Source organism: Chelmon rostratus, chromosome 17 (genome assembly GCF_017976325.1).
Source record: "Chelmon rostratus isolate fCheRos1 chromosome 17, fCheRos1.pri, whole genome shotgun sequence".
In the NCBI taxonomy this organism is placed as follows: Eukaryota; Metazoa; Chordata; class Actinopteri; order Chaetodontiformes; family Chaetodontidae; genus Chelmon; species Chelmon rostratus.
In genome coordinates, this window is record NC_055674.1 from 17,060,316 (window position 1) to 17,188,390 (window position 128,075).

At 45.5% G+C, this 128,075-nt stretch overlaps 4 protein-coding genes across 4 annotated transcripts in view; 3 read left to right on the plus strand and 1 right to left on the minus strand.

Moving 5' to 3' along the window:
• The window catches only part of rnf216 (ring finger protein 216), a 22,262-nt gene extending 8,808 nt beyond the window's left edge, over positions 1-13,454 (plus strand). Inside the window, exons 10-17 of the mRNA XM_041957722.1 lie at positions 1,005-1,055; positions 1,638-1,775; positions 2,420-2,568; positions 3,791-3,869; positions 8,911-9,008; positions 10,828-11,050; positions 12,062-12,131; positions 12,527-13,454. Of these exons, the coding sequence (XP_041813656.1) occupies positions 1,005-1,055; positions 1,638-1,775; positions 2,420-2,568; positions 3,791-3,869; positions 8,911-9,008; positions 10,828-11,050; positions 12,062-12,131; positions 12,527-12,933 (1,215 nt within the window). The 3' untranslated portion in view covers positions 12,934-13,454. The remainder of the gene's footprint in view (positions 1-1,004; positions 1,056-1,637; positions 1,776-2,419; positions 2,569-3,790; positions 3,870-8,910; positions 9,009-10,827; positions 11,051-12,061; positions 12,132-12,526) is intronic.
• A 6,872-nt stretch (positions 13,455-20,326) lies between these two features.
• Positions 20,327-37,780, minus strand: fscn1a (fascin actin-bundling protein 1a). The gene is made up of 5 exons (XM_041957945.1): positions 36,470-37,780; positions 26,199-26,355; positions 24,854-24,975; positions 23,173-23,340; positions 20,327-22,712 (listed from the first exon to the last, which is right to left on the minus strand). The coding sequence occupies exons 1-5, from the start codon at positions 37,308-37,310 to the stop codon at positions 22,504-22,506; spliced, it is 1,497 nt and encodes a 498-aa protein (XP_041813879.1). The 5' UTR covers positions 37,311-37,780; the 3' UTR covers positions 20,327-22,503.
• Positions 37,781-61,869: 24,089 nt separating this feature from the next.
• actb2 (actin, beta 2) lies at positions 61,870-66,215 on the plus strand. The gene is made up of 6 exons (XM_041957940.1): positions 61,870-61,997; positions 63,422-63,551; positions 63,896-64,135; positions 64,559-64,997; positions 65,105-65,286; positions 65,399-66,215. Exons 2-6 carry the CDS (start codon positions 63,429-63,431, stop codon positions 65,540-65,542), a joined length of 1,128 nt encoding a protein of 375 aa, XP_041813874.1. The 5' UTR covers positions 61,870-61,997; positions 63,422-63,428; the 3' UTR covers positions 65,543-66,215.
• Positions 66,216-73,917: 7,702 nt separating this feature from the next.
• tnrc18 (trinucleotide repeat containing 18) lies at positions 73,918-120,333 on the plus strand. Its single transcript, XM_041956484.1, has 30 exons — positions 73,918-74,043; positions 75,668-76,014; positions 88,212-88,352; positions 91,424-91,528; positions 91,952-93,841; positions 96,089-96,176; positions 96,351-96,580; positions 97,719-97,865; positions 98,347-98,531; positions 99,193-99,607; positions 99,792-100,784; positions 100,929-101,074; positions 101,163-101,296; positions 101,456-101,569; positions 101,680-101,863; positions 101,956-102,271; positions 103,352-103,564; positions 106,200-106,376; positions 106,881-107,344; positions 107,829-107,963; positions 108,592-108,733; positions 108,830-108,947; positions 109,806-109,881; positions 110,072-110,180; positions 110,547-110,663; positions 111,244-111,396; positions 112,468-114,245; positions 114,361-114,597; positions 115,035-115,109; positions 116,310-120,333. The coding sequence occupies exons 2-30, from the start codon at positions 75,807-75,809 to the stop codon at positions 116,514-116,516; spliced, it is 9,297 nt and encodes a 3,098-aa protein (XP_041812418.1). The 5' UTR covers positions 73,918-74,043; positions 75,668-75,806; the 3' UTR covers positions 116,517-120,333.
• The last annotated feature ends 7,742 nt before the right edge of the window (positions 120,334-128,075 follow it).

The window sequence follows — 128,075 nt, forward strand, 5'->3', positions numbered from 1 at the left end:
TTCACTGTCACCCAGTGTTGCATTTCTTTCTTTGTTTTATTGTTCATGTTGTTGTTGTTGTAGTGAACAAAAAGGGTTAAACCAGAATATGTTTTGCATTTTAGATTCTCCGAAGTAGCCACTTTTTGCATTGATGCACAGTCTTGGCATTCTCTCAATCAGCTTTATGTTGGGCCATTATTCCGCCTCGCCCTTCAACAAATGAACTCAGAATTGTGAAGCATTGTTCTTCCATCTTTAGGCCAGCAGCAGAGGTAACTTAAGGGGTGTTTGAGATGAGATGCAGCTTTGTGGGGAGTCATTGTAATGATTTGGTTTAACCTGTAACCTGTGTATGAGAACCTCTTTACCAAGACACTGGCGTAGAGCAGGCGTAAATGTGGAGAACAAATTTCACTCGGCCAGTAAAGGCGATTCTGATTCTAAACATCACACAGTGCACTCAGCAAGATGGCGGTCTGTCTCATCTCAAAAAGGCCTGTTGTAACAGAGCTGAATTGACATCCATATAAAAAGGGTGAGCCGGCAGGACGGGACGTGAGTGTAACATTTTGATGACATGCTGCGTGTGCAACCCACTGCTGGGGGGATTTAAAAAGCAGTTAGCAGCTAGCGCAAAGGCGAAAAACGGCAACCGATTCTGTTCTGTTCCGTTTGTGATTGCACGCTGCGCACACGAATCCCCCATTTATCGCATCATGTTGTATGCAATCCATAGAGTCTTTGCCCTTCTGGTACGCTGGCATGCAGTTTCACTGGGGTGGCATTATGTCTGCGCTGGTTGGTTCAGTGTAGAAACAGCAAAGCCGGCGTAATGACAGGTCTTCTTAATAGAACTTTTGCAGGATCTCTGTGTACGAAGCACTACAGTCACACCAGTGGACAAAGAATAGCCCTTGGGAGTCTCTTTCTAAGTGCCGCTATGGTAGAAAAGTATACTAGAAGTGCATTCTGTTTACCGTTTACCCTGTGATAACCGAAATCCTTCCATTCCTTCCTACCAGCATGAGGACTTCCTCTTGGCTCTGCAGGTCAACGAAGATGAATACAAGAAGGTAGGAACCATACAAACCTCAACCACACCAATGTAACGATCACAATCACTCATACTGAATGTGGTCATCATGATGACTAAACCTTTTCTGGTTATGTTGTGTCAAAATGGTTCCAGCGTATAATAATACTGTAGTATGAAATTACACAATACAGCAGGTATCACATGATAGAATCTGCTCTAAGCATGACTTTGTTCTGTTGTTATTCCACACATTCATGTGTTTGTTCAGGATAGTATTGGTTAGTCAGTCACATGGTTGCTCCTGAGTCCTGATTATAATTACGATAGTTACACTATTATTCTGGTTACACTAAAAGTTGGGATACACTAATTTTGAAAATGATCGTCTTGTATTTCCCTCAAAGTCAAACAGCTGAATATAATTGGTTTTCTTAGTTTTCCATGTCCTTGAAGACATTCACTTGTCGAATATGTAGAATAGTGGTACTGGTTGCTTTGTAAGTTAATTTTACTTCCTAACCCCTTTTACAACACGAGGCACTGTTCCTAATTCTGAAAAAGACGAGCCCTGACAAAAGTCTAGAAAAGTTTGCATGTGCACGTATGATTCTGTCTGCAGGACGGCCAGCTGATCGAGTGTGGATGCTGCTTCGGCGAGTTCGCCTTTGAGAAGATGACGCAGTGTTCAGACGGCCACCTGTTCTGCAAAGAGTGCCTGGTCAAATACGCTCAGGAGGCAGTATTTGGCTCTGGAAAGGTACGCACGCACGCACACACACACACACACACACACACACACACACACACACACACACACACACAGAGTTGTGTTTCCATCACTTTTAGGAACATGATATAGACTTAAATTCATTCATTCCTGGACACTCACCCTAACCATAACCAAAACCACTACTTGATTAAACCTAACCTTAACCCAAGTCCTCATCCTAAAATTTAATGATTTGCATTATGGGGACTTGCGTTTTGTCCCCATAGGGGGAAACAATAATACAGTGGCCAGGTCTCTGCAGGCTGATTTTTATACTTCACTGAAATGCGAGGAGTCACATTTGTTAATCTGAAACGCTGTGGTGGAACATGCCAGCAATAATGTAACATGTATGAGATTTGTGCAAAAACATGCCATGTAAAATGGCATCTACCTAAATTTATCAGGCACACCTGTGCAATTAATGGAATCCAATGAAACAGCTCTGTATTAAATCCTCTCTCTGGTGCTGCTTCTTGTTGAACCAGATTTCATTTTGATTAAAGGTCTTTTCAATTTCTTTTCTACCTCCATTTACATACATCAGATTGGATGGTTGTACCAGATAACCTGGTAACTCAGTGTTTGTTTGTATCAGCGTGCTTAGTGTGTGTGTTAATGTGTGTGCCCAGTCTGAGCTGAGCTGCATGGAGGGGGGCTGCCCGTGCTCCTACCCAGTTTGTGAGCTGGAGAAGGTCCTACCAGAGAACATACTGTGTAAATATTATGAGAGGCAGGCAGAGGAGGCGGTCGCTGCCACCTGCGCTGATGAACTCGTGCGGTATGTGTGTGTGTGTGTGTGTGTGTGTGTGTGTGTGTGTGTGTGTGTGTGTGTGTGTGTGTGTGTGTGTGTGTGTGTGTGTGTGTGTTCACACCCTGAATTTGTTCTGTATCTGAACTGTCTGCTTGCGGTTTGCCTTCATTCAACTCTGTCATGTACGACATGAAAATGGATCCTCTTTACACCATCCATAGTTGCACACAAAAAGCCAGTGGGATTTTTCTAGTTTGGATTGTTGCAGAAAATCAGCTGTGTGGCAAACCAAAGTTTAGGATACGGACACATTTTGTTCAACAAGATACAAATGAACACCACTTTTATGACTGTTGAACAGGAAATGCAGTCGGCAGAAGTAAAAAGCTAACATATATAAATGAACTGCACCAAGGTTGCATGACTTCAGCATCACCACCACTGAGCTTCCTACTATACTATACAACAGACACTTTACTATAGACTGGCAAATCTAGAAGTTGGAAAGTTTGAGGTTGTAAAGGCGGAATAGTGAGCAGATGAGTTTCCATGTGTGGTCTGATGGCATTTAATGTCCCTGACAACCTCTGAAGCTTCAGTATTTACTCACTTATTTTATGATGTAGAAGCTGGTTTTAACTACAGACCATATTCCAGGCATATAACAGAAAAAAAACAAAAACACATTGACTTTGAGACGAGGGAACCGGAAGTGCAACAATTTTAACTCATTTCTGGGTTTTGGACTCATTCCAGTGTGACAGGCCTCTTTCAGCATTTTCCTACATGATATAGACTAAACCATAAATCTGTGGGTGGAGAAAATAATCAGCGCTTGAAGCCAAAATGGAAATACTTTTTATTTATTATTAATTAGTTATTATTAGTTGCAGCCTTAATCCTTCATGATGGCACCGAACACAGCAAACACTTAGTCTCACTTTAACCAGTGGGATAACATTCCAGTTGCTTGTCCAGCTTGATTTGCAAACCTTCCTGGATCCATGTAGAGAAGTGGAGTTTTTTCATGTTTGACAAATGCGACTGTCCGTTTCGGCCTTTTAATGCACTTTTTTTTTTTTTGCAACTTAGTCAGCATGGATGCATGTTGATTCATAGCTTAAAGGGGTCCGTACACTCATAAGGGACCTGAAATAATGCCTCTCTGTTTCCTCACAGTGGGATTCTTTTGTGTGGGAGTCCTCTCCCCGTCACTTCTTAACCCTCCGTCCTCTCTGGCCTTTTCCAGGTGTCCGTTTTGCAACTTCCCAGCCTTGTTGGACAAAGACATGTCACTGTTTAGCTGCCCCAACCCTCGCTGCCGCAAGGTAAGCCCTACTCTGTATTTCTTTAGTTCATTAAGCAGTTCGAGGTTCTGGTCCTGCCACCTGTTCACAGTCAAATGTAGGTTCTTGCACAGTATCTACACCCTCTGATGGAATCACATATGTTACACTTAAATCGTACTTTACAAAAGGGAGACTGAAGGTGGATTTGACTTCAAGAGGAGACACGGTTCCATCTGGCGAGGTCGCCACCTCTGTCTCCCTCTCTGTTTATCTCTGGGCCTCCTCCCTCTGTCTGAGGAATGCAGGGGGAGGCGTCGCTTTGTGTCGGTCAAGGCTGTCACATGGATTCCAGTGTAAAATCTCCATTATTTGGCAGAAACGAGCACAAGCATACCTACAATCACATTCTCACTCTTACCACACAAACAAAAACCCTCTCTTCTCTCTCTTGATGTCTTTGTCTCTCATTGTTACGGTTCTTGTGTCTGACTCCTGCAACGCCACCACAGTCTCTTTGTGACTCAACACAAAACACACACACACACACACACACACACACACCCACACACACACACACCAGACACTCCTGCCATCACTGCATTCCCGGAATCGGGGGAGAGAGAGATGAGGTTGTGTCAACACACCCAACATAAGAAATGTGTGTATTTACCTAATGGCACCATGGCATCAAGTCCTCCAGTAACTGTGAACTAATAATCTGGGAATGTTAAGAGGAGTTAATCACCACTGTCAAGCAAAAATGCAGAACATTTTCTGGTTTCAACGTCTCAAATGTGAGGATTTGCTGCTTTTATATGTCTAGATTGAAAATCTTTGTAGTTTTAACTCAAAGTCGGGCAAAACAAGCTCGTTTGGCTCTCTTGGAAAATACCTCATTCTTATTGCATTGCACTTGCATTATACTCTCTAGCACCAGTTTCAGGTATGGGACTGTGATACATCTGACTTTAAATGGCACTCACAGCTGGGCAGACGCCACGCTGCGATCATAAGGAGTACAGTCGTCTCTGTTTAAAGATGCTCAGCAGGAGCTGGCCACTGTATTATTGTTTTATAGCCGTGATTCCAAGAAAGCTGGGACGCTGTGCAAAACAAAAATAAACAAATGTGATCATTTGCTAATCCTTTTTGATTTACAGTGTAATCGATTGAAAACCGTACAAAGACAGTATATTTTATGTTTGACCTCATCCACTTCATTGATTTTTGTAAATATCTGCTTATTCTGGAGGAGCGAGGTTCACCACTTTGTGAACACATGATCGTATAAAGGACGTTACTGCATGAGCTCAGGAGCACAGTAAAACGGTTAAAGGTAATCACACTTCATTTGCAGGTGGCTGCATTCAGTTTCTATTTACGTTTTACACAGAGTTCCAACTTTTTTGGAATCGGGGTTGTATTATAGGGCATTTCCACCACGGGAAATATACCACGGGACCAAAAGCCTTTTTGAGGAACTAAACCTGCGTTTCGGCCAGAGGAACCAGGAACAAAATTAGTTTCTGTATGATTAGTTCCAGGTGTAAAAATTATCATCATCATCAACTACAGTAGTTTTCATTGCTTACCCATACTTACTGTTCAGACAGTGAGCCCAGCTGATATAGGCTCAAAGGCTTTATACAACTTTTTTTTTCACATATGCAGTAGTACTCCCTAACACCTGTAAACACACATTGTTGTGTTAAATTGTGATTGAGTTCACTTTCTTAGTATTTTCTGATACATTCATAGAATCCTGTAGCACACCGACCCTGTCTACGGTCATGCATCATACTTCCTCTGGTACACACTAGACCTCTGTTTTTTAAAACCAATTCTTTGCAGTGGCTTCTCTATTAATAACTGGATTGTGAGATGGCCCTGCTGTAATGCCTTTGTATAAGCTGTGCATCATCATTTTAGTCATTGCCTGAAAAGCAACAGGGCCTTAAATGAGCTGACAGAAATGCAAAAAGTGAAGTGAAGATGAGGATGTTCGTTCTTTCACCTGCAATTCGGGCCCATAGCCTGTAGGTGGAGCCAGAGGTTCACAGTGGCTGCCCTGCAATGCAACTGCACAGCTGCACTCCATTATATTCTCATACACACACCCAAAGATACAAAAAAAAAAGTTAGACATGCTCCAGATATCTGTTGGTCTGATCCGTGTCTGAATGTTATTCTGCAGACAACGACAGATTTAGGTCAACTATTAGAAGACAATATTGTTCTCACAGCTCTTTAATGGACACTTGTGAGCTGAATGAAACAGAGCTTGTTTTTGTGAAGTGAGTCAAGTGGCATGAAAGTTCACACAACTTGCTTCCTCTTAAATTTGTGTAGGAATGAGGATGTGAGTGAGTGTGTGTGTTTCCCCTCCTGGTGGTGGAAACAACCTTGCAAACCCAGCTGATGTGACAACAATATAATTCCTGCACAGACTGGCTGTAGTGTGTGTTTTTTGGTATTGTCTGGCCTTGCCCTCGGTAGCCTTCAGTGTAAGCATTGGATGAAGACGGCCGTTGTACAGTCGCCCTGCAGCCTCCTCGGTCTCCCATCAGGGAGGGGCTTCATTATGTAACTGACATACTTCCACAAGACCACCCACTTTCTCCCGCACTGCCGCGTCATTGGCTGGCTGCACTTTCCACTCCCCTCGTACTGGTTTCGTAGTGGTTGGACACATTTCCTCCACCATTTCAAATGTGTTTCAGATCAAGTTTGACCCAGATTCTCCTCCCTCTCTTTTCCTTTCTCCTGCTCCCCTCCCCTGGCTCTGTCTGACCTACACACACACATCCACACACGCATATGCACACAAGCGGATACTAATGTATTCCACATGTGGTTATGAGGACATTTGGACAGGCTTGTTCCTGGTCTGTGTGTGATTACTTCATGAAAGCAGAGGAATGTAAAATGTAGGCCGCTGGAGCTGTGAGTGTTGCGTTGCACCAGTTTGCATCTCGTACATTATTACATATGCTGCATTATTTAATGCGTCCTCCCATCTTATATCACAGCACATTAAGCTGTCTGCTGTCTTGCTATCGCTTCTCTTCCTCCATACACTTTGCTCTGCACTCAGGTTTGATTGCAGCAAAAGCCACCTCCCCACCAAAAAAAAAACACGCTCGTGCACAAACATGCACACACACACGGACACACACACACAGGCTCAGTGCAGCCCCCCAATCAGAAGCTCTGCAAGCTATTTGCACTGCCTTATAAGGGATGCTGCAGCCTGCACCACAAGTGAAGAAGATAGGCAAGGTATGAATGAAGATGCAGGAAGGAGATGCTGGGTGGGCGGGGTGGAATGAGGGTAAGACCCCAGGCAAAAGAGCGCAGTGAATGGAGATGGAGGACAAGTCGGAACAGGATGGGGTAAGGCATGGACGGGAGGAGTGGGTGTAGAGGCTGAAGTAAAACAGCTTAACATGCAGTACTTCCAAGATTAACTTGTTCACATTGCTGCCATTTGTACATCATAAAGGGGCGTGTGCGAGCGTGCATGTGTGCGTACATGTGTGTGTGTCTGCAAGCTCTGTCACATTTCAACCACACACACTTAAATTAGTCACCCGTTGGGGTGGGGGAGGGATGACACGCCCCGTGCAAGGGTTGACTCCGACGTCACCGGCTGTATTTTTAGTCAGGCTATAAGAACTCAGGTGTGTTCCTGCTATTCAACAGCTTGTCAAAGAGGTCCCAGACACACACACACACACACACACACACACACACGAGAACTCATGGCGTCCCTCTTCCTGGTGTTTAGGTTGCCACTAGGGGGTGATCTTTGACTGCTCTGCCTTCTGTCCTCCTCCCCTGCACAATCTCGGTCTCACTGTCTTTGTGTGATCTGGCTGTTTCTTGACACTTGAGTCCAGTTCTGCACCTCTTGGCTGGCACATAACCTTTCCTCCTCCTCCTCCTGCTCCTCCTCCTGTCAACACCCTCATTTAACTGAAATCATAGACTAGAGAGAGCTTTCTCATCATACTTTATCACACACTTTCTCAGCTGTGTTTAATGCTGCTTGGACACTCCCTTATGAACCAGAAACGCCGCAGGTATGTGAATGCAGCTGGTCCACTTTTCATCTGTTGCCTGTTTGAAAAGAACTCTTCCTTTGCCTGAAGCCTCTGAATGGGCTCCGCGATCTGACTTTGGAGAGTCAGTCGTGTTTCCATCCAAACCGCTCCAAATGCCAACAAAAACCCTGCCATCTCCAACCCAGTTCCCCACCCTCTGGCTGACCTTGCACACACACATACACACACTCACACAGCTGTCTCAGTGAATATTGTGAGAGCTACAAGCCAGTGGTAGACCAAGCACACAACAAAATAAGACACGCTCAGTGACTGCAGGGTGTGTAAAGATGTCACAGGACTTAAAGGGTGTGTTTCTGACCAATGCAGGGTTTTCTTCCGAGGTTGAGGGTCAGATGTAGATCACACCGTGCTGCATCAGCTGTCATATTCCACACTCTTCAATATTAGATGAGCAGCCTCAAATATTTATGGTGACACCACTTAGCTAAGGGTTAGCAAGGGAGGCAACCCCTAGCTAATGTGTGTGTGAGTGTGTGCAGTGATGCTGTCTGCCCCGCACGTCCCTTAGCTGAACGTCTCGGGCCGACACGTCAAAGGAGGCTGGAAGCTGGAGGATGGAGTTGCTGTTTCTAGGCAACTAAGCAGTCAGTGGCAAGCAAATCGCACCCTTTCTGCAGTCACACACACACACACACACACACACACACGCTGGTTTGCGCGGAGAGCCACACCTAGCTCTGTCTGTTCTGGTCCAAGTCCCTGCAGTGGCAGCACCAGCAGCATATAGAGCAGAGGCAGGAGAGGACCTGACTGCAATATCCTCTTATTCAGCAGTAACTGGAATAATGTTCAAGGAGGAGTGATTGATGTGGTGTGGAAATATGGGATCATCTCTTAGTATTTCATGACAGTTGCAGGGGAGTAGACATTACAAGAAGAGTCCAAGGAAACAATTCACTCTTTACAGTCTCTCGCTACCTCATGTCTCATTCCTTTCTCGTCTTTGTCTACAGGAGAGCTGTCGGAAGTGCCAAGTCCAGTGGAAGCAGCATGTGGGAAAGACGTGCGAGCAGGTCCTGGAGAGGGACGAGATCCGCATGAGGGTGCTCTTGTAAGTGGTCTGACAGAAACAAGCAGGGCTCCACTGAGCTCCTTCCTCAACACACCACAAGTTAACCCATCTACACTAATGGTCTGCAGAGGAGCAGGTAGTCCTCATATACACATTGTTATGTCCTTTGTTTGGGGCTATTTTTGGTGCTGGGAATCTTAATAAACTAAAACAGTGCACATATCCTGAATATTAGAAGTGAAAATTAAGCTTGTGCTCCTAAATCATATTTGATTTTATAGCAACCAGACCATACTTCTTTCCCCACAGAAGGCCTTTTGAAATAAGGCTCTCTGCTCCCAATTAGTCCATCGGTCACCTGTGATTTATATCAGATAAATTTATCTGATATAAAACAGTCAAATTTTCTCATCATAAACACACTAGAACCAATTCCATGATCAGCCTCCCAGAAGTCATCTATCATGATCTCTACAGGACAGTATTCATGTTAATGTATGAATGCCGGACATGACAAATAATACATTTGAACATCATAAAAGTCAAACAACAGAACTACCAGTTGTCTTGATTGTTTTCCGTCCGTGAACATTTTGACTCTTTGAGGGCATCTCTGTTTTACCACCATCCCCCTTGCTCCTCCTCACTCAGAGAGGATGCTGGGTAAACAGCTCAGATTCACGGACAACGCTCCAGGAAGCGGAGAGGCCGGCTGCTTCCTGCGGCCCAGTTGGCCCACAGGCAGTACTTCCTGTTTTGAGGCGCTCACACATCTCGGTGCTGAAAGAGCAGGAAGCGGCCTGGTGGAAAGATCACTGGAGCAGGTCTGAGCAGCACTGACCTGATGATTCTAGCAGGACACAAGTGAAAGAATCACAACAGCAACATTAGTCACCTCCACATTTTGGGGTTTGGTCCCGGACGATGGCACAGTGAATCCAAATGTGGTTAAGGGCAGAATGTTGTCACACCCAGGTACTGTGTTCGAGTAATATACAGTGAAAACTCAGTCAAAAGTACATCAGTCCCAAAGAGGAAGGGGTACAGAGAAAATCATACATCAAATATATCAAAAATATCTCAGATGAATGCTACATGAAAGGAAAGGCTGCAGATGTAGGAACTCTCCATTTGGAGGACAACCGTATTGATGTTTCCTCTTCCTCCTCTGCTACAGCCGTGATGTCATTGTATGTCAGGGAAGACGCTGGAGGTTTGCCCAACTGAAATGCACTGCCAGCAGGTTACGCTGGTCCTGGGTGCAAATAGAACTTCCTTGTTTGGCTGTTCTAGTTTTTAAAGCTCTCTGTTTCCCTTTGATCAGATAAATCATGTTCCTGGTTCAACATGTTGTCGGCTGCTCGTAGGGTTAGCACCGCCCTAATTTAAACCCTGTACTTATAATCTTTAAGATTTGGTTTATTTACATTCTGTAACTAGCTTTCATTCAGAGGCGGGGTCTGCCATTCCTGCACTGAACCAAAGCTAAACGTCAAATTACCATTTTATTTAGCCTTTGGTCACAGCCATGTCAATTCTGATATATCTGACAGCCAGCAGGACTGTTTGACAGCAGAGCACCCAGGAGACCTGCGTCTTTGTGGGCAGTTCAGGCCGATTCTTTGATCCCAAGGTCATGTCGGCTTTATGGCGAAGCCACAGCAAGCTGCTTCAGTTCAGCTACTTAACAGTGTATGAGTGTGACCCTGAAGAAAACCTGTGGGTGACGGCCTTATGTTCATGCCGACAAGAAAATACTAACATGAACTTTCTCTCGTTCTTTTTTTTCCAGTTTCTTTTTCTTTACTCTCCTTTTCATTGTTTCTAACTCTGCCTGTGCGTGTTCCCTGTGCCGCAGCGAGGAGCGCATGACGGCAGCTCGGGTGAGGAAGTGCGTCAAGTGCGGGACGGGCCTGGTCAAGTCGGAGGGCTGCAACAGGATGTCGTGCCGCTGCGGCAGCTTCATGTGCTACCTCTGCAGAGAGCCCATCACGGGCTACAACCACTTCTGCCAGCACGCGCGCTCTCCGGGCGCTCCTTGCCGCCACTGCCGCAAGTGCTCCCTCTGGACAGACCCCACGGTAATCCTAGACATGTTGTCTCGTGACTTTTTCTTTCTTCTGGTGGAAGGCAGTGAAGGACTGATGTGACACCACCTCTTTAGTTTCCTTTATGTTCTACTAATGGAAGACTTTAGTGCACATCAATTCCCAAGATATGTTGGTGGTCGTCTTTTTACGCTGGCAGACACCTCCTCCTGCACTTTGACCCCGGCCATCTGACTCCATGGTAGCCCACAGTGAACTGGCCACAGCATCACTGGCAGCCAGAAGCAACAATTATTCCCTGAGCAGTTAATGAGCTGGAGCTCCTCCAGCAGCTCTAGAGAGGCAGCAGAGCTGGCCAAGAGCTGGTCCGGAAAGCTTTGCCAAAGAAATGGATAAATGCTGGTGACCAGAGGGCCAGAGAGGAGTTGGTGAAAGGGGTCGGCTGCCTTCTTTTTAAAGCTTTTCCTTTACACGGCTCTCTAGCTTCGTGTCTTACCCCGAAAGTTTATTTTTTAGATTAGGGAAACTCACTGCCACTAGTACAGCATCAGTCAGTGTAGACCACAGTAATGACAAACTGCAGTCCCACCCACCACAGTAGCTCCAACCTCACTGGAGACGGTTTTCATCAGACTCAGACACAACAAGCCTGCAGCTAAACAAGCGCTGTGTCGGCCAAAGCTTGAATTATAGTTGTGCATTACAAGGTTTAAACATAACTACTGAGCCTACGCATGTAGCCGCTGTAAGCTACGCTACACATTGATGCACGAGGGGGTCTCACAGACACTGACCGGCCAGCCTGAGTTTCCTTGTTCTCTTCCAGTATAGTTTATTGATAAAGGTTGTACTGCTGTTGTGTCGCATTGTCTTAAAAGAGTTCCTGTTGTTCCTCTGACCTACAGCTGCGTAAAGCCTGCAGAGTTTCACAAATTAATTATCTGAACACCACACTGTACCGCTCTGTATCACTGTGATAAACAGTGCAACAGTTGCTGTTTTTGGAATTAATAGTTCTAATACCTTCTGTGTGTGTTTCTGCAGCAAGACGACGAGCGAATCATTCAGGAGATCCAGAAGGAAGGTGAGGCAGAGCTGAACAAGAAGTCTGCAGGTCAGTGCTCAGTGTTTCTGTCCCGTTATCCTCTCCCCCATTTTTATTGAGACTGATGTGGAAGTGTGGTGGATTATGTTCCCCAGCAGGGAAATGTTGCACTGCAGCAACATTATTCTTCCTCTCTGCTGCTTCCTCTTTGTCTTTTTAACAATTATTTATCCGGACAAGTTGGCTGTTTACAGCATAAACCGGCAGCAGTTGCAGGGGTGTTTCCTGTGTTTGGTTTGTCTCGATGTGTTTGTGTAAAGCCTGTAAGGCAGGCGAAGGCGCACAGAGGTTAGGTTCAAACCTCCAGGGAGCCTCACAACAGCAGCGTCACCGTGCTATAAAAGCAGATGGGAAGATCAGACGAAACTTCATCGATAACTAATCTTGTTTTCTTCTTCCCACAGATAATTCAGGGAAGAGGGTCGGCCCCCCTCCGGAGCCCATCACTGACGTCAAGCGGCCACGCGTGGGTCCGCCCCCTGAAAACCCACCGAACCCGAACCCTCTGGTCCCTCCTCAGCCGCAGGCGGTACAAGCTCCCCTCTTCGTGCCTCCGCGTGCCCGCTACCCGCCAGCTCCACCCCAGGGCAGGATGTACCACCAGGTGATCGTGCCCCGGCTGCCCCCGGCCCCCTACGTGCCCCCTTTACAGCACCTGCCCCCCCTGAACAATAACAACAACAACAACCACCACCATCACCACCACAACCCTCCTGTCAACCCTCCTGTCAACCCCCATCACCACAACATGGACGTCATGGACCTGCCCATGCACTACGGACCCCCACACCGCTACTACAGACGCTTCTAACACACACTCTGTGTCGAGTGTGTCAGCCCTTGCGCGAACACTCACACGCTCGCTGACTGCAGTCATACTTTTCATTTCAGTGCAGTTTTTGAGATGTGGTGTTTTTCTAATCTCTGTCACGGTGCATCACCTTTTTCTCCGTTCTCTTTGTTTCATGTTCACTCATGTGGATTTCTGACCTGCCGCTTGACTCATTCCTTTGTGTTTCAGATGATAAAACACACTGAAATGATAAGTGCATCTGTAGAAAGGTACGCGTTCGGACACTTTGCCTTCTCCCTCTGAACTTGGGACTCCAGTGATGCGGTGGATCCCCATGTTACATGTTTTTTTTCTTCATCTTTTCTGTTTAAAATACTGGAGCTGAACTGATGAACGGAGTAGAATCTTGTGACAATTTATTTCCAGTTTATACAGATATTTTTGAGTACATAATTGGAAAAAAAAAACAGTTAGCATTCCCTTCTGTATCTTTTGTGTAAGCTGTGAGATCACACAGTTTTAATAAAAAATGCGGTTCATATTTCCTGGAGTTTTTGCTTCACTTGAATTTGAACTTTGTCTCTTTGAAGCTTTTATGTTTTTTATATGTATATTTTCATTTCTCCTCCCAGATACCTAAAGAAACCTCTTCTTACCACCCGTCTGCCTCTCTGCCTCTCTCAATCATACCATTTAGTCTGTCTCTCCCCCTCCTCCCTCGTCTCATGCAGAAAAAAGGGGCTGACTCATGATAACAGAGCCTCTGGGCAATGCACCAATCACATGACACAGCGTGTGCTTTCCACCAATCATGGCATAGCGACAGCCAGTCTTTGTGATGTTACAGAGAGGGGACTTCTTTGTTCAGCCAAGTGTGCTGTGAGTGTGACAAATCACTTTGCTACACACAAACACACACACACACACACTCTCAGCCTCTTGCATGCAGACTATAAAAGTCGCAACTGCCGTCTTAGGCCTGGGGTCCTAATGGTTTTAGTCATGGGTGGTATGAGACAGACTGTATGAGGGCCAGAATTAGACAGTAATCAGATTCAGCGTATTCCAACACCAGCCGAGGTGTCATGAATGTATGTTGTATTTAACTAAGACACACAAGGTGTATTGGCTTCCCTGAAGTCTGTAAGAATGTAAATACAAATGCTGGCATAGTTCGTTGAAAAGGGGCACTTACTAATCCAACTACAGAGACACCAGAAGCCATTCTTTTGGTGGAGAGGGGCAGCATAGACAAAAAGAAAACAGACACCACCATCACACTTTCACACCATCAGAACCGTCACACATAAAGCAGCACTCCGGAGATTTTGTGTTGCATGTTGATAAAGTTTGGGGACTTGCAATAAACAGATAAAACAAGAGTCTAATGTGAGGCCAAAGAAGCTCAATAACCAGATTACCAATCACAGTTTGCGCCAGTGGTATGAGATGGTACACTTCCTGTCTGCCGTGATCAACTCCTCCATATGTGGCTTATGAAAGTGGGTCCAATATTTACTTTGATGACTATGGAGTGAAAGAATCGGTCTCGATCTGTGCTCGCACTCATTTCTCCCATTGGAGTCAACAGACTCGGGGCCTGCCGCTAACGTCTCCTGCAGGGGCGGGGCAGTGGCGACAGTCACGTGACACAGATACAGGAAATGACTCCTCAGTTCGTCTCATCTCTGATGAGGCTGTTCTCACACACTCCGGTGTTTTGAACTGAATACCACCAGCATGCTTACATGCTTACACTGTCAATGCTAACATGCTGATGTTTAGCAGGATTAACATGTCTATCTTAGTTAAGCGTGTTAGCATGCTAACATTTCGCTAATTACACTAAACGCAGAGCAGTCTATGCAATCGTTGTTGACATATTTCAGTCCAAATTACAAAAGTGAACCTCATAGTTGTGCTAGAAGAAATGTCAAGGGATCACCAAAGTCAGTTTCATACTCTGGAGACCATGAATACAGTATATGTACCAAACTTGATGGCCATCCAAATATTTCAGTCTGGACCAATGTGGGGGGCTGACCAACGCACGGTCCTCCCTTGAGCCACAATGCTGGCATGGCTAAAAGAAAAGAATGGTAAAAGCTGAAGCACCAAATCCTGACTTTTAGTCCACCAAATACACCAGATCCTACACTTCCCATAATGCAAGGCAACTATGTCTCTCATTTAACCTTCTCCGCCCTGCAAACGCAGCGTCTTCAAGCTCTATTTCTGCAGTCAACAGAAGCTTTCCGTTAAAAATAAAAACATGAATAAATAAATGACAGTTTCAAGCCAAAGCGGAGATAACTTACATCTTCTTATGACATCACTATGACATCAGAACGCCACAGCAGACTAGTTGACATTACTGCCAGCTGTTTTTACAAGCTGAGGAGTGGTCACTTTGATGATAAAATTATCCTAATGTGTAAAATAGGTTCACGTTAGAGTAAATCTGAGTGTGCGTGACTCCCCTTACTGCTGTAAACATAATGTCCGCTCAGCTGAGTGTAATCACCCACTTTAAGCCCTGACCTCAACCTGTGACCCTTCACCCCGACAGTCACGGCTCCTCTGAGGACAAAGCTGCAATGCGCCTGGAGCCTTCAAAACAACCACGCTTTCTTTCTGAATAAATCATATTCTACTGTGTTTTAGTCTTTTCTAGTCTTTGAAGACACCCCGGGGCCCGCCAGACAAGCGTGTGGGTCATGGATTACAGTCAGATAGTATTATAGAGTATTATCTTCTAATGACTCATTTAATTTAAAGAACAAAGGGCTGGCTTAAGTGACGTGATAAGGCTCAATAAAGGAGGCCTTTGTGCTGTCACACTTGGAGGTCCAACCCTAATGAAAATTAAAATGCAGTTAGACGGAGGGACATTATTTAGAGTTGGAGGCCTAAACCTCAGGAGAAAAAGGTGAAAATACACAAGAAGGACTGAAACGTCTCAACAGCTATTGGTTGGATTGCCATTACGTACAGATATTCATGACGCGCAGTGTGACTTAAATGAGCCGGTCACAAATTTTACTCATCTGCTACTTTGGTTAATGACCAAATATCAGCCTCAGCTGTCCATTGTGTTGAGTGCTGATTAGCACTCAACACAATGGACAATGACGGTCAACGTCAAACGTGCGAAACGTCAACATGTTAGCATCGTAAGTGCATGTTAGCATGCAGATGTTAGCATTTAGCTAAAAAGCTGCTGTGTTCCTAAGTACAGCCTCACAGAGCTGCTAGCACGGCTGACTATTGTTAGTTTTAATATATTAACATTGCTTTGGGCGATATTTTAAACTATCGGAGACATAAACACACTGTTCATACCAAGCAGCCACCTCTTTAACCTCTTTATCTCTTTATTAGCAATTATCTGTAATGTTACAGGACTGCTTTAGTGTAAAACTGAATTGAAATCATGTTGTTTTTCAGCTGTTGGTCTTTCTTTTTATCATTGTTATTCACTTAGATTTATTTCATGCACCAAGAAAGCACCTGTAACTGTCATTGTGTATGAAACGTGCCATACTGGCCTCAGCTTATCCGCCTCGAGATCAAACGGTGTAAATCAATCAGTAAAATAACGGCGCCACTGTTCGCTATTCAGACCAAAACCAAAGCAAACCAAACGCTCTTTCTTTCAGACAATAGCTGCTGGGAGTCTGATGCTCTGAATGGCTTCTGATGGAAGTCCTAAAAATATGAACCAGCCATGAACTGCATATCCCGGCACACCTGAAATGGTCAAATGCCACCTCTGCTGCAGCTTCCTGTTATTCTGGATTCATGTGTCTGTGAGAGCTGGTGCGACTGTGTCGGTACAACGTGTCCAAACACACACACACATATTTATGCATCATCTGTGGTGACCGAGACAACCTTCACACTCTGAGTCACACATTGTGTGTGTGTGTGTGTGTACACATGCATATTAAAGCCCTTTGCTGCCTAGTCCACAAGGACCGCTGGTGTCTGGCAGCATTTGCTCCCCAGACAGCTTCTGCTGCTCCACCTCCGCTGGCGTTATTTGTGTCTGTTATTGTTTGTGTGTATCTTTAATGAGAGTGTGTATTTTTAATGAGCATGTGCTTTTACAGCTGTGATCTCAGTGCAGCTGCTCACACAGCCTTTGTAGGATATTTCACACCTGACTACCTGATGACAACTGTGGTTAAACAATAATATACTCTTACATTCCTATTGTCAGTTTTTGACCCTCACAATATGGCCTTCATGATGATTTCCATTTTTCTGTTTTCATATTACTGGCTTGTAATTTGTAGGTTTCTTACAAGGCTACACCCACTGGTGAAGAATTCTCACACTTTCTGTTGCACCTAAAGGCATCATTTCCATCACTTGTAAGTTCAATGGATTTCATCTGTCTAAGGTTTTATAACGGAGTCTTCATCACCCTTTGCTTCATCATTCTCACTAAAAAGCAATGACCACATCTTATGGTGGAAATATAACATCTGGATTACCATTAAAATCCTTGTCTTTTGCCTGAGGCTCATCTGGGACCCAAATCTCTCCAACATAATGAAGTAATGTTACCTACCTGCTAAACATCAGCGTGTTAGCATGTTTATGTTACCAGTGCTAGAATTCACTACATGCGGCTTATTTTTAAGGTGTAGACACTTTTCACTGGGTTTGATCTGACACAACGTACATATAAGATGTGGAAGTATGCCAGCGGGCCCGCTCTGTGTCTGATGGCTGATCTGTCATGGTGAGTCAACCTGCTATTCATCCTGCACAGACCCGTGGTGCTCCTCCATATCCCCTAAACAGATTAGTGACTGACCCAGTGACCCACTGACTCACTGCCTGGCCACGTGAGCGATGGAAAAATATGGGTGGATGTGGATTTGATTAGAGCGGGGGGGGGGGGGCCGGCAGGAAGGCGGTCAGATAAAGGTGACGGTGCGTACACACACACTCTTCCTCTGCAGTGGAGTCGGTGGGAGCAATGTCGGGGTAGTTCAGCAGAGCTTGGCCTTGTGCTGTTTCCTCAATGATGAGGTCTTTTCTGATCAAAGGCTCACTTCCTCCTCCTCCTTCTGCTGCTCCCCAGGGCTCCTCACGCTAACCCCGCTAAGCTCCGTGCACCCCCACCCCCCTCCAACCACACAAGCCCTACTAGGCCTCAATCACCTTGCATTTGGACGTGATGAAGGTTTTTGACATTTCTGGCCCTGACGACGACGCTCACTCACTCGCCTCTTTGATTCAGAGCTTTTAGCAGCTGGTGTTTCCATGGTAACAAGGGGATCGGTTGAGATGTAGGGGGACTCAGATGTGGGTGGCGATGGCGGCCATTTCGCACACAGCGGCTCCTCCCTCCTTCCCTTAACCCTCCCCCCATCGCTCCCTGCCTCGCCTCTCCTCACTCGTTCATTTGTTCTGAGAGAGAGAGAGACAGATAGAGAGAGAGAGAGGCATAGAGATAGACAGAGAGAGAGAGAGAGAGACATAGAGATAGACAGAGAGAGAGAGACATAGAGATAGACAGAGACAGAGAGAGAGACATAGAGATAGACAGAGAGAGAGAGAGAGAGAGGCATAGAGATAGACACAGAGAGAAAGAGAGTTAGAGAGAGAGAGAGAGACATAGAGATAGACAGAGACAGAGAGAGAGACATAGAGATAGACAGAGAGAGAGAGAGAGAGAGGCATAGAGATAGACACAGAGAGAAAGAGAGTTAGAGAGAGAGAGAGAGGCATAGAGATAGACAGAGAGAGAGAGAGGACCAGCTCTGCCTGCAGCCTGGCACTTTACCCGCAAACCGCTGCACCCATTACTGGGATCTGGGTCATATTTTCAGTGACTCATCTTTTCAGCAGAATTGTTCAGATGAGGGAGGAGGAAAAAGGGAGGAAAAAGCAGTGGGAGAGAAGCAGTATGAAGGATTAATGAGGGGAGATGGTTAAAGCAGGCAGAGAGAGGGGGAAAGGATTAGGTGGGAGGGGGACATGAGGCAGCAGAGGGGAGGAGGAGATTAGATGCAGGGGTGGTGTGTGTTTGTTTTGCCATGTTGGGTGTTCCTCTGGGATCTGGAAGCCTGATGGGTAGGTGGAGGGGGGTGGGGGGCTCAGGGACCTGTTCTGGAGGCTCCATCATTACATTACCGCCCTGGATGGTGTTCATGTGTGTGAATCTTTAGAGGGGGTTGCCCTTTCTCTGCACTAGAATAAATGTTTCAACACAAAGGCTCTATTCAGGAGACAGGAAAAAGTGTGTGTGTGTCCATGTACGTGTGTGTAAGTGGGACAGCACATGGAGCCGCTGTGGTCAGAAACTGGCAGGAGGCCAAGGCTGAAGCGCTTCGATTATATGAGAAAAAGCAAGAGGAGGCCGTGAGTTCCAGAACTACGCAGGTCGGGTTATGACTACCACAGTGTTTCGGAAAATGATGCAAGAAATCAATGAAATCGTACAAGACCGAACAAGAATTTAGCCTGAGATCCTGAACCTCTTCCACCTCACAGGGCCTGTGCTTAAACTGCAGCTTTACTTGAAATCCAGTTCAAGATCTCACAGGTCTCCTGATGTCGCTAAACGTCATGTTCAAGGAAAATACATATCTCGTGTCATGTCATGTTCAAAGAAAATACGCACAATGATGCACAAAAAATCTGTAATTTTCCAGCTGACACTTTGTTTCCTGGAACAGTGATGCTCCGCAGGTTTGTCCAGCTTTGAGGTTCCCAGCATGTTAAAGTGGTGTGTAAAGATTTTGCTTCTTTTTCCTTCTTCAAAACAATACAAAAGCAAATAGCAAAAGTGTATGACGTGAATTAAACTGTGTTTGCCTGCTCTAACGTGAGCTACCAACGCTAGCATGCCTGGCTAACTATCTTAGCACCTGCATTAGCAATCCAGCATTATTCCACGGCCAAGAAGCATTTCATGCTACATCAGTTTTTCTTGTAGCATTAAAACATAAAATACAAAGAAATTTAACCTCTTATGTTAGAAAGGAATAAGTGATTGTACATATTTACTTCTCCTCTTTAGCTCTTCACTGCAGTTCAAGAACAATGCTATGTCTTTATTTCCACGTCCTGTGAAGGCATCACCAACAGTGACGATATCACGTCATATCAGGTCATTGTCTAGGACACGTTAGCTTTAGCCTCAGCCTTTTAATAAGAGATCACGACCCCATGAAGTGCACATCTAAGACCACTTTACTGTTCTCATTTTTTAAAACGACATAGTTGGAAACATTAAAAAGTCTGCTGGAGTTTCCATCTTAACACGCTAGCATTCGCTTCATTAGCTAGTTGACTGTAGCTGATAAAATCTGCTGGTGACAAAATTGGCAGTTTAGTGTGGTGTGACTGGTTTGAGGGGAAAGCAAGGACTCAAAGAAACAATGGAGGCACGTAGCGTTCCAAATCCCAGTTTTTATTGGTCGTTGGGTTTCAGGTGAACCAATGGCACGAGAGAGAGATTAATCCACAATATCAAAAAATTATACAAAATCATAATACAAAAAGAAGCTCCAGTTATACAAAGCAAAGATGTGGACTTTTTCTTTTCTTTTTTAAATCTTCTATTTTCCAACTGCCCAAAAACTCAAGAGTAAGGCACAGTCATTACCACATGTTTACCCTTCCACATCCGTTTGTCTAAGCCTTGGTCTCGGTTACCTTGGAGACGCTGTTTCTCCGAGGATAACCGCTCCTTTGATTCGCTTGAGATTCTCAACCCTTCATGCAAGAACTTCAGAGAGAAAACTGAGCGGAGTTGGTGGGGAGCTGGTTACAATCATTTCATGGGGCAATGGTGATTGGTTTTCCATACCGATTTCCACATCAGAGGAATGCTTGATGATGATTGCGATGATGGGTGGAAGAGCCCAATAAGTCAGGGCCAGGAGCCAGGATAATCTTTGCTGTATTGTAAAAATCAGTCGTCAGAAGTCATTGCTGCTTAATGTGTAATGTAGGCAGCAGAAGGGTAGAGAATCGAAGGATCTATGGGTGCTACATGACTGCATCACAGACATTTCAGTTAAATAGACGACAAACTCAAAGTCTGCTTCTTCTTCTTTTTTTTTTAACGTATCTTTTCGCCACCTTCACGGACGAGCCAGGAACAGAAAACTCCAACAAAAACAATTTGCAATTTGGTCGTTTTTCAGACAGAACCTAAAACCGAAGAAGAAGCAGGATTAGGCTATTAACTGGTGCAGCCCTTTCGGTTATGTGGCGAGGGCAGAGACGTGGCAGGAAATCACTATCTGTTGTTGTCCAGACAGTGTGTGAGATGCCCGACAGGACGGTAGCGCTTCTGAACATGCCATGAGTTAGTAGCACCAGGTTCCAGTTTGGTCAGTTGTGTGTGTGAGGTGATGGTTTTGTTAATCCAGTTTCGACTGGTTCGGTGTTGTAGGCTGAGGTCTAAGTTTGGTTGAGGGATCCAAAAAGCAGCTTTCAAAAGGCTCTATAAATCATTTCACTCCAGTTGCTATGGCTACCCATGATAATGTCTGTGCCTTGGACATAGAAAAAGAAATGAATCCAACCGTGTGTGTTTTTCTTCCAGTTACACAGGGGAGTGCAGTAAACATGTGCTCGCACCATTTTTAATTTTATTTATTTTTTCTTGATACTGTTCTCAGGACAATGGGTCTAGCTTGTGGGGGGGTGGGGGGGGCGGATGTTTTAACTTCCTACATCCTGTTTGGTCCAGGAAAATGCTCGCCGACCAATGAGAACACAGCTAGAGAACAACACAGGAAACTGGTTTACATTTGAATATTTTACATTTGAGATGAAGGGGGGGGGTGAACCCGTCAGTTACATCACCTTTATCATCAGATCCGCTCCAGTTATATCACATGGTCATCGCATGGCGGCAACAGGGCCTGCTCATGACAACAAACGTACGAGGCCTGGTCTGATCGGAACTCTGTTTCTACCTGACCCACCCACCCAAAAACAGACTGTCTCCAGCTAACAGGAAGCTGCTGAAGAAGACCTCATCCAGTAGTGGATCTGGTGTGGGAGATTAAGATCAGGTAGAAACAGATCTAGCAGACCGGGTCAGATACCATAAATACTGCCACCATGTACTGCTCACACAGACAATAGAGACAAGTAGAAAGACGAGGGGGTTAACTCAGAGAGGGGGGGGCTCTTCAAACGTGGCTCTGCTCTGCTCTGGGAGAGGGACGGCCCAATCGTAAGGCGAGGTGGGAGTGAGTGACAGGTCGAGCAGCGAACCAGATCGGAGCAGAAAGAAAGTGCACAGCCCCACGGTAACTATGGCAACAGGTAAAGGTCGGCGCTGCAGAGCAGAGCTGGGAAAGGGAGGAAGGAAGGATAAAGGGAAGGAAAGGGAGGCAGGAGAGAAAGGAGTGTCTCCTTCCTTCTTCTTCTATCCTTCCTGTTCTCTCTGTGCAGTTTATCAACATATAAAGTCATAAGTACAGGATATAATATAAGGAATGGAAGGGGAGTGGGGGACAGGTAGGTGTAAGAGTGGGTAGTGCTGCGTCGCCATGCTTCATTCATTCATCAGCATTGCAGCTGTGGGCGACCGCTTCCACGCTTCTCTCAGTACTCCCAGAGAGTGGCGGTCTCCAGGTCGTCGGCGTTGGCCTTCAGCACGCCGGCGTGGTCGCCGCGGAGGTACTTGCTGTCGGCGACGTGGCGGATGGCCAGCTTGTTGTAGTCGCAAAACTCAAAGAGGAAGTCGACGGGCGTGTCGCTGCTGCTCACCACCGACTGCTCATTGCCCACCATCCAGTATTTACCCGTCGAGTCTGCAGGAGGAGAGGAGGCGAGAGGGAAGAGGTGGGTTTGAGAAAGAGGGAAGGTGGTGACAGCGAGGGAGTGAAAGGAGTGTGTGGATGGAGGTATCACGTGGCACAAAGGTGGGGGAAGGGTGTGAATAAATGGAGGGGGGAACAAAAGCTTCGGCTTAAAATTGCTTTGTTTGAATGACATAATGAGAAGGCGGGGAAATTATCCGAATCAAATCCCTCTTTTTGGCGTAAACGCCTCATGACTGAGTAAACCCATAATGAGAATCCCTGAAAGAGTGAATGATTTAATCCCCTGTATGCCTGCAGGAGGTCCCTCCATATGCTCAGACAAGCAACACTTCTCTGCCGACTGCGTAATGCTGCTGCACATGTGCAAGCTTACACTCTGCAACAGCCAACGAGTCCTTCAGCAAGACACTGACAGTCTATCTGCTGTCAGACCAACACCTCAACTGACCTTGCAGGCTGTAGGCGCCATCTCTGAACTCCATGGTGAAGTAGTCGTAGGAGGAGCGGTTGGAGTCCAGTGTCCCCGTCACCTTCCTGCAGCCGATGAAGCCGTGCTCCCCACGCAGCACGATGATCGGGCGGTTAATCAGCTTCATGATGAACTCCTCGGACTCGCCTGGAGACAGACAAAGGATGCGCCGTGTTTACTGGAGAGCGGAAATGAGCAAATGACAACCAGTTTGTTTCAATGTATGCTTCAGTAAATGCTTTCAATACATTCAATGACACAACACGTTGGTTCTCATATCCAAAATGCCAAAATCTGTACTTTCAAAGCACTCACACTGCCCAAGAGCGACTTGTGCGTTATGCTGCAGCTCGCTGCTTGAGCTTAAAGTGCTGAGTTTTCATACACCTCATGAAAAATGTATGCAAGCAGCTTGGCTTCAAATATGCCCTAAAAACAGCACTGTGGCGGCTGACAGCTCCCTCATCAGAAACTGCAGCACAAAGTGAAAGCCTCAGCTTTGATCCTCTGATGTCAACACACAGAGCCCACATTATGATCAGTGCATCGTCTGATCTGCTCTGCTGACACGGTGCAGCGAAGCAGAGCGTGCTGTAATAATATGAAGAGCTGGTCAGCGAAAGAGTTTGATGAGAAGATAAATACCACTCTCATGTATGTTCATTAACCAGCCGCAGGTTAGCTTAGCTTAGCACAAAGGCTAGAAATGGGGGGAAACAGCTAGTCTGAATCTGCACAGAAGTGTAAAACCAGTCAGAGAAATCTTTCCAGAAATGTTCAACTACGTCCAGAAGCCCACTGTTTGCGTGCATGGCTTCACCTTCATTTAATTTGTGGGCATAGTAAGGAGCACATATTTTACATGTGCATGGCTGTGGAAGGTGCATTAAGGTCTTTGTGTTTGACCAGCATCATTAGGAAGCTTTCTGATGTGATATTTTGGTGCAGTGGTGGAAGAAGTGCTTTACTTACAAAAAAGTACCTTTACTATAGACATAATACATAACAGTAAAATGTGATATATTGCATCCCTGTGTCAGCAGCCTTCGACTGTTGCAGCTCTTGCAGGTTTACACACAGCCAACCAGCACGGTCACATGACAAATCTGAGGGGTCGTGAGATGATTCATTTTTCTGGCTCTCTCTCTGATCCTTGCTTTCCTAGACAACGATGTGGTAAGAGGCTGCAGGATGGAAGCGCTGGCTTCACAATGAACAAGCTTTCATGAGCTTATTGTTTTCATTTCAACTAGTAAATCGAAGTATAAAGTAGCATAAAATTGAAATACTCGAGTGACGTGTTTGGGTAAATGTCACTTTCCGGCACTGTTGTGGTGTCATGGTGCAGCCCCCTCTGTGGCTCTGCACACTCAGGAGTTTTCTCATCATGTTTCCCATCAGCAGGATTAAGTTCAAAAAGAAACGCAGCGAGAACAAGGCAAAAAGAACAAATGAAAAGCCTGCAACGGAGCCGACTCCTCGAGGAGTAAACAGCCACGTTCTGCTGTTGCGAAACAGAGCCGCTTTGAAGCCCAGACAACTGGAACATCCAGCCATGATTTCATTCCCGTACTCTCAAATTCCCCCATCGCCGCTGAGGAGTAAATCAGTTAGCGAACTTGTCATTGTCTGAACGGCTGAATCAACAAATCTCACCGACCGGCAGAGTCGATGGTGGCTGCTAGCTGGCCGTTTTTCTTGGCGGCGACATATTTCCCATTAGCAGCCCGAAGAGTCAGCCTCTTCCCACGCCACTCAATGTCAAAGTAGCAATTAGCTGACCTGCAGAGAGAGAGAGAAAGTGAAGACGTGAGAGGTGAGAGGGATCATCTACATGGCGGTTAGATATCCAGCAGCACCTGCGCGAGTGTCAAGTGAAAACACACAGTCACATTCAGCTCTGCTGTTGGTCAGAAAACTACACCCAGCTGCTTCACCCGGAACACAAGCTATTGTTGGGTAATTGGATAGGTAGGCTCAGGGTGGAGGGATAAGCCTCACTTGTAGTCTTTGGTTAAGGTGAACCGAGTAGCTTGTTAATCCTTTCTCTTGACAAGGAGGAGAGTTTTATTTCCTCATCACTCATTTTGCCTCGCTAGCTTTTATTAGAGAAGCTCTGAAACATCGTCCTCAAACCACAAGAGGACTTGGGGAAAGAAAACATTTCTGTGGTTTAATCAGCGAGGACTGAAGCGAGTCGAATCTCAAGAATGTGAAAGAGGAATTTGGTGTACTTCCTGCGGAGGGCTCAGGAGTGTGCCGATGTCTCTTCTCCTGAGTTAACTCAGGACACTTCTCTGACCAATCTGACGGTGGATCAGCTTTTTATGGTGCTCTGTATCACACCTGCACCTATACTATACCTGCAGCCTCTATCTGTGCATTAAAAAAAACTGAGATTTTCAAAATAAAGGTCACACAAGTACTATTTGATACTCAAGGGAGACGAAGCTTCTACTCCTGCATCTGTTTGGGGCCTCACAGTGAAATCGTCCAGGAGCAGAGGGTCAAAGGTCAAAGTTCAGGGGTTAACAGCCAGCACTCAGGCTGGACAGCACCACTGCACATTAAAGAAAATCACTCTCTACAGGTTGAGGTCGCACACAAATGCACTTCATCTCCCACAACATGCCACAGCCATGACAAGAGATCAGTCATTTTTCACCTCCCACACACGTCATCCACCCCCCACTGCACGCACGCGCACACACACACACACACACACACACACACACACACACACACACACACACACACACACACACACACACACACACACACACACACACACACACACAAACTCCTAAGTAAGCTCAAATTACCAGACGGGGCTACAGACTAGGAGCTGGGACGGACCAGTATCAGGTTCCCGTGATCTCTCTCACACATACACACAATCACTGCCTCGGCTGGCTGGTGAGCGGACACATTGGAGCAGGTGTGTGAAGCTTCAGATGTGTGTCTGAGCACAGAAGAAGAGACGCAGTGATGGGTGTGATGCTTACTTGGTGGAGGCGGTGCACTGCAGGCCGCCGTTAGCAGTCAGGGTCCAGTATTTCCCTGCGGCGGTCCGGAACGCACACTTCCTGTTTTCACGACAAATCTCCACCTGGAACACCTCCTGGTCGCCCTCCTCGTCCTGATTGGCTGACAGGTCCATCCCTGGGCGGGGTCAGATGAGAAGAAGCGGTTAGTTAAAATGCAGGCTAGTGGGTCAGTGGAGGCTGAAAATAGCCACAAAGGATGACGGTTAACAGCTAACAGTCCAGATGTGTGTACACACACTGAGGTATAAACGGCTTCTAACACACACACACCCACACACATCCTGTGGTCAGGCTCAGACGTACTAAATGAGCAACATCAGAAAGCGTGGATTAGTAAAGGATTTCACACAGCTGCACACACACACACACACACATCTGTCATAGTTCACTAGAGTTCAAAGGATTAGTCGTCATGGTGTAGGGTCACAGACAGACAGACAGACAGACAGACACACACACACACACACAGACATCTACCATAAATGCAGAACTACAGCAATTAATTGATCAATTAGAAATTAATCTGCAACAGTTTTTGTGATTATCACTGAATTCAGTGAGGCCACTTAAGAAACAAGACTGCGAGGCTCTTGAGCTAAATGCTAACGTCAGCACGCTCACAGTGACAATGCTAACATGCTGAGGTTTAGCAGGAATGAAGTTCAGATGTAACATCTTACTTTATTAATCAGCACTGAACACAAAGTACAGTTGAGGCCGATGGGAATATGATTAGTTTTTGCAGATATTTGGTCATAAGACCAAAGACAAGTATTGGACAGACTGAAACCTTGACTTGATAACTCTAGAGGAAAAGGATCACAAAACTTATTAGGCTCCATCGTCCTGGCACCACTGAATATTTGTACCAACTCTCATGGTAATCCATCCAACAGTTGTTGAAACACTTCACCTTGAAACATAGGAAATTGCGACTGGTAATTCTTATTAATACATACACTATATAGACTAAACATTTAGTTGATGGATTGAAAAAAACAAAACAAAACAGATGCATCAGTAATGAAAATATTCTATTTAAGAGTTGTGGCTCTTGCTATAGATACTAAATGTATAGTCCAAAAGGCAACTGTGCATATCTGTGTGTCCATACACCTGCATGTATGTGCACAGAACAGCAGACCTCATTAAAATGACATCAACTCCACTTAAAAGCAAAGTAAACAAGCATGAGTGAACTATGAATACATACACAAGCCTCCAGTGTACCAGTCCCCTCACACACACTTCATGCAGCACAATGCATGCTATTGTATATGATGAGGTCATGGGCCTATATCTGGAGGGCTGGATAGAGAGAGAGAGAGAGAGAGAGAGAGAGAGAGAGTGTGTGTAAATGTGTGCAGAGTGAGACAGAACGAGGCCGACAGAGAAAGAAAGATGTGTTTGAGAAAACAAACCAGCACACTCATGTGTTCCCCATACGTCTTCCCTGTTCATGTGAGACACCCTCCCCCACTCCATCTCATTTTTCCATGCTTCTTGTTCTTGCACAGCCGAGGAGAACTGGCAGCAGACGACACGTTGAAACACACTGAAAGTGAAAATGTGCCCTAAAATGCTGCTGATAGCAAACAATATCATCATCGTGTGATTCAAAACTGGAAGCATGTTCTCTGGTCAGGACATTTTCAACTGAGGGACTGTAAGAAAATTATTTTCGGGGGAGCTTACAAAGGCCATTTTTTGCCAAAAGGCAGGATCGCCTGTTTTAAAGCAGGGGAGAGCCTTTTATTTTTGTTTTCAGAAAGCTGATGCAGCAGAACCAGAGATGATGTCTTTCTTTCTCCACAAATTTGTTTTGTCATATCCTGGTGCCTAAATTACCCACAATGCAACTTGATCACAGTTTGGTTGGAGATTAAGGTGTTATGCTGATAGCAGTGAATGTGGCTTTTCTGTAATTTCAAATTTCAATGATGAAATGAGTTGAACTGAATACTGCTGGATTCTTCTTGTGTTTTTCAAAGTCAAGGGCAGGAGCCAAAGAATTCATAAAGTTCAGCCACGCTCCGTAATCCAATAATTATCATACAGTCCCTAACTGTGTCACAATGTCCTCAGTCAGTGCTCATTTTCCCTTTCACACAACACATGGTGTCCCAATACAAGCTGCACACTGTTCATCTCCACCTGAAGCCAAAGATTTGCTTCATATTAACAGTAACACTGAGATCCTTGTCGGAGAACAGTATTACGTAAGGTCTTAGTCACAGAAGAGTTACTGCTCACATTGTGAAAACGCGTATCACTCCTCTCCTGTCGAGTGCTCGCTAAAGTCAGCTCGGCAACTCTGGCCTCTGCGGACAGATTGAGTTTCTGCAGAACTATGTAAGGATGCACACGAACGCAACACACACATACACACACTGAAGATTGAGAAGGAAAATATAACTGATCATAATGGGAACCACATGGTGGTGGTGGTGTGTGTGTGTGTGTCGGGGGGGGGGGGGGGGTTAGCTGTGACAGACAAGGAGGGTTCGAAGGAACACATTAGAGGAGGAGTAGAGGAGCAAAAACGAGGAGAAAAGAGAGTCAGACTGCGCTCGCCTCCAGGATCATCCGTCACATTACTGAACTCTGCTCTAATCCTCGCTGCTTCCTGCTCCGCCGACACACACACGCCTCGCACAGTAGCACAGGAGAGCCCATTTATTAGTGTGGCAGGAGGGAGAGAGCGCAAACCATCTGCTGGATGCTTCCACACACCACAAACTTACACTTACAGTGAACGACTGCCTCACCATCATGCATTACCTTACTCCACAATGCTACAATGCTAATGCTCATTAGTAAATAAATAAAATATGAAGAACCTATTCTTTAAATGTGACCAATCAATCAAAAAACTATATATGTAGTTAGTTAGTGAGCTTTAGAGGGGCTGTAGACAGCCTATGTTACCTGGACAGAGCCAGGCTAGCTGTTTCCCTCTGTTTCCAGTCTTTATGCTAAGCTAAGCTCACCAACTGCTGGCTGTTGCTTCATATTTTCCTCTCAGACCTCATGGTAGTGATTTAAATGTTGTGTTTTTATGCTTGTTTTGATTAACAATGTGATGACAGAGTTACTAACTCACTCTAAAAATCCTAATTTGTACTTTATCCAGTGTGGAGATCCATTTGTCTGATGGTCTACAACACTTTTAGGTCTCAAGAATAAAGCTAAATTAAACATGAAAGCGTTCAGATACTGAATATGAGCAGAAAGCATCAGCTGCGGTGGGGTGCATGGCAAACATATCCAGAAAACAGCACCAACATTTACCATCTTCTTTTTGTTGTATGTTCCAACTGTGTGGAAGTCAGCTGGTTGAACAGCTTCACCTCATGACAGTAAAATCAAAAGTCTCAACACACGTTTGCACATAGAAATAAAACTGAAAACTATGCAAAGCTCCAGACTTCCAGGTCATCATCCTGGAAAAAAAAACATGAATTTCACTATATGAAAATGAAGCAGGTAACAAAGGCACACTTTGCATACTGCACAACACTGTTTGCTTCTTCCACTGAGATGGTTTGAATAAGTTATTCCTCTAACAGATCCTGTGTATTCCTCTATAGATGATTCATTTGGACTCTATCAAAAATACTATTCACAAACCTGAAGGGTTTGAAGGAATGAGGATGACATTTGACTGCTGTGTTGGACAAACAGCGGCAAGGAGGAAATGTTCATCTCTTCAATGCAGTCAGAGGCTCAGTGTTACACACACACACGCGCACACACACACCTTGAAACTGGTCACAAGTTATCACAAGGAAAGAAAAACACTGGTTGGTACGCACACAACATGAAAATAGACTGACGGAGACAAAACACTGAGCCTGAGGCCTCAGCAGTGACCCAGAGAGAGGCCTGGGCTGCCTGTCAGGCTTCGTGTGTGTGTGTGCGCCCAGATGTGTCTATACTGATCACTTTGTGAAGCTCACTGGGTTAATGGAGGACATAGGAAATGGGTCTACACTTATACACAAGCATGAGTGAGCCATGAACACTCAGCGTCCCCCTTCAGCAAACCACACCCGAGGAGGTGACCACACACACAGAATCCACCCAAACCACACCAAACGCAGAACACACACACGCATACACACACAAAAACTCTTGAAGACAACCCCTGTATCTTTCTGTCCACCCCACCCACCGCATTCAGCCTGATGGCGGCAGGCACAGATTGTTGGCCTAAGTGAACCAGCACCAGAGGCCTGCTGTGAACGCACGCGATTGTATCAAGTGCAATTGTGTGTGTGTTTGTGCGTGTCTCCTATTGTTCGGCAAGGCTGACCGAGGAGGCGACCAGCTGGGGCACAAACAGGGAGCCAGATCATCAGCCTTTGTTCTAAGCCAAACACACACACACATATAGGAAGACCGGCCAGCCTACACACTGAATACTGACTGTAACACCGCTGCTCATACAGTATGGACACACTGAACACACACATTTCCTCACACATTTCCTCACACAAATGCAGGAAAAAGAGGTCAAACATGAGGGTATTGTGCCTGGGGATGTCCCAAAGCTTTTGGTGAATTGATTTCAACCCCACTCTGTGTTCAGTGTGTTGCAAAAATCAACCAAAGTACAGTTGGCCTGTAAGTTAGAGGGCATTAGTCAGGAGACACACCCAGAGAGGAGCAGAATGACACGCTGGAGACGAGCTGAGGCCTAACCTATAATAAAGAAGACGACATTAAGGAGGAGAGCTTCCTATGACAGACACACACACACACACACACACACACACACACACACACACAGTCGGAAAACACACAAACAAACTGAGGGTCTATAAACACATTAAAGGTCGCAAACAAACACTACCAAGGATGCATGAATTGACTCCATCCCTTCTTCTTTTCCTATCGTGTGTGTGTGTGTGTGTGTGTGTGTGTGTGTGTGTGTGTGTGTGTGTGTGTGTGTGTGCAAATCATCACCCTTTACCCTGCAGGGATTAACACACACCAGCCAAGGTCGGAGCTGTGAGTCTCATGTCTCATTTCCTGCCAGCGAGGCGGGGGGTGAAGGATACAGAACGGGTGTCAGAGCCTGAATCACGGCCAGACACAACATGGAGCCACAGTTTCTGTCTCCTCCTTGAGCCGCACATGGCACAATACGTGATTTAAAGTCTGATTGTAACTCTGATTGGATGTGATAACTGCTTTTTAGCACTTCTTAAGCGTTTGCGCTGGGTCATCATTAGATTATATTGAGCAGGTGTTTATAGAGCAGTCTAACCTGCACGTATTACACATTTCTACATGAATGTGAATGTGATCGTACTTTGAGATGAACAAGATGGGCTGTTTTAACAATTCCAACCTACAAAAGTCTGTTGTTTAAGAATAGTCTGACATTTCGAGAAATAACAAAAATAAGCTTATTCGCTTTTTTGAGACTTATGTGACTACGGTCAACAGCTGGCTAGCTTAGCTTAGCACAAAGACTGGAAACAGGGGGAAACAGCTAGCTTGGCTCTGTCCAAACAAAACCCACCATCCACCACCTCTGAAGCTCATTAATTTACATGTTATATCTTGTTTGTTTTAATCACAATAACAAACCAAACTGTATAAAGAACTATTTGTGTTTTTTGGGCGGTTGTGTGTTGGACTATTTTTTGTCCAGGTGCACTGACATCATGAACGACATGAACTCAGAAAGACACGATTCCTCACCAAGAAAAAATCCCTCACAGAACCCCAAAAACTACAGTCATTTTTGCACAATGGTTTTTAGTACAGAGGACAGAGCCAGGCTAGCTGTTTAGCCCTGTTTCCTGCCTTTATGCTAAGCTAAGCTAACTGGCTCTCGCTTCATGTTGAAAGGACAAACATGAGTGGTATGAATCCTCTCATCTAACTCTGGGAAAGAAAGCGACTAAGCCCATTTCTTTAAACGTGTGACCCTGATCCTTTGCAGAGTCGCTTGGCATTTTAAATCATTCCATGTGGCTTTAGTCATGTTATACTGGGCTGGTGGGGATCTCATACAGTCATACCAAGTCTCATAAACCCAATTTCTAATTAAGAGAGATGAGTTTAGTCACAGGAAGCGGCCAGAAAACATTCAAGGTGCACTGCCTGACTGCCAGATCATCAGATGTTAAATATTTGGCACAAAAAGCAGCCCAGTGTCCGGCTCACCTCACCATCAGTTACAAGGACCAGTCAGCACTCAGCGGTCACACCAGTAGCCAACAGGATATGACGGGCTCAGTATTCCTTGACACAGTTCAGCACAGTTTAGGGGCAGAACAGGCCACTTAAAGGCCATTGAGCTCCGGGCTAACGTACTGATAATTGTGTCTGAGTCCATATGAGGGTCGTTAAACCGTCTCAGGGAATTTGCGATCATCTCTGTTTCCAGGGAAGAGGAGAGTGGATGTCCGGAAACGGGCAGGGGTCAGGTTAATGGCAATTAGGAATGGTGCGAGCACAAATTGGAGGACAGCTGACACAAGAGACGCGTACATGACAAGATAGCTGCTAAATATCAGAGATTTATCCAAGGGTTTTGGTCAAAATTCAGAAAAAGAATCACTTCATAGCATCATGTAACTGGAGAGTAATGTGAACATGATGGCTGATTAAAAGCCTCCTTTCCTGTTATTATTGAATCAGGAAGTAAAGAAGCATTGATGATAGATGTGGGAAGACGAACAAAGAAACAAATGACTCTCAGTTGCTGGCAGTATCAGTTAATGTCCAAAAACTCATGACAAACCGCAGTGACCTTAGAATATTATATTATTTTTAATATTTAATCCAATTTAGGTCACTTGAACTTTCATGAGGTAAGTTAATATTGTCATTTAAAACAAGCATTTCATTTTTGCAGTTTTGGCTCATTCCCATCTGTTAGGATGATATTTTTAACATTTTATTTACCAGCTCCATTGTACCATGAGAACAAACACCACAGGCGACTTCTGATTAAGTGGTTTACAGAGTGTGGTTAGAGGCTGGGGACCTGTGTAAAACCTGTCTGAGTGCTCGTTTCCCCCCAATGACCTCCAATGTAAAGATCGAACATGTAAAAACCATTATACTTTCACTCTGAGGCAGAGTTGTATATAAACATAAAAGTGAACAAATGTGTTTAAATGGCAGAAACTCCTCCCAGCGTGTCTCAACATTTCTGACTCGATCAATCGCCAATCCTGACTCCGGACATCTAAACTGGATTTGATCTCGACCACCATCTATTAAAATTAATTGCGAGTCACGAAGTCAACCCTTTTGATTGGACAAAGCAGCTTTTGGACTGTCCCACTTTGAGCCCACTCATGTCAAATACCTCCGGCTGCTAATGAAAGCCAGCCGACTTCAGCTGCCATCTTGGCTCAGGTCTGCCAGGCAAATAGCAGCTGTCGCTCTGAAAAACATGTGGAGCCGCTTTAATTCCACTCAGAATTTAATCCACATTACAGAGATCCAGTTGTTGGAGGGTTGAACGAGGTCGTCCTATAAAGATTCAGTTTTGAGCTGCGGGTTGGCAGACACGGCAGGGAGGACATGAGAACATCCAGCCTGCACGGGGCTTCAAACTGACCTCTGATCAATGATGCACTGACAGCTTCTTCTTCCTCAGTATCAGTTCTGAAATCTCAGGTCATCATATCCAATGACATGGAGAACCGGTGTGACACCAGTGCTGTCTTTTACCCCAAATCTGCAGAAGTCACTGTGGAACTGACTGAAACGTGCCAAACAAAGAGAAGAAGAAAGCTGCAGGCTGGCAAACTGGACGCAAACACAACTCTTGTTTGTTTACAAGAAAACTCAGCAGAGCACCTTTAATGTGGAGCGATGACATCACGGCCGACACCTGATCTGCTTCATGAGGTCCGTTTCAGCACTAACATGTGCGCAGAATATTGGGATTGGAGCATTTCTACCTCTGCGGAGGCAACACAGCATTGTCCTGTAAGCATCAATAATGTGCTCACTCATTATTTACTCTGACTGATGGACATTAGAGTTGGCAGAGCTAAAATGAGTCCAGCCCAAATGTCCTGCGGACCCACCAGCTGTAAAATGAAGATTTAAAAGCTGTAATCACTGATTGAATGCTGTTATCACTACATAAAAAGTGACTAGATGCCAGTTAGTACAGCAGGTTTCCCATTCAGGATGCTGTTATAATGTGACTTTATTATACAGAAGTCCTGAATAAATGTAATTGCTTTGAATTTTGCTAAGTATTAGCATGTGAGTGGGAGCAGTGTGTTCGCAGTTCATTGAGTTGCAACCTCAATAATGAAAAGACAAAATCTGATTAAGCAAAATGTCTCCCTGAGAGCAATGACGCGTTTTCCATTTAGGGATTATTAAAGTGCAATTCATGCTCTCGCTACAGAGGACGTCGTCTAATTCAAACAGATCAGCTCAGCATTTAAAACGCTCCCGTCCTGACCCGCTTTTACGCAACCTCCACCTTCAAAACTGGCCTCCAGTTTGCCTCCGAGGCCGAGCTCCACTGACAGCAAAAAAGTGACAGAAAGAAACGTAGATAAATATCCCAACGACAAGTAAACAAAGCAGGGAGACAGAACAAACAGTTTCAGGGGTGGAAAACAAAAGGATAGACAGGTCGTACTTTGTGAAAAGAGGAAGAAAAACCACCAAACCGCACTGTATTTTCACTGGTGTGCTCCTCCGACCAGACGCTAAATATAGACTGAAAGAGCATCAATTACTATATTCCTATCATTCATTACACCAGACAGTCACTGCCACAGTCTGTGCTGCCTCAGGCGTCCCACCAAAATCACACTGATGATGGTTTTAGAGCATGATTCACACACTCACTGGGACCCTAAATTCAAGGCTTTTCCATCCATTTCAATATGTTTCTTTCTATTTAGACACCCATCAACATCATGAGGGATGCCACTGATAATGACCTCAGACATACAGCAGCCAGGCCTGGAGGCTGGAGGAGTGGGGGAGGGGGGTGAGGAGGCGGAGGAGGGGAAGTTGAAGGGAGGATGGGAGAGATGAAGGTATGAGGACATGATGAGAGATTCAAAAAGAGAAAAGGAACAATGGGCGAAGGGGTGAAAGAGATGGAAAAGTAAGGAGGGGTGAGGGAGGGGAGGGAAGGAAAGAAGGAAGGAAGGAAGAAGGTGGAGGGAGAAGGTTGTGTCTCTGTTCACTCTCACAGCTGAAAACACACACACACATGCACAACACAAGCTCTCTTACACACAAACACTGATCTAATGTGAAGAAAAAAAACAATAGAGGTAAGAAGTGAGCCCACCTGGGGCAGGTTAGACACATATCAATGATTATTGATACATGGACCACCAATCTGTCTGAAGGCTTCAGCTTTTCTACCCAGGTCGTTCAGGACACAGCTGCGGGGGACACACTTTGTTTTTTTTGTTTGCCTGTGTGCCTTCAATGCTGATGATATTTTGTTTGATAGCCCATTAGTGTTAATGGTGATGACTAAAGTTCAGCATTTTAAATTATCTTGTGACTCATAAGAACAACAGTGGAAATAAAGATTGTATTATAATCCTCAACACATCATGAATAAATCAGGCACCAAGTATCTGTTCTTATAAAACATCTGGATTTGAGGATTTTTGAGTAATTCTAGTTGAGTTGTGCTTTTTTGGGTCATTATTGCTGTATATTTTCTCTCCTCTAAACTGCTTTGTGCCAGTTCAGCCTCCTGCCAGTCTGAGGCTGTTTTACATTTGAATGTTGGCACACGTGCACATGATGCTGCATGTGTGTTAAGAGGACTGACGACTCTGTGCACTTCTTTGTTGCACTCTTTTCACGTTGGTTGTCTGGAAAATCCCCTGAAAACACTTGCAGCTAACATGGACAATGCTCTGTGTGCTCTTACCGTCTATCCTGCTTACATTAGAGTGGGCTTTGGAAAGACAGGATATCACATTTAATGTGATGGAGTGCATCACATACTGTGTGCTGTGGCCATGGACTTTAATATATTACAGGCCGTTAGTGTTTTAATCATTATTTGAGCATATGTACACACACAAAGGCCTGTGCATATATGTAGGCCATTTACATATCCTACTGCTTTAGGGTGTGTGTGTGTGTGTGTGCGCTGCAGGGGGGATGCAGTCTGACATTCCATCACTTTAACCCTTCCTCTGCCGGAGGATGAGATATTAGCGGACTCACACACACAAGCTGACCACCACACCCACCTTGCCGGGTGGAGACGTTCCTCTCGTTGGCCGCGGTGAGCACGACCTGCGGGTGGCTCTGCTCCAGCACGAACAGCTCGTCCTTGCCCACGCGCGCGCTCTTGCCGGACTTCATGGTGCCGGAGGGCCCAGAGGGCGCGAGGTACCTGCCGCTACAGTCCCTGAACGCCACCTTGCCGGAGCGGAACTCCAGCGTGTAGCCCGTGCTCTTGTCCGTGGTGGCGACCAGCGCGCCGTCGTTCCTCAGGAAGCGGTTGTCGGAGGTCTGCAGGTGGTAGCGCTGCTCGCGGAACACCAGCGTGATCATGGAGTCCACCCCCCACGGGACGTCCCGGTCGATGGCAATCTCGTCCACCTTGGCGCTCAGGTGCGCGTACCGCTTGCGCGTCATGCTGAAGATGTTCACCTGCGGGTGCATGGCGATGTGCACGCTCCATTTCTCCGCCACGGAGGCGGTCTGGGCGAAGCAGATGATCCGGTCCTCGGTGCCGCCCAGGTAGCGGCCGTGCGCTTCGGACTGCAGGGACCAGCGGCCGTCGTCATGGGCGGTGATGATGAACCGGCACTCCGGGCCCGGGGTCTCGCTGTCTCCGGTAACGTTCCCGTCCTTATCGGCGGCGATGTACCGGCCCAGATGTGACTTGAGGGAGAACACATTCCCGCTGGACTCGTCGCCGCTCTGCTCCAGAGTCCAGATCTGCTTCTTCTTCATGCTCGTGGCGGAGGCGTTGATTTTGAAGCCGAAGGTCTCTGCCGTTAGGTATTTGTTCCCGCAGTTGATCAGACCGAACTGGATCTGCAGCATGTCGCTGGTTCCGTTAGACGCGCCGTTGGTTGTCATTGTCGGTTCTGTGGGCTCGAGCCTCGGACCGGACCGGTTCTGTCTGAGAGGGATGGGGGGGGCGATTCTGCAAGTGAGCCCGCGGCTGAAAGGGTGGGATGCTGTGCTGCCTCGCGTGCTTCTCTTTGTTTGGGGAGTGTGTGTGTGTGAGTGTGGCTGAGTGGGAGTCTGTGAGCGCGCGCCACCGGTCCTCAGTGCTCTGCCTGTCTCAGCAGCGCGAGCCCGCCGCCACAGCTGCAGCCTATATAACCATCAGTGACGTTACGCTACAGACCACGCCCCCTCATATGGACAGAAATCTGGGAACAAAATTGAAGTTTTATTTCTCTCCTCCACTGATGTTCTAACGCTTTTAATACAAACTCAACGAGGACTCCCCCTCGTCATCTTCTTTTTTTCCTTTCTTCGTCTTCTGTTCACTTCCTATTCTTCTTCTTCCTCCCTTAGCCTGTGTTCTCTCCTCTTCTTCTCTTGTCTCCTCACTTCTTTTTCTTCTTCTTCTTCTCTTGCTGTTCTCTCTTCTTCTTCTCTTGTCTCCTCTTCACTTCTTCTTCTTCTCTTGTCTCCTCTTCACTTCTTCTTGTGTCTCCTCTTGGCTTCTTCTTCTTCTTCTTCTCTTGTCTCCTGCTCTCTCTTCTTCTCTTGTCTCCTCCTGGCTTCTTCTTTGTCTTCTTCTTCTCTTGTCTCCTGCTCTCTCTTCTTCTTCTCTTGTCTCCTCTCCTCTTCGCTTCTTCTTCTTCTTCTTTTCTTGTCTCCTCTTCGCTTCTTCTTCTTCTTCTTCTTCTCTTGTCTCCTGCTCTCTCTTCTTTCCTCTTCTTCTCTCCTTTTGTCTTCTCTTCTTGTTTTTCTATTTTCTTATCTTCTCCTCTCCTCTTCTGTTCTCTTTTCTCCTCTTCTCCCCCTAATAGTCAGTGTTATTTAAAAGTCTTACCAAATTAGAAATAGTGTGTATGCATAGATATGGAGAGAGGCTGCATCTTAGCACACTTCAGAATGTCTCAAGGAGACAGGAGAGGAGGCTCGGTTAACCTCGATAACCATCCTCTTTACCCACAGTCACATCTGGGGAATCTGTTTTTCAAGAACTGATAGCATCATATCACTCTTTCTCGTCTCTCACTCGCTCTCTCTCGGACTCACTGATCAGATAGACTCAGTATTCAGATCATGAGGACGGGTTGTGCGTTCGTGAGCACACAAAGCTCTATTCATGGCTCGAGCACGCACATCAGAGGGCAGGAAAGGCCTGGCTCCATAAACAAAGAGGCCAAACAGATCACTCTGGCATCTTCTCGGTGCAGCAGCACAAGTGTGCATGCAAACCCACAAATATGCAAGAACGCAAAAAGTGGGGGTCATATCAACAGCAGCTGCACACACACAGACACAAATGTCAAAGCAGAAGGAGTTCATACCTAATTTCTCTCCCCGTGCGTGAGTGTGGTTACTCTTTCCATCACGGATGCTGCTCTGCCGCCAGTGTGCCTGTAGACAAAGTGAGCGATGAGAGTGAGAGTAATGGTTTAGTCCTCCGCCTCCATTACAACCCACACATTATTCATGCCTGCGTCACTATGCAAAGGATGTCTCTAAGATTAGGAGATCTAGGACCAGAGCTTCATGTGCATGTACTGAGCAACAGGACTCAAGTTCAGCAGATGTCCAACCTGCTGAAGTGTCCTTTTTCATGAATTCACCAAACCTTTATTTAAAACTTCCAAAAATCATTGAGGGTATGCCCATATTTCAAATGATGTTGAGAGCCCTTGAGCCAAACATTGATTCTTTACCTGCCCTCTGGCTCATGCTGACCCTCGACCTTTGATACACAAAGGGAAAAGGTTATTAAAAAACAGCTATTTCATAAATAAATAATATTCATAGATTATGACCGTCTCAATCAGTGTGCATCAAAATGCTCTCATTCGCCTCCCTGCATGCTGGTGGGCTTGCAAACGGAAAGTAATCTGACCCCTACATGTAATCTAATCAATGGTGATCTCTCCCCTCTCTCCTGCCGTCTGCATGAATCTAATCTCCCCACAGAACATCTTCAGACAAATCCAATTTCAATGCAATTTCAGCTCCAGATTCACACAGTAATAAAATCACCAGACCTGTTCTCATATATATATTTGTGTTGTGCAATATTTAGGTCTAATAGCGTGAGTTACAAAACCTTTTCAGTCCACACACACACACACACACACACACACACACACACACACACACACACACACACACACACAAACACACACACACACACACACACACACAGTTTGCATCCATGATTTTGCTTTCTGAATTTTTCGAAGAAGAATTTTCTGGCAGACCCAGTGTAGTGCTGCCTTCAAGTCCAGTCAGAAATATTCAAATTTAGGAGGCGTCTAAAGTATAAAATGTTGTTGTTAACATGTACTGATATGAGTGATATGAGATCAATATTTGTCTGCTGGAAATATCTTCTTGACTTCAAACATATATAAAACAAAACAAAACACTCAGTTACAGTAGCACTAAACGAGACCCAGTTCATTATTTCCCACATCTGATCACAGGTTTCAACCAGTAGTTTATGGTGAATTCTTTAAAGCTAGAGAAGTCACATTTTTGAGGAACACTTGAAGCTAGCATGAATAAGAATAACCAGAAACTTTTGAACTGAAAATGAATTTTAAACATGAATGTTTATTGATTCATTTTGTTTATTTTGAGAAATATGCTGCCTCGGAAATGTTAATGTTCCTGTTTCGACAATGGCTGTAAACATAACAACATGCCAGGAAGAGAATAGAGCAGAATAATGAAGATTTTTAAAGATTAACTGAATTTTAAGTACGAAATAGCTGCAAGTCATAACTCAGATTTAATATGGACAGAGTCAGACAGGCTGTTTCGCTCTGTTTCCACTCTTTATTCTAATATACACTAACTTCTGGCTTCATATTGAACAGACAAGTATGAGAGTGATATCGACCTTCTCATCTAGGTCTTGATTTAAAAAAAGACAGTAACAAGGCTGCTGCAGCAGAACCATGCAGAATGACCGCAAACTCCCAAAAATGGACAGTCAACTATTTGGGATTGATTGGCAGAGTCTGGCACAGCAGCATCAATAAGCTTTCTCTGCAAAGTGCAAATCCCTAACCTCACCCTGGGCCAACTGCAGCACAAATTAACTAAGAGGATTCAAATAAATAATTGATTCAGGTTTGTTGTTGGATTAACAGACAGTCAACGCTCACAGATGGTCCTCTGAGAGTTTGCGTGCTGGTCAGGAAATACCTCGTTACCAAAACCCTTGATTGCAATGAACTATTGCAATGAAATATTTTCTGATATCTCTAAACTAACACAGTCAAACAGGAGGAGTGTCAAAGTGACCTGACTATACTGAATCACGTTGTCACTGAATGAAACAGGAGCTTTCAGCAGCGCAGCTCCTCCTACAAAACCAGGTCTGTTCGAAATGCACATGAGGCTAATGGCTCAGCAGCTTATTATCTACAGCAGAGTTATCACATCATGATGTGTTTCTGTGGCTTTTGCTGTTGTTTCATGTGCTTTCAGCGAGGAAATATCGCGAATCACAACCTGAGCTGACGATAGCGCTCTCAGTGAGGAGCTGCACTGATGAAAGCTGCTGATGCAGTCAGCATATGTGATTCAGTGTAGACAGTTAGGTCAGGTAGATATCTGCCTCTGAGCCACTGGCAGCCATCAACATACAGCTGCCAATCAAAACAATTCACACAGCTGCAGCAACCACGAATAAATGATGCTGTGTGTGATGGACTGTGTGTGCACATACGCGCGTGTGTGTGTGTGTGTGGGGTGTGTGTGTGTGTGTGTGTGTGTGTGTGTGTGTGTGTGTGTAAGCGCATTTATCCTCATTCTTCATTTATCTTTCCCCCCAGATGGGTGCCTCCATTGTTGCAAATTGAAATTCATTTGCGTTTTAAGGGAGACGCTTTGTCACGCACGTACATGCACACACACACACACACACACACACACACATAAACGCACACACACACACACAGATTCTCTCCTCTTCTGATTATGCATCTCTTAAAGACATTGTGACCCTGTTATGAGATGAGATTAGCACTGATTTATGATTACACCACACCTCATCCTCATCCACACACAGACACACACACACGCACACACACACACACATGCATTGGAGCACACAGAAACACAAGCCTCTGGAGCGGCCTCGCCACAGGAGTCGCGCACTGCTGGTCAAAGAGGGAAGGGAGAGAGGGAGGGAAGCTATCATTGTTCACAAGCCGAGCTTTGAGGATGGTTGCTATGGAGACCGGCCTCAAATTCGCTGGTTGATCAGGGGCAGGCAGTCTGCTGCAGCGAGCACACACACTCACACACACACACTGACACACTGACACACTTGCTGCACACACAGCACCTGCGGTCGGCGCAGCACTGCAGCACTGCGTCAGAAGACGCAAAACTGACCAATCAGCATCTTTGCCTAACACACACCTCTGAGTTGGAGCCAATGAGAGCTTCTTTCCCCCCGCTGCATCACAATGTCCGCCAATCAGGGAAACATCATTCCAGATATGTCTGGAAAATATGGGCCAACCAACAGCCAGACTGTGAGAAGTTTTTTTTAATGAAATGGAAAGTCCAGGGTTTTTTTTTTTTTTCAGAAGAAGTCTGACTCTGATTAATTTAACAGCCAAAATTTCCTCCTTCTTTGTGTTTGACTGCAGCTGTGGAGGAACTGTTGCAGCTTTTAGTCATGACTCACTGATGTATAAGAAAAGGCTGAAACAGAGAAAGACAATGAGGTGCAAACATCAACTAAGGAAGGAAGAGTATGAACAGAAAGGGAGAGGACGAGTGAATGGTGTGATTATGAGGTGGAGAAAAACAGAGCGCGGCGTCTCTCCTCTGACCTGTGTCCATTCTGCCATTTCAACCACGAGCTAAAAACTGAAAAGCACAGTATGATGTGTGTGCATACAGATGTGTTTGAGGTGTCCTTGGACAACATGTCTCATACTGGGTCAGCTGAGATTGTGTCAGATTTAAACCGACAAGTAGGGGCTTCGGCTGGTTGAGGAAGGTGATTCGCTGCAGACTTGATTATAGAAAACATGTGGGATGAAGACGTCACCTCTCCTGCATTAACCTACATTTTACCATCTCAGCGGCTGCAGGAGCTGAGGTCAGCGGGTGTTTCAGCTGAAGCGGTTCTGCATGTGAGTGAAGGCATCAGCCGCCATGTCACAGCCCGTCCCTCTTCATTGTCACTCTTTATTTTTTAGAGTCTCGTCACTACTCGCTTCCTAACGTGATGTATTCCAGTGAGCAGATGAGCTGACACTTTTAGTACTTATCCCTGATTACAGCTGGTCCTTTTATTGATTGTATTGATTATTTTCATGATGGCACATGTCCTCCCTCTATCCATCTCTCCGTCCCTTTCCCTCTCCTGTTTGTCCAGGGGTTAGGATCATGTTTCCTCAGACAGAGAACAACAGGAGGAGTTCTTAAACTTTACCACTTACAATAAGACAGACTTTTTTTATCTGGTTTCAGCAAAATTCAGTCCTGATGCCTCTGATCTAGGCTCTTCAGAGACCTGTCCATTGGGATCAAACATGTCTGTCTGCTAACACGCTGAACTAACAGTTACATAAATGTTAGAGGGTTTTTAGTCAGCAGACTTGGAAAACTGACTCAAGGTTTTTCTCAGATGTGCAGTGAAACAAAGCCGAAGTGTGAAATGGCTGAATGAATGACTGCGTGAGTCTGTGTGTGATGGTGTCTCTTGCAATCACTAAGGAATGTGTGTGTTTGCTAGTGAGTGTGTGTGCGCGCACAGCTGCAGCCCTACCAAGGGCCTCCTCTCCACCAACAAAGAGCTGGAAGCTGGAGCCACTGGGGAACACCACACACTCCCTCCTCGCCTTCGCCTCCATTCTCCACACAGCGGGCAGGTTAGAGGTCAGCATGTGTGTGTGTGTGTGTGTGTGTGTGCCCATATGTGTGTGTGTGTGTGTGTGCTTTGGGGGTGCCTCCAGCTTCTCCACCCTCTCATTGTCATGGTGACTGCAAAGCAGTTGAGCCAAGATCAGCAGAGCAATTTCAGCTTCTCCCTCTGTTTAACACATTATGAAGTGTGTGTGATTCTGGGTGTGTAGTTCTGTGTGAGTGTGTGTGTGTGTGTGTGTGTGTGTGTGGCTGTGATGCCTGTAGCCAACAGAATGATATAGGTCAGTCAAGAGAAACAAGGCAGTGAGGCATGAGCGGGACACTGCGGGGTGTGTGTTTGTGTGTCAGTGTGTGTGTTTGTATGTTAGTGGCATGTATGTCTATATGTTTGAGTGTCTGTGTGTGTGTGTGTGTGTGTGTCTGTGTCTGTGTGTGTGGTGGCGTGACGGTCAGCTATGTGTGCAACTGTCACATCATCTCATTTTCAACTCCCCCATCCCCCCACAGCAGACACGCTGATTTGAGATGAAACGAGACGCTGATTTTTTTTCTCAAGGTTATGAGAGTGCATCACACTGCATGTGTGTGTGTGTTTGTGTGTGTGAATTTGTGTGCGTGTGCTTGAATTGATTGTGGGGCCTGATTGGCGCCTCCACTTCTGACTACAGGGAAACTTGATCAGGATGCCACTAAAAATACTTCTTCCTGCCTCTCAGCGAGGGCCTGTGACATCACATCCTGTCCTCATGAATGAGCACTGTTACTGTGCTCGGTAGCCTGAGTGTCCCTCCTTCCTTCCCTCTTTCCTTCTTTGTCTTAGCACCTTGTGCAGCCTCTTTAATCTCTGAGGCAGTAAACAGCTGCAGAGTATTACATAAACTTCTTTCCATTTTCATTCGTCTGTATCATGTGGTCACCTGTAGGTAATGAGCACACATCATTGGTTCAGCTTCCAGATAAACATATATTAAAGCTGTATTAACATTTTTTGGGGGAGTACATGGGTGCAGCAACTAGCTGGAAACACAACATTGAAATATTATCAGCTCATAAAGTTTATATGGGTGACATGTTTGCAAAAAGTGCCATAATTACACATGGAGCAGACACAGAGCAACGTTAGCATTCATCTGGGGTCGTGTCTCTGGCCACCTGATGAATGAGTCCAACATTTACTTTCTTTTCAATCTGTTTTGGTCTCCACCAACTCCTGAGGGAAATGCCTGGCTCTTTATCTGCTAAATGCTCGACTATGTTTACCAGAAAGTTGGTAACTTTGTCTGTCTGCTCTCTGGCTTTGTTGCTGAAAGAGCTGCAGGTGCCTGCTGGGATGTTGATGAAAATGCTGAGAGGGACCCAAAAAACAATCAAATGAGCTGAAAGACGCTAAAACGCAGTTTAGAGCTGAGGGCAACTGCATTTAGACACTTTTACATACACGCAGTGATTTGATCCATAGGTCATAAAAAATATCAATTAGGGCAGCTTGAAACATGATCATGCTTCAAACTGCACAGTAGTGATATGTACTAGAAGACCACATAGATCCTTTTTATCATAATAACAAAATGCAGACATTTTTGGTCTTAAAAATTGTCTGGAACAACTGTTCAACATCTGTATAAACTATATATATTATAGCATATGGACTACAACACCTGTAGACCACCCATCTGTAACAAACACTCTACAACAATAAACCTGTACCTTGTCCTCAACATATTACTGTGGAGTAGTAACATATCTTCGTCTCTGGAATAGATTGGCGAAGATGCCCAACCAGAGAATTACAAAAAAGATATTTAATTGGAGCATCTCCAATCTTCACCCCTGGGCTAATGAGCTAAAATCTTTATTTCATTTGAATAATTCATCATTTATTTTCCATAATAGGTTATGTTGTGATATTCAGGAGATGAGGAGTAACATGTTTCTTAAGTTTATAGAAAAATGGTCTGTTGACATTTGGTATAAACCAAAATTGCGTACTTATTGTCTTATAAAGGACAGCTACTGTGTGGAGCCTTATCTATAGTATAATTTAAGCAAAAGACAGAGATCCCTGTGTGCACAGTTACGCTCAGGAACATTACCATTAGCTTTAGAGACTGGAAGGTTTAATGCTACTCCAGAGAAGGACAGACTTTGTTTGCTGTGTGATTTGGGAGAAGTTAAGAATGAGGTTCATTTTATGTTTTACTGTCCTGTATACGCAGATATCAGAGAGGTACTTTTCAATAAGATGTCCTCTGTTTATTTTGATTTCTTTTGGTTGGATGACCATGAAAAACTTGAACTATGTTTCAGAAGGGGAACCTTTTTCATGGCAAAATTTCTTTACCGGGCCTGGAATAGAAGGCAAGATATTTTGTTTGAGAACTGAGCAGCAGAATTATTGTTTAGGATGTATTGCTGCAATGTCAATATATTGGTGTCTTGTAAACCCATGTGGGTTGGGCACATTTGTGTGCATGACACGAAAATAAAGAAAGAAAGAAATCAATCAATCAATCATATCAAACAATTTTTGTTATTCTATTTCTATTATATATACTATACTTTTTGTTAATGTATAGTGTATGTATATCACATTCACATACTGCATTTTATATATAACATAATGTATTTTCTCTATTTATTACTCATTATTATATTATATATAACATTTAATTCACATATCCTGGCTGCCAGAGCAGCACTACTGCATTTATAACATTCAAACGATTCACTTTCATATACTGTAAGTAGCTTTTCTAATGTCATCTTTACTACTTTCTTTCATCTCTTATTCGAAATTTTATTTATTTTACATAAATAGTTATTTTCTGTTGTCTCTGTATCTGTCCTTCCCTTGGGGATCAATAAAGTTTTATTCATTCGGTATGTTGAACTGCTTCCATGGCTGCTGCCTGCATGTCCATGTGCAGACCTTCTCTGTCCCATCACTCATGGAGTCAAAAGGAGCTCTGTTGCTCCACCCACTGGCTGCAGCAGCACACTACACCGGTCACACCATCCACCTTCCTCTCAATCGATTTCACCGTCACACACCCACACAGCTACACTGGGACGAACACGTGTATCCACAACGGATGGACACACACACACACACACACACACACACACACATAGGGGGTACATTTAGCTGAACTGGCAGGTGTTGCTGGTCATTGCCACCACTTTCCTGTTTTATCCCCTGGGTCCCCTTCTTCCACACTCCCTCGCCTTCCCTCTTTCTCCCTCTCTCTCTCTCTCCCTCTTTCTTCTTCTATGTGTCTCACTCGCTCCGGTTCACTCTCCTCAGCTTTTCATCTTCCTCTCTCTTCATGGGCAATAAGGAGTTTTAGATGCTAATGATATGCCCCCTTGCAACAAAGAGTTGGAGGCCCCCTTACAGAGCCTCTTTGGACACTCGTACACACACACACACACACACACACACACACACACACACACACATCCTCAAGCACAAACACCAGCTGTTCTCTGCTGGCCTCTTATTACACAGATCCTCTGAAAGATTTAGCTGCTCTGGTTCTTTTTCATTTTACACACACACACATGCATATAGTACACACACACATATAAAAACACACACACACACTTTTTGTTTAACACATGTGATCAGACACAGACTCAGGGTGTCCAAGTTTGAACATTCCAAAATATTTTGTAATTTTGAAGCTTTTGGTGTGAAACGCCATCGATTTGACTGATTTTACTGTAAGTTTGTTTTTTGTCCTCATTGGTTTCAATCGCCTGGTGTGAATAATTGATGATTGAGAGCTGATAATGGAGGACAGCATGTGTGTGACAGACACACACCATCTGCTGACACACACACACACACTGGGGGATCATTAACATCTGGCGCAGATGGCCATCTTAAACACACACACTGGCCAGCCGCCCTCGTGGGCCAAAGCAGGGGGTTCACTGGATTGAGCCCAGTTTGCAGACAGATACAGTGGATCATAATAGAATGCACTGCAACCTCCTAAGAGTTTCCCTACAGTGTGCTGACCCCCACCTGTATGCTGCAACACATCACTGATTCTGTTTACTGGTCGGCCATTTTTAGAAAACTTTAAATATTTAGTTTTTATCATATCGTTGCAGCTTTCATTACGGTGACCAAACTCCATCCAAAAGTTAATGAAAGTTTTCCACATTTGAAAGCAGCCGTGCTCTCAGTCCTGCCCCTGGCAGCTGAACAGCAGGACTGAATGTGAGGAGGAGGAGGAGGACTGAGGGTGACTTCACCTCAGCTCTGCTTGTTTTGAACCATGGCTCAGAGATGTTATGTTTTTGTCTCTTCAAAATCATATTATTTCTGTCCTAACAGAAGCTATAATGCCTTGCTCCAGACTCCAGCCCCTCACAGTCTAAATAATATGAACAGTTGATGTCATTGCTTTCATTCTTGCTGCTGCAGCATCCTAATTTTCCCTGCAGGGATAAATCATGTCTCCTCTTATCTTAAAATGTAATGTTTAGCAACCAAAAAACAAACTTGTGAATATACTACATTTGGAAAAGCGCTATGTGATAGCTTCCACATAGCAGGTTATGTTTTCAGTCCTGTTTGCCCGTTTTTGGTGGGCAGAGGAAGAAGCAATTCATTTTTGGAACAGATTCGGGGCTGTTTTAAAGATTTCTGCACATTAAAAAAAGAACATCTTTGAAAATGCTCCCTGTTTTCTAAAGACCTATTGCACTTGCCTGAATAAAAGCAAATCTTGTTTTAATCTTACTATTAAAACAAGTATTTCAGAGTGCTTCAGGACGCATGTGCACACTTTCTCTGCTGAGTGAGAATGATAGAGGACTCATCAGGTTTCCCATCAGGTCGCCACAGAAACTTTCCTCAGTTTTATGAGTCATCAGGTATAAGTGCAGCGCAGACATACATCAGTGTTTAATATATTGTCTGTGTATTGAGCTGAGCATAACACCCTATGTTTCACTGCATAGACGTTTGTGTCCTTAGTTGTTGATGACAGTTGCTCAAGTAGAAGATACAGAAACAGTCAAAATGAAAATCGAAGGGGATTGTGCGGAGCGTATTTCCCCCTGGAAAAGTTTGACTTTTCATAATTCATGCAAACAGCAACATTCCCCATTAAACTCCTCCTCTAAAATGCTGCAGATGAGTTTACAGGATTTTTCACTGCATGACTGGGCGGGACACTCAGTGATCTGCATGTCAGCTATAGAACAAACAATCCGCTGCTGTTGCTTGTATTCGCTGATATATTGTGAAATTAGGTCAGTCTCAGGAAGACGAATTAAAGCCAGGGCCTGCACACACGCTCAACATCATCCATTTCCTTCCAACAACAATGTGGTTGCTCCACACACACACACACACACACACACGCACGAACGAGAGACACATGCAAATTCCTTTTGCAGAAAAAAAATGGCAGTGTGACTAACCCAGTTATCCGAATGTTACCAAAGAAACGGGGGGAAAACAAAAGAGAGATGGGACTGCTGCTCACTGTGTCACACACTTTCTGCTCTCTCTCTCTGTCTCACACACACACACACACAGACACACATCACATCTCTCAGGTTGTCTCCCATCCCTTATGTAACAGCTTGCTAGTGCGTTCCAGGTTATCAGCTTACAATCAGATGAGCCAAGAAAGGTGTAGCTCCCCCCTCTCTTAATTCCCCCATATCCCTCCCTCTCTCTGTCTGTCTGTCTCTCTGTCTGTCTCTCTCTCCGTCTGTCTGTCTCTCTCTGACAGCTGAATCAGAAAGTCTTTGCAGAGGTAACCAGAGACAACTAGATTAGGGTAGAGTAGGAAGAAAGGGAGGGAGAGAAAGGAGAGAATGCTGATTGGAGAGAGAGAGGGGGGGAGGCTATGGAGAACGAGTGAAGGAGGGATTTACAGCAGGTCTGTGATCAGTCTCCTTAAAAGGCAATCCAGTCCAGGTGATTACCTGCAGCACTCAGCCAATGACTGTGCCGCGAGTTATGCATCTACCTGCAAGAACTTGATCTCTCTGTTCTACTACACACCCACACACTCACACACAGACACACACAAACTGAACATTATCATATCCATGTGCAGAACTGTGGCACTACAGGGAATAGCTGAAACTAAAGGTTTCACAAAGAGTTTTTACAGTTGCTTACACTGGATGTCTTCCCTGCACATCAGCACACTCACTGCCTAACGTTGTGTATCTTGGTTGTGCCGGATCTAGCTACACACTCGTGTGTGTGTGTGTGTTGTGTATAGTTATGCAACAGCGCAAGGAAAATGTGGTGCCTCTTGACCTACATTTTAGGGTTTGACTCTATCCCACTGCTTAGGGAATCCCACATCATTAGCTGCAACACAGTCACACACACAGACGCACAGATGCACTTACAGTATACAAGCACACACACACACAGACACACACGCACAAGCACAAACATCCTCTCCTCATGCTTTGGCCTCCATCCTTTCTGCCTCTTCCAACCTTTTCTTTCCTTCTTCCTTCCTTCTTCTTCCAATGAAATATACGTTTTGCCGGTTCTTTAAAGACAAGTGTTTCCACTTTAACCCCTTGACAGGAGGTGAAACTGTGCACACAGCGAGGAGGGAAACAACAGCCTAACTAGGCCAAAGCTCTGTGCAAATCCTGTGGTCAATGTCACAATGCAGAGGGAGAAGAGAAGGTGCAGAGACGAGGGAGGGGAGGAGGGAGGGGTGTTTTATTTGGACACACTGCCAAACAGGCTTGTTAACCCACACACACACACACACAGATGGTGGAGTTAATTGCCATGCCAGAGAAACATACCGATGTCTAGGAGATGACAAGGAGAGAGCGAAATGAATGAATGGAGGGAGAGCATCTGATAGAAAATGAGAACGAAAAGAAAAAGGGATCCGGCCCGTGTTATCGAGGAGGACGGTCGGCCGTTACATCACCTCCTGTTTCCTCTGGGATGTGTGTGTCGGGCTGGTGGAGGCAGGAGGGGTGAGGCTGGGAGGAGAGACAGGGCTCTGGGTTGTTGGTGGGAGGAGGAGTGGGAAAGAGCAATGCCTGAGTCAGAGAAGGATCATGAATGAATCCAGTCCTCTCCTCACTCTGCCAGGCTCCTCTTTCTGTATTCATTGCTCCACACTCTCATCTGTCCTCCCTTCTCCCTGTGTCTCTTTTTCCCCTTTCTTATAAAAGCGGCGGGGTGGAGGTGAGGTGGTGGGAATGCACTGAGTCAGTGGAGGCCATGTACATAGAAACAAACTGCCAGGGGATAAAAGATGCCTGAATTAGAATCTGTTTATTAATTTCCTGTGACACAGCGCTTGACAGCACATTCCTCAGATGATACAGGGACAAAGTCCAGCAGAAGAACAGCACTTTCACTCAGAGTTTCATGTCTTTTTTTGTCATGGTCCCCAGAGGATGAATACTTATGATGTTTGCAAACCTCTGACTGTTATTTCAGCACCACTAAGAAGTTGATATTTGGGTTTTTAGTGAAATGCCTCAACAGTTGCTCAGATGTTCATGGTGTCAAGAGGATGAATCTGTATGACTTTGGGGATCCCCTGACTTCCTCTTCTTCTAGTTCTAACAGCTGATATATCAGATATTCATGTTACCTTCAGGATGAATTGTAATATCTTTGGTAATTCCTTAAAGGACTGGTGTGTAGAATTTAGTGGCATCTAGCAGTGAGGGTGCAGACTGCAGCTAACTGAATACCCCTCGCCTCACCCCTCTCCTACTGAGCGTGTAGGAGAACCTACTGTGAGCAGGGATCAACATTTATGCAGCACTGATATGAAAATTCTCAACTCAGGGAAATTTAAATGACTAAAACAGGAACTCTCTTTTGCTCTTGGTCCAGTTTGGAAAAAAACAGAAATGGTGTGCTGATGACAACTAAACAGGCTCGCCAGGCTGTTGCCCAAAGTTTCCTGTTCTCATGACTAACATGCACGCTGACAGCGCAACAGATCAAAGGAGAGATGGTACAAACAGCCTCGGTCTACCCAGATATGGCCTCCCAGTGCCACTGTCTGAGCTTGTGTAGTAATGGTGTCTATACCTGCCTATTGTTAACCTTATATGGTGCCCTGCAGTGAATTAAAAGGAAGTTCCTCTCCGAGTGAAGGAAAAAAATAGGCGACACCATTGTGGTCTCAGTGAATGGCTATAGGAGGCAGCACAGAGTAGCCTCAGCAGCAGGCCGCAGAGTGGTTTCAGCTTTAGTAAGTGGTGTGAGTGCTGATTTTTATTTTTACATCTATCATGACACATAACACAAACACAAAAAATACAGGAGGCTTACTCAAGGCTATGGGATGCTAGAACAGGAAGTAGGGTCTTTTATTTTGTTGTTTCTAATAATTCAGACAAATCTCTGAAATTGTAAGTTTGTCGCCTTTGAAAGCCACACATGAAGTACACAATCTGCCATTCACACACACACACATACACACACACACACACACACACACACACACTTGTTCGTCTTCTATCTGAGAAGGAAATTGGTACGTCCTCCTCCACAGTTTCCAGTTACTGAAACATATCTGAAAGAGAAGTGAAATCTCTTGAGCTGTGAATTCCCCTGTAATCACACACACACACACACACACACACACACACACACACACACACACACAGAGAGAGAGAGAGAGAGAGTCATAGGAGGGCACATGCACTCTACAAAAAGACACAGATATACATTGTTCATGTTTTACACATTGATACATATAAGTATGGGAGTACTGTAGGTCCTTGCAAAGAGGAGCACACACCTAATGAAACAAACACACACACAAATACACACACACACACACATAATTTCACAGTCCTTTGGGGGTGAAGCTGATTTCCTTGAGACAGCATCCCATGTGACCGCTCTTGCATTCCTCAGATTGTTGTCATGTGACAACTTAAATATCTCCTTTTATGGACGTCAACGTTAACAGGAGGGTGTGGTCTCACTAATACACTCCCAGGTCAACAAATACACACACACACACACACACAAAGAATGCACATAATCATTGCACCTCACACACTCCTGCCAGCTCAAACACAAACAAACCCAGAGACAAAGAAAAACCGGATGAAGGGGTTGTGAAATTGGACTGGCAGCGCTGTCATCGTGCTCTCAGTCGCAGGTACAAGCAGACTCTGGCAGACTGTGAGTTTCAGATGGACTGCTGTATGACGCTTGGATCGCAATGCTGTATCTGCTGTTACTGACAAACAGTTGAGCTTTTAGATTGACGTCAACGGTACTATCAAAAGGGGAGGTTTAGAAGACACTCAAGTTCCTGAAACTTGCACAAGATATAAAGAACCATTACAGTAACAGGGTCAGTAAAACAGAAATACTGTGGGGATACACACAGTAAGCATAGAGCTACATGAGACGATTGATACCACCCTCTGAGCAGTAAACCCCAAACTATAGCTAGCAGCCTGTTAGCTTAGCATAAAGTCTGGAAACTGGGTAGCTTGGTCTTGATGTACAGACATTGGAGTCAATCTTTTCATCTAACTCTCAGCAGGACAGCATAAATTTAATTTTCCTTCATGAAGGTCTATTTCATATTTTCCATAGTTGACCCACCCTCCCCCTTTACAACTTATCCTGGTCTGGTTTGAGTTTTGACAGCAGACAAGTCAAAACAGCTTCTTCTCCTTCTCACCATGGATCCCAAATGGGATACGTAATCTCTCCAGTGTGTTCTGGGTCTTCCATGTGGTGGATGTGCCTGCAACACCTCCACAGGGAGACGTCCAGGAGGCATTTTTATCACCTGATTAGGAAACCTCCCTGAACTACAATATGAAGGACCAGTCATATGTCCCCATCCTCTCCATATTGCCACAGATGGAATTTCAGGGCAGGGACCTGAAACCTTTATCTATTCTCCTAAAAGTATTCAAATTTACACATATTGAGACCAAAATATTGGAATCAACTCGTTAAATGCCCAGCACACGTGCATTTTTGATCATTAGCTCCCTAAAGGTGGCTTAAACCCAGCTCTCTCCCTCCATGCCTTGCTCTGGCACATTACATCATACTGTACTCATATAACAATCTGCTGCACAACAGCAACACGCACGGCCGCTGCATAGCTCAGAGTGGACTTTGACCGACCCTCAGCTGTAAAGTAAAGCTAGTGTGCTGCACTAAGCTGAAAGATTGCTGCCATGAGTGATTAAGAGGCTCCCAGTCACACACTCGTGCATGCTTATAAGTACAGCAGGTACTACAAATGAGTGACTGGCTCAGCACACGTTTTTGAATGTGCTAATCAGAAAAGGATGCAAAATCAGGAGGGGAAGAAAAGAGAGGATGATGGATGAGAATCGCGCAGACAGAGAGGAGGAGAAGATAGGAGAGGACTGTGTCAAAAATGAAGAGATGACACGTTGTCAAATGAAAAGAAAAGATAGAGAAGGATTGAAGGAAAGGTGTGGCAGCTTCTTATGAATTCTCCATAGGCTGCACATTCTCTGCTGCCGGTCTCCGAGAGCCGGTTCTCCACTTCCTCTTTACCCCACTTCCTGCCTCTGCTGCTGGCCTATGCCCTTATATGGCAGCCGCCGGCAGCCAATGAGCGCGGAGCAGGCAGCTCATTCAAACAGCGAGTGTGAGAGACGAGAAGGGTGGGAACTGCAAACAGAAATGAACTGCATCGCACCATACAAAACAATATAGCCCACGAGCACGCACGCACGCACACACACACAAACCTGCCTGCACACACACACACACACAAACCTGCCTGCTGGCTTAAAACAAAAAAGAGGTACTACAATACAACAAAGCAAAGCAACGCATGCAAACTTTACTCAGCATTTCAGGGGCACTGGGTGCACGCTGCAGCACCGCAATGAAGTTGTTTTTTGGTGACAAATGGAGAGGGTGGGCTCTGAGTTACTATGCAGGGGAGAGGAGAGGAGAGGAGAGGAGAGGAGAGGAGAGGAGAGGAGAGGAGAGGAGAGGAGGAGATAGATTTATAGAGCTGAGAGGAGGATGTGGACAGAGGTATGATTCCTCTTATATTTAACACTTCAATCAGCAGTTGACAAATGACTGATGTCTGTCAGAATAAGATAAAGACATAGATGGGAGGAGAATGGCAGAGAATGATACAAAGATATGAAGAGAAGGTAATAAAAGTGAAAGCAGGGAGGCACGACAGGCTGTAGTGTTATGTAAGGAACGTCCAAACAGAGCTGACTGCCAAGGACTGCAGACCAAAGTGCATGGGCGTGTGTGTGGGTGGCTGACCTCTCTCACTGCGCTCAAGCTAAAGCTGAGGGGGCAGCGGCAGAATAAGGAAGATCAGGAAGTAAAAGCAGGGCCAGGGCCGGTCCAGAGGCTCAAAATTTCACAAATGAGCCAATCGGAAGGCTGGTAGCTTGTGAAATGAGCCAATCTGAGAAGAGGAGCCCTCCCAGCAGACAGAGACAGATGGCAGAGGATGATAAGCCTCCCTGGGTTCACCACCATGCAGGGGGTGAATAAGGAGTGTGTGTGTGTGTGTGCGCGTCAGTGGGAGAATTGGATACAGAGCTAGATAAGTCTGTCACTCTTCTTAGCTTGAGCAGTAGAGATGAAGATCCAATTTATATATCACTCCCATTTTGCACAAACTCCATACAAAAACATGTGTATTCTGTAACGTTTTCCTCGTGTGGACTTAGAGCACAAACCTTAAACCTTAAAAGAATCTGTCATTATGTATGCAATCCTGTCTTTGCATGCAGTAAACACATCAGGATGACTACTCATGCTGCTTTCAGTTCAGTTATGGCATTTCTCTGTGGATGGTTAAGGCAACGGAGGCTGTCATCAGTCCCTGGTTTGCACAACACCTGAGTAAAACCTCACCACCTTAAAAGGCAGCCCAGCTGCTACTGTGGGCCAATAAGAGAGCAGAACACTAGGAGGAAATGAGGTGGGTGCACAGGAAGGGGAAGACAAGAAGAAGAGAGGACAGAGGGTCTGGTGTGTGTGGAGCAATAGAAAACAACATTCAGCCTTAAGCGCTGCATGTGGTTATTACATCAGTTCAGCCACTATAAAGAAGCTTCTTTTCTCTGACAAATAAGTCGGAAAACTAGGTTATACACTTCAAGCTCTTTACCACATTTACCTACATTAAGCACACGATTTTCAAAGAGCAGGGAGACTCGCCAATGCAGCAGAAGACATTCGTGTGTAACCAACGCTAATAAATCACATTTGTTTTAGAGCTCCATGCCAGTAGCTGGAGTGGGACCAAAAAGAGCTGTGGCACAGAATGAAAAGAGGAAGTGCCGAGCCTGTACTTTAACTACAATGTGTTTGCATCCTTGCAACAATATGTGCTTCGTAATCTGAACTGTGACTGCAGAAAAGAGGTGTGAATGACTTGTCACAGTTAAAAGGATACCAGTGAGTTGTGCAAAGTTTGATGAATGACATGAAGATACTGATTAGGATGCCATGATGGGTGTGGCCTATAAACTCTGCCTGTGTGTGTGTGTGTTTGTGTGTGTGTGTGTGTGTGTGTGTAAGAAGTGGGGGTTGGAGTTAAGGATGCATTTGGACCGTAAATGGGAAGCTAATCCAATCGGAGCACAAACAGGCCAGCTGGCAGGCACAATACACACACACACACACGCACACACACACACACACACACACACACAGCTGGTAACTGGCCCGTGCCTTGGAGTCAGACTGTCACCACGGCGACCCACGGATCAATGACGCTGCAGACGACCAATCAATTGGCTGTATCGCGGGAGAGCGGGTGTGGAGAGGAAGGAGGGAGTGAGGCAGGAAGGGGGTGAGGGGACAGCGGTGAATAGGGCTTCCCTCTCCATGACCAGTCACAGATGGCAAACAATTGGTCAGCCAGTCACTTTTCACCAGGCTACAAAGACAAGAGAGAAGGAGATGCTGCTGATCGCCAAAACTTTGAGTCACTGCATCAAAAGCAAATGAGAACATTGATACCACTCTCATATATTCTGTCAAATATATGTAAGTACAGCCAGCAGCTGGCTAGCTTAGACTGGGAATAGTGGGAAAGTTTGAATCTCATCTAACCCTCTGCAAGAAACTGAATTTCCCAAACTATTCCTTCAAACTTCTTAGCTATTAGGCTAAAGGGGAAATTTCCAACATTGCTGCATCCAGCTTGACATGCACATTTATACATGCTGTTACACATACACGCAAACCATGCAGTGAAGCAAGAGTGAAACTCCTGTGGGTGACACACAAGATGCAATTCCAACATGACATTATGTATTTCCCACCATCTTCCTCTCTCTGTCTGCATCGTCACTCCACTTCGTTGCCATCTGATGGTTTTAGCTCTCGCTCTCACCTCGCCCTCATTGTTTTCTATCCCTCCTCCGATGTCCAGGCCTTAGCTTTCAACCTCACTCAAGGCTAATTGCGACTAATGTTTTTTGTATTGAGCTGCAGCCTTGCAGTCTAGTTGCAGCTAGACTCAAGGCAGCAGATGTTTAACTCTGTGTGTGTATGCGTGGATAATAGATGAAGTATTCATGTCCACCCCCTATGGCAGGCTTTACCCATTAGCAAAAGGTCTTTCATGGTTCCTCTGCCCACCCCCGCAAACACCCACATGCCCTTGTTTATAGCCTCAGCTGCCCAGTGCCATGGGTGCAAAATATCAAATTCTCCTCATGATGAGAACAACAGGAAGTGGAAGACAAGGAGAGACCATAAATGTAGATCGAGATGAGAGAGGAGGAGGTAGTAGGAGTGAATTAGTCAATGATGGCCTTCTTAGGTAGAGAGCAAAGAGAAACTTGTAGCATCTTCACTCATTAGAGGAACAGGAAACCATGGTGGGATGGGTTTAGAAACGTAGGGAGTGGTAACGCTGCAGAACAGACTGCCTGTTCTGTGGTGCTGCCGCTGCTGCTGGCTGGTTACCTTATTTGAAGAAAAAAAAACTGAGCTGGTGACGTCACACGAGGGTGTCACAACAGCTTCAATTCACTGGTAAACATTGAGGCTACACATGCACGTATGCATGCTCAAAGATCCAAACTTGAATGCTTAATAAGTGTGTGTGCGTGCATGCGTGCGTGTTACGTCATTAAAACAGGAGTTTGCTTCATGTAGATGAGATGTGGGCAGAGTCAAGACTGTTACTTGACCCTCAGAAAACACACATGCATGCACTCACTCAGGTCATACATCCACGCGAGGCTTATCACTGAGCTCTGAATTACTCATACGCCTTCTTGCACTGTCATCAAAGATAGCATTTATTTATGATTAGCTGTTGTCATTTGAAGTTCTTCGACCTTGGAATCACACACACATACACACAAACACACGTGCTGCCATGGTCAGTGGGTTACTGATTGACTTGTCATGTGGCCATGGTGATGTGTGGCTTCAATGGGAAGTCTGCAAAAAGTCAACGTGTGCACCTGTCACTTAGTTACGCAACAGAAATCAAGGCTGCTGCAGGTGATGAACACATAATGAATTAATGATGGATAGTTGCGGTGTACTTTAACAGCTGGGCAGATGACCTCTGGGACACTTATCACTTGTAGTTACATTTATTCCCTGATAAACGTGCCATTGCTGAAATAGTTCGACATTTTGGGACATTGCGTTCTTGTCGAGAGTTATTTGAGAAGTTTCCTACCACTCTCGTGTCTGTACAGTAGATATGCTGCTACAGCCAGCACCAGGTTAGCTTCACCTGGCAAAAAGACTGGAACCAGCAGAAAACAGTTAGCCCGACTCTGTCTAATAGTAATAAAATCCGCCTACTAAAAAACCTGTCTGACTCCTTTGGTCGCCTGGCAACTGGTCTTGTCCAAGAAATAGTTCAACACAAAGCCTCCCATAAAATGGCAAATTGCCATTTTTACACAGGACAAAACATGTTACTTTGTGACCTTTAGAGCTGTTGATAGGTGGATTTTGTTACCTTTGGACGGAGCCAGGCTAACTGTTTCCCCCTGCCTACATTGTTTGTGCTAAGCTAACATTAGCGGCTGCCTCCAGTGACAAATTTACCAGACGGACTTGAGAGACAGACACACTTCCAAGGAAGAAAGAAGAGGAATGATTTAAATAAGGTAATAAATGTATAGATCATGGAAAACACTTGTGGCCGTGTTGCAGAAGTGGCCCACAAACAGTGTTTTACCATCAAAAGCTGTTTGTGCAGTGTGGCCTTCAGATGAAAAGGTTGCCTGGCGAGTCAGACCGACAAGGGCAACTTTAATCAACGTCAGTACTACCAACCACAGATATGTGTGAACTGTGATGCTAGGCTTGTATGCCATACAGAAAAAAAGATGAGGGGCAACAACAAGCACTGAAAGGCAGCTAAACAATTCACCTGACTGAAAACCTTTGTACCAGCTGCCTCTGGCCCCTTCCACTAGTGGCCGCTCGGTCAAGCTGCTGAACATCCTTTATGTATGAACATACAGACAAGGTGTTTTTGCCAAAGAGCACAGGACTTTTACAGCTAAATTACAGCCATTTCCAGGAGCTCACTAACTCTCCACCACTCTAAATGACAGGTTTAAGGCCAGAGTTTCCACTTGTTGCTCTCGTTAAGGAGTCACTTAGTTTGACAAGTGGTCTATTTAGATGACCACAACTCATGGTAATAGTCATTATACACAACACCTCAAGTGCCTGTGTATAAACTAGTGTCTGGACGAGAAATCCTCAGAAAAATTCATTAGGTGGCTCTATTGCACTAAGCGACTTGGCACCGAGGTCCAGGTTCAGAGAGGCTGCATTTCACTGGCACCCGGGTTGTAAACACAGACACACACACACACTGTTATGACACATGAGAGGAGTCTTCCCGGGACGGTATTCCAGGCACTTGGATAGTAGAAATTCCCATTGAAGAGTGTTGACAACATACCACTTCACCAGAGACTTCTCGCTTACTACCAGTGGTCCATGCACACACATAAGTAAATGCATGTCCAAAGTCCTGCTTACCTAAGCTGACTGACAACTGATTTAATATGGTGATAAAGAAAACTGAACTCTTCGCTCACTCTTTATTCAGGAGTAAACAAGAATATGTCATGCCATTAAATGTGCTTAACCTGAATCAAAGCAGGCTGGACCGGAACAATGACACACTCACTCATGTGCTGTGTGTGCTACACACACACGCACACACACACACACAAACACACACACACACACACAGAAAACTTAAAAGGCACTCCCTTGAGGTCAGATTGAATATTTTCCAGCCAATCCCTATTTACGCCATTACAGCATCAACATGGTGAAGCAGTCCTCGTCACCAAGACACACCTTTTTTACACCCCCCGTCAATGAAATGTAACTTTATCATGAATATAAACGACCAGGTGAGTTTCAAGGTGACATAAGACGATAAGACAGGGCCAAACGAGGTCTAAGAGCTGACCTTTAATGATGAGGTTTAAAGTCTGTAAATCAATAGGTGGGCCCAGTAGACCTTTGATCCCCTTAAACACTTTTCCGTCCATCTGTAAAACCCTCTAACCTTGTCTATATGAGACCACACAGAGTCTTTCACAAGTGTCAAACTCTCTGAATCTGTCTAGCTCTGATTTTTTCCCTTTTATTAAATGTCACCATCAAATAGTTATTTAAGTTATTTAAGTCTGGGAGCGGGGCTAGACTTAAACTGTGTTTGTAAAAATGGCCTTTACAAACTGTAATGTGCTGATGAACCCCTCAGACTCTGCAGAGTTAGAGGAAACCTACACAAGTAACCTTCATCTTTCTAAAGCTGTTGCTGTTTCACACTGCATGGTCACTAAGTTGCAGCTAATAAAAAAGGGGTCATAGGGACCATGTGATGAAACATATGACACATGTGATCACAGTAATGTCAATTGACTTAGCAGCATGAATGACAACAAGGGATGGAAGAAAGAGAGAGAAGAAACAGATATATAAGACTTGATGCAAGAGAGAGAGGAAGGGGAAGTGGCAAAGGAGGAAGAGAAGAAATTGTCTCAGTTGCCACAGCTACAGCTTTAAATGGCACTGAGGCCACCTAGCATTCAACCAACGTATACACTCAGGGTTTAGGAGCACAAAATGAATGAAAGTGTGTGCCAGATGTTATACATTAAGGCGAAGATGGATCACAGAAGGATGCATGACAGAGGAGAGGGAGGAGGGGGGAAAGAAAAAAGAAATTCACAAAAGAGAAAAGAGGAAAGTGCTTAGGCGTGGGGCATTTCATGATAAGACTATATCCTGGTAGTGTATGGAGCATTTATATGGCTGTGAATCAGAGGAGGAAAATGTATAAACCTGTGGGCCCATGCCAGCCTAAAATTTAAGTCTGAGATAGTGTCACGTGGGCCTCATTAGTCAGGATGTGAATAAGGCAGAGGGTGAAAGCTTCTAAAATGTCCACCCTTACGGCAATGCAGTGGATCAGGAAGTGGAACTAGGAGCAGTATGTGTCTGTGTTTTATTTAATAAAGGTGAATACGAGCAGGTAAAAAAAGGCAAACCAAAGAGGTTTGATTGATAAAGCTGGACTGCTGATAGAGGGTCTTGGCACTTCCTGCTTCATAGTGGGTGAAAATGACATACTGGTGTTTCCTACATAATTGAAAAGTGGCTGAAACAGCAACTGAAAACCCCCAGGGTGCTTTCACTCAGTGTGAATTTTGGTGGTTTTTTTTGGTAATTTTCACAAGGAATATTGTCTAAGGGGTGTTATTTAGCTCCAGTTTCAACACCTCTACATTGAGTGCACTGCAAGCAGCATTAAATCTGAGAATGCTAACAAATCCCATGCTGTCCTGAAAACGACACACCTTTGTCAAACCGTTGTACCTCAGGCAGAGAGAGCAAGCAGGCAGTGACAGGATATTCAGGAGGAGCCAAAATCATATAGCCACAAAGCACAAATACTTGATCAATAAATGAACATCAGCAAGCATTGTGGGGAATGGGTGGCCTACATAAGTGGTCATTCCCCGGCCTGTGGCAGGGTAGCTCGTGTGTGTTATGTATGTCATGTGTTTGACCAGGTGATGCAGTGGCTGCGAGTCTAGCTGAGCTCACAGTCGGTTTTCAAAGTGGACAGCAACATCAGCATCACCTCCACCCACTGTAATGTCTGAAATACCAAACAGTGTCAGGTTAATCCTAAGAGAGTAACTGGGAGCGAGGACAGTCTTTGGATAACAGACTTGGGCCTTTGCAGCCTTCACAGGGAGGAGTCCTGGGTGCAAAGATCTTTCAATTATCATAGAAATATGTGCTCAACTTCTTTAGCAAGTGCAGGGAAGATATTTTATGAAAGTTTATACATCATTTAACCGGAATATAAAACAGTATATCAAGAGATTAATCTTACTAGGCCTCACAACATCAATCCCTTCCCTTTTATTTTCTCCAATCCTTTGCTATTATCGCCTCCCTCTCTCTCTCTCCCTCAAATCGCGAGCGCCCAGTGCACCACAGTGTGCACGCGACGTGCCCCAGTGCATGACGCTGGACCAATCAGAAGCCGCAATTCCGAAAGATTACCTTTTATGGCTAGAGCCGGGCAACTGACGACGTATAAAAAGCATGCGCCCATAGCTAGCGGATTCACTCTGAGCGCCGTCACACGCAGCTTGTGCGGGATATCATTTGCCTGAAACCGGTTCCCTTAAAGCGAAAAGCCCCCCCACCCAAAGGTAAGGAGCCAGAAAACTTTCATAGATTTCTAATTTTAGAATAATATTTGAGTAAACAATGTGGTGATTTGTCTTTTCAATGCACTTGTGTAAAATTTGTCATTTTGAAAGCAAAAGATGGCAAGGAACCACGAGGTTCTTTGTCCTGGCATACGTTATTGTACTGCTAATGTAACTTAATGATTTTAAAGTGTTATGATAGAAACAAGCATCTGTATTTTGCGTTTTTAATGTATACAGTAGTAACAGTGGACAGAGACCTTTCATACTTGCGACTCACAGGTGCTTTTGGATGTAGCCGGCTTATGGTTAATGATACCCTGTATCGTTAACTGTCCATCTTAAACTGACTTTGTCATTGTGTAGTTGTGCAACATTTGCTTAATTCCGGGGTCGCCTTATATCTCCCTCAGCAGGTTGGTTTGAAAGAGGCTCTTGAGTTGAGGTCGTCTGGATTCCGGCTGCTCCCTTTGTGCGCCCGATGCGGCGGGGTGTGACCTACTTTAGCATATTAGCCTAGCCACATCATGCTAACACCGCCCTTCAGACTTGCAACACTAGCAATTTTAATATATATTTTTTCATGGACACTTGTGCACACTTTTTGCAGTCATTCAATTTAACATCTTCATTTGAATAATTTATATTTAAATGGTTCATCTAAACAGGAAAGGGCCAATAATATGCGGCCTGCAAAAAACATTAATTACTTACCTTAAGAGATCTGTCTTGCCATGAATTCGTGTCTTGTCAGCTCGGACATGAGAAAAGGGGAAATTGCAAATGACAAATCGTCCACTCTTAGAAAAGGCGTGGCCTTCAGGAAATGGAGCATCAGTCAAGGACTTGTGACCCATTCATGACTCAATGAGTTCATTATGCAACTTGATTTCTTTTCTTAAAGTCAGTGTTCAATGTTTGGTGACAGGGTTTTTGGAAAATGTTAATTCTTTGTAATATGTGTAGACGTGTGTGTCGGATTGACGGTAAAGAATGAGGCGGTTGAGGTAGATTATGACGCAGTGATATTGAGGCGAAGCTTCCTGGTCGGTATTAAAACTAATATGATGAAGCAACAATGGGAGGGGCAGCAAAGGAAGTTAACTGTAGGGAGTGGTCGCGCGGCGCCGAGTATGATAATGTCGAATGTTCCTTTTTCTTGATGTGCTCTGCCGCTCTGGCCGCGCGCCATGGCGCCGGTAGCCGCAAAGCTGCTCAAAACCGAACCATGTCCTTATATGGTAATAACAGAATGCAGCGCCACTTCCTTTTGTCTGGCTCGGTCGGAATGTAGGGCAAGGGCTCCACCCAGCGGCTAATCTCGTGAACTGCCGCTAGTTGGTTAATAGGAAGTGAGAGTTCAAAGTGAGGCGGTGTTTGTTCGGAGGTGGATGTGAGACTTACTTTTTTTTTTTCCTTAACAGCTCAGCCATGGAAGATGAAATCGCCGCACTGGTTGTTGACAACGGATCCGGTATGTGCAAAGCCGGATTTGCCGGAGACGACGCCCCTCGTGCTGTCTTCCCCTCCATCGTTGGTCGCCCCAGGCATCAGGTGGGTGATCTGGCAGAATAGAGCCATTCAATCCCGATTTGAATAACCATTTTTTCTACCAAGATTTATTGTGACTTATTTAATTTAATAGAATATTAAGCATTTAGTTGTAATTAACATGAATTGTCATTTTTTTAAAGCCAGTTAAAATGGCTTAAGTTTGTTCATATGCTATGCAGTCAAATGAGTTAAACTACAAAATTTTATATTCTATAACACTACAGTGCAAGGTCTCAAGTGTTTTTACTCCATTATATTATCTGGACCAAGAACATGTAGTTAGATTAGATTTGGATCTATTACTGTCAAACTATGTTTAATAGGCTTTCTGATCTCTTGTTCAGGGTGTGATGGTGGGTATGGGCCAGAAGGACAGCTACGTTGGTGATGAAGCCCAGAGCAAGAGAGGTATCCTGACCCTGAAGTACCCCATTGAGCACGGTATTGTGACAAACTGGGATGACATGGAGAAGATCTGGCATCACACCTTCTACAACGAGCTGAGAGTTGCCCCTGAGGAGCACCCTGTCCTGCTCACAGAGGCCCCCCTGAACCCCAAAGCCAACAGGGAGAAGATGACCCAGGTATACACCCCTACTTGTGCACATGCAGAGTTTAACATATCCAGTTTAGCCAGATGGCATATTAAAGTATTGACTGGTCTAGGCTAGTACTTAATTTCCTCCTTAGTCTCCTCCTCCATTCCATTCTCACTTGCTCATTCCTCCCCTCTCCTCCAGGACTTATCTCCTATAAGATGATCTATCATCAACAGGTCTCTTGACTGTGTGACTTTATCTGCACTTGTGTCTGTTTAGCTGAGTCAGTAGATCAGCACCTAATAGACATGTGATATGCACAAGTGTGAAGGGATGTTGACTTTCTGCACCTTTTTTCTACTAACTTGAGTCTTAGCCTCACTCTAATGCATGTAGTGAGTGCAGTGGCCACAAGTTAAAGACTTCTTGATTTGACTGAATTCTAATACTAATGTTCTCCTCTTGCAGATCATGTTCGAGACCTTCAACACCCCCGCCATGTACGTTGCCATCCAGGCTGTGCTGTCCCTGTATGCCTCTGGTCGTACCACTGGTATCGTCATGGACTCCGGTGATGGTGTGACCCACACAGTGCCCATCTATGAGGGCTACGCCCTGCCCCACGCCATCCTGCGTCTGGACTTGGCCGGCCGCGACCTCACAGACTACCTCATGAAGATCCTGACAGAGCGTGGCTACTCCTTCACCACCACAGCCGAGAGGGAAATTGTGCGTGACATCAAGGAGAAGCTGTGCTATGTCGCCCTGGACTTCGAGCAGGAGATGGGCACTGCTGCCTCCTCCTCCTCCCTGGAGAAGAGCTATGAGCTGCCTGACGGACAGGTCATCACCATCGGCAATGAGAGGTTCCGTTGCCCAGAGGCCCTCTTCCAGCCTTCCTTCCTCGGTATGTTTCTTAACTTAAGCCTACCGTGCAATACATGCTAAAATGTTAAACACTTAGGGTTACTCTGCACTTCAGCTCACTAACAAGTGTTTTGTATCTGCTCTCAGGTATGGAGTCCTGCGGAATCCATGAGACCACCTACAACAGCATCATGAAATGCGACGTCGACATCCGTAAGGACCTGTACGCCAACACCGTGCTGTCTGGAGGTACCACCATGTACCCCGGCATTGCCGACAGGATGCAGAAGGAGATCACAGCCCTGGCTCCATCCACCATGAAGATCAAGGTGAGCTGACTTGCTATTGAGCCTCCAGAGTGCCATTTTGGCATACTAAATTAAATGGGTTATTTGAACAAAATGTTTTGGTATCCTAATGGTTTGTCTTGTCTCCCCGCAGATCATTGCCCCACCTGAGCGTAAATACTCTGTCTGGATCGGAGGCTCCATCCTGGCCTCTCTGTCCACCTTCCAGCAGATGTGGATCAGCAAGCAGGAGTACGATGAGTCCGGCCCCTCCATCGTCCACCGCAAATGCTTCTAAACAGACTGTTCCTCCTCCCCCTCCCCAACCAAACGCCCAACAACTTCAGCTCTGTGCAAAACAACCACACACCACACATTTCTCATACACACTCAGGCGCAGAGCCTAGATGACCAACTCATTGGCATGGCTTCAGTTATTTTTGGCGCTTGACTCAGGATTTTAAAAAACTGGAACGATGGAGACAGTGATGTTTTTGGCTAGGTTTAAAAAAAAAAAAAAAAAAGCACCCCAGGGTTCTGCAGTTGCATCTGGGGACTTAAAAATGTACATTTTGTTTTCTTTGAGTCATTCCAAATGTTTGTTAACTGCATTGTTCAGACACATGATTCCAAATGTTAACTGCATTGTTCAGACACGTATTCGCCTCTGTGAAGGCTGCCCAGTGGTTGGCGCATACTTAAACATGGTTGTAGTATCGCTTGTATGTAAATTATGTCTGGGTTTTTTGTACTTTCAGCCTTAAAAAATATCTTGGTCCTGTTAATTTTTTTTGTTTTTGTTATGCAAAGCCCAGTCGTGACCTCTTCTTCCCCCTGTTGGAGGTTTCATCCCCGGGGTGGTGGGGCAAGGGGTCTCGAAGTGATGGGGTAACATGGGGTGCCAGACCGGTGGGGCCAACCTGTACACTGACTAAACAATCCCAATAAAGTGCACATGTGTTCCGACATGATGTCTGACTCTTGTCCTCCTTTAAGATGTTTATGTATTTTGGATGTAAGTTGAGTGAGAATCTTCAAACTTGGTGCCAAACTCTTCTGACTCAACATGGTTCATGTTGAAAAATGGGTTTTTTACAGATGGCATGCTTTAAGTGTTTTGGACTAAAGAAGTAAATCTAGCAGCTTCTAACTTGACTAGTGAAGTACAAAACAAACTAGCATTTAATGCATCTCAATTACCAGACCTGTTATAATGATCACTGCATAAACAAGTTAAGTCTTTACTTGTAGGCCTCTAAATCTAGTTTCAATTATAATGAACAATAGGAAAAAATGCTTCAGTAACTTAGGATAAAAACAACTAATGGTACATGATACACTTGAATCTGAGCACCAAGAAATCTATTGTCTTTAAGGCCATCAGTGGCTGCTGAGTGCTAAACAGTGTGTGTGTGACAGCCATTTGCCAGAACAACTATATGAAGAGCCATAAACTGGTTTCTATCTAATCTGTGTACACTGCATATGTAGAAACCATTTCAGGCAGAAAGTAAATTGAGTTCACAAATGCAGTAGATTCACAGCTGATTGTGTTCACACCTGCAGCACTTGTCTCACCTGCTCAGGGCTTCTAAAGTCCTTTTACAGTCCCAGCAGTGAAGGACTGCTAGAGTTTTACTGTCTGAAACAGGATGACATAACATCTAGTTTAAGCTCAAATGGAAACCGCCAGTGGGAGTTCAGTTTAAAGGACAAGTCGTTCCTTGAAGGCATGCTTGTAAATCTGGGACAACCCAGAGACTGTATTTGAAAACAGCAGCAATTCTCCTGTCTGTGTGTTACAGTTAACTCTGATGCAAAGGCAGCTGCACATTCAAGTAGCAGCAATATTAATCCTGTATTACATGAGAGAAAAAGCTACATACATGGTGTTATGTTTGAATTGGAAATCTGATCTAGAATACAGCGTTTTATGATACTGGAGCTGACCAGGATCAGTTTCTCCTCAGCAGCCTAGTCCTAGACCATGATTAGTATTTGATGATGACATGTCTCTGATAAAGCAGGGTGCTTCACAGCACCTGGACCAATCCCATTAGGACAAGCCTTGTCGTCAATACACACTCTCGCTTTCACCCAGTAGACTGAGAAAGATTTTATCTCATAATATATCTCAAATATATTCTGTAAAAGGAATCAATACATTTCCTGTGCAGGCAGCAGAAATAAAAGATTTCTCTTTCTGCCATCACTAATTCTTATCTGCTCTCTTTGTCTGCATGCCTGTACTCCTCGTCAGGGTTTATGCTGCCCCTGTTTGCTGCAGCGCTACCTGGCTCAGCTGACCAGCTGTAAAATAAAAAGTTGAGGCAGGCTTAAAGGACTGATCACAATGAGGCCGGGTGGACACGTGTGATGTGGAAAGAGCTCAGATCAGTCACTTATTGTCACACAATAAGCAAGCCTTGTTTCCCCCCCTACCCTCAGGCGCCTCGCCATGACATCATTGATGATCATGCTCTCCTCGAGGGATCATGAGATCACACTGTTTACGAGCTAGAAATGCAACAACGATGAAGATGAATGACTGGAGAAGTTGATGTTCAACACTCCTATGAGGGAAACGTGTCTGCTTTTGCAAATTAAAAAATAGTTTTTGCTCCCTGACAACACATTTCCACTTTCCATTATGCTCTCCCAAAAACAATGCACAGCTATTAGAGAACATGACCAGATATTCATGAATTTGTTCTGACTTGCAGTCAGATCGCCCCTAAAAACAGTAATCATAACTGGACTGTGAATTTGCAGCAGTTGCACAGTTTAGACAGCAAGTGGCAGTGACGGTCCATTTTTAGTTGTATCCAGAAGCGCAGCGTGACTGTGCTGTGTGTTCCTACTACCATCATTTCCTGTGCATCTCAACACTTCAGCTCATATTAAAGCTCATGCACAGAGCTGGATCTAAACCCACACGTTTTACTCTGGGTGGTGTGTCATGTGTGAATTCCTCTCTTCGATAATAAAGTTAACTGTCATTTGATTTTGATGTAATGACCTGGTGCAACGGGGGTGTGAGACAGGACCGTCGGTGAGATACGGTAGTAAAAAGACTGTGGGTGAAAGATGGAGTGTGCCGTTAAAGTAACTCAGCTGCTACATGCCTTACACCAGCTTTCCTAGAGTGTCAGGGAAAAGCTCCTCTGCTGATAAGGCCACACTTCCTGTCCACATCTAAAAACACATCTCCACATTTGCATGTTACACAGATGAAGGAGGATAAGATGGATTGTGGATGGTGCTGCCCCACCCTCATGTTCTATGCATCCTATCCTTTTTCTGTGTGTGACACCACATATGCAGCACCAGCCAAAGACATGCTGCACCCATTAGTCAGGCTGTCCCACTTTCGTGCAGTATTCTGGGCTGTGCGGAGGCCTCTGATGATATATGGTGAGCCTGGAGGGCTGTTTGAGGGAACGTGGAGGCCCGCGCACACGAATATGGAAGCTTGCATCGATGTGAATTCATATAGGGCAATGCATGCATTAAGTCAGGCTGCCTGCTGCTTGCACATACACACTCAAGATCAAGTGTATTTGCTATTGGAAATTTATTCCATCTTACTGCAGCCCTCCCGCCTGTGATTCTGCTGAGCCTGCTGCTCTCTGATATCCTTTTATTGCCACGCCAGCAAAACACTCACTGGCAAGGAAGCAGGGCTTGGCATGCTGTGCGTGTGTGTGTGTAGTACGGTGTACTGTGCACGTGTGAGTGCAGCCATTTTTCTGTGCTCGATGGGGTTGTGTGTTGCCTGTGCAGGTGTGAGCGCCGCAGGTGCTTGTGAACGAGGCACTCCAGAGACGACGCAGAGGGGGAGCAATTTGTCTGAAAATGAGGCTTACTGTGTCCCTTCATTCACTACAGCTGTGCAGCTTTCCTGCGGCTCCATTGGCCAGGCCGCTGATCCACCCCGCGTGCAGTTCACCTCTTTCTCCAACAGATGGGGCCGCTGCGCCACACGAGTCCGTTGGCCCTGTAAACTGGGTGAAAGGCAAGCAGAAGGCTACCGCTGCTGACAGAAGGAGGCCAGCGGAGAATAATTGATCATATTCAAATACAGTAGCCTCTTTTTCTTGGATGCCTCGGTGTGATCTCAGTCAAATCAAACCTGTCCTGCACCCAAAAATGGACGCTGTACATTTCAGCAGTCCAGAAGCGAAATAAAGGATTGTTTGCGTGCAGCAGCAGACACACAAAGAAAGAAAAAGTAAGGAGAGATAGAGAGAAAGAGGGGTGTAGAGAGGTGCGGAGGCCCCCGCAGGCATTGTCTGTCTTTTCCCTGAGGTTTCAGCGGCTCTGACACTCCACCAGTGTACATTTACGCAGCAGGAGACGCGTCTGTTGCATCAACGTTTCCTCGCGGCTGCGACGAGGCCGGGTGGCTTTTCTCGACAAAAAAACCCCCACGGTTTCTCAGAGCTCTCACCGCACGACGAGGAACAGGCACCAAAAATACGCACTATGTGCACTGCAGGTTTGCTCGAGCACCCTGCATGCACAGACAAACCTCCACCCACCCCCATCCATCCCCCACCGCGGTTTGAAGCAGCGGCAGATGGGAATCATTTCGCTTTGACTTCCATGCGCGTCTTTGTCTTGGTGCAGTTTTCCAGAAATAAACATGTTTGTTTTGATTTGATGGGAATAAGATTCAAACTGCAGCTTCTCTGGCTGTGCTTTAATGATTTGCACACATCAGTTTACATGAAAACGGCGAGACTACGGGTCTCTTGTGCTTCCTCTGTCCTGCTGAATGAATAAACTGCTGTACATGAAGGTATGGGACGTACATACACGACCATACTTTAATATGCATGGATGTCACTATTTATGCACACGTCAAGGACGACTGATTTGATCGAAGTCATGGCAGATGAACGCCATCACCGGGAATATTTGTGTGAACCAACACATCTCCTAGATTTTCTTTGTACATTCACGTCATCTGAGAGCTACAGAATGCATTTAGTTGCATGACCGTCAAGGTGGTGTGCACGTGACCGACTGTTTGTCCTCCCCCACCCTGGAGTGCACAGCCCACCATAAAACACCGCAAGGCACTGTCTGATGATTGGCAGGTACCCCACGGGAGCTGTGTGTGCTTCAAGCGGGGGGTGGGGGGGCTGTGTGTGGTGATGTCAGTCACTGGAGTGTTTATTGCACATGTGCGCGTGTTTGTCTCTGCGTGCATGTTTGTTTCATTCCATCAGGAAACATGACACTGCAATCAGCCTCCGTCGCCATCGTGCCGCGGGTCTGTGTTGCTGCAGTGCAGAAGCAGCAATAACACTCCAGTAGCTGTGCAGAGCATGGGACAAGGTATGATGAATGATTTAGCCCTTTGGGGGTGCGGGCGCTGAGTGCATTGGGACTGGGAGGGGTCGCATGAAATATCTGGACTGTTATTTATCCCCCTGTCTCATTTGTCCATTTAAGAAATATTGTAGAAAGCCTGTTTAATTGGAAACGTGGCCACACATGCAGCTTTTACTAACCCTCAGCTCCCAAGTAGGACGTGCTGGCTGAAGTGCTGTTGCTGAAGGGTGGATGCTTATGCAGGAGGAGTATTTATTTATTTATGTATTTCTTCTCCAGAGGGGATTGAAGCCCCAGCTGACTTAATCAATGCCGTCCCAGTGCTCCGTCCCCTCTGGGTTAATGCAGCCAAACGCCCGGGGAAAATCAGATAGTCTGGCCGCCAGATCAAATCATTTACCTGATCCTTCAGCTGATCAGACAGAATTAACCCAAAGCCTAACGGTGATATTTGGACAGCCAAGCACACGGCGAGAGGTGGATGTGACATACGGTGCTCCGGCAAAAGAGACAAACAACAAGGAGGAGAAAGAAAAACACAACTAAAACAAGATCCGGAGATGACAGATGTTCTCGTTGGGTAATCTTTGTTCCGCTGGATAAAAACAGTGTTAGTGGAATGAGAAATTGGCTGTGGCAGTATATTGACTCAGCAGCGCTCTGGGCTATAAATAATGGCTTTCAGTACTTTTCCACTGCGGACAAGCTCGGAGCTTTAAGTTGGACCATCCTCAAAGAACCCAGTTGGTGCATAGGCTATAAAAAACATAATCTACCAAATGGTCCCATCTGCTCCTGCAGCAAGGCATCACTGGGATAAGCCTAACCTAGAAATAAACACAGATTACATGTCTATGTTATCGCCATCCAGTGAAGCTGAGAGCATAACATAATTCTATGAACTGGCTGGTTACAGTTATGTAGATGGAAATACATTTTTTGTTTTCTTTATTAGGTTATTGTAGCCGAACAGAAACGTGTCAGGCTACAATAACTCAGGAAAAAATATGTTATCTTGTGGTGAATGAAGGTGCTTTAGATTGAATATACTGTTGAATCAACCCCGTGCGTAAACATGTATGGAGAGGAAACACACTGCGCCCCTTATTGTCTGAATGAATCTTAGCTCTTTCATAAAATGATATGATATCACTACACAGCATCCAAACCCACCTCACAGTGGCGATAACCCCCTCGGACGCCGCGACATTTGACAAGACAAACAACAAGGAGAGGATGAAACCTGCCTCCTGCTCGCAGGGTGAAAAAGACGGCAACAATGGGGCCCTAATCTAAAGGCATTGTCTGCATTCCCAGTCGGAGCGATTTGCAGAACAAAGGCCGGCTTGGTCCCCCCGGACGGCCCGGGACGAGGCATCGCTATGATCTTCGCCTGGTAGTTCCCTCCCCGGGTCCCGTCAGCGGTGACGGGCGCTGCGAGCAGATGGGTCAGCGGGGCGAGTGCTGTCGCGGAGCGGCCTCTTCCTTTTCCTCCGCCCGGTGGTATGGTTTGGTGGGCAAATAACCACCGAGGCGTGACAACTGACGGTGTCGCGACCTAACCGGACCACCGCACAACCAAGCGGCGGAGCCATTCCTCCGCTGCCGCTGTTAGCATGTGTCCGCGGCTGTCGCTCGGCCGGACCTCCGTTGTACTCTCTCCCCTCTGTCAGCGGTTTCTGCCTCTGCCGCGGCGCTTTACTTTCGCCTAGCGGAGGGGTGCCTTGAAACCGACACACTGCGAAGAGGCGGGGCTAGAGAAGTGGAGACGGGTGACATGGGCAGCTTGAAACCGTCTCTGCCTCTTTTTTTTTTTTAATCAACATTTTTTGCAACTATGTAACGCGGAGCGGTTCACCTCGAAGGATATTTACGGATAATAAAAACCCGCGAGAGTCAGACAGTGCTGTGCACGAGGCCATGTGAGAGGGTCTTGAGAGCCTAGTTGAGGCCTGAGGTCGACCCCCCCTTTGAATTTTAGCATAATTCCCCTAAATGAGTACGCCACTTTTTCTCCTCTTCTAATGCAAATCTGTGTGTCCCTGCTACGACTCGACGCGGATTATTCACAAGGGGACATCCAGCGTTGCTTCACCTACAGTCTGTTTTGTGTTTTGCATACCGCAAGCCGAGCAATTATTCCTCGCTGAGAAATGTGGTTGCGGCGACAGTCCGTGTTAGGTCTTGCTGTGTTTTTTGGGTGATAAGTTCAGAAAAGTCCAGGATGCCTTTCAACAGTGAAACCTGCCTGCAGAGAGACCACAGTGCTGAATGATGGCCCACAAGTGCAGAGCCTGTTTAATATAAATATATACGTAAAATTGCATTTGATGTAATAATATAGATGTGGCATAAAGTACAAAGCCTGTGTTTATCCCTAACTCTCCACTATATTCCCTGTTTGTACACACAATAGATGCACATGAAGTGCAAATCAACGTCATAAATCCAACACATGAATCCTGTTTTTTTTCTGGGTTCTTTCACGGGTGACTTGGGTGTGCAAGGACAGCTTGTTGTTCAACCTAAACTTTGTACTTACTCTATTTTTTGTTGTTGTTGCTCATTTGTCACTCACTTATCTTTTTCCTGTAACCATATACCTATATGACATTATGATTTATCTTGTGGGCGAAGCAGCGCCCAAACTGCGGTTGAATTATTCAATTAGATTTAAATATTTCATTATAATTAATTTCAAGATTGCGATATCAAGCTTTGATTTCGAGGCTCGAGTTCGCATTCAGGTGCATCTCTTTTCCTTTGGAGAAGGTCTTTGGCTGTAATGGAAAAGTACTTCACTGACGAAGGTAATTATCCGCTGTTTCCGTCAGTGAGAAAAAGTAAACCGAAGCTCGCACTATATTAAAAACCGAGAGCAACATTTTAAGGGAGACAACGCCCCCCTACTTTCCGCTTCCCAAATATTTCAGCGCCCATTCCGACTAGCGTGGAAATGGAGGGAGAGGGGGGGTGGTCGCCTTGAAACTGGCCCCCACCTCCATCTCCACAAAAAGCAAAAAAAACAGAAACCCACTGCTTGTTTTGATCACTCAGTCTTGAAGGGAGAGGGGACCTTGAAACGGCTCAACCTCCTTGCTCCATAATTGGTTTTATAGTGCTGGCGAGCGGCCAGTGCGTTTTTTTTTTTTTTAAACGCTGGGCACTTTGATTGACACTACGTGTAGCCAATCAGCTAGTAGCTGCGTAAAACGTAAAGGGCTGGGCTGGGGTTGGGTGGTAGCGAGGGGAGATGGGCGGGGCTTGCAAAAACAATGCTGTGTTTCATTGCTGAGGAGTTTACGGACGCATCAGGGGCTGCCTCTCCCCCCTCAGTTATCCCCCAGTTTACCTTCGGACGAGCCTGTAATGGACTACTCCAGTTCTCCCAGCAACCTGGACGGATTTTGAGAAACGTTTGTGTTTTTAGCTCCTTCCCCGCAGTTTTTCCACATTCAAGTAAGCGCTCGGCATGTTTTTTTTTTCTTGTTTGGTTTTTCTTTTTTCCAGCTCGAGTGTCAGACTTCTCGGCGTTTTAAAAACATAATTCGGGTCGTAAATGTGAGCGAAAAGGGCGCGGAGGTTATAGCGTGCGACATTTTGGATTTTTCGGGGCTGTCGTCGGTGTGAAAAGGCCACTTTGGAGACGTTTCCGCCGAGAAAGTTTTCGGTGTCGTTAATGGAACCGTGAAAAGTTTGAAACGTGGCTGAAATGCCGTGCTGCTCCGCCGCCGTGCCGCATGGATCCACAGCCGAAAAGGACACAGCCTGACTTACCTTCCCGGGCTGTTTCAGAGGCTTTCGGCAACATTTGTCTCTGACTTTTCTGAAGGAAAAAGGGTTTATTGTGATTTCTAAACGAGCCATTCTTCACATCCCGCCCGCCTGGATATCACGAGTCAGCGCTGCAATGTGTTTGCTTGCAGCCTTTGAAGGTTAACTCGACTTTCGTCTTCCTTTAACTTAAATTCAAACAACTCACATCGTTTAACTAGTGTTTATTTTGAGGCTGTTCATTACAGAAAATGGTCGGACTCCACAAGACACCAAATTATTATCTCCCTTTTCCCCGCAGATAAAGTCGCAATTGCTTGTTGTTCTCCTTTAAAGTAACTTTTTTTCTATTTTTGTGTTTTTTAACATCACGCATACAAAGGCATGTGTGTGCGGAGATTTTATGTTATCATCAAAAACGATTAAAATTGACCTTTTAACAGATTCAAGGCGCATTGCTAGGATCGATGCCGATTAAACTGAATATCCTCATCAGTCTATGATGTGAAACACAATAATATATTTGAATACTAGCGTAAACGTGGGTCTACAATGGTAATCTGGCGATAAGGTGGATATCAGATGGGGTTTTGAACAGTGGACTGAAGTGTTTACGAGCTGGGGTTTGATTTCTTTCCTTGGGCAGCACCCATGTCCAATTGCGAAGTGGCCCGGACTAAATTCGCATCTGTGGGCAACAAAACACCGTTAACCCCGCTGATGAATGATGCAGGCTTTTGCAGCCTTATTTATTTTTAACCCGTTTGAAATTTATATTTGATGCGCCTCTAGTATTTATGGTGTATTGGTTTACAGGGCGACGCGGCCCATAGCCTACATTGCTGGTTTACGGTTAGGGAGAGCAGCAGGGTGGTCGGAAAAGGTGGAACGGGTTATTAAAATTTGACGGTGCGCGTTTCCATCGCTGGATAGCAGGGTGTTTTAATGGCCGAGACAGAGCCGCTGGCCGCCCCTCTCCTGCTCGTGTTTCCCCGGGAAGCGGAGCCCCGGAGCGGCTGCCTGCTCGCCGTGCAGTGGGGGTGGAGCGCTGCTCGTCTCAAACATTAGATCATAATATTGTAGATTTAAGTTGAAGCTGCATTGAGAGCCGCAGTTAGGATACACCAGGAGCAACTCATGTCATCTTTCTGTCGACCCGCTAATATTCAGCGTTTAGTTTCTGAAGTGGTTTTCCAAACTGCGTCATTGCCGTTTGCTGGAAAGAGGAGAAATCCGAAAACTACCAGTTCTCAACAGTTTGCTCAGTCTGAATATCAAGCGATGTTTTTTTTCTTGTTGTATTTTGTAGGTCAGCAGAATGGCTGAAAAGGAGCCCGAATCGCCTGGAAAACTAAAGACATTATTATTATAGCCAGAATTGGCTTTTTCGGAATAGGGGGCCTCTCCGAACGGACAGTTCCTTTTCACAACTTTCTCCTCTGTGGATAATGGATGGCAGAGATTTTGGACCTCCCCGATCCGTCCACGTACCACCTCCGTTGTTGGCGGGGCTCGCAATGGAGTCGCATCGACTCGGAGCAGCAGCGGCAGCCGGGAGGATCCCTCCCTCGCCCGGTCACTTGGGCGCGAGTCATCCGCCACCTCTCCACTCCGGAAAATTCCTGCCATCGGCCATTAACCTACATCCACACCACAGTAAGTGCATGATGTTAGCCTGTTTAAATGCTGCAGTGTGACCACTTCGAAGGCACAGCCCTCAAACGATCAAATATTAACTTAAAATAGCGCTGCGCAAAACTGCGCGCAGTTTGTGGCAGCATGTGCGGTCATCACTTGGACGTCGCTACGGTGTTCTGTGGGGAATGAACCCAGATGTAGATTTCATAAGGAGGAGTGGCTGTTATAAAGCTGTGGCAAGTTTCAGATGTGCAAGTATGGCATCGTGTTAAGGATTCCCAGCCTCTGAGACGGGCAACGCATTAGCGGAAAATCACTTGGCAGTTTGCAACACACGCGGCGGCGGGTGTTGCTGCAGCAGTATGCAGGTCAGGGTGCAGTGGTCTTGGGTTGCATGTAGATCATCACACCGCCATTGCTATGAGAACATATGCAGCGTGTGTGTATTTGTGAGAGTGGGGGTGGTAAAGTTATGACCTAAAAGGGATGACAGACCACTTCTTCCCCTGTTGGGGGAATTTGCTGGAGTGTTTGTGAGAGTGAAGAATGGCCGTGGTTCAGTCCTCCAGTATTTGGAGTAAAAGCCACTCTCCTGGAACATTTGGCAAATGGCTGATGCTGCTTTTTTTTCTCTGCATTTGTACCAATTCTGTTGGACATCCCCGCTGCTGCTTCAAGCACATTGAGGAATCTGTGTGAGGGAGAGAGTGTGTGCGCACTTAAATGAGCACACCATGGTTGGAAACTGGATGGTTGAGATGTGCTTGGCAATTAGAAAGAAGATGTTGAAGTCGAAGCGAACCCCCTTGTGTTTGTTTACATTATGTAGGTGTGTGTGTGTTCATGTATTACCTAACTGTAGTCCGTAGATCATTTACAGTATATGTTGTTCCCCACTGAGCTGGTGATTTTCCCTTCACTTTCACTGCCTGCACAGCGATGTCTGCCCTTGCTATTAGTAATGCAAGCCTGAAATAACATTTTGCAAAAAAGATAACATGGCGTGTTTGCATATAGTTTTGTGGTCAGTCAGAGGGAGAGTCAGAGCTCTGTCATCTAGATTCAAACTTGCATGTGTAGGAAATATGGGTCTGCTGTGTCGTTTGGAAAATGGAAAGTCTGACACACGCTCTCATCGAGTTACTTACATCCCCCTAAAGTCATGTAGCTGCAGACAGAGATATACAATTACAGTTCCTCTGGTTTCTCTTCAGAGCTAAAGCCCGGAGATAATAATATTCCAGTTAAGCTGTGTTCCCCCCCTTTCCAATCGCGGAGCGTGGGTTCAATGCAGCACTTGTCATTTGGAGCGCAATAAGGTACTAGAGGTCTGGTAAAGTGAGGCGGCGCTCCCAGGGCAGGGCTCTGATGAAGCGTTAATTTGACACACCGGCAGGGCCCACACACTCCACTCACACACACTCATGAAAAGCTGTCAGAGATGAAATCAACTCACAGCAGGGAGCGTTAGGATGATTGATGGGTGTATCTCGGCAAAGAGATGTGCCAGGGCGCAGTTTTATTGCAGCTAGTTGAACTGATTTTGCGGCTTTAGGATAACAGGGAAATGTTTTCAGGTGGAACGATCACACGCGTGGATTTACTATAAACTGTGCAAATATCAGTTCTGGGTGAAATGTGCCTTTTGTGGCAGCCATAGTGTATTTCAGCTGGGATGATGTCCCCTCCTGTGGTTCTGAAACGAGCTGAAAACTGCTTGCGGTGGGGGTGTGTGCATGCGGATTTGCTTGTGTGGAACAACTTGATGTGTAGCCAAGAGAGGTGTGTGTGTGTGTGTGTGTGTGTGTGTGTGTGTGTGTGCGCGCGCGCGCGCGCGTGTGTACGTGTGTGTGTGTGCGCGCGCATGCACGTGCATGTGTGTGTGTTTTGAAGTGGAATTGACCCAAGCACGGTTCCAGCCCAGATTGGCAGTTTAAACGCTCCTTTAAAATGGGATACATTTTATTCTGCCCACACACTGACCTTCTCACTCTCTGACTCTCATCTCCCCTACGCACACTCTCAGCCTCCACCCACTAAAACGCACCACTGTGCGATGCAGATCATTTAGCTTTACGGCACTCCTCGATATCGAATCCCCACACATCACTTTAACCAAACCTGACTGAGATCTCACTCCCATGCTTGGAATAACGCCATACAACCCTTGTTACATGATAATTGCCCGGTAATTGCAAATGTTCATGATGCTTATGTTTAATTGCAATAAACAGCGTGAATCCAGCACGCAGACACCCTGTGTGCGATCAGAGGAGCCAAGGTCGCCCTGCTACTGTTTTTGTTTACACATGTTTCCAGACATTTCTTTTGCGCTGTTGTTTTTGGCTGACCTCCTGACAGCAGAGTTGACTGTTTATAGCTGCCAACCTATCCTTATTTCCCAAGAGTCTCCCTTATTTTAGTTCAGGTTTAATAGGATTTCCACCTGACTTAGTAGAGCAGAGTGTCTCCCCTAAGTTCACAACTGGAGGAGAGAGGGAGAGGGGGAGAGAGAGATCAACATTTCTTTAAAGCTGCAAGTAGTTTTGTTGACATTTGCGCTATTTGTAGCCTACACTCCTCTGCAAAAAGGGGCCTCTGTAAAGACATTGTTTCCTGCTTTCTAACCTGTTCCTGTTCATCCACACAGGTTCTGTCTAAACATGATAAGGTCTTATAGTCGCTGTTTATAGATGTAAAATGGCTGTAAATGGTCCTCTGTCTACTGGAGGTCTGCCGGAGCCTCCGTCACCAGATCGAGGCCATCTGTCCTCTTCCCTCCCTCCTTGCATCCGAGAGCAGCAGAGGTAGGACCTGCTGGAGTGTGACTGCACCGAGGAGACAATGGCTGCAGATTATTTTATTAGGAAGGAGGACCAGTAATCAAGATTATGCATGTGGCTGTGCAGGTGAAGCAGTTAAAGATTTTTTTCCCATTTGAGTGGCATTTTTTGGTGCTAAGTGCTCCTTTACACTACATTTCCCAGAGACCACTCGACCACCATACAGCGTGTCACATCTTTTTCTTTGGATTTTGACCAGTTGATTACTCAGCTCTTGTTTTAAACAAACTAAACTATGTTGGAAACATAAAGCACCTGACTTCCTGTGCACGAGTGGGTGTAGACATCAGTAGGAATTGTAGAAGCATGCTTAAATGGGGTGTAGGTTGAGTCTGTGTTGTGCTACTTCAATTGGCCATTGTTGTTGATGATTACTTTAACTGTATGGAATGACCTTACAGGAATACAGTTTGGAACAAATGCTTGTCTAATGAGGTGAAAATGACTATCAGGGCGGCGTCCCTCATCTGTGAGACTCGAGGGATAGCACGTCTGAACCAGCAACTTTTCTGGTCTTTTCTCTGTCTCATGCACGCGTGTGCACACACACACACACAAGCGCACATTGCATCCAACAGGGAGTAGAAGAAAATGGGAGTGAGACGCAGAGGCAAATGTAGGTGTTGTAGCGCACACAGAGAAGGGAAGTCAATAGATGGAGATGAAAACAGTCCTAGACAAATGGAAAAGGAAAACTAAATGGGCACAATCCTTAAAGTGGAAAGCTGTGTTTTTGTTTTTGAGGCATAAGAGCTGAGATATATGTGTGTGTGAGAGAGAGGGAGGGAGAAACGGTGTAGACGAGAGGATTGAGGTCTTGTGTATGAGAATGGGAGCATGTGATTGTGCTTAGTGCAGTTAAAGCCGGGGTTTCCCCTCGGGACTCTCTGCAGAGAGAAAGAAAGAGATTTCTCCTGACCACAACACATTCAAACACGGTTGGATAAATGTGGTAGCCCTTCAGATGGTCTCTCTCTCTCAGACACGCGCACACACAGACACACACACACTCACAAGCGTATATGTGTAATTCACGCAGTAGGCCAGGGTTGCCTCAGCCGATACCAATTTGTCATCCACACCACTTGGTTAGTGTGTCTGTTTACGTTAAAATTAATGTGGCGAGTGTGTGTTCATATGTATTCAAGACCAAGACCCTTACATACGTGTGTGTGTGTGTGTGTGTGTGTGTGTGTGTGTGTGTGTGTGTGTGTGTGTGTGTGTGTGTGTGTGTGTGTGTGTGTGTGTGTGTGCGTGCATGCGTGCACACGCTTGCGTGTGTGTTTGTGTGATATGGCTTGGACACATCCCCTCTCAGATTAATTGAATCCTTCAGGAGAGAAAACTGGCTCCTTAAGAGAAAGCACAAGGCACCGCTGCCCTGCTACAATAAACCTGTCAGAGGCAGACAAACGACACAGAGACGCGCACACACACACGCACACAGCTGTCAAACACAAGAGTGATAGGTGTGTGTGTGTGTGTGTGTGTGTGTGTGTGTGTGTGTAAACGAGCGTGCCGTGGCATGTCGAAATACCCAAAGCATTCGGTAAGTCGCTCACTCTGCCAGAACCCTCCCTTTAACTCAAACAACACACAAAGGTCACACACTGCGTTATGTCTGTCTGTTTGGCTGCATGTTGAGTCTCTACATGTCCCATTACATAAGGTTTATAATATTCCTCCAGGCAAAATATGTAGTGACATGAGAAATACGACTGTTTCTTAACTACGTGCTTCAGCCAGTTGAGCTGCTGAGACGACCAGCACATTTGACTGTTTGACACCTGACGTTCGTTTTTTTTAAAGCATCCTTCGAAATCTAAAGTTGAATGAATGACACACTTCCTGTGTCCTTTCTGTCATTTTCACTGTGCACATCATCAGCAACATTGATTAATCTATTACAGAGAAATGTCCTGATATCACTAATCAGGCCATATCAGTTCCTGTCAGTCAACACCTCAATGCTTTTGTGTTTAGATAAATGTTAAACCAAAAGTCTGACCCACCCTGCCTTGCGGGTGTAGCTCTTGACTGTTCTTGAATGTATGTGCCTGTGTGTGTATGTGTTTCATTGCATCTGTGTTACTATGCAACTGTGCATGCCATTCAGTCTGAGTGTGACACTGCATGGTTGTGTGTCGCCTGTTGTGAGTGTGTTTTCCATTTGCTGGTATGGAGGAGTGTGTCAAAATAACACCTGCCATCTTCACAGGAGATTTCTGAGTGCACCAGCATGGCTCCGCGACACACACACACACACACACACACACACACACACACACACACACACACACAGGAGGTTTGCTTCTATCCAACCACCAGAGCAACTTTTTTATGAAGTTTGAAGAGTTGCAACAAAAGAAAAAACGTATCTTTTGTGTCTTTTCCAGCGTTTTGTTGAGGTCAGTAAACTGGCCGCTGTGTGGTCGACTGCTCTGGTATTGGCTGGGTTTGAATTGGGATGGCTGGATTCCATTTAGCTGCTTCAGTTTTGGGCTCCTGGTGTTGTGCATGCTGGATCTCCGTCATCATGGCTTATCTAGAACAGAGCCATCATTAATGTTATTAGTAACACCTGTTCTTTTCCTGCTGTCTACTGTGAAAAGACCTGTTATCATTTCAGTTCATAAGGTTTTGAATGGATGATGAGTCTAGCTGCTGTGTTGCCATATTCCAGTTCCTAAGGGGATTTTCTTAGTTTTGACTTGTGTTCCAGTTAATTTTATCCAACTTTTCCTGTGAATTAAACCAGGAGGCAGGTAAAATGTTCCCACAGGAGATCATTTGTTCTCTGGAGCATTGTGGACTTGATGTTCTTGATGGTCTTCTTTAGCTATTTACTCAGTGTTACACCATATATAACACATTTAACATTGCGTTGGTACAAGCATGTTTCTGTCCAAAACTTCTTTATATCTCACTATCATCTAGTTGTTCCTAAACTAAAATCTCATGCTAAATTCACCCGTCATAGTCCAGCTTTAATACACCATTAAAATGTGCATGAACTTAAGAACACACAGCAATCCTATATGGTATATCCCATGCCCCCAATTTCCCCAGTGGCAAAGGATGATAATTTGGTTTTGACTGGTTTTTGCTGGCAATTTTAATATTTTTGTTCCAAGAAAAAAGCACAACTTCTTTCATAACAGAATTATGTGCAGCTCATTTGTGGGAGTGAAGGCAATATATATTTCATTTCCATGTAAATCTTTATTGCCAGGAGATTTTCAACATTAGATAATAACAGTAACAGAAAACTGGTTGGTTGACTTTTTTCCATTATTCGTGCAGTCCAGTGGATGATTCCTTGGAGCATTCCTTCCATATCTGAATTGGTGGCTATGTAGTGTATCTTCTGACAGCAAGATATGTTTTAGACATCAACACAGAAAGCAGTTTTTTGCAAATGTATTTCCTTTGCACATCCATTGTGTAATCTCTTTACCAACAAACAATATAAATTAGAGACTTGCACTCTCATTATTACAAATCTGAACTGAAAATTGATCAAAATTAGTTTTCAATATCGATCATCGAAATCCAAAGCAGGATCAGCTGTTCTCCCCGGTATTTTACTCCCTGCCGACTTGTGCGCATCTGACATGTGTTCAAAGGAAAATGAATTAAAAAGAAATAACACTTCAAAGTGTAGCAGTAGCAGTGTAGCTCACCGTTAGCCTGCAGCTGCATCTTTCAGCTCGACGCCATGTCCACTGCTGGAGTCAGAGATGAGGGAGAAACAGAACCGGAAAATCCTCCTGCTTCCCTGAAGTCAGCATTGTGGCAACATTTTGCCTTCCCCTTAAGTTATGTCAACAACAAAGTACAGTTTGTAGGCTATGCTACACATATGCACACACTGCTACACACACACACACACAGTGCGGAAACTCAAGCTGTTGTTGTAAATTACCCTCTGCCAGCTAGTGACTTATTGTTTGTGTTTAACAGTTTGTTGAAATAAGTCATCGTGTTTACATTTTAAGTGAATTATTGAAATTGGACCATGTAACCTTGAATTTAAAAAAAATCTTGGTTACTCGACACTCTGTACCATGTAGCCTTTTTCCGAGAAGAATTGTAAATGACGGCTATCAGGGCATCAAACCAATGATCTGTTGAGCTTTACAAATCAAAACTCGATAGTCTTACAGTGGCTTAAGCTATCAAGTTACCCTGGTGAGAAAAAGATGTTTAAATCGAAAGGTCGATTTTGAGAAGCGTTACACCCCTAGAGACACTTTGGATGTTAATACATCGCAGCGTAGTTTGAGATGTCATGATTTAAACTTGTCAGGGAGCAAAGACTTTCCTCACTGAAACTTTAAACCCACACACACACACACACGACAGATATGGGTTGCCAGGCATGTATGAAAATCCTGCACATCTTGTGTGCGTGTGCGTGCGCGTATGCGCATGTGCGCGTGTGTGTGTGTGTGAGGATTAATGGTTACCAGTGTCAGTGTGCCAGTTAGCTGTGGGAGAGAGAGCGCCACAGACTTTTACTGTTTGAATTTTTGTTTTTTGTTTTTCTTGCAGCGAATAAAACCCAGAGATCAATAGAGACCCCCCCTCCCCCAAAGCTAACCCTGTTCTGAGTACCACTGATGGGTAACAGATGGGTTCACAGAGAGAGAGTGTGTGTGTGTGTTTTGGGTCTGTGGTGTTGTGTGTGTTTGTGGCAGACATTTCTACCAGAGGTTTTTCGCTCGTATTTTTGTACGTGCTCCAGTATTGTTGTTGTTGGATTCTGTTGCGTTTCGGTCCATCTTAGATCGATTTGCGTTATCAAGACTCTTGTTCTTGAGTTTGATTTCACTGATTTTCACCGTGTGTGTGGGCGGGTGTGTGTGTGTGCGTGTGTTTGTGCGTGTGTCAGATTTGCAGCGGCGTCTCTATCAGAATTGATCTCCAGCAGGCCTCCTCCTCTCTGATATGGAGATAACACTTCTTACGAGGATCTGAAAATGGAGGCTCACAACGTGTTGGGGAGTCAGAGAGCGTGTTTCTTGGCAACTTCCTTATCCCAATATGGCAAACTAACTGTCTTGTGAAGTGGGAGCCAAAGTGTTTGCGTGTGTGTGTGTGTGTGTGTGTGTGTGTGTGTGTGTGTGTGTGTGTGTGTGTGTGTGTGTGTGTGTGTGTATGTGTCTGGGGTGGGAAGATGGAATGGAGTTGTGAAGGGAGATAGAGGAAGGAAGGAAAGGGCTGTGAGAAAGAGAGAGGGAGGTAATGAAAGAGTAATTCCAAAACATTTAAAGAAACATTTCCCTCTCAGCTACCATTTGGATGTTGTTTCTGGAACGAGGAGCGCAAATGTTTTCCCTCGTTCTACCCCTCCCTCTCCTTCCTCCCTCAGACTGTTCAGGAAGGGGAAAAGGGAATTTGGGATTGTATTTTTTTTTCCTGATCACTGGCACAAAGCTTAACTGTGGACTGTGTATGTGCGTCTCTCTGTGTGTACTCTGCACACATGGATAAAAGGCCTGTAGGCGGCTGTGATGCAGAGATTGATCCATACTCTAGTGGGGCATCTGTGGCTCTTGACGTGTGTGTGTGTGTGTGTGTGTGTGTGTGTTAGAGAGACCCTGGTGTTTGGCCTGAAGGAATGGAAACTGCTGACATCCTACCAGGACCTTAACATCCTCGACAGGTGGTGGTTGTGAGTGTATTCTGTGTGTGTGTTCATGCAGGGGGTATGTCTACACTCACACACACCAGGTAACAATTAGAAAGTGGGTTATAGGTGAGGATAACTTGTTCGAACAACACCGTTGGCACAAATCCCGATACACACTGGAGTGAGAGATGGAGAGGTGGTGGTGGTCTAAACAGGCTTTATCTCACAGTAACAAACGCCAAATCTCCTCTCACAGTATCACAGTAGCAAGAAATACAATGATACTTTAAAAACAGGAAGCATAATGTTCATTTATCATCAGTAAACAGAGAGATATTTGTCTTTCTCACCTGATAGAACAATAATGTGTGTTTGACACAACACACAGTTTGATATGAGAGGATGTCGCTGTGAAAAGCACATATCACCAAAATGTGAGCTTTTCAGCTTTTCATTTTCAGCTCCATGACAACGATCTTTAGTCAAACCTTTTTGAGTTTTTTAATGGTTTTTTTAACTTAAGTGTATAATCATTAACATTTCAATTGAATCAAAGCCACTTCTTTCTACTGTTTGGTGGCATTTTTCTGCAATAGCCATACAGTATAGTTACATTGCACAATTACCTTTCTTGATAGTAGTTTTTATTGTTACTGGTGGAGTCCACCATTCCCGCACTGCATTTATATTGCCTTCACATGCAAACGGTGCAGCATGTACTCTAGTGTTATTGTGTGTAATTCTGTCTCCCTAATGTCAGCCTCACTGTTTACTCCTGCAGCCATATCAGAGCTGTATGAAGTTATTACTAATGCAAACCAAACACCTCCTGTTGCTGCGAGGTCACATCAGAAGCATTCAACTGGCAAAACACAGGGTGGCCTTTATTGTGAAGCAGTCACAGGAAGCTGACCGTGGTCAAAAGTGCATCTACAAAACAAGACAGTTGTCACTTTTGGTATTTTGCTTTGTCAGTGGATCGGTTGTAAATTTTACAAGGAGTAATGGAACAAGAAGGAGCAGCTGCAAATTCAGTATCACCAAATTTGGAGGACCATGGTTTTCTTTGGACAGCGTGTATAAATGAACAGGACATAGTAGTAGCTAGCTGTGACACAAGTGGCTAATAATCACTTGAATTATTCTCTACTATAATGAATAACAGAGGTAAAACCTTGTAGCTGTGCTGCTTTGGAGTGCTCCACACAGGACGAGGGGGTGTGTTTTCCAGCAGAGTTAATGTACTGAGTCTAACTGGAAGTTAATCACAGGCTGTGTGTGCGTGTGGCTGGTTGTGCATGTTTGCATGCCTGTATATTCCCAGGAATTGGTGTAAGCCTGTATTTTTGCACATGTATGTGTGTTTGAAGCGCCTACAGTGTCTCTCACTCGACGGGCATTCACGGCAAACCCACACAGAACTGTTTGCACATATCAGCGGTCACACGGCGATGCAGTGCAGCCACTTTAGCCGCACGCACGGAGACCCCTGAGGACACACACGTGCAACACACACACACACACGCAAACATGGAGAGACTTTAAGAAGTATGATAGGGCTGAGTGTGGAAGCATCCACCTACACAGCATTTCTCAGTGCAGAGAATAAAGGTACACTGCACTATTCCTGTATGTATGTGTAAATGCCTGTTTGTGATTAATTGGAAAGCTGCATTTGCTATTGATTTAAAATGCACTCTCCGTGTGTGTGCGCGCGTGCATGAGCATATAGGCGGTGCTGACGGACGGCGGTTTTAATGCACAGATTTAGATGCAGGGGAAACTCAGCGCGCACAGCATGTCTCACAGATTCCCACAGGACTAATACAGAAACACACACACTCACTCACTCAGTCCCTTCCCCCTCGCCCATATACAGGCAGCACCCTTTCCCCTACACACATGGTTAGTTTTATCAGGATAATGGCTGTGCAGTGCGTTCAGTAATGGGCTGGGTGGGGGCAAACCTCAGCTAAACATGAAACCTCTCCCATCTCTTAGGAGGTTGTGATTGGAAGAGGCAGTAATGGTTCAAAGGTTCAAAGTTTACTAATGGTTAGATTGCACACATGCAGGGAGTGGAGTCTAATAAAAACAAGTCTAATAAAAGCAATCGATAACTGCATGATGTTGAGATATGAAATGTTTACTCTGTCGATGTTGCTGCAATGGAGCTGGTTTTAATGGTGAAGCGTGTGTGACGTCAACGTGTGTACACACTGTCGCTGTGTGCACAGTAGATTGTTTGTTCAAATTAAGCCTTTCGCCCCGTTCTGGCAGTGAGAGTAGTTACACAAACACTATCAGCGTGCTCATGTTGCCATACTCCACCATACTCCACCATATTCCACCATACCCAGTTGCTGCTGACTACTCTGAACCACATCGCTGTTGATGCTTCCCCCGTCAGCTCTGGCAAACCAGTCATTCCTGGTTGACATAAAACACACCACTACCAGTGTGCCGCCCTGGGAATGTTGTCACAGACACCAGATTTAAAAACGTTTGAATGTAATTGACATTACACGTTTGAATCCGTGGTGGTCAGTTTATGTATGTCGAAGCCAGTATCAGAGTCAGAATGATGCTTTGGGCTGGTATTATCTTTTTATCGTAGTGTAGATAATGTGATGGAGGGATGTTAATTGAAAAGCCTGAATGTGAAATGAACAGAAAAGTTGATGTTTCTAGTATGTACAGTGCATACTATCATGGTATAAATGTGTTTCATTGAGTTTTCTGTCCTTCAAGAGTCAAGGTCTATGTAGGAAATGCCATGTAACTGAATCATGCAGTAATGTACAGTATAACTGTGTAGTAAGTATGACTGAAATGAAGAAACCATCAGTTAGTTGACAGAAAAGTAATCTTATCTTGGTAATGGATTAGTAGTTTCAGTTGTTTTCAAACAGAAACAGTGGAAGAAAATAGAGGATTGTAAACTGAGCTGCTGATTTCATAGACCAGATGATTAATTGACTTAGACCAGATGATTGAATTCACTTTATTTCACACAGCAGCGTTTACAAAACCAAAAACACAAGATCGAAGTCCATTTGATAAAGAGACAGTGCACTTTTATATTAGATATTAAACCACTGTGCTGCTATAAACTGCCACCTGTTGGGAATGGGATGATTTTTTTGTTTTGGTATATTTAAATTCGAGTGTATTTATTGTAGCCACCACACACAAGAAAATAAAGTGATTTATTGGTGAGAATAATGTTTAGTTTCTCAATTAGATCAGAGGTAACTAAATTCTGTAAAGGGAGCTCCAAAGATAAAATCCAGCATCGACGGATCTCATGATCTCTATTGAGAGAGTGACAATCTGATCCAACTGTGTACACAACTTCCCTGAATGTCTCATCCAATCAGTGTTTCCCAGAAGAGAGAGGACCCTCATGATTGCCCCATGCGGCTCGCTCCTACTGTGACGATTGTGGTTTTGAGTTGGTGGTTACATTAACTGTCCTTTTCTTCTGTGTGCACTCTTGTCTGTGGTCTATCTTGTGGAAACAGAGTGCACGGTGGCTCGGTAATAATGTGATTACAGCAGACTGCTTGAGCATAGAACCGTCAGCATGTATCGATTGTGCACCACACACACCCAAAAACACACACACACACGTACCAAAGTGACAGCATGTGCGGCATAAATCGATTGTTGTTATTGTTTATTAGTTTGGTTCTCGTGGTTCAAGGGTGACTGACGGCCTTCTTTCTTTTTCCTAGGTGAAGCCTTCCCAGCAGGCTCCAGTCCCTTCCTCTCTGCTTATCCGGGCCCCTCCCCCTTGACCTCCGACCCTGCATACAGGTCGGCCAATCCCAGCAGTCTGCAGATGGCTCAGCTCTGGGCATCACACGCCCACGAAGGTAAAACACCATTTGCCGCAACAAATACTTGCATTTCTCGCTCTCTTTTTCTGGCTCGCTCCTCCTTTTCTGTCTCTGTGCATAATTCAAATGCTTGAAGACAGGCGACATCGCATTTTCGTGACATTTGTCACAGTGAGCTCTTGTCCAAAGCCCAGGAGGCTTGTTCCTCTCTTTCTCATTGCTTACACCAGTGGGATCCTGTTCCATTTCTGTCTCTCTGCGGGTAGCTGTGCTCCTGGCTCTGTCCTATATGTGTCTCGTTTCCTCTGTCCTCCACCTGTCTCCTACTTTTGCCTGTCATGCTTTACAGTAATCTATCTTCCTCTCTCTTGTTCTTTTTTTGCGCTTCCTGTCCAGTATGCACTTTGTCTCTGTCTCTTTCTCGCTAGTTCTCTTGCCCCACTTATCTACAACATTTCTCTCCTAACCTGGCTTATGAACACAGTTTTAGTGTGGTTTTGTCCTCTCTGTCCTCTCAGTCTCTGTGCTCTTCTTAAGGCCTGTTCAGTAAGTGATTGAATCTCTGAACCCTCCTCATTCCTTCCTGTCCTTTCGTGTCTCCTTATCAAATCTCACTGGAGTAGAAGGTCAGATAGGGGGAAACGTATCCCGCTTTGGCAAGGTAAACGGAGAAGGACAAATGGATTCTATTTGGGATTCACTTAAAAACTGATTGCATCGCCTGCGTGACACAGATCTTGTTCAGTTTCTTTGCAAATCAGATTGTGTGTGTGATTAGTTTTTTAAGATTTTGTCTCGAGCTTACTCTCCTCAGGGACGGTTCAAGGAGGCAGCACTAGCACGTGATGGTTATAGGTAATAGCCTGAGCTATAACTTCTGCAGGTTCCCTTGAAACCAATCAGAGCTATAAAAGTGTAAAACATGTAAAACAGCGACTTTAGTTTCTGTTAAAAAACAAACAAGATATACTGTGTTAAATAGTGGCCATTAGAGGTACTTGAAATGTGTTTTGTTAGCTACGGACAGAGCCAGGCCAACCAATCCCCTTGTTTCCAGTCTTTATGCTAAGCTCGTTAAGATAATGGACTGCTGGCTTTTCTGTATGTTTATATATATAACTATTCCATTAACCCTTGATTACGTGCCTGCCTTGTTTCCTGTGAATCCCCTGTGTTAAAGTTACTCTTTTAGTGGAAATTACAGAATGTAAATGCATTGAGTGGCTGTTGCAGAAAAGGTGCCAACCATGAACATGATCAAAAACAGGGTCTGAGCTTATGAAACCATAAAGGATTATACCTTTTAAAATTATACTCTGAAAAAGTCGAATACTAGCCCATCTGCTCTGTGTGTCAGCCCAGCCAACACACCCCCCGTTTGACTTTATATTCAGCTGAAGAAGGGATAAAGTATGGATGGACTTTCGACGCTTGACTTAAAGTTTAGCCTGAAGTGAGGCTGAGTGAGTATCTGAAGCTGAAGAAGCTAAAACCTCCTGCTGGCTAAAGAAGCTACAGAATCCACTTGCTCTGATATGAATAGAAATCTTCACGGCCTATGAAGGTTCTTAATACCTGGTGGCTGGCTTTTAAAGCAGCTGACGTTACTAAAAGCTGGAGATGTTTCCGAGCGGCAGACTTTGGATATGCTTGGGATGCGCCGTAGCTGCACGAGAACCTTGTATCAAAGCTGTCGGGGATCAAGGTTAGCTGTTAGCTGTCGTTAAAGGAAGCTTTGCAAGAAACCTTTCCTGCGTGCCTTTTCTCTCGTCACATCATTCCTCTTATATTTCAGTCTCCTTGTGCCTTCCTCTAGCTGCTGACACCCCCACCACCCGCCTCCTCTGGCTTCTCCATTTCTGCCTCTCAAAACGGAGAGAGGAGACAGATTTATACTCGGGCTCTGCTCCCTGGCACTTCGTGCTGGAATGGCAGCGGCGTCTTTGATATCCTGGAGCGGCCGGAGTGTGGGAACAGGGAATGTCACCCTCTCTGGGTGGCAGTCTTTTTTTTCTTTCTTTTCTTTTATTACATGTGGCCTAACATACTGACACCAGCCAGCGTCAGAGTTGCAGCCAGCTCAGTCCTAACACAGACATCCAGAGCATTACACCAGGCGCGAGGTTTTGTCTATATTAAGATCTGGTCTCTGAGAGCAGCAGCTGGCTGTCGGGCAGACTCTCGCCCAACATCAACCTCAAGATGACCTCGTGAACAAAACCAATCAGGTGACGCAGGGTTGACTCTGACTGTCGGTGTGCAAAGTTTAATGTGATTTAAAAGTGGTACAGTCTGGTTTACATCTGTTCAGATATGTTGACTAGCATGAGTTAGAGCTGAGACTACAAATCGATTAATAATTAATCCATTAGTCCTTTGATAGAAAATTAATTGGCAACTATTTTGATATTTTTTAAAAGTGGCAAAAAATTCTCTCAAATTTGAATATTTTGGGTGGGTTTTTTTGTCTTGTGCGATAGTAAACTGAGTATCTTCTGGGTTTTGGACTAGCTGAGCAGCTCATTGAAGTGGACCACGGTCTGCCTCACTGAGAATGACGAAACAATCTGTAACCCAACTTCATCCGCTGTTTGTGGTCATGTTGATATGACACGTTAACTTCAGGTGGACGGAAGTAGGGCTGCAATCAACGATTATTTTCATTATTGATTAACCTGCACATTCGTTTCTCTGTTAATCAAGCGGGGAAAAAAGGCTGATCACACTTTCTCTGAGTCAACGTTGAGGTATTCTAGTGTCTTGTTTTTGTGTGAACAGTCCAAAACCAAAGATATTTCATTTACGATGATAGATGATAGAACACAGAGTAAAGAAGCAAGTCCTTACACTTGAGAAGATGGTTTTTAAAGTAGTTGCTGGTTAAATTTCTGCGGGTCTACTCATTGCAACTCTCGATGTAAGTACTATTATTCTGTTTGTTGCCTGGTAGCAGAAGCTACTTTTAAATCCTTGTGCAAAACATTTCCAGGGGTTGTTCAGGCTCTCCAAATGGGAGCCATGATAATAATATGACTGAGAAGAAGTGATTGCGTAATTCCAGTTATGTGTAAACTGCGTTGTGTGACATGTTCTATGGTTTTCTTCAGGCTACCCTCCTCTGCCGAGCAGCCTGTACTCCAGCCCCTACCTGTCCCTGGGCCACCTGGATCCCCCCTCGCTCTCCCAGCACCCTCTCTACGACTCACATAAAGGTCAGTCACTGTCACCAGCAATATTCATGGAGACAAGCGGCTGAATTTAGTGTACACACTCTCTCCTATCCTTTCCTGTCCATGAGTGGAAGTAGGTTTTGTGTCGAGCCTTTTCATTTAGTGAGAAGACGTGTAGTTTGTTGTGGACCTGAGCCAAACCTCCAGCACGAAACGGGCAACATTCAGCTGACGGGGATCAATTTTAGTATACTGTGTAATGCTTGTGCTCCTCCTGGATGTGGCTGTTGCAGATCTTATGTAGGTGTGCGTAACTGTTACATTTTCTTGGCAGGCCGACATTTAAATATTTTTTATGCTAACCTCTGCCTGTGTCCTGTATTATGCTCTGAATCTGTTTCAACAGCTCTCGTAGTGGGTTTGTGATTGTACGTTAAGACTCGTGTCATGATTTGTGTCTTTTAGAGGGCTTTTACCTGCCGGCCTCCTTGAGCCAATTGCCTCTGCACCCACCGTCTGCTCCCTCGACCACCCCATCCAGCTCCACACCCCCTCAGAGGACGTCCCGGGACGGGGGTAGGGACCGGCATTACCGGGGTGAGAGGGAGAGAGAGAGGGACAGAGAGCGAGAGCGGTCGAGAGAGGAGCAGAGGCCGCACAGCGTGGTGGACCTGACGCAGGACGGGAGGAGTGAGGAGGACCGCAGGGCGAGGAGCGGCGAGCGAGAGAAAGAAAGGGATCGGGACACGGAGAGAGATATTTGGTCCTACCATCCTCACCACCACCAGCATAAATCACACTCCCAACCTTTCACCACAGAGCCCAGATCCAGGCCGTCGCCTCCACGGCCCTCTTTCCCTTCAGGTGGGGGTGGGGGCAGGTTTCATGGACCAGAAACAGACAGAGGGGGTCGGGAAGAAGAGGGGGGCTCTCGACCCCACCACAGCCATAACTCTCACGCGAACTCAAATAACTCAAACTCTCACTCAGACAGACAAAAGAGAAATGACGCTGTGGCCGCTTCGGCTGGGACCCTCCACATCTCCTACGCCCATCCTCCTGCGCTCCAGCCCTCCGTCGCTGGCCCGCCCCACCCCTCCATGCCCAGAGAGCCTATCAGAGAGCAGCGAGTCAGCGCGCCGACATATGTGCCTTCTGTGGAGGTTTACGACGAGCGGACAGGGCCCATCCAGATCGCCTCGCAGGCCCGCGACAAGCATGGTGACAGACACAGAGACAGAGACAGAGAAAGGGAACGAGACAGAGACAGAGAAAGGGAACGAGACAGAGACAGAGACAGAGAGCGTGAGCGTGACAGAAACAGGGAGAGGGAGAGCTACAGGTTTCCTGAGAGGAGCTTGATGGAGCATCCTCGGCTCTCCCTGTCTGGCGATTCAAGCAATCAGAGAGAGGAAGGTTCTGTGATTTGTTCCAATGGTTCCATTGGTAAACGCGGACAGGACATGTCTTACTCCTCCAGTCAATCAAGGTTCAGCCCGGAAACCAGGGACATCCCCAAACACTCGCTCAGATTGGGCATAGAGCGGGCAGGGGCGGAGCCTAAGTGGAATACCATCAGCCCATTAGCCAACTATGCCACGAGTCACATGGCCGCCCTGGCAGCCCAACACGGACACACACTCTCCTCTCCCCACAGCCAACAGACACACACACAAATATCCCACTCCCCTCACACAACCCACCGGCCCAGCAGCAACACACACTCCACCCACAGCCATTCCCCCCAGACACACCCCTCCCAACATGGACATGGTCACGGAGGTGAGGAGGGGAGTCAGAGACGCTACTTGGACCCATCGGCGCTCTACCGACCTGGGGGGTCATTGGCAGGAGGGTCCGGGGGTGGAGAGCGAGGTGGGGGAGCGGGTTCTGATCCCACGGAGGTTTCGGCCATGCAGAGTCTGATTAAATACAGTGGAAACTTTGCCGCTGAGGCTCCTGGGTCCTCTAGGCACTCTGCAGACGGCCGAGGACCCTTTGGGGGTCTGGGTAACATCGGGTTCAAAGCAGAAGCAGAGAGGGAGACTGAAAAAGAGAGAGAGCGGGAGAGGGAAAGGGAGAGGGAAAAAGAAAGAGAGCGGGAAAGAGACAGGGAAAGAGCATCAGTTGGACTGGGTTCTTCAGGGGCTTTGAGGGTCCCTCCCCAGCTGAAGAGGGAGCAGGAGCGACCGGACAGCGCCCGCTCGTTTGGCCGTGAGGGGGAGGGGGAGGTGCGCCACCCTCCAGTTGGCATTGCCGTGGCTGTGGCCCGGCAGCGAGACAGTGGGAGCACCAGTAAACAGACCAGTGGACCTTCAGACACACAGAGGACCCTGCTGCAAACAGCTATTAAAGGTAACCAAGTCTTTTATGTGCACTCTGCTAGCTCTGTGTTAAACTTTTCTTATATGTGATGAGAGGGGTACAAATGAAACTGTAAAATAATCACTTCTGTTGCACTCATTTATGAGAAGAACAGCTTTTTTGTATTAGCTTTTTAATTTGATCAAGGGTTGAAATATTTGCCAGGAGCCATGTGGTGACAGTCACTCAATCACACAAGTCATTTTATATATTATAGTTCCTGGCAAGTGAAATCAAGTGCACTTCATTTATTTGAAACATTTTTCTAATGTATTTTCTGCCGCTTTTGCTTTCAACTCTTCTCCACTGTGGCTTCTCGCAGAATCACACTGCAGGGAACGTAGATCCCCTTAGTTAAATGAACCGAGAGCAAATGATTCCTCATTTCGGTTCCCATGAATAATGGAGGATTCATTTTCTTTCGGATCAAAGTCATGTTTCCTCAGCACTGTTTGACTTTGAGGTGTTCATGCATGTAACGTGATTGGAATGGTAAAAACACCCCACCGCCAAACACACACACACAATTACTAATTATGTCATGGATCGTATTTTGTTGAAAAGCTCCTTTTTGGCAGTCGTGTTGGCTTTCTGTGCTGCATAGCAATTCCTGCCATACAGCGCTCTATTCTTGTACGTCAAGGTCATTCAGCTACAGTGCTCCCTCTCCATCTCTGTCTTTCTCCTTGTTTCTGTTTCTCTCTCTTCTTCTTCTCTGTCCTCCCACAGTTCATCTCTCTCTCTTGCTCTTTTCATTTGGTTGAATGTCTCTCTCCCTCCCCACCCTTCCTTCCTCTCTGAGAAGGTCTCTTTGTAGCGGAGCTCCCTCCTTGTCCCACCTCAGGCCCCCTGGTCTTTCTCCACTCTTTTCTTCAGCTCCAACCCCACCTCCACCCTCTCTGCATTAAACATGTCATTACAGAGTGCAGCTAAAAGCTAAAAACAAGCTTTGAATTACAATAAGACCATGGGTGCGTTGCTAAGCAATGGATCAGTCTTGAGAGTGACAGACTGTGTGTGTGTGTGTGTGTGTGTGTTCCCTCTTCCCTGTTGAGGGTGTTTATTCATTTCCTTGCTTGAGCTGAGCGATTGGTCAATAGCATCAGTCCCTCACGCTAAGAAAGCTCTAAATAAACAGCAGAGGATTTACACAAATAGATGGATGAATGGATGGGTAGATGGAGGGTAGCAGGAAGCAGGAGGAGCAGAAGGATAGGCTAACGATAGGAGATGGACGTAGATCGATAGGTTGATAGACGGGAAGAGAGAGGTATGTCGGGAAGTAAAGAAGTGAAAAGAGTGTGAGATGGAGGGAGGACGGGCAATGGAGGACCGGGGAGAAAGAGGGGGCGTGCAGCGCTAATCGCTGGCTTTCTGATGCAGAGAGGATAGCATGTGGGACAGACTCCCTGTAACCTTGGTAACAGTCTTGAAACCTTTCCTGCAGAGCATGTCAGGGTTTGTTAAAGTCTCTTGTCCCTTTACGGGCTACACACACACTCACACATGCACACACTTTCTCGAGCAGAACTGAAGGGTTCAGCACGCTTGTATAAAACCTTTCTGCTGCTTGGGGACCTTCAGTCAGCGTGGATGGGATGGAAGAGGGTTAACGGGAAAGGAGCGCGAGGAGGAGATCCTCATGTTTATTCTGGATTGCTTGGCTGAGTTCTGCTGCTTTCATTCTTCCTCTTTTTTTCGCTCTCCATGTCTTGTCTTTTGCCATCGGCCCTGATAGTAAGCAGGATGGGTTAAGACTTTTTTTGTCTATGAGTGTGCATAGTAAGGTAGTAGTGGTATGTTCACACGTCGTCTCCTGTGGCACCAGACTAATAACTGATGAGAGCTGACACTCAGAGTGAGAGCTGTCACTCCGTTTGTGTGTGTTTGTACAGTATGTGCGCATACGCTCTTTGTGTTCAGGCTGTGGCCCAACATCGTATTTTTAGCTTCCCTCATTTTGACATGCTGTCTCGTGTCACCATTATAAAGCCAGTGTCACCTCGTCCTCTCCCCCTTCTCTCCTCTGCTGTGACCCATTTCTACTCGCCTCACCACATATTTTTCCAGCATTGCTCGCAACCATCCAGCGTATCTTCTCTCACAGCTTATATCCTTTTCTTTGATGTATATTACATGCGGGATCAGGGTTTAAACATTCAAGTAGCCTCAGTGATGCGGCTACTGAACATCTTTATCTAATCTTTTCCTCTCCGTCTGTGCCTGAAACCATCACAGATGAGGAGCGAGGGGAGGAGCGTGCTCGTCACCATGAAGACAGACTGCTGGCCGGCCGGCTGGAGCGCGAGCAGGAGAAGGTGCTCAGGTAAGGGGGTGTGGCTGATGTGCCCGCTTATCCATATTAGCCCATACGTGAACACAGTGTAAGAGGTCAACTGTAACAAAATAAACGTTTTCAGTTTTCATTTGCATGTTGTTTGCTCATTAAATCTACTTCTGAACACACAGTATTGAATAAAAACGTGTTTTTTCCTTCCAGAGAGTCCAAGGAGCTGGCAGAGTTTACTCAGATGCACCCCACCCCGCTGTCTAGCGGCCTGACGCCCAGTATGATGACACCCAGCCTTATGACCCCCAACCTTATGGTGACAGGCGGGGCTGCCCTGGCAGGGGCGGGGCGATGGCCTCCCGATCCCTCAACTCTGACCTCTCACCCGTGGATGCCCCGGCCTGGAGCCCCTCCAGTCTGGCTCTCAAGTTCCCCTTATAGTACGTGGACATACATGTGATCCAGGACACATGCTAACTGCTACAAGCACATGTTTAGATGATCCCCAAAATTCTTAGCATTCCCCGGAACTCCTTTTTATATAGCAGCTGAAGTCAGACATGTATTTAGTGATCTCAAGAATCAGGATAAAAGTGATTTGGATGTACTTCAGAGCAGAAATGACGACTCAATTACATTAAGAGAAAATTAGTCAGCACCCATATTCATCAAAAACCAAACAAGCTAGTGGAGGCGCAAGTTTTAACATCTCAATAGTGTAGATTTGCTGCATTTCTTTTTTGTATGTGATTGCCTTGCCTATGTGATTGTCTATGGATGTGGACCACTGGTTGGATAAAACAAGCATCTAGAAGATAAGAAAGGAAAAATGTGTGTTTATTTTTTCTGAAATTTTTCAAATGAGCAGTTTAATCAATTAATCAAGAAAAGAATTGGCAGATTAATCGATAATGAAAATAATCACCTTTCTTTCTGTGTGTTATATGGGGCAGCAGCTCTTGCCCTTTTCAGTCAGCATCTGTGTCTTACTCTCTGTCATCAGTTACCCAACGTGGTGCTAAAGACTAAAGAGTCAAAATCAGTTCCACACCACCATGTGATGTGCTTGCAAAATTCTACATGCGTCTGTGTAGCTTTTTCTGGTTGGTGTAGCAGAAGAGGGAGGTGTCTGTCTGTCGAGTGGCTCGTCCAGCAGCAGCCTCCAGGGGTCAAGCTCCTCAGACATTCCTGATCTTTGCAGGACATTCCTGCTCCTCCAACGTCCTGAACAAATAGCATCAAGATACACACACTCGCATACTTATGTGAGCTCACGCAGAAGTGTACACACATCTCAAAATATGGAAACACGCACCACATGTGTACACAGAGCTCCCCACGGGCCAGCTCTGTCTAGACACAGGGCAAAAAAACAAAATCCCTCCAACGCAGCTAAACTCAGTGTGTGCTCATGTAATTTCAATATGGATATAAATACCAGGTGAAGAATGGCGCTCAGTAAATGTTAGCTTTAACTTGGCTGAGGTTTTTTATTCTCTTTCCACTTTGTCAGTCCAACATTTTTCACATTTTTTTCTTTCCATTTTCACCAATTTGTTCCCTTCCCCTCACAATTAGGCCTGGGTCCCTCCTCACTCCACCAGACCCTCCCCCCAGGCTACCCATCCTCTCTGCCAGGCTCCATGCCCCCTCCCTACCAGTTTGCCAGGGACCCACAGTCTGGACAGCTAATAGTCATCCCCACTGAACACCTGCCACACTACGGTATGAAATCCGCTCTCTCTATTTGTGTGTGTGCATGTACATATGAAATCTAAAGTATAGATGCTTGATGTTGCTTTGTCCATTCGATCATTTTATAAAATAAAAAGATTTGCTACATTTTGGCAAAAATGAATGATTGCCGCGTTCATTTTGAAACAGATGTTAGTCTTAGTGATTACTGTCAACAAACAAAACCATCTCCAACAATATTGACAGCCTCCATTTGTTATTGTGGCCTGTATGCCAGTAGTTCTTGCTTTCTGTTGCTTTTCAGTACAAGTAATTAAAAAAATATTAATTATGTTGATTTAAGCTATATATGCATATATTGAGTTACCTGCTGCACCAATCCTGTGATTAAGAGTGTGTAAAAAGTTAGCAAGTGAGTAGAGAAGTAACGTATAAGTGATTAAGAAGCACTCAGTTTAAATGGATTTCTAAGTCTTCTGTCTTCCTCATGCCCTCCGCCATTGCTCTGCAGGAGGTGACGTACTGGAGCGTGGAGCCCCGGTGTGGTCGGGGGTATACGGTACAGGCAGCTCGCTGCAGCACGCAGCCCAGCTCCAGCTCCTCTCCCAGCAGCAGATGCTCCGGCAACAGGAGCTACTCATGATCCAGCAGCACACAGCGCAGGTCCTGGAGCTGCAGAGGAACGCACAGCTAGTCGTAAGTGGACTCGGTGTTGTTCAGTGCACACCAGCCAATAAGTACACGTCTTCAAAGCACACGGATACAAAGCACAGCAGTCCTCCAGCTGCATGAGACGTTTGTGTATAATATTGGTGTCCTTACAAACACACGTCACATCAGCAACAACACATTCATCCTGGCTCTGTAGAGGAATGGAGAGCTCAAAGTTAGACAAATAATATTAGATACACACATAAACCCACATTCTGCTATGAAGGAGCATGTCACACGGTGCTCATTTATGTGTTTTTAATGGTTTTTAGACAACAATGGAGCTCTATGGCTCAGAGGAATAAGCTACATGTATGTATGTCAGGCTTTTGATACACACACAATACTTGTTACAAGGATACATTCATTGTTTCAGTCTTTTCATGGGATTTGTTGATAAGAAAAATATAGAATATGACTCGACTAGAATATGACGGTGCTGCAACCCTGAGATGATACAAAGCCTTAACACATTTTCTTGAAGAAGTAAAGTTGTAGAACACATTCAATAAGCAACCATTTCCGCAGCACATCCTGCAGCTGCAGAAGAAGACAGTCTAAACAATCCAACCACACACAAATATTATAGTGTTTCACATTATACGTACAAAGCGCATACAAAACCGGCTCCTCTGATGTTTTTCAGGAACGTTTAAAGGCCAGCGAGCACCGGCCAGACATGGAAGACAAAGCAGACAAGCGGAACGCCGACCCCAAACCCCGCCCCTCCTCGATATCCTCCCCGTCTCCCTCACCCATCCTGCACCCCCGCAAACCTCCCCCTCCCTCTCGCTCGCCAACCCCGTCTACCTCCTCCCTCACCCCTCTGCCCCCGCTCCCCTCACCAGTGACCACCCTCAAGTCAGAGGATGGTGGGCAGAGAGTGTTGTCTCACCCACCGACAGCCTTGCCTCGCTCGCCTTCTCCCCGCTCGCCCTCTCCACCCCCGTCCTCTCCACGGCGGCCTAAGCAGGAGGCAGCTGAGGAGGGGGAGGTGGAACGGAGAGGGCAGCGAGGGGGACAGAAGACAGCCTCTGCACCCTTTCAGGGCATCTACTCAGGTGAGTCTGGAGGAATCTGACAACTGAAGATTCGGCCATCAGCTGCTCGCCCTCATGTTAACTGAGCCTCTGTTACAGAGGCTGTGTTCTGGCAGGTGTAGATGTTTGTTTGTTGCTAAATTATTGACCCATGCACTGTGACTCTGGTGACTCTAATTTCTTTATTTTTGCTTTATTATGACAGATCTCCCTCCAGGCTACCCATACCAGTCCATCACTGCCCCTTTTGGCTCACCTTTCGCCCCTTATCACATCCCAGCACCCACAGGGGCAGACACAGAAGTCGTCCCACCCCACCTCTCCCGCTCTCCTGCCTCTGCTGCCCCATTGCCTTCAGCCCACCTGCATTCAAGGTTGCTGGACTCAGACATCAAGCCACAGAAACTAGAGCCGTCAAAGACGGGATCTTTTCTCAAGCAGGAACCCGGTGTGGAACTGCCTCAGCTTGACGTCACACCAGAACCTCTGGGTCCTCTTCGCCAGAGCTGCAGCCCTGTGCTAGCCAGCCAGAACAGAGAGGGTCCTGGGGAAGCCTCTAAGCCGAAGCCTCAACCACTACCTCTGCATGTCCCCAGCCCTCCACCGCAACAAGCTGAAAGACTTGAGGAAGTCAGGGAGGAAGAGAAGGAAGGAGGGCAAATCAAAATGGAGGCATCATCTTACTCCTGTCAGGCAGCATACCCCCTGCCTGCTCCGCTTACAGAAGCCAAGCTTAAACCAGAGGTCATCAAAGATCCAGAACGATATCCACCGTGCATCACTGCAGATTCAGAAAGCCAGGAATCTATTCAGATGAGTGTGTCACTAGAGCAAACCGCCAGCGTTGTGTGTGAACAGGAACAGCCAGACACTCCAATCAACTCGCTCCCTCCCAGTCAAGAAGAAAGTGTCACTGAAAGTCTCGTTTGTCCACCTCCCTCCTCCAACTCGCCGCTCCCGCTGGTCATCGGCCCCGAGGATCCCATGGCGGGGATGCTCGCTTTGCTGACAGCAAGCGAGATGGCCCAGGCCCGCCCCAGCACCCCACCTGCTCCAACCCTCACACCGCAGATCAAAAACCCTCCCGTGGGCGCAGACTGCGGCAGTGCTGGTGCTTTGGAGATAGTGGCACTGGAGGGGATGGCCTTGCTTAGCCAAATGGCCCAGCAGGAGATGGTACACATCAGCCTAGAGCAAGGTGAGAAGATATGAGAGGATGTGGGGTGGGAAAAGATGGGAGAATTAGAAAAGAGAGGAATGAAGGGATTAAAGGATGCATTGAAATTAAATAAGATGAAGTCTAATACCAATGTTCCTCTAATGTCTCAAATCCTCCATTCAGATCTGACGTTAGAGGGTCTGGACTGTCTTCTGGAAGCAAGCAGACAGATTTTGTTGGAGGCCATTGAGAAACAGTCCCACATTGATCTGCCCAGAACGCTGGACCCTGACAAGAAGTACAGCTGGAGGCAGAGGAAGGAGGAGCCGGTATGACGAAGACAAATGCGATGGTCACCCAGAGATGAAAGCATGTCGGTTTGTCACATGTTGTGACACTTTTCTCTCTTTCCTGCAGCTGTACAGTAAAATGTCTGTGGAAATGTTGGATGCGGTGGAAGTGGAATACCGTGTTCGCCTGGCTGAGCTGCAGAAGATGTACAAGGAGAAGCAGAGAGATTTGAGCAAGCTGCAGAGACGCCGAGACAAGCGGTGAGTGTTGGCTCCACATGCTTACTGTAAGAACCACGTACAAGATGAATTAATCACACCGCAGCTATTAGTACACACTGATGCACACCTGCAAACAGTGCCCCCACATCTCCACCCCAGACAAACCCACACCTATAACTCAAATTATGCATATGACAGTGAGCGGCAGCAGCAGGAAGATGAGAGGCGCAGTCTCACCAGACGGGGCAGAGGCCGACCCAGGAAGAGGAAACGCTTGACTACACCTCCCAAACTGGACAGCAGGCCTGGAAAGTGAGTGAGATCTACGCGTCAATTCAGCCAGTTTTACCAGTGTTTCGTTTCTCGGTTTGGTTTTTGGTTTTATATGCAGTACATACAGCGTAAATATTCCAATGTGACAGGGTGGGTAGGTCTGTGCAGTACTCTGAGGACTCTGAAGCTGGGGATGGACAGAGGAAGAGGTTCCGGATGTCAAGAGAAGAAGAGGAGATGGAGGCAGGAAGTGGAGGAGTGAAGGTGAAAAAGAAGAAAAAGAAGAAGAAGAGCTGGAATGACCAGGAACCATCCACCAGTCATACTCTGGAGGTAGGCCATTTGGAAGAGAGTGTTTTGATTTGGGCTGCATTGTGTTTTGCCAATCTCTGATTACTTATTTGGTGGTTTTCTGGTGTTGTCAGGTGTTGAAGGCGAAGCGTGGCCACGTGTGTGAGCAGGAGCAGCTGGCGTCGGACCTCGACAGAGCGCTTTCGCTCTCTCAGCTCGGCTCTCTTGGCGCATCTCGCAAACTTGCGTCCAACTCCAAATTAGACAAGTCGAAGGGCAAGTCGGCAGAGAGTCGGATGAAGGAGCGAGGCATACACTCATCCACCAAAGGAGGGAAGCACAAGATGGCTGCCAAGGCTTCTGCTTCAGAGACCGTCCGGAAGGTGAAAGGTCAGAAGAAGACTGCTCTGTTCTCTCCAGTGAGATCAGAGCTCAGCAGCTGCTCTAACAGTGAGTACCTGGAGACGAGACATAAACGATTGATACGAGGGAGTTTGCCAGAGAAGAACTACTAGAGTCCAAGAAATGTTTTCACATACCGTCATCAAAACACTGAGGTGCAGGTGAAGCATACCATTTAAGAGACGAGGCTGGCATGCTGGAGCGGGAAAGTTTATGTTAAACATTGATAATAGAAGCTAGAAGTCCACTTACTAGTTTGTGTGTGTGTGTGTGTGTGTGTGTGTGTGTGCGTGCGTGCGTGCGCGTGCGTGCGTGCGTGCGTGTGAAGCCTGATAAATCTCATTCCTCTGTACCAAAGATTTCCATTGCTGTCCACAAACTGTTAAACACACATAAATGAACCACACTGTTGCCCTGGGTAACATGATCCTTCTTTACCAAGAACACACACACTGTAGTTTATTTTGACTCAGTCCCAAACACACCATCCCGTTCCTGTAAATACTCACTGGAGCACCAAATGTGTATTCATCCGCCGCTGAAAATAATCCCCAACAAATGTGCTATTTCCTCCTCTTTGAGTTACGTTTGTTAAAAACTACAGCGCCCAGCTGTTTTAGGAAAGTATTTAGCAGCCTTTTAAAAAATAAATCCATAATTTTGTGACCTGTGTGTTAAAAGATTTGATATCTTCGGTAACAAGCCACAGAAATGGTAAGGAAGTAGGAAAATATTTAAAGATGGACTAACATGTCGTTGGTTTGGTTTGGTTTGGTTCTCTTCATGATATTTGTTGGCATTAAGAAAAATATAGAATAACTCCAGACTTCTCCTGTAAAAAGCATTCCACCTCACGCTTAACTCCTTTATCTCATTGTATAGAGAATATTTCCTTAAACACTTGCCTGTGCCTCATCCACCAGCAAGCTGCATATATCTGGCGACATTATTCAACTACTTCATGGGAGTGGCAGTTGTTTAACGGGTCAAACTGTAAAAAATGTAAAATAAATTGAGGTTTAATCCTCGCAGAGTGTTCTCAGATTGTGATGTTGAGGTCCAGCACAAGTCTGACTGGTGTCTGACTCTTGGTTTCATGAATCATTAACCGCACTTTCTCTGCACCAGACTCAGATTCAGAGGAGCACAATTCTTCTCGAGGGGGCTGGCCCCCTCTCTCAGGGACACGTTCCCACGGCAGCCTGACCAGGAAGAGGCGGTCCGCATCGTCGCCGACGTCCCTGCTGTCCAGTCAGAAGTCTCAGAAGAAGAAACACAAGCACTTATCCCTGCTGCTGGAGGAAGCGGGCCTCAGCTCCTCTGACGACTCCTTCGACCAAGGTTACTGACCAAATCTTACAGCCCCTCGCCCCTCGCTGTTGTGTCAGACAAAAAAAAATTGTGTTTCTGAGCCTCGTCACAGCTTGTGTCTTTGTTTGCGTTTCGCTAAGGCAGCTGTTTTCAGACTGTGCTTTAGCGAACGGTCCCTCTACCTCTCTCGCCTGCTGGCTTCTCTGCCGGTTGCCTTTTTTTAAAAAAAAGCGTTTACCTATTTCTATGGTGTTTTTTTTATTGCCTGGATTGCAAACCGTGTTTTGTAGCATTTGTACATTGAAAAATTGTGTGAATTGTGAGATTTTTTTCATAAAGTTGTATTGCAGTTTGGTACCTATAAGCTTTATTAAAGGTGTTGATTTGATCGGCACAGAACGCGAAGCGCTGTGGTCCTTGTGTCTGCTTCATCTGTCTGTCTGTCTCTGTCAGTCTGTCCAGCTGCCACTGCACCGCACACATCCTTTAGACTGCTCTGTTCGTCAAATATCCCTTCAGCTCTCCTGTTCAAGCTTAAGGCTTACATTTGGGAAACTGAAACATGGAAGGCAGAGGATTAGCTCAGAGCACATAGAGCTGAATCTGATAGGACAGATAAGACAGTCAGTTTAAATTGTCAAAGAGAAGCGTAACGTCAGTTTGCTCTTATTCGCATTTTTTAGAATAATTAAATTTCCAGACTGTTTACTGATGATGTGGTCTAGTTTTTGATGATGTGGGGGAAATGAATGCATTGCTACTCATTCTAAGCTTCTTGATGGCACAAATCGTATTAGATGTTGGGGATATTTGGACAATAGAGCTCCTCCTCTGTGTCTACTAAACCTTCAAATAACCCTTTTCCCTTTATGTTGCTCTCTCAGACACCTTGCTCTGTCTTCTCAACTTTCCCTCCTCACCTTTGTCCCACCCCCCCATCCTACCCATGATGCTTTGAGTGTCTCTCAGCCTGTTCCATGTGCTTGTGCTGCTGCTGCTGCGACATTACAGAAGCTTGGCAAGGAGTAGCGCAGCCTTGAGCCTACGCTACCTCGCTACGGCTAGTCTACGCTGTGGCTAAAGCTTTGCTTGAGCTTGACAGTGCTAAGGCCAGGCTACGCTATGGCTAGGCTGCGCCCTCGCCACCGCTCTGCCCCGCCCTGCCTGAGGCCACACCCCTGTCACCTGCTCTGTAAGTAGGAAGTGCCCCTCGCTCTATTCTTCATTGACCGCTAACATGGGCGTTTGCTGAAATTGAACCACATACACAGAACATTTACTTTTACCTTATTTTTTTGTTTGTTTTTCTATTTTTATTCACAAATTAAAGCTCATTAATGAGAGCTATGGTTAGCCCCACTCATCCCATCATCTTCATGTCTCCTGATGGCTTGTTTAAAGTTTAAAGGGAGACTTGATGCTCTTCTGGGACAGAGGATGCAACCATGGTTTCTCAAACCTCATGCAAACATTATACCAAGGGGCCTCACAGGGCTGTCCTCTCAGTGCCTGCCTGTTGTGTCGTCTGCCTGCTACAGTTAACACATAGTGGATTCACAGTACAACATACGCGCCAGAATTGGCAACTTGAAATTAGTTGGTTCATTAGTTTGTTTTTGTCTGCAGCCCCCACAAAAGTAAACTCTTGTTTAATTCAAATAAGCCCCATAAATCAAATCAAGCATCATTGTTTGTTAAAGAGCAACTTTACATCCCCTAAAAATCTTGTTTTTGCTGCCGGTGTACTCCAGTACACCATGACATCACTGGTAGGTGTGGTTACTGGTGCACCAGCCTTGAAACTTTCAACCAGAGGGGGCAGCAGAACACTGCTTTTCGGCCTGGTGTTTAATAAAAAAATCACAGAGCTAATTTTATAAGTAACATTTGAAGTCAGTAAGACTGAAAAACAGTATGATGCTGTTTGATTTTGAAGAGACCTTGTACTGTGCATCCACCCTCAATGTTAACACTCTAACCCCCTGAGGAGATGCTCCTCCTGCTCATCTGTTGCCAAGGACCTAACTGCTAACTACCAGTAGCGCACAGCTAACAAGCAGTATGCTACTGTGTGTGTGTGTGTGTGTGTGTGGAGGGAGAAGAAGGGCAGTTTCTCTTCTCTGTCACATTCTCTTAAGGTTTTTTTTTTTTTTTTTAATAAAAACAAATTATGTCTGAGTCAAGGTTGCAGCTCACATGCTTTCAACAGCTGCGTGTGTGTGACTGTGTGAGAGTGTGTGTGGCTCAAATGAATATATGTGGTTAATCCCAGTTTTTCCATTCTGGATCTTGCTTACACAGCATTATAGTGTGAAGGGGGGCTGCAGTGGTTTGGACAGTCTATCTCGTCTCTCTCCACTGTTGTCTCTGAACAGCCGACATGTTAAGACGTAGGATAGTGTGTGTATTTGTGTAGCCAGGCTGTTAATGGAAGGCTGCTCTATCCTGTCACACAGGGTGCAAGTCAGCCTTTGTAGTTAGCTTCTTGTCTTAGAAGAGTTGCATCTTGATTTCGCATCGTTTTTCTTTGGTTAATTCATCATCTCTATGGTGCAGTCTTTGTGTTTGCAGTCAGTCGAAAGAGTAGGAAGTGATTTGACCTTTGGGCCCGACCTGCACCACAACCACATCCATCTCTGAGCTGAAAATCTTGTCTCCGAAACAGAAACCTCTGAGGATGACGACGAAAACGAGGACGAGTCCGATTCGGACGACGACGGCGGCTGTGAGGAGAGCGGGCTGGGTCTGCTGGCCAGGTTTGCGGCCAGCGCTCTCCCTGTCAGCTCCACCCCGCTAAGCCTTCTCCATGACGGCAAACACCGCAGCAGGCAAAGCACTCTGGGTAACACAACACAACAGATACAAAGAGCTGTGTGTGACTGAGCACCATGTCTGTTCAAATAGACAGAATGTGGATTTTGTGGAAATTAGCAACAAATAAAAGAGAAAAACTGCCATCAGGTTTATATTTAAACAAAATGTAGACAAATCTGTTCTCTGCACAAACTGTCCTGCTTTTACTCATTTCACAGGTTCTCTTGACAGAATTCCACAGTGCAATTGTAATTTTTTGTGGTTGAGCAGGTTCACCGCCTAAGTGTTTCTTCAGGATTGTGTTATTGATTCATAGTTAAATATCAATTCATTTCTAATTGTCACATCAGGCTGCATGTAATTATTCAGTCTTGAATTATGTATTAGTTTCAAGTTGATCAATAGTCCTATTCACAGGGTTATTGATTTCAGAGAATGTAACACCTGAGTTTATTACTGACTGCATGTTGACTGTGTAGTATGTGTGAGGAAGAGTTTTGACATCATGTGACCCTCTCCTCTCCTCCATCAGGGTCATCAGAGTGCGAGTGGTCCGACTCTGGCTCCGACTTGCGGCTGAGGAAGTTCCCCTCACTGCTGCACGGCAAACGCTCCGCCCCAGAGCTCCCCCTGTTGCCCCCGGCAAACCGCCGTATCGACCAGACCAGCCCCACCAAGCGAGACGAGGTGCTGCCAATTCAACGAAAACCCCTCCCCAAACCACGTCCCTCGCCCCGGTCGCCACGGCGGTTCAGCTTCGACCTCTCCACCAGCTCTGGGGTCGGAGGCTTCAGCGAGGACGAGGGCTGGACCCGACGACGCAGCGAGAGGATTTTCCTCCACGATGCCACCACCTCAGCCAGTCAGACGACTGTGCCAGCCTCTGCCTCCTCCAGTCAGAGCTCCTCCTCCAGCTCAGCCCCACCTCTCACCCCAAAGCCAGCCCCCAGACCCAAACCTGCTCCACCCAGCAGAGAGGGGAAAGATGTGGTGAAAGTACGTCAATAATTCATCTGGTCTTTATGCACCAACTGAGCTGGGTCTGAAAAACAAAGAGGCTCCGGCCTCGTCCCCCCTCCTCTCTTTGCTTAGCTTCCTTTTTCTTTTCGGTTACTGTTTTACTCCGGCCCTCCTCCCTCAAACTCTGGTTCCTTCACACCCTTTTTGCCTCCCTTGATACCTCTGTGTGTGAGTGTGTCTTAAGTTTGTGTGTGTGTGTGTCAGAGTGTCAGCAGGGTTTCCCAGTACTTCAGTCACTGCAGCACTCCCCTGCTGTCTGTGTCATGTTGCTGACAGGAAAGGACAACTGCAGGCAGCCTGGCAGCATCCCACCCTCAGTGTGTGCGTGTGTGTGTGTGTGTGCATGCATGCGTGTGTATGTGTGCGTGAGTGGGTAAAGATATAAATCTGTCCAGTGATCCTCAGTGCTGTCATTCATATGCATGTTTTAACTCTGTGTGTTGTGACTTTTGAAAACCAGAAAAAGAAGCTGAAGGACTCTCCTCTGCCTGTGAGCCCCTCCACCCTGTGCGGTCCAATCACAGACAGCCCCGCGCCTCTGAGCCTCAGCCCGTCACGCAAGAGCCAACCAAAAGCCAAGACCAAGGCCAGAGAGGTCAGTGGGATGATGGATCAGCTGCAAAGTCATTATGGACGTGAACTTAATTATCCTGGCAAGGACAAAAGCAGAACATTGTAGTTATTAGGCCTAAATGTGCACACACACACACACATGCACACACTTTACTCTCTTGCAGTGTTGCACAAACACATGAATAAGTCTCAAGAATTGAACTGATAGCTTCTGTTGCAAGTAACACTGTTTTGTTCTGTTAGCGAGAGAAAAAAAGTAAACCTCTTGTATCGTGTGATTTCTGCCAAAGTGTTGCATTGCTCTCCATCTGCCACCAGCCCAAAACTCGAGTTTGTTTTGGAAACACGCAAGGCAGCTAAAGTGTGTGAGCAAAGCTCTTTGTGGTGGTGGAACAGCAGAGAAAATTGTGTATTCAACAGCATAAGTGTTGTAATATGTTGCTGTTTCACGTTGAAAACTTAATTTGTGGTGTGTCAGCCTGGTAGTTTGGTGGGCTGCCACAAATTAACCTTAAGTGTCAGGATCATTTCATCTTCATCATCATCTGAGATTTTGGAATATAAACTAATACGTTTCCGGCAGTTGATGTTTTTCCCCTAAATGGATAATTAGCGCTGTGAAATCAAAGCCCTTGTGTGTGTTTTTGCAGCCCTCCAGGGGAGCGGTGAGCCGGCTGATGGAGAGCATGGCAGCAGACGAAGACTTCGAGCCCAACCAGGACAGCAGCTTCAGCGAAGACGAGCTCCTCCCACCGCGCAGCAACAGCGTATCGGAGAGGTCCTCCACTCCTGGTCAGTACGCGGAGGCGCCATCTGCTGCTGCTGCCAGACGTGGCTCACGCTGTAAATAATGACATACTTATTTATTGCGTGTGTTGTTGTGTTCAGCTCCAGTGCAGTGCGTGTTGGACAAGGATTCTCTGGTGGACGGACTCAGAGTTTTGATCCCGATGGACGACCAACTACTGTACGCAGGACACGTCAACACTGTACACTCCCCTGACATGTGAGTACGCATGAGCAGAGCTGCACTTCAGAGGAGATGCTGATTGATTTGCAGCCTTTAATAGTGGAAACACACACATCTGTTTGCACTGCTAAAAGCTGCAAATCAATCAGTGGGCTCCAATTTGCTTCCCCCTCTAATGTTTGTTGTCCTTGATTTGAGAAGCACCAGATTCAGCTGCACATGAGTGGAAGGTGCACAGAGAACCAGCAGAGAAAATACTGTTAGGCAGCATCTGCACGAACAAACCACTGATTTTACATATGCACAACACAGAGACAAGGATTTGAATAGTCCGTCGTGTTGGGAAATATGACAATATTGTTTGCTTTCTCGCTCATAGTCACATGAAGACATTGAGACCAGTGTCATGTTTGCACCTTGAATATAAAGCTAAAGCCAGCAGCTGGTTATCTTAGCTTACCATAAAGACTGGAGGCAGTAGTAATTTTCTCCAGTTTGCAGTCTTTGAGCTAAGATAACCAGTTGCTGGCTATAGATTCGTATTTACTGAACAAACACGAGCGTGGTATTTATCTTCCCATCTACCTCTTGGCAAAACTATTCCATCAAACTTGCATACACACAAACATGAGAATATAAGGCGCTACATTTGTGGTGGTAGTGGTTTAAGTAGAAGAAAACAAACAGTAAAGCCACGTTCAGACGGGGTTAATATTCCAGGGGGGATTGGCCGTGCTCCGCTCTGGACAATATGTTAGCCTGCGCCAAAGTCTGATAGTGGTAGTTAGTAAAAGACAACCGATTCCCCAGCCTGCTACACATGAAAGCAGTCAGAATCAAGATAGAAGATGAACTGCTGTCTCACTGGCCCCTTTCCACATTTCCTCCCTGCAGATACAGCGTGGTGGTGGAGGGGGAGAGAGGGAACCGACCGCACATCTACTGCTTGGAACAACTGCTGCAGGAGGCTGTGAGTAAACTGATTCACATATGGACCCTCAACATTTACAGACCTCTCAGAGCTCCTGATCTCTCTATTTCTGGAGATACACGAGATGTGAAACGCATGTGCAAAGTCTGTCTTATGAAATATGTGTGTGCAAGTGTGGCTGATTCTTTGCTGTGTTGACATACTAAAGTTATTTGTTCTGTATGTGCAGATCATCGATGTGAAGCCTCCCTCTGTGCGCTACCTCCCAGAGGGCACCCGCATCGCTGCCTACTGGAGCCAGCAGTACCGCTGCCTTTACCCCGGCACTGTTGTCAACGGTACAGCGACAGCACGCGAACACACACCCGCCACTTACACGATTTGAATTATAATCCACTTACATGGGCGATTTAATTGTAGCTGGCAGCACAAACAAATGTAAAAGATCTTAACAGAGCCTTCAGTGTGCAATGCAGCAGAGTTTATTACTTTGACGAGCCGGATGGTGATTGCAACATAACTGGTCCGGGTTCAGTCCAATTCAGTGAGCTTTTGCGATAAACAATAAGAAGCAATATTGCTTTAGTGTTCTGACACAGTTAAAAAAAATTTTAAATGTGTTACAACAGGTGTTTTTAAGCTGTAAATGTGTCCAAATCAAATGCTCTCTGCTCACGTGTGGATGTTTTCTGTTTTCCTCACAGGAAGTTCAGATATCGATGAGAATGATGATCTTATCACAGTGGAGTTTGACGATGGTGACACGGGCCGCATCCCCCTCTCCCACATCAGACTGCTGCCGCCAGACTACAAGATCCACTGTAAGCACACACACACACACACACACACAATTGGCGGACAGTTCTGCAACAGCAACATCCCAGTCAATCACTACATTTTTCTGGTCGTCACTCCGAGTTCTCTTTTGAAACAGCACTTTTATGTGATGCTTGCAGTATATGTATGTATGTAGTTGTTCCTATAGCCTGGTCCAGGCTTCATTAGTGTCCACATCAAACAGAGTGAGGAAAATGGAGCTTCTAAAGGCAGAGGAGCACCATGAAGCATGTTGCTTACAAAAATGAAAATATTTACTGAGCGTGGAGCTCAAGGTGTTTGTTACATTACAGTCTTTTCCTCTGTGGGCGCTTTTGTTGAATTCTGCACATCAGAAGCTGGTATAAATATTTTTCTTTTTGTAAGCAAGGTGCTTCCAACTTGTTGATGCTTTACGAGGGAGGGAACGCTGCAGAGTGCACACACTCAAAAACTCAAAGTGCTGTCCAAAATAGCCAATCACCTCGGCTCAGTTGAGAGGTAGAAACACTGCAGGTAACGGACCGTCAGGAAGAAAGCATGATGGTTCAGATGAACCATAACGTCTGCTGGGTCTCTGTCCAGGCGCCGAGCCGTCCCCTGCCCTGCTCGTGGCCAGCTGCTCCAGGAGGCGAGTCCGCAAATGCAGCAAAGAGGGCAAAGAGGTGGGAACAAAGCCAGAGGAGACCACTCCTAAGATCAAAGGAAAACCTGGACGCAAACCCAAACCCAAACCAGGTGAGCGAATTGAACGGCTTCCTCAGGAATCATAAAAGTCCCTGTTTTGTTGGTCCATCGGGGCTGGAAGCTCCAGCTTAGTATCATCATTAATTATTATTACCAACCCGCTGCTTATCCTGCTTATAGATAATATTCTCTGAGTTTAATTCTGCTCGACTCTGTTGTATCAGTGAAATGGTCGGTAGAAACTGGGTTTCACAGAAATGGTCGACTTAAAGTGTCAAATCTGTTAGAATTATGAAAGAACGAGAAGGTAATGTTTCCCATGGGGGGTAAGAATAATGGAGGGGGTGCTTAAAATACAACTAGTGCACTGTACATTAAGTACCGCCATCACTTTTGCCGTTATTTGAGACACGCTGCCTTTTCATTCCATGGGACCAGTAAAGGACATCTCCTCAAGCACTGGAGCCAAACGTGTCGTCATACAGATGATTTCACATCATTTGGCTCAGTGCTCATCATGGAAGTGCAGTGTGTTTCTCTTACATGTAAGACCGTTGGAAATGTTGATTATTTGGAATAATGATAATAAGATGAGTAACATGCAGGTTGTTGCTGTTCCTATTTTAACACATTTATCATAGTGACCATTAATGGGCTAAAACCTAAAATGCTTTTGACACGTCCGTCTTCTGATGAGTCTTTTTAAAACAACAGAACCAACAAAAATAGCTCAAAGCTCAGACAGATCTTTCATCAAACATCTCATATTTGACCACGGCTGTCATCTCTGTTGTCAGTTAAATGAATGCGCTCAAACAGCTTTGTTGTTCTGTAAAGCTCAGAGTCTATTACTCTAGCTGTGTTATATGGCATGTTGTCTGATTTGCTGATGCTGGCATTGTTTCTACTGGGTAAGCACTTCTTAAGGGCAATGTTTTCGTCTCAGATTTGTTTCTTTGCTGATTTGTCTGCCGCTCTCAGCATATGAGGCTGCACACCACAAAAATCATGAAGCCACACAATGAAAACGTCAGCATGTCCGGTGTAAACCCATTTACAGTGGAGCAGACTCGTTAAAGTTTTTTTGGTTGTTTTTCCTTTTTGTTTTTCTTTTTTTTCCAGAGGCCAACATGAACCCAGATGGCCGGGAGAAAGCTGATCCTCCGTCTTCCTCCACCCAGCCTGTTGAAAAACCCCAGGCTCCAGCCAAGCCTACAGGGGACAGGATCTCCTCTGTCCAGAAGGCGTCTCAGGAGAAGCCCAGGCCGGCATCCCGGCCAACAATGGTAACCCAGGGAAAACCAGGTCGCAAGAGCTCCACCACGTCCCCCACAAGTAGCCCCACCCTTCCCAGCCCGGTGCCCAGGAAGCCAAGCTCAGCTCAGCCTCCTACTCCTAAACCTGCCCGCACTCTCCCTCCCTCCCTCTACCCCTCCACCTATGGGAAGGTCCTGACCGTGGATCTGTACAGCGAGCCTAACCTCAGCTCGTACAACAACCAGCGCAGAGAAAGAGAGAATAGCAGCAGTGTCAGTCCCACCACCAACAGACCAATGTCCAGACCCAGTATGGCAACATCATCTACTGCACCTAAGCCAAGTGCTCCGTCCACGCCCAGGCCGACGTCTGCTTCCACACCCAAAACCAAATCCTCCTCGGACCATCACAGCAGCTCCAGACCCAGCCTCAGCTCCGGACTCACACCCAGCCCCATCTCCAGACTGTCAGCGGGCAAACCCGGGTCTTCACTGACTCCCAGACCTTCATCATCATCGTCTTCGTTGTCATCATCATCTGCCCCGAGACCCAAACTGAAGATGCCATCCGACCAGCTATCCTCCAGCTCCAGACCCAACCCCATCTCCAGACCCAAGCCCAGCGCGGGGCAAAGTGACATGGGTTCAGTGGTGAGGCGCAAGCCCCTGTCTGCAGAGCCCCTCGTCAAGCTTGACCACGAAGGCGTCACCTCTCCCAAGACCAAGAAAACCAAGGCTCTGATGTTGCTAGAGGGTCGGGGCGTTCGACGAGATCACACCCCCATCGCCACAGCCACGGCCAATCAGAAACCGCTAAAGGCTAAACCCAGAGCTCCAGATAGTGAGACTGGCCCGCCAGAGAAAGACTCTACCTACAAAGCACCAATGCTTGCTAAGGAGAAGGCAGCAGATAGTCGTGGAAGTGCTGGTAGAGGACAGGAGATGGACACTAGAGAGGAGAAAGGTAAAAAGGAGGAGAGAAAGGAGATGGAGAAAAGAGAGGAGAGAAAGATGAAAGAGGAATCTCAGAGTAGCAGCAGCTCAGAGTCTGAGGAAGAGGGGCAGAAAGGGAAGCTGAAGAAAAAGAAGAAATGCACCTCAAGTTGCTCTTCCTCCTCTTCATCCTGCTCCGGTTCCTCCTCATCTTCTTCATCATCATCTTCTTCGTCGTCCTCTTCGTCCACCGATGACTCCTCCTGCAGCTCAGATGAAGAGAGGACCGCCACGCCTCCACCAGGCCCCGTCTCCCCGCCTGCAGTGCAGGATAAACTGAAAGAAGAAACGAAACACGAAGAAGAAGAGGTGAAGAAGGAGGCTGAGGTAAAAGTGGAGGAAGAAGAGCTGTCTCCTCCTTCAGAGTCTCCCTCCCCTTCAGCCTCTCCGACTCCTGCTGCTTCTGCTCCCGCTAAACCTGCTAAACCAGCCACCGGGAAGGGCTCCGGGCAGAGGGGCCGTCCTCCAAAGCCAAAGCCCAGCGGAGGGGAGGGGAAGGTGGGGAGACCAAAGCGGAGAGAGGGGGTCCACCTCCCCACAACCAAGGAGCTGGCTAAACGCCAGAGGCTTCCCAGTGTGGAGAACAGGCCCAAAATTTCTGCTTTCCTTCCAGCCAGACAGCTCTGGAAGTGGTTTGGGAAACCCACTCAGGTGAGGAAAATAAATCCCCCATAAGTAGAAAGTTTGAAGGTCAGATTTTCAGAAACACAGAATATCCTTCAATTTCACTCCATGACCACCATGTCCTCTTCTAACCCCCCTCCAGAGACGTGGTATGAAGGGCAAGGCCAAGAAGCTCTTCTATAAGGCCATCGTGCGAGGTCGAGAGATGATCCGCATCGGAGACTGTGCCGTGTTTCTGTCCGCCGGCCGGCCTAACCTGCCCTTCATCGGCCGCATCCAGAGCATGTGGGAGTCATGGGGCAGCAACATGGTGGTCAGAGTCAACTGGTTCTATCATCCAGAGGAGACGAACCCTGGCAAGAAACTCACAGACAAGAAGGTAGGAGTTTTTAAAGCATTTCTGAAGAAAATATTGTGAAGTGACTGATTAAGCTGCGGATAAGTGCAGTTTCCTTAAACGCTGGTCGGAATTGTTAAGTCACAAAACAGAGCAGTCAGTAAAAGATCATTTTGTTTCTTGAATTATTTCATCTCAATAACAAAAGATCTTTTTGCAAGAGTGTTCTGACACATTTAATTTCGGGAAATGTAATTCATGAAAGGAGAATTACTTCAACAGTCATTTCTCTCCCTCTTCGTTCCTCATTTCAATATATAGTGCTGCAGTATCATTGCTGTTGTGAGGTGGTAGGTCATGACTTTTTTAGCATTGTATGTGTGATTCAGTCGTAGCTGTTAAGTAAAAGAAACACGTCAGACAGAATACATTGTTGTGTGTATGATTAGTTTGAAGCTGAAGACTTGTGTCCTCTGCAGAACTGGGATCAGATGTGTGGTCAGTCTCTACCAGCAGCTCTGCACTCTTCCATCCAGAGGAAAGACTTCATGGAGGTGAGGATGATCTTACCTGTGTTTTTAGCTGACTGAATACACCAAATAATGCTATTAATTGAATAACTTGAATGGAGTGTAAAAGAAAAAATAAAGTATTATACTTTTCCAGTACGTTCTGTGAAATGAAGTATTTTAAACTTTATTCAGCTTTTCTGTTTATCTTCACAAGCTCAATTTATTTTTCAGGTCCTTCATTTTCTTGTTTTGTTTTTTTTTTTCAGTCTTTGAAGAAATTTTGTCATTTATCTGTTTTCTACTGCTTTCCCCAAGCAACATTTGCCATTTTCCAAACACATCTGTGGCGAGCTAACTTCACTCAAATCACTGGTAGCTAAACACACTGACCGGGAGCCTTTTCAGCTAGCTTACCCTAGCTCACCTAGCTGAAGCTAACTCTCCTCACAAAACTCACTATTCATGTACTGACTCTTCTAACTGTAGCTAACGCATTTTAGCCAGCAACCTATGCTAACAGTGTTAGCTACCTAACAGTAGTAGAAGTTGTTTAGTTTGTCTCACATAGAGACATGAAATTACACACATCTACAAAATACAATGGTGCACTTAAGTTCATGACTTTTCGATGATGAGAAGAGACATGAAGATGATGTTACGTAGATAGGCTGTGTCCGTCAACTTCCAAATCAGGTCACCTAGCTAGCTTAGTTAGCGTTATTGCTGGCTGAAGTGCTTTAGCTACTGGTAAAGGGTTTACACACTGATGCTACTGCAGTATGTAGTGTAGATGATGACATAGCATAGCTGGCTAGTGTAGTTTTATGATTAAAGTTAGCTTCAGCTAGGTAGCTAGCTGAAAAGGAAAGTGCAGTGTGTTTAGCCACCAATTTAGCTAGCTAGCAACACAGTCCTCTCAACTTCTCCGTTGATATGTAATTTTATTTTATCAACTGGGTAAAGGAAAAATAAAAAGTTAGCTTTTAATGAACTGATTAGCAATGAAAAGAAAAGGACAAAGCTTCATATTTCTTTTTTCTGTTTTTCTTCATGATTTATTGAGATTTTTAGTTTTCTTTTTGACTTGTCTGATAAAGTTGTAACACATTTTGTAAGTTTTGGGGCTCTGCAGACCAGAGGTGAATGCAGTTAATACTCTAGCTGGGTGGAAGAGAAGCAGGTGTTCATTCACAGTGTTGGCCTGTTGTACATTTTGAATAAAAAGCTCTGTCTCTGTCACAGCGCGCCCTCTACCAGTCGTCTCACAGCGATGAGAATGACGTGCAGACGGTCAGCCATAAGTGCCTGGTCGTAAGCGTGGAGGAGTATGAGCAGATGACCCACACACGCCGATACGCCGACAGCGAGGACCTCTACTACCTGGCCGGCACCTACGAACCCACCACCGGCATGATCTTCAACACCGACGGAGTCCCAGTCATCTGCTAAACAAACCCAGAAACCCGGCACGAGTCGCTGAAACCAAATCATGACCCAACTTACCAACTTTGGACCTCGCCAAGGAGTCAAACCCACCGCGAGGTCTTTCCAAGTCTAATCACTGATCTTCATTCATGATGGATCTTTTCACAGCCGTGACTCAATGAACTGCTCCGATACCATGATACACTTCAAACAGACTGTCTTGAACAGCTACTACTACAGAGACGGGAGACACTATAGACAGTATTAAAAGGAACAAGTCTCTTGGATCTTTTGCACACACAGACTCCATTAACACATACTGCTCGCCGTGTTCATGAGAAAGCCTCTGAACACACACGAGCGCTTCAGCCTCCTTTTACATGTAAATATCCTTGTCACAAACACGTACTTACGCTCACACATGCACAGACACCTGTAAATACTCACCTCCATGTAATACACACACAGTTATATAGAGGATAATATGAGTGTTTTATTTTCATGTTATAGATTTATGTCAGAGTACTTTTTTCTAAAGAGGTAAACAGTCGAGAAGCTTTAATGAACTGTGAATGATGATACAGGAGAGAGGCCCGCTTCTGTCCGTCCGCCCCAGCGGGACAGACAGAGAAGAGACACACACACACACACACACACACACCGGTGATGTGACGTTGTGATTATGATGTTGCCGTGGTGATGTTACAGTCATGTTACAGTCATATAAATGTATCTACAGAACAGCAGGAGCGACAGACAGACGCGAAGAGAGACAGAGATGCACAGAAAGAGAGAGGTATAGACTCCTTCCATTGCTGTCCAACAGAAAGCACTTAAGAAAAAAAAAACACTTAAAGTCTGCCCTCCTTTAATTTTAACCCTTTGATCCCCCTTGACAATCCTGACCCGGGCAGGCAAACTGTCCGCACGCTACTCAAACTTCTGACTCCCTCAGAGACTCAGGCTTTAAGAGAGAGGAAGGAATCTTGTACTATTAAAAGCACTTCCCATTTTCATTGTCGAGTTCCTTATCTTAAAGGAAAAATCCACCCTGAAAACACTATGAAACGAAAACAGCTGCTGTTGATGTTTCCTTGTATGTTGTTTGCCCACTTTGCACTGAGGCTGAACAACAGCACGGGGAGAAATGGATCCTAGAGTTTCTCGAGTTTCTCCACCTGACAGCAGCCTCGATGGAGACCCAGCACAGCTACGGGGTTCAGGTGTCAGGGGGGTGTCGGGAAACACCCTGGGAAAAAGCAGGACACCTTTTTTTTTTTTTTTTTGGAAGAAAATTGGCTAACCATGAAAATAGAACTACAACACTTGATCACAAAGTGGCTCCATGAATGCACCGAACGAGACAAGCTGGTGTATTAACAGTGCAGGAGTCCCAGAGGGTGGATTTTTCCTTTTTTTTTTTTTTTCTTTCCTTTTTAAGGTGTTTTCAGGGTTGTAAACATTGCAGTCAGCTCAAGATGCATCAAGGTCATGGCGCTGATAGTCAGTATGCAGCTGCCAGCACTGATTAGATCATGAACATAATTCAATTATTTTGGCTGCAGCGTTTTCAACCTCTAAATGTCCTGTGTTGGATGTGTTTTTCTTTTTCTTTCGCTTCTGCTCTTTTACGGGTGTCTATCGCACCCTTAGTTTGAACACATTTCGCCCCTCCGAGCAATCATCTTTGACATGAGTGCACTTTGAATGAGCCCCCGCTGCAGAGGAGACTCTGCGACTGGGAGTCTTGTATGTCTTCCGAGAGTATTTACTAACCCGCTACCGCCACCTCTCCTCCCTCTGCCCGATGCCCCCTTCGCTTGTCAGACGCAGATGAACAGACACGCCGTCACGTCCCATTTTTTACTCGTTCTTTTCGCCTCCCGCAGCTGCTTATGAATTTTTTCTACGTGCCTAGTTTTAACCGTTTTTTAGGGTGAGACTGTTGAATGTCGTGCTCAGGGTTGTGAGCGTTTGGGCGGCCTTACTCTCCCAGGCCTTATGATGATGATTCGCCAAAATCTCACTTAGGTTCCCCCCTCGAGGAGTAATCAGATTGGTATTTTCCTCAGTCTGCTGACGTCGGGAAACGCCTGAATTCTTTGTGATTTCTAGTTTAAACAACCCTCCGTTCCTGAGCTCTTAACTCACTTAGCTACACTATTGTGTATAGAGTGTGTATCAGTATCTGTATACAGTATGTAGTATACTGTATATATAGAATCTATCTGTGATTATCGTGTTGATTTTCTTGTATGTTTCTTACCACGTTGCCCTCTCTCTGCTTCGCTGCAGAGACTGATGATTGTCTTGTTGATATTCAATAGGTTTAATATTTTCTACTCTTTTGAGATCTTTTGGTTACGTCTGAACTTGTCTGATTTTATTGTAGGGTTCATGTCGTTTGTACTCACTCTGAGATCGCTGCGAGACGTCCCAAGATGTTAATGTTGTTCGCGATAACATTTTTCCTGTTAAATGATGAAAGACATCTGCCAGTGTAGCAGCATTTCAGCGCATGTATAAAATCCAGACATGATAGCCTCCCAGTCAGAAAAGGAAACGTTTGATAATGTGCTGCTAGTGTATTAGTGTTGAAAGTGGTTTAACCAGGTACGGAGTGACTACACGTGCTGTTTTCTCATATTACTCGATGGATCGATGCCAGAGAATCGTATCTGCTCAAAACCCCACGTGCTCCTCAAGCTGCTGCTCCAAGATCCCCGCCTGAAACTCGCATTTCTGCAGACAGAAGTTTTGAGTGACAGTCGGCCAAAGTGGATCTCTGGCTGGTGTGTGTCAGCCGTGGGAGTGTGATGGGTACACGGCCCGTACCGGTGTTTGCAAAGAGAACAAGTTAAAGTGCCCGTTATGAATGTTTGTTTACCCCTGGAGCTACTAAAGCACTTTTTTTTGTCCGTGCGTGTGTGTGTGTGTGTGTGTGTGTGTGTGTCGGTGAGGAAGGCTGATAAGACATCACACTCTTATCCCCTGGTGTTACACGCACACACACGCACACACTTACACACCTTTGTAACCCTTTAAGGTGTGTGTTATTGCCTTCCAATCTCTATTTGCCCTCTATCTCCATCCAAAGCCCAGCCTTAGGCCTTCAGACAGGGTCCAACACACACACACACACACACACACTTATTGCCCACCTCGCCTTCACTTTCATTTGGAGTCACGTTTAAAGAGCCTGACTTTGTGTACGTTCTTTTTATCACCGTTCATGTTTCACTTTGGCTTGTCCTTCACTTTTTTGTTTTTGCTGTGATTTATTTCGTCAGATTATTCTTTTTCTGTCGCATGATTCTGCCTTCTTTGTTTTTTTTGTTTTTTTTTCCCTTGCTTCCCCTCTCTGAACAATCGTCCACGCCTCTCAAGCAATACTGCTGACGGGCACTGGGAGCTAGCTGCTAGAGAGAGAGACAGAGAGAGAGAGGAATGGGAGAGAGAGAGGTGGACTGGAGGCTGGTTCTTCGTCTGCTGTTCCTTCAGTATCGTTATCGTCCTGTTACAGAAAAAATAGATTATTTTGAAAATAAATAGAAAAATCATCTAAGTTTTGTAAATGATCCTTCACTGTCGAGGGGAGAAAAAGCTATCAGAATATACTTTGTACACGTCTAATCTTGTAAAAATGCAAAAAAAAGGAATACATTTTAGAGATAAATCTGAAAGCAGATATATTCTGTCACCCTATACTGTACGTGTAAGGAACTGGGTTTTTTTCTTTTTTTTTTTTTTTACAGACAGCAACCACGTTTGTCAGTGTTTCTTTTAAATTGTTTTAGTAACTCAATATTTTATAGTTAATCAATAAACAGATGGAACTGTACCTCTGGTGTCCTGTGAGTCTCTGGCATGTGCTAACATGTTACATCTCAGTGTGTTTGGTCATGTGTGGGACTGCACTTATGCTAGCTAAGCTAATAAGCTTCTAGCTTCTGCTTATATATTTACCGTGCAGACGTGAGAGCGGCATCAGTCCCATCCAACTCTCCGCCACAAAGCCAATTTCCCAAAATGTCAAACTATTCCATCAGCTCAGCTCCAGTCGTCACCGCCATCATAAGAAGCGGCGCTCTCGGCTGAACTCACGTGCCCTCGTGTTTTTGTTTTTCTCCTCTGCTTTTGTGCCCGGGTTCAGTTTTTTGAGGACTGCCCCTTTAATCAAGAGTGGACTCCATCAGGCCTCCATTTTGGCAGCCCAGTAATGAAGCTGCTGGTTGTGATAAAATGGAGGAAAGTTCAGCTTCCTCTGCTGGGCTGCAGAGCTGACCACGGGAGACACATTTTCCACCGCTGACCGTTCATGACTCTGCCCTCAAAGAGCTGGCAAAGGTGTGTGTGTGTGTGTGTGTGTGCATGTGTGTGTGCGTGTGTGGCTTTTGAATTCCTGTGTGTCCACGTGTAATTAAATCTTTGCTGACATGAACTGAGTGTGTGTTCCTGTTTCACAGTGAGAGCAGCAGTCAGGGGTTCAGCCGCCTCTCTGTTTCCCCCAAAGGACCAACATCAGCATAACATCAGAACCTGCTGGGAGCTTCCTCTGACACACACACACACACACACACACACAGAGAGAGAGAGGGTACACCAGCACAGAAAGGTATCCACACATCCTTACATACACTGGCACACACACTCTCTCTCCATCCTACCTCAGCAGCGCTCTACACACACACCCCTGTGGGAGTGTCTGCATGCAGGGTCCTGATTGGCCAGCATCACATGAACAGAGGTGCTCTATTGGCTGAGGTTTCATTGCAGAGGGAGCCGAGTGTGTGTGTGTGTGTGTTTGAGCTCATTACTGTTACATCCCTCCACCTCTCCTCCTTTACTCCCCAGCTCTTCCAGGCGGCCGTGTATTTGAGTGTGTGCTCGGGTGTGTGTGTGCGTGTGAGTGGGTCGCACACACCGGTTTCCCAGGAGACAGGTATCTAAGTGAGGGGGCGTTCAAACGCACACTGAGCACAAACACTTTGAAAGGGTTGTTATTCAGACTGGAGTCTGCTCTCAGAGTCTTAGAACACTTCTTTGTCCTTCAACTCTGTTTTGTGGAAAAAAGAGTTTTCTGTATTCATTTCTATACTAACTCCTCTTTCTTCTTTTCTGTGTGCCTGTCATGCTTCCATTCTCACATCGCTTCACTCCTGTCTTACGCAGGCAGGAATCAGGAGGTCTAAAAGGACACACAGGATTGTCTGTCGTGTCGTTGTTCCTCTGCTTCATGGCGACACGAACACGAGGCTGGGAGAAGGTTTTCGAGAGGCCTCTCTCCTTGCGGGGGATTAGCTGAAGATCAGTCGGCCCACCACTCTGTGCATTAGCGCCGCTGTAATCAATAGTTTTACAATAACAATGGATCAGATGACTATATATAATAGCGGGGGTTGCTCGTAGTGATGAGCTCAACAAGAATTATCACCCCATTCTGCAGTTTCCCTCAGCTCTACACAGCTTTTTAACATTATTTAAGCTCATCGTTTGGTTCTCCAGCCTGCAGACGTTCTGTTTTGGTTCCCTCTCACAGCTCTCACTCACAGTGTGATTTTCAGCAGGCAGCTGTTATCTGTTAAAAACAACTAAAAAATACCCCACTGTGCACTACCTGTCCATCAATACACGGCTGAAGGACGAGGTTACCGATTAGCCGGTGGACATGGTGGACCGCTTAGCAGCTAAAAATCCAGATAGTTCCTTCAAGAGTTGCTGGAGACCAAACACAAAGGATCAGCTGGATGACTGGAGATGAATGCTGTTATTCCCTCGTAGCTGCTGGTGTAAACAGTATAAAAAGGGCAAATAGCTGACTGTTTGCCATGTTAGCTGAAAGGTGATGATACATCAGTGCTGTGTTGAGCACAAAGTGGGCAACAAAAAATCAGCTGTTGCCAGAGGGGATTAGCTTAGCTTAGCATTAAAACCTCAAAGCAGGGTGCAATAGCTTGCACGGCTCTGTTCAGCCACCAGCACCTCTGAGCTTCCCCAGGCTGCGATACCAAACACGAAATGGAACATTTTTCAGAGGAGCGACGTCTTCTTGCAACCCCTCGTCACAGGTTGCATTGTGTGCACTTCAAGCAAGGGGTGATTTCTTGTATGTTTAACTGTGTTCAGCGGAATTTACTGAATCGTTTCCTTTCGCCAAAATTACAAGATGAGATATATCGTTATCATTTAATCACCTTATGACCCATCAAATCTATCTGATGACCCCTTGGGAGGGTCCGATCCCCGCCTTGGGAACCATTATAGACTAACTGGTTCACTCAACAATTGATGCTTTTGCAAAAGCAGTTCAGCACTTGATCATTGAGGCCTCTGATAAAGTGAAAGGTGTGATGTTACAGTGAGAAAAAAGCTCCTCAGTCACAGAGACTGGAGCAGTCAGTTATTATTTTCCACCCTCTGCCTGTTTGTATGGTATATATGTGCGTACTGTGTGTGTGTGAGAGAGAGCTCCTTGTTGTCTCCGGCGTTTGATCTGTCTGTCTCTCTCTCTCACCCGTCACTGTGTCTCTTGTTCTTTTGCCTCTTGTGATAAATTTGAATGCGAAATGACAACTGAGCCTTACAAATATTAGTTCAGAGTGTGATCCCACATGGAAGGGTGCGTGTGCGTGCGTGTGTTTGTGTGTGATGTACTGCATATCAATTAGCTATCTATTATTCATGCTGACAACATAATGAATGAAACATCACAGTCTTTGAATTTCAGGCATGTTTACTTGTCTCTCTCTCTCTCTCTCTCCCTCTCTCTCTCGCTCACACACACACACACACACTCACACACACACAGCTGTCGTTGTGGGTATTTAGACAGAAGTGACAGTGTGAATGAAATCCCACTGTTGCTGTGAGGATGAGGTGATGCCCACTGAATACCTGACAGCTGAATGCAGCTCAAGACAGCCAGCTCCTTCTCATTTTCACCGAGGATGAGGGGAAATGATTTAGTCTCTAAAATCTCTGTTAAGAGTGTTCCCTGACTGTTGGGCTGCTGAAATCAGGTAGGTAGGTGATAGAAAAGTCGATACCTGCAACAGAGAAGTAAAGCACAAGGGTTGTAGTGATGTGCTGACCACTGGAAGACTCTCAAAATGTCATCTGCTTTGCCTTCATTTGTTTCCATGTGCTCACAGCCTTAGAGGCAAGTGCGTGGGCTTTTTTTCTCTGCGTTTGCCTCGCAGGCTACATACTGCACAGGCTACCCTCACTCTTGGTGGTGGTGGTGGTTGGGTCTATAAGCAGGCCGACTGAAAGCTCTGCAGACACTATGTAATGCATAATACATATTACATATTCTCTTTAAAAGCCACAGATAAAGCAGCAAATAGCTTTTCTATCAAAGTATCATCTACCAGTCATGTGAAGTGTACAGTGTGCAGTTTCAACAAAACTGAATTAAAAACCAAGTTAGGCAGCTAAAGCAAGAGAGCCACATCCAGTTAAAGCCAGATGAAGACCGACTTGATGAACTTACATGTCAGAGATTTAGTTTGTTGCCTGACGTAAATCAGGCAGCAGCTAAATCCAGTCATGGAGCATAAACAGTGCTAAAAGGTGACTAGCCCAGCGGCAGTAGCTGCCACATTAGTGGAGGTCACGATTTTGTGTGGTTATTTCTTTTAAATCGCATGTTAAAATGCATCAAATTGTCATCAAGTAAGTCGAAAAGGATATTTGAAAATAAGTCGTTGCATCCTCCATCTATTCCAGTTTACCCAGTCAGACTGAAAGCTTTAAAACCTTTTCGTCGCCTTGCTGTGATGCATTAATAATTTGTTGTCCTTTTTTTCCTACAATAACTTGCTTACATTGTGAACCTGGACCAGCCTCTGCTGAGGACTGAAGTCTTCTCCAGCTCGAGGCTGCCACCTGTAGGACACGACGCAGGAAGCTCGCAGTCTTATTTCAGTTTTGTGTCTTGCTGTACGGGGACAGACTTTTCATCATCCTCTCTTCATCCCACTCATGAGACGTATCTGTGCATGGTGTCTCTTATCAGCATGCCTCTGTCTGTTCTTCTAACCAATCCCCTCTTCTCATCCATCACCTCTCCCTCCTCTCTCTTGTCATCCCCACACCTTCATGTTTTAGCCATTTTTCTTCATCTCTTCTCTCTCTCTCTCCTGCCCTCCTCTGCCTCTCTCACCTTGGTTCCTACATTGGCCAACTCCTTCTCCCTGCCCCTCTCTCTGTCGCCCCTTGTCACTAATGTCTGACCCTCTCTGTCTCTCTCTCTGTTAATATAACCTGTCTTTGTGTCCTCTCTCCTTTTTTGCTTTATTCATTTACCTCTGCTCTTCTCTATCAATTTTATTTATGTAGCCTAAAATCACAGATTTGTCTCAGAGGGCACGTGATGCTGTCTGCAGATCCTCGATTTGGCCAAGAGAAAACTCCCCCACAAAACCTCTTTAACGGAAAAACAGAGAGAAATCTCAGGAAGAGCAACAGAAGTAAGATCCCTGCAGGATCGGGTGGACATGCACAGAGTTACACATTAAAGTGATGTTAAGACAAAGATGGTGCACCATCTGCCTGAGTCTTTCGGACCAATCAGGGCACGTCTTCATGACATTTGTTCAGACATCAATTCACATCTTCTCATCTTTTTACATTTTAGTCAGCGTTTTAAAAGTAGTAGTGACGATGAGCTGCAGGACAAGTGCAGGAGGACTGCATTTGAAATTTCCAGGGCATGGATCTGACTTTTAAACAAATCTTTAGGCATGTGTCCAAATTACAGAGAGAGACACAAAACATGAGTACAGAACCACAGCATGCTTGATATAAAATGTCCTACTTTCTCCCAAAAAAGGATATGAGTATTGCCAAAATATGAGGGCCTGGCTGACCAGAGAGCCACACTCCCTTCAGCAAGGCTGCTGGTTGATTTTGATTTATATTTAAAGGTTAAGAATCAGATTATTCCAAGTAAAGTACACTAAATCTTCCAGATTTACATTTGCATATTTATCTATTTGTCACCCTCTATGTGAATGACTTATCATTCATTGAGTTGATATCCTGGTGTTACTTTTTGTTACGTCCGTGAGTGTTTTATTATAAATACTTGTTTTTTTTCATGTATTTACTTGTTTAGGCTATCACACACACATCTACCATATATGTATATTTGCACTATATTCTTTGGGTGCTTCATACATATACAGATATTCTATGCACATGCTTGGCTATTCCAGTGGATATTATCATGGGTGATGGAGGAAATTAGCATAATTATCTAATTGAACTGAACGCTGTTGGTTTGTGTCTATAAATCTTGTGGGTCGCAGGGGTTTGGAGGAATGAGTAGTCTGCTCATTTTGAGGGTTTTGTGTCTGTTTTTGTGATTTTCTTTTTGCTTCGGTTCATTGTGTCCGGGGTCAGAGGGTTGGGGTAGAGATGGCTGGTAGCAGGAAAACTTTCATTCATCCCTTCCTTATACAAACAATAACTGATAACAAAAAAAAAATCTTTTTGGTAGATTTTCTATATTGGGGCTTCTCATCTCTCATCACTTCTCATGTTTCCAAATAGACATTTGTGATAGTATAGTATACAGGGCAAGTATAATAAAAGATGCACAAGAAGAAGGCGATTTATTGGTCCAATAGTTTAATGTCATTTTCAAATGCGTCACAGTTCTTCCCATTGTACTCTCACTCAACTTCCTTCTTCAGCAGGGCTTGATCCACAGAGACAGTAAAGAAGAAGAGGAACAACTTTAATGATGTGAAAATGCCACATGTGGCACTTTCACATCATTAAATAGCCCTTATTTATGCAAACAAACAAGCTGAAAGCAAAGAGGACTTCGCTGTATTGCTGTCTTGTATTGCTTTACGGCACAAAGTCCAAGTTTCTTGCAAAATGGATGATTTTCCAAGTGATCAGCAGACAGATAAACCTAATATCCAATATCTCAGCTGGTTTATCATCATTTGTTTACTCATACAGAGACGTAACAATCCATCTGAACAGTGTATATTGACCTTTGAAACACAGCACCGTGAAAACTTCGACTTCCCACCTTCCTCTATCTCCTCCTCCTCCTCCTCTCTACAGTATGTGGAGCAGAATGACTAATGATCAGTTGCTCTGTCACACACCAGAGACTTTCTTTCCCTGCAGCCATATCCAAAATTAGCACACATACACACACACACACACACACACACTCGTGAAATACACACACAGGCACAAATGCACAGAGACAAACAGGGAGATATTCATAGGTTCACACACACACATGAAGTCGTACACACAGGGAGACGAGAGGGGCAGCTGCATCCGAACACTTTGACCTGTGTGACACTTTGAACGTGTTATTGGTCTGAATGCTCCGACCTTCCGAGTGGCCTTGTGTGGTTGTGCATCCTGCAACAGAAAGGTCAAAGGTCAAAAATGTCCTTCTGAGATGCTCTACCTTTCGTTCTCTGGGGCTCTGAAGCTAAATAAAGCTGCAACCTCTGATCCCTCATACAAATGCTGCACACCAGTATCCACCGCCCTACACGGTCCTTGAAGGTGTCCTCTGAGCTGCAGCACTCTCTGCTGGATAGAAGCAGTCAGTACAGATTTCATTTTACTTATTGATCTCCTGTGGGGTGAATTCAATGAGATCCTTGCTCTCGATGAGAAACCGTGCCGCCTGTCTCGTCTGTTGGACTCTGTTAACTCCAGATCTGAAGAAGCTCAGGGATCAAACCTGCTTCTAATGTTTCATGTTTCACACAAACCCAGATAACTCCCCCTAATAAGACGATCAAACATTGATAATAAGGGCTGGGTTTGGAAAAGCTCGGAGGAAAAAGACTTTGTGAGATGTGAGGTTTCGTGGTGCAGATCTGCTCCCCTCACAGCTGTTTCAACAGGAAAAAATGTGACTGACTAAATGTGGTTGCTTCCTGTTTTGACAGACACAAAGCAGCTCTGATCTAAACCGTAAGACGCAGAAAAAAAAGCCTTTTCTTCTTCCATGTAAATACGTAACAGCAGAAATAGCAACAACACATATAAACAGAGGCAGCAGGCAAAGATCCACTATCATAAACCTCAATCTTATAACATATCTATGGCCTTTTAGAGGAGCATTTTTCATATTCTCTGACAATTTGGAGGATTATATTAGTCGCATTTTTCATTGGTTAAGTAATGAAAGTCATTTTTTAAGGACTGAATCACTGAGGGCTGTGTGGCCACAAGTTGCTCCACTCCTGGTTAGCTTTTAGATCTCATACTGATACATCCAGCTAAACATCATCATCCTCCCACTGCTCAAACCAGTCAGATATGCTCTGTTTGCTTGCTATATGCACATATTTTGCATCAAATGCTGTTTAGACACCAGAAAAAAGGCCAAATTTAGCTCACAGCACCCCTTTCTTATTTTAGAGCCTCACTAACACTCTCATTCTATTATTTTTCACAAATATCTGCAAAATATGTTACAGCAGCTATATAAACAGTGTAGTGTGTGCGTGCAAGCTTTTCACACCATCCTGACAGTTCACAGTGTGCAGTCACATGAGTGTGCAGTCTAAAACTGTCAGACGGGTTCTGGAG

Bases quoted from the DNA above. Each gene is read 5' to 3' on its own strand.
- fscn1a (XM_041957945.1), bottom strand. From the start codon at position 37,310: ATGACAACCAACGGCGCGTCTAACGGAACCAGCGACATGCTGCAGATC. The intron at 24,976-26,198 runs GTAAGCATCACA...CTCTCTCTGCAG, and splicing joins CAGTGCACCGCCTCCACCAA to GTCAGCTAATTGCTACTTTG. The intron at 22,713-23,172 runs GTCAGTTGAGGT...CTCCTCCTGCAG, and splicing joins TGGCGCCTACAGCCTGCAAG to ACTCGACGGGTAAATACTGG.
- actb2 (XM_041957940.1), top strand. From the start codon at position 63,429: ATGGAAGATGAAATCGCCGCACTGGTTGTTGACAACGGATCCGGTATG. The intron at 64,136-64,558 runs GTATACACCCCT...CTCCTCTTGCAG, and splicing joins ACAGGGAGAAGATGACCCAG to ATCATGTTCGAGACCTTCAA. The intron at 64,998-65,104 runs GTATGTTTCTTA...ATCTGCTCTCAG, and splicing joins CTTCCAGCCTTCCTTCCTCG to GTATGGAGTCCTGCGGAATC.
- tnrc18 (XM_041956484.1), top strand. From the start codon at position 75,807: ATGGATGGCAGAGATTTTGGACCTCCCCGATCCGTCCACGTACCACCT. The intron at 100,785-100,928 runs GTGAGAAGATAT...TCCTCCATTCAG, and splicing joins ACACATCAGCCTAGAGCAAG to ATCTGACGTTAGAGGGTCTG. The intron at 110,664-111,243 runs GTAAGCACACAC...GTCTCTGTCCAG, and splicing joins GCCAGACTACAAGATCCACT to GCGCCGAGCCGTCCCCTGCC.